The sequence below is a fragment of the Lolium rigidum genome, chromosome 6 (genome assembly GCF_022539505.1).
Source record: "Lolium rigidum isolate FL_2022 chromosome 6, APGP_CSIRO_Lrig_0.1, whole genome shotgun sequence".
NCBI lineage: Eukaryota > Viridiplantae > Streptophyta > Magnoliopsida > Poales > Poaceae > Lolium > Lolium rigidum.
The window spans coordinates 258,822,617-258,966,795 of NC_061513.1; the positions used below are offsets into that span (position 1 = coordinate 258,822,617).

The 144,179-nt window shown below is 42.4% G+C and overlaps 5 protein-coding genes, 1 long non-coding RNA gene and 1 pseudogene across 10 annotated transcripts; 3 read left to right on the plus strand and 4 right to left on the minus strand.

Annotated features, from left to right (window-relative positions):
* Positions 1 to 25,589: 25,589 nt before the first annotated feature.
* Positions 25,590 to 29,424, minus strand: LOC124661438. Of its 5 annotated transcripts, none has more exons than XR_006990194.1 (5): positions 28,282 to 29,424; positions 28,008 to 28,133; positions 26,779 to 27,059; positions 26,488 to 26,635; positions 25,590 to 25,827 (listed from the first exon to the last, which is right to left on the minus strand). It is a non-coding gene; the product is annotated as an uncharacterized LOC124661438 (long non-coding RNA). The 5 variants fall into 5 exon arrangements; XR_006990195.1 differs by having other exon boundaries at positions 26,779 to 26,872; positions 26,975 to 27,059; positions 28,008 to 29,424; XR_006990196.1 differs by having other exon boundaries at positions 26,779 to 26,872; positions 26,949 to 27,059; positions 28,008 to 29,424.
* A 2,941-nt stretch (positions 29,425 to 32,365) lies between these two features.
* LOC124666354 lies at positions 32,366 to 33,426 on the plus strand (annotated as a pseudogene).
* A 7,131-nt stretch (positions 33,427 to 40,557) lies between these two features.
* On the minus strand, positions 40,558 to 44,426 carry LOC124661949 (zinc finger CCCH domain-containing protein 62-like). Its single transcript, XM_047199837.1, has 8 exons — positions 44,072 to 44,426; positions 43,178 to 43,295; positions 42,914 to 42,975; positions 42,778 to 42,832; positions 42,606 to 42,702; positions 42,421 to 42,519; positions 41,926 to 42,034; positions 40,558 to 41,271 (listed from the first exon to the last, which is right to left on the minus strand). Exons 1-8 carry the CDS (start codon positions 44,397 to 44,399, stop codon positions 40,655 to 40,657), a joined length of 1,485 nt encoding a protein of 494 aa, XP_047055793.1. The 5' UTR covers positions 44,400 to 44,426; the 3' UTR covers positions 40,558 to 40,654.
* A 2,372-nt stretch (positions 44,427 to 46,798) lies between these two features.
* LOC124661286 (CDPK-related kinase 5-like) lies at positions 46,799 to 52,085 on the minus strand. The gene is made up of 11 exons (XM_047199152.1): positions 51,522 to 52,085; positions 50,449 to 50,579; positions 49,704 to 49,745; positions 49,496 to 49,604; positions 49,088 to 49,166; positions 48,672 to 48,968; positions 48,476 to 48,588; positions 47,898 to 48,005; positions 47,752 to 47,814; positions 47,503 to 47,670; positions 46,799 to 47,406 (listed from the first exon to the last, which is right to left on the minus strand). Exons 1-11 carry the CDS (start codon positions 52,083 to 52,085, stop codon positions 47,266 to 47,268), a joined length of 1,815 nt encoding a protein of 604 aa, XP_047055108.1. The 3' UTR covers positions 46,799 to 47,265.
* A 12,135-nt stretch (positions 52,086 to 64,220) lies between these two features.
* LOC124664011 lies at positions 64,221 to 67,699 on the plus strand. Its single transcript, XM_047201625.1, has 9 exons — positions 64,221 to 64,495; positions 64,592 to 65,062; positions 65,197 to 65,280; positions 65,371 to 65,393; positions 65,483 to 65,524; positions 65,672 to 65,743; positions 66,523 to 66,612; positions 67,376 to 67,456; positions 67,671 to 67,699. Exons 1-9 carry the CDS (start codon positions 64,221 to 64,223, stop codon positions 67,697 to 67,699), a joined length of 1,167 nt encoding a protein of 388 aa, XP_047057581.1.
* Positions 67,700 to 98,200: 30,501 nt separating this feature from the next.
* LOC124664012 (fasciclin-like arabinogalactan protein 2) lies at positions 98,201 to 99,046 on the plus strand. The gene has a single exon (XM_047201626.1). The coding sequence runs from the start codon at positions 98,201 to 98,203 to the stop codon at positions 99,044 to 99,046; it is 846 nt and encodes a 281-aa protein (XP_047057582.1).
* Positions 99,047 to 107,747: 8,701 nt separating this feature from the next.
* LOC124664013 lies at positions 107,748 to 115,595 on the minus strand. Its single transcript, XM_047201627.1, has 12 exons — positions 115,339 to 115,595; positions 114,761 to 115,231; positions 114,543 to 114,626; positions 114,428 to 114,450; positions 114,297 to 114,338; positions 114,073 to 114,144; positions 113,224 to 113,314; positions 111,925 to 112,008; positions 110,224 to 110,313; positions 109,329 to 109,409; positions 108,660 to 108,790; positions 107,748 to 108,047 (listed from the first exon to the last, which is right to left on the minus strand). Exons 1-9 carry the CDS (start codon positions 115,593 to 115,595, stop codon positions 110,262 to 110,264), a joined length of 1,176 nt encoding a protein of 391 aa, XP_047057583.1. The 3' UTR covers positions 107,748 to 108,047; positions 108,660 to 108,790; positions 109,329 to 109,409; positions 110,224 to 110,261.
* Between the last annotated feature and the right edge of the window lie 28,584 nt (positions 115,596 to 144,179).

The window sequence follows — 144,179 nt, forward strand, 5'->3', positions numbered from 1 at the left end:
TTGTGGTACTCGAAAAAGAAAGTGCTGTTGAACACATGATTGAGTTATCTACTTTGAGTAGCTTGTTTTCTGATGATGTTAAGAAGCGTACTTACTTTGTTGCTAAAATATTTCCATTCTCATTAAAGGATGACGCTAAAACTTGGTATAATAGTTTGCCACCTAGCTCTATTAAAAGTCCAAAAGAATTGCTTGCTGTTTTCTTTCGGAAATACTTTCCTGCTAGTGCTCAACATGCTGCTTTGAAGAGAGTTTATAATTTTGATCAGGGAGATGAAGAGAAATTGCCTGAGGCTTGGGCGAGATTTTGCTCTCTTATTAGAGCTCGCCTCGACCATGATTTAGAAAAGCATGATTTACTTGATATATTTTATAGTGGACTAACCATTGAGTCTAGGGCATACCCGGATAGTTGTGCTGGTTGTGTTTTCAGGAAAAGAACTCCGGACGACGCTGAAGAATTATTGGCTAAAATAGGCCGGAATTATGATGATTGGACTACGCTCGAACCAACTCCAACGCCAATAGTAAAGAAGAGGGGTTTAATTAAATTGAATGATGAAGATATGAGGGAAGCCAAGAATTCTCTCAAGGAGAAAGGTATTAAATCTGAAGATGTGAAGAATCTACCTCCCATAGAAGATATATGTGAGATAATTCCCCCTTCATCCATGATTGAGGTAAACTCCCTTCAACGCTTTACTAGGGAAGACATTCCGTATTCAAAACCTCCTCGCGCAATGCTTAGATGAGTTTGATAATTATATTGTTAAGCAAGAAAATTTTAATATGAGAATAGAGAATCATCTAAGGGAAAATTCTCAAGCTATTAGTGAATTGCATGATATTGTGGAGAGAACCTCCAATGATGTTAAGAAGCTTGTTAAACATTTTCATATGGTTCAAACTCAAATTGATCAACTCACTAAAGTGCAAAATGACTTGCTAGGAAATAATTCTAAAGAAAAACATGCTTATGAAGTAACAACTAGAGGTGGTGTCTCTACCCAGGATCCTCTATATCCTGAAGGGCATCCCAAAAGAATTGAACAAGATTCTCAACAAACTAAAACTAGAGCTCATTCTAAGAAAAATAAGAAGAAACATAAAAATGTTGTAGAATCCTCTGAACCTGCTAATGATCCTAATAGTATTTCTATTTCTGATGCTGAAACCGAAAGTGGTAATGAACATGATAAAGATAATGATAAGAATGATACTCCTGATAAAGAAGAGGTTGAAGAAGAACCTGAAAAGCATGCTAAAAATAAAAAGTATACTAAAGAAGATTTTATTGCTGAGAAACATGGTAATGAAAGAGAACCTTGGGTGCAAAAGCCAATGCCTTTTCCCGCTAAGAAACTAAAATCAAAGGAAGAAGAACACTATAATAAATTCTGTGATTGGATGAAACCTTTATTCTTGCAAATCCCTTTGATCGATGCTATTAAATTGCATCCTTATTCAAAGTATATGAAAGATATTGTTACTAACAAAAGGAAAATCCCCAATGAGGAAATTTCTACTATGCTTGCCAATTACTCTTTCAATGGCAAAGTTCCAAAGAAGTTGGGCGACCCAGGTATACCTACTATTCCTTGTTCTATTAAGAATAATTATGTTAAAACTGCTCTATGTGACTTGGGAGCCGGTGTTAGTGTTATGCCTTTTTCTCTTTATAAGAGACTTTACTTAGATAAGTTGATACCCACTGATATATCTTTGCAAATGGCTGAGAAATCTACTGCTATTCCTGTTGGTATATGTGAGGATGTTCCTGTTCAAGTTACTAATAACTGCTTGATATTAACCGATTTTGTTGTGTTGGAAATGCTCGAAGATGATAATATGTCTATTATTCTTGGGAGACCTTTTCTTAACACCGCAGGGGCTGTTATTGATTGCAATAAAGGAAAGGTTACTTTCAATATTGATGATAAGGAACACACCGTCTATTTCCCCAAGAGGATTGAGGAAGCGTGTGGAGTTAATACTATCTCTCATGTGAGAACTATCAAAGTGGGAACTATTGATTGTCCTATATATGAACCTAAAGAAGAATATCAAACTCTTGTGATTGGATCCATATCAATACAATTCAAGGTAACATGATTGATTTGAGGTTTATTTCTTCATATGCTATATAAAATTTATTTGGTGGCAAGACTTGATCAACCTTGTTAACAAATACATCTTATATGCATAGAGGAGGTAAACAACATCTCTTTCTTCCTCCACTTGCTTTAGTTGCTGTAGCATTTTTAATTTGCAAAAATTTCTTAGTTGATTTGAGATTTCAAAAAATTTCCTGGCCAGTAATAATAAACTTAATACTCAGAAAATGTGCATTTTTCAAAGTTTTCAAAAATTCGCGAAAATTACACCGTTGGTCCTATTTTTCGACGAGGCACCTGGGAGCACCAGAGGATGACCTGTGGGGCACCACAGAGTGCCACACCACAGGCCGGCGCGGCCAAGGAGGTGGGCGCGCCACCATGTGGTGTGGGCCCCTCCTTGCCCCACTACATCATCTCTTTCTCCCAGCATCTTCTCTCTCCGAAAAAACTCGAACCAACTTTCTCTCACTCGCGTTTTTGCTCAAGAGCTCAGGATTTTTCGATCTCTTTGCTCAGCCCAGATTTCTGTTTGAAATTTGGCACATTTGCTCTCCGGTATGTGACTCCTTCGATTATCCAAATAGAATTTTGTTTGGTTGAGTATATCTTGAATATTTTGCTTCTGTAGGTAACATGTTTAGTGAGCTTGCATGCTTGTTCTAAGTGGTAGAAATTAGTTTTGATGCATGATTAGTACTCTAGCAAGTTCCTATGGTAGTTTCCCTCAATTATATGTCACCAAATCAAGTTTTATATTGTTTGTTGAAAATTTCAGAAAATGGAAGGAGGTAGGTACCAACTCAACCAACATGAGTTGGAGGTGCCACAGGTCATGAGAGTTCACCGGGAAGAAGGAGTATATCCCACTTACTATCCGTGTGCGGATTTCATGAGAAGTGCGGGGATTTTGCGAGACGTCCAAAATTTAATCTCTCGTGCAGGATTGGATGATTTTGTTGATGGGGAACCATGCCAATACGTGAAACTGACTATGTCAGTAGTGCAAGATTTTAAATTCAATTGGTCACAATCTAACCCCATGGTTCGGTACAAAATTTATAATAAAACTGTCAACTTGCCATTCAGTGATTTTTGTGCAGCAATCAGAGTGCCCCAATGGGGATCATGCGAGAAGATAAAGGGATCGCCGCAAGAGCTCTTGGACCTTTTCAAGATGATTTGTCATGGAAGGAGTTTCTCAGAGGATGATGGTAAAATCAGTAGTATTCATTTCCCAGCTATTCGTTACTTCGCCTATTTCATTACCAAGTGCGTTCTAGCGAGAAAGAATGGAGGTAAAATAACTATCCCGGATCTAGCCTTTCTAGCTGCCGCATTGCAAGGTAATAGGACTTATAACTTGGGAGCTTTGATAGCCAACAGACTTGCCACTAACCGTGAGAAGGGAGGAATTTGTGGGGGTCTCATCGCCTCTCGTTTATTAGCTATGCATAATGTGGGACCTCATAGTCTTGATATTCCGCTCCCTATGGAGAAACTTGACATAGCTTCCATGATTAAGCATGAATTTCTTTCTAATTCGTCTAATTTAGGGAACCTGTCTTATAGAATAACATTTTACAAGAAATCTTGGACAAGGACTAAGAAAGTTGAAAAATTAGTAGGATTGCCTGCACCTTCTCTCGTTTAACTTTGATTCCAGGGAGGATTGGTCAGTCACGGAAAGTGCGGTTAACGCATACATCGAGGAGGAAACCATCGTGCACGTGACAACACAGATGAGGTCGAGGAACACCTCGACTCGTCATCCGATGCAGCAAGCTCTTCGCATCCACAAGCTAGGTATGAGGAACCCCCACGCTTTTCTTCTGCATCGGCACCTTATTATGACTACTCCACATATGATCCACCGGCGTGGAACCCAGGCCCTCGATGGGGTTGAACTCCACTTAGGCCAAAAGCCTAAGCTTGGGGGGAGGTATACCGGCATCACTCATTCTTTGCATATTATGATTGCTGGATACTTGTATATACTTGTTTGGTCTCTTCGAGTGGTTTTCTAATGAGAGGAAGATGATATTTGGGGAAGTGCTGCCTGAAAACAGATTCTGGGCTGTTACCGTAAAAATTCGTGCGCACAGCCAGAACGTTATTTTGAGTTGCAAATTTTTGTGCATGTTCCCCAGGTTGTTATCTAACTTTCATTAGTTGAACACTTTTTGAACTGAGCAACGTAAGATTTTTGTAAAAATCGATTTCTGTACTGCTGTCAGGTTTTGGCAGATTTCTGCCATCTCGCTTTTCTGTGTTTCTTTTAGTTTGCTATTTCTTGCTTTCACTTTGTTTCTTTCCCAAAACACAAAAAAACCAAAAACATTTCTGTTATTTCTCTTCATCATTTGTTTATCTTGGTTTCTTGCATTTGTTTCGCTTTATTTGCTATTGCTAGTTTGCTATAAGAAAACCCAAAAAGATTTTGCTTTGTTTGCTTGTTTCCTTTTGTTCTTATTCTCAAATTCGAAAACACCAAAAATATTTGCTGTTCTTCTTTGGTTTGTAAAGTTCATTATGAGTTCAATGGTCTTCGGTGGCTGGAGCGTGGTTTTCATTTCATATTATCCAAGCTACACAAGTGAAAAGGCAATAATGACGATCTACGACAATCTGATTGTGGTGAGAGGCTGGTATGAACTCTATTTGTTTTCATTTCTGTACATATACTCATCCATGTGAGCATGCTTAGTTGGTTCATGTGAGGTATATGTCATTTAAGAAAGTTTAGTAGTTCATGATCTCTCATGTTTAGCTCCAATTTATTAATATGAGTAGCATGTCATGGATGTTTGCTTGCATTGTTTTATTCATAGATAGGTATGATATTGTGGTATCCTCCTCTGAATAATTCATTTATATTGACTTGGCACATGCTCACGCATGCATAAGACTGAACAAGAGTCAATTAAGCCTCAATGATTTACATTGCTTCAGAGTTCTTGTATCACTTTTATGCCTCGCTTAATTTATTTTGCCGCAAGCATGATTATGACAAGTCATCGCTCTCTTGATTTGTCGCTCCCTAGTCTTTTGCTAGCCTTCACTTGTACTGAGCGGGAACGCTGCTCGTGCCTCCAAACACATGAAAACCAAGTTATTCCAGAGTGTCCACCATAAATACCTATGCATGGCATTTCAAACCATTCCAAATAAATTCTCATGCGCTACCTTTAAAACCTTCAAAATGCTTCTCAATTTGTGTTTATGTTTCATAGCTCATGAGGAAGTATGTGGTGTTTAGCTTTCAACCTTGTCATTTACTTTTGACGGACTCTCATATGGAATAGTGGCACATCCGCTTATCCAATAATTTTGCAAAAAGAGCTGGCAATGGGATTCCCGGATCCCGAATTAATTAACTTAAATAGACACTCCTCCATGGTTTGTGATTGTTGGACGGCACCCGAAGGATTCGGTTAGCCATGGCTTGTGTAAGCAAAGGTTGGGGGGAGTGTCATCATCATAATAAAACTAAACTAAAAAGGCACTCCTTCATGGTACGTGACTGTTGGCAGGCACCCGAGGATTCGGTTAGCCATGGTTTGTGTAAGAAAGGTTGGAAGGAGTGCCACATAAAAATGCAAATAATTCATGGGAGCCGCTCTTGAAAGTCCGGTTGGCGAGGTAGTTGGTGTACCCATTACCATTCGTTGACAACAACAAACACCTCTCAAAATAATTTTACTCCTGCTTTACAAATGAAAAGCTCTAGCGCATGCTAATCCCCGCTTCCCTCTGCGAAGGGTCAATCTTTTACTTTTATGTTGTGTCTCCATCCTTTCTTTGAGCACTTTCTTGAGAGCACAACTGTCATTCTTAGTGTAATATGCTTGTCTCAAAATATGATTGATTGTGGTATAACTTTGATGCCTTTATCTTTGACAATCACTACTTCTAGTCTTTCTATGAACTCCAGAGGTGCCCGGGCATTTATGTTTTGCCAATCAAATACGAGCAAGCGAGATACCACTTTATCATACTCTCTTATGAACATTGCAATCCCGCTTACATACATGATTCATGATGCTTATTATTAATTGTTGGTACCTCTTCATGATTGACATAGCTGTTAGATGATCTTATTTGCATGTACCTTATTATGAACTCGCTTAAGTATTAGCCATATCATGAGAATATATACATCATATGAGCAAATGTGTTCGTGAAAGTTCTTTTATCGCTCGCTTGTTAACCGAATTGCTTGAGGACAAGCAATAAGCTAAGCTTGGGGGAGTTGATACGTCCAAAACGTATCTACTTTCCCGAACACTTTTGCTATTGTTTTGCCTCTAATTTGTGTATTTTGGATGCAACTAACACGGACTAACGCTGTTTTCAGCAGAACCGTTCGGTGTCTCGTTTTTGTGCGTAAATCCAACTTTCGGGAAAACCTCGGGATTTTGACGAAAGGGCCTATTTTCCCGAATACCGACGGAGCCGTAAGGACAAGTAAGGTGGAGGCCCGAGGGCCCCACACCATAGGGCGGCGCGGCCCGTGGGGGCCCGCGCGGCCATGTGGTGTGGCCCCTCGGCTGGCCTCCAACGCCCCCCTTCGGACTACTTATTCGTCTCGACCTAAAAACGCACGGGGGAGAAGTCGAAGTCGCCAGAAACCCTCCAGAACGCCGCCACATCGCGAAACTCCGCCTCGGGTGCCAGAAGTCTCCGTTCTGGCACTCCACCGGGACGGGGAATTGGAGGAGATCATCACCGCCATCACCGCCAACGCCTCTCCATCAACCAGCAATGTTTCCCCCATCCATGTGTGAGTAATTCCCCCGCTGTAGGACGAAGGGGATGGTAGGGATTGGATGAGATTGGTCATGTAATAGCATAAGATTGTTAGGGCATAGTGCCTAGTATCCGTAGATGTTACTTTTATGATATTGTTGCAACTTGTTATGCTTAATGCTTGTCACTAGGGCCCGAGTGTCATGATCTCAGATCTGAACATGTTATTGATTCATGAAGATATTCGTTGTTTATGATCTTACCTGCAAGTTGTATACACATGTCGCTGTCCGGAACCAATGGCCCCGAAGTGACAGAAATCGGGACAACCGGAGGGGATGGTAGTGATGTGAGGATCACATGTGTTCACGGAGTGTTAATGCTTTGCTCCGGTACTCTATTAAAAGGAGTACCTTAATATCCAGTAGTTTCCCTTGAGGCCCTAGCTGCCACCGGCCGGTAGGACAAAAGATGTTGTGCAAGTTTCTCATTGCGAGCACGTACGACTATAATTGGAACACATGCCTATTGATTGATTAGTACTTGGATACCGTTTTATTATTATCTGCAAATGCCCCTGCTTTGACTGTTACATGAGTTTCTCTCATCCATGCAACACCCGTTATCCGTCCCCGTGCCTACAGTATTTTAATCCCGCCGTTTACTAAAATCTCTACTCGCTGTCTTTGTTACTCTGCTGCTGTTATTTCACTACTGCTATCGCTATAAAACTCAGTTACTACCGATAAACTCCTGCGAGCAAGTCTCGTTTCCAGGTGCAGCTGAATTGACAACTCCGCTGTTAAGGCTTTCAAGTATTCTTTGTCTCCCCTTGTGTCGAATCAATAAATTGGGTAATACTTCCCTCGAAGACTGTTGCGATCCCCTATACTTGTGGGTCATCAGAACTCAACAAGAAGCAAGCAATTTATTGCATAATATTGCTAATAATACTGCTGCATGGGATCTTCATAAAGGTAACCAACCTCGTTTGAATATGAATATGCATGTGTAGAGAATTTCTCTACTATTAAATTGTTTGAAGAACTAAAGAATAGGTTTGGTCTTGATCCTTTTATATTTGTAGAATTTCTAAATCTTTTCTAACCATTTGAATGTTCCTAATAAGGGATTTAAAGTTTATACTAAACCTCTTAAGAATTCTCCATATATTGCTGAAGTTGAGAAACAGGTACAACAAACATCCTCTGCTAACATAGAAGAATATGTGAAATCCCCTCCATATCCAAATAGAGTGAAGGAAAATTTACTCACCACTATTGCAAATAATAGTGCTAGAAGATGTCATGAACCATATGAACAAATTGACATGAAGCACCAAATTTAGGCCATCAAGGAATTAAATGAAGAAACTCGTGTGATGTTTATTTATGTGAAGATTCCACTAAGGTAATTCAAGGTAATACTTCTAAAGTTGGTAAACATATTATATCTTGTGCTATTGGAACTTGATGCTATCATGGTCTATGTGATATTATAGCAAGTATAAGTGTGATACCATATTCTCTATATCTTGAAATCAAGCTTGACATTGATCCCATACATATGGAAGAAACATTTATAAATACAACTTGCTAATAAAGAGTATATTTTTCCTCTGATCTTGGTATGGTTAATTAAATATGTTGAAGTATTACTAGGAAAGATTAAGTAACCCGCTGATTTTATTGTACTTGGTTGCTCCCAAGATGCATTTTGTCCTATTATATTAGGTAGACATTTCTTACATACAGTTGGTGGTGAAATTGATTTGCCGAAAGAGCGGGTGTTTATTAAATGTGTTGGATGATATGTTGCAAACGTATCTATAATTTTTGATGCTCCATGCTTGTTTTACACCAATTTCTATATGTTTTGTTTACACTTCGTAGCACTTTTATGCATTTTCTGGAACTAACCTATTGACAAGATGCCACAGTGCCAGTCCTGTTTTCTGCTGTTTCTGTATTTCAAAAAAGTTGTACAGGAAATATTCTCGGAATTGTACGAAACGAAAGTCGAAGTTCCTATTTTACTGTAACGAAGACGGAGTCCAGAGGAGAGACGAAGAAGTGCCAGGAGGCGGCCACACCATGCCTAGGCGCGGGCCACCCCTGGACACGCCTATGGGTGGTGTGCGCCCCTCGGGCGCCCACCGGCCTCGCCCTTCCGCCTATATATTCATCTGTTCGGGAAAAACCTAAATACCCGAGCCTCCATCCACGAAAAGTTCCATCGACCCTAGCTCGGGAGGGTTCTGAAGCTCTTCCCGGCACCCTGCCGGAGAGGGAGATCATCATCGGAGGCCTCTACATCACCATGCCCGCCTCCGAAGTGATGCGTGAGTAGTTCATCTCTGGACTACGGGTCCATAGCAGTAGCTGGATGGTTGTCTTATCCAATCTATGCTTCATGTTTAGATCTTGTGAGCTGCCTATCATGATCAAGATCATCTTTATGTAATGCTACATGTTGTGTTTGCTGGGATCCGATGAATATTGAATGCTATAGTTGAGATTGATTATATACTTACCATATGTTATTTGTGATCTTGCAAGCTCTCCTTTGCTAGTAGATGCTCTGGCCAAGTATGTGTTTGTGACTCCAAGAGGGAGTATTTATGCTCGATAGTGGGTTCATGCCTCTAGAAATCTGGAAGAGTGACAATAACTTCTAAGATTGTAGATGTGCTACTGCTACTAAGGAGAAAACAACAATGCTTTATCCAGAATAATTATATTGTTTACTTTACACACTTTACTTAAGGCAATAATCTGTTGCTTGCAACTTAATACTGAAAGGGGTGCGGATGCTAACCGGAAGGTGGATTATTAGTCATAGACGCGGTTGGATTACGGGTCTATGTATCTTGTTGTAATGTCCAAATGAATTTCATAGTAATCATCTTGTCATGTATGGTCTTTATTTAGTTAATTGCCCAGTTGTAATTTGTTCACCCATCATGTTATTTATCTTTATGGAGAGACACCTCTAGTGAATTGTCGGCCCCGATCCTTTCTTTTACACTGCAAATACGTGTTCTTGTTATTGCCAACTCCACTGCAACAACTCTTTTCTTGCACCCACCCTGGTGATTTATTTCTCCTACTGGTGGATTAAGCCTTGGTTTCTTACTAAGGAAAAACTTGCTACTGTGCTCATCATACCTTCCTCTTGGGGTTTCCCAACTGTGTGCTTTGCACAACATCACTGGAGAAAGGTTAGAGTTTAATTTTTCAAAGTTTACTTATAAGCATTTAGAAAAAGAAGTTTTTCAAAAAGATATAGTGGAAACTCTTGCTTCTGTGGCAGTTGCTTCATCGGACGCGGTGGAATGATATGTACTTAATAAAGAGGAGCCATTTAGTAATGAAGAAAGAGAGGCATTAGAACACATTTATCTTAACAGCCACCACAATTGATTGCATATTCCACCTGATAATCTAGGAGTTTTACCACCACCTAAATTGGATCCTAGCTTTGAATTAAAACCTTTGCCTGAAGATATGAAATATGCATTCCTTGATGAGAAAAATATTTATCATGTTATTATTAGTTATAATATTTAAGGTGACGAAGAAACAAAATTACTTGAAGTATTGCGTGCTCATAGGTCAGCTATTGGCTATTGTCTTGATCATCTTAAAGGTACAAGTCCAGCTTTATGCATGCATAAGATTAATTTGGAAGAAGATGCAAAGCTCGTTGTTGATTACCAACGCCTCCTTCATCCAAAAATGAAAGAAGTGGTAAGAAAAGAGGTAATTAAACTCATTGTAGCCTATTATTTATCTTATATATGATAATAAATGGGTAAATCTTGTTCATTGTGTGCCGAAGAAAGGTGGAACCACTATCGTTCCAAATGAAGAAAATGAACTTGCTATTGCTCAGCGTACTATTATTGGTTATAGAATGTGCATTGATTTTAGAAAGTTAAATAAATCTACTCGTAAAGATAATTATCCTCTGTCATATATTGATCAGATGCTAGAAAGATTATCTAAGCTTTCAGACTTTTGCTATCTTGATGGTTATTCTGGTTTCTCTCAAATTCATATGCTCAAAGATGATCAAGAAAAGACTACTTGTACTTGTCCCTTAGGTACATTTGCTTATATAAGAATGCCATTTGGTTTATGCAATGCTCCTGCTACTTTTCAAAGATGCATGAATGCTATATTTGCTAATCATATTGAAAACAGTATGAAAGTATTTATGGATGATTTCTGTGTGTATGGTACCTTTTCCTATTCAATATTAACAAAGTTTTGCAGCGGTGTGAGGATCAACACCTAGTCCTAAATTGCGAGATGTGCCATTTTATGGTGACAGAAGGTGTAGTCCTTGGACATCGAGTTTCAGGAAGCTAAAGGCATAGAAGCGGACCGCGTGAAGATAGAAGCCATAGAGAAGCTACCATAACCGCGAGGTATTAAAGGTCTAAGAAGCTTCCTTGGGCATGCTGGTTTTTATAGAAGATTCATTAAAGACTTTTCAAAAATGTCAAAGCCTCTAACTAATCTTTTTTTAAAGGATGTTCCATTCTTTTTAATGATGATTGTATGGAGTCTTTTAATGTTTTAAAGAATGCTTTTATAAATGCTCATATAATTCAATCCCTAATTCATTGGAATTTACTTTTTGAGATTATTTGTGATGCAAGTGATTATACGGTTGGTGTTGTGTTGGGACAAAGAGTTGATAAGAAGCTTAATGTTATATATTATGCTAGTAAAACTCTTGATGGCTCCCAAAGAAACTATGCTACTACTGAAAAAGAATTTTTAGCTATGATATTTGCACGCGATAAGTTTAGATCTTGCACAGTGGATTCGGAAGTTCTAGTACGTTTTGATAACTCTGCTATTAAATATCTTACGAATAGGGCATATTCTAAGCCTAGATTATTAGATGGGTTTTATTACTTCAAGAATTTGATTTGCATAATGTTGATAGGAAAGGTGAGGATAATCATGTAGTTGATCATTTATCTAGAATGGAAAATATACCTATAGATCACAATCCTATTAATGATAGCTTTGCTAATGAATAACTCCTAAACATTAATGCATCAAGTACTAGAGTAGCTTCTCCATGGTTTGCTGATTATGCTAATTTTATTATTGAAATACCACCTCACTTTATTTATCAACCACGAAAGAAATTCTTCTATGATCTTAGACATTATTTCTGGGATGATCCATTTCTTTATAAGAAGAGTGTAGATGGTATTATTAGATGTTGTGTACCTGAGTTTGAACAACAAAGCATTTTTAAAGACTGACATGATAGTCCTTAAGGAGGCGACCATGCGGGAGACCGCACAGCTGCAAAGGTATTACAATCTGCTTTTTATTGGCCTACTTTATTTAAAGATTGTGCTACTTATGTTAAGGCTTGTGATAAATGTCAACGTGTGGGAAATATCGGTAAGAGAAATGAAATGCCTATGAATTATACACTACCTCTTGAACCATTTGATGTGTGGGGATTTGACTTTATGGGACCTTTTCCTTCCTCCACATCAAAGCATACTCACATTTTCGTTGCAGTGGACTATGTTACTAAGTGGGTGGAAAAAATTCCTACAAAAAGTGCTTACCATGCTACTGCAATGAAAATGTTAAATGACATCATCTTTCCAAGGTTTGGAGTACCTAGATTTTTAATTACTGATGGTGGTTCTCACTTTATTCATCAAGTTTTTGGAAAAACTTTGGCTAAATAAAGATTTAATCATAGAGTAGCATCTCCATATCACCCACAAACTAGTGGTCAAGTTGAATTGAGTAATAGGGAAATAAAACTTATATTGGAAAAGACAGTTAATAAAGCTAGATCTGATTGGCCAACTAAAATTAATGATGCTTTATGGGTTTATAGAAATTCTTTCAAAAATCCTATGGGGATATCTCCTTATAGAATGGTCTATGGAAAAGCATGTCATCTACCAGTAGAATTAGAACACAAAGCTAGATGGGATGTTAATCAACTCAACTATGATTTTAAAAGTGCGGGAGCGAAAAGAATCCTAGACTTAAGCTTATTAGATGAATGGAGAAGTGAAGCATAGGAGAGTGCTAGGCTATTCAAACAAAAAGTTAAAATTTGGCATGACAAAAAGATAAATAGGAAGGAATTCAAATTAGGATCAAGTATTATTGTTTAACTTCTGTTTCAAGTTCTCTGAAGGTAAGTTAGCATCCAGATGGCAAGGTCCATAAGTTGTGTAGGAGGTGTATCGTTCCGGAGCCATCCGTCTTTACGGGGACTACAAAGGTAAACCTCATGTTGCTAATGGACAACTTCTTAAGCATTATATTCCAGGTGAAAAGTTCATAGGAAAGGTGGAGGAGTTAAATCTCCATTGTCCGGAAGCCATAATTTCCAAGAATTATCCTCTGCCAAATACCAAAACCCAATAAAAGTCGAGATCAGGTACGTAGCGATCTCGGAATCTTTTCATATTTTAGGACAATTACTTTTTGCAAAATAAGAAGGTTTCGCGAAATATTTGGGCGAAACGGAGTCACGATGGGCAAAAGATCCCAGGTGGCGCGCCCTACATGTCTAGGCGCGCCACACGAGGTCTTTTGGGCCTCGGACTCCCTTTTCGCCTCCATTTCGACTCCAACTCTTCGTTTTTACCTTAAAAACATCAATATATACCCCATTCGCCGATCTAATCATGCATCAAGTCTTTTTCGAGCGAACATTGTTTTCTGCCATGTCTTTCAGATTTGTCTCCACCACAAATCTTTGTTATGTCTTCGGGAGACTCCTACTAATTCCACTCCATGCAAGATGATGATGATGAGCTCGATGGGCTCAGCCCTACATCTATGTGGAGGAGGACAAGGAGGAAGGACCCCTTCAAATATGAAGATGAAGAGGTGGAGGAGGAAGAGAAGGAAGAAGAAGAAGAAGATGATGATGATGATGATGATGATGATGACGAAGAAGAAGAAGAAGAAGAGGAAGAAGACAACAAGCACATCACCAACGCTAGAGACAAGGGGAAGCTTCCACTACCTCTCATACATGTGGCTACTGCAAGAGTTGTTCCTCTTCCTCAAGGGATGGAGCGCAACGCTCGCACATGCACAGGTGGAGGAGTCCCTATACACTCTTTATCTTCCAAGAATCTTGTTACAAACCTTCTCCGCAGGGAAAACACGAAGGTCTCAGCCAAGGATCTTCCAGGACAGTGGGATCATCATATCCCCAAAAGTAAGAGAGGGTCGACACGGGAGTGGAAGCCTAGCAAGGAGAAGCTTTGGGAGGATCTTGCCAAGATTTCTAGGCAATTCAAGCAAGCCTATAACCTCATGATGGCCTTGCTTTAGAATCTTCATGACCTTCAAGATCCTAAGGAGCCAGAGAGGAAGAAAAATAAATTAGATCTTCATCAACACTCAAGCTTGGGGCAGTTATATCAAGTCTTTTATGCTTTTTAGTTTTTCATATCTTTCTAGTCGTGATCTTTAGTTCGGTTTTTTGCTCTCATCTAGTAGCTACCAAGTATATCATAGTTTGGAAAGCTCTTAGAGCATTATAATCTATCTTTGGTCAAGTGGTTTTAATGAAATTTGAAGTATGGTGTCATCCATGTTCTTTTGTTTGGAGATTTATGGGTAACACTCATGCAGATGTGCATCCCGTATGTAAAAGTTTCAATTACAACTTGTCTTGAGAATGTTGGACAAGCATAGAACTTATGAAGTAAAGCTTACAACAAAGGAAATATCCATGCAAAGCTATATTCAGAAATATAAGAAAAAAAGAAACTATCTTGAAGTTTTTGTGGAGATGTGGTCTTGGAGAGTAAATAGTTAGGAATAGATGATGACAAGGGGGCATGAGATACTCTTGTGCTACTTGGTAATCAACGGGTAAACTGATTGTCATGGATATTTCAATACATATGCTTAAAACAAGTTTGTGAATGAAAAGGTCGGCACCCAAGGATTTGGTTAGCCATGGAAAGTGAAAGACAAAGGTGCATGTAAAGCATATGATATGACTGAAAGATCCATGAATAAGGTTTATACTTGTTACTAGGGGGTAAGACTATTAACTGATCCCATTAAAAACATGGCAAAGTGTTTGACAAAGTCGAACTTCATGCTTATCTTGTTGTTGAACAAATTCTCTTCTTGTAACTACTTACTCTATGAGAGTTTATCTTTAGTACAAAGGCAAGACAGAAGAAAAGGAAAAGCTGGTAAAAAGCCAAGCAAATTGAAATGCTCTATGTTAGTAGGTGTAAGGGTATTTTACCCTTATCCATTATTTTGGTTACAATGACACCGTAGCTAGAATAATCGGACTAATACATGCCTACAAGATTATTCTCATGTATTAGTCTAACAGGCATAATGGCGTATCAATGGAACAAGAAGGTGAAGGGAGACCCCCCACTTCAAACAAAAGAAGGGAAGCTCAGGCCGACGTACGGTCCGGCGGCACCGGGTGCCACACCGGCTGGTCCGACGCAGACCAGCCCTGGCACCGGTGCACACCGGGTACATTCGAGGGTGTCTGGCTCGATTGCCTGGTGCCCGCTGATGGCGTGTAACTCACACGTTCGTTGGGAACCCCAAGAGGAAGGTATGATGCGCACAGCAGCAAGTTTTCCCTCAGGAAGAAACCAAGGTTTATCGAACCAGGAGGAGCCAAGAAGCACGTTGAAGGTTGATGGCGGCGGGATGTAGTGCGGCGCAACACCAGGGATCCGGCGCCAACGTGGAACCTGCACAACACAACCAAAGTACTTTGCCCCAACGAAACAGTGAGGTTGTCAATCTCACCGGCTTGCTGTAACAAAGGATTAACCGTATTGTGTGGAAGATGATTGTTTGCAAGAAAACAGTAGAAACAAGTATTGCAAAGCAGATTTGTATTTCAAGTATAAAAGAATGGACCGGGGTCCACAGTTCACTAGAGGTGTCTCTCCCATAAGATAAAAGCATGTTGGGTGAACAAATTACAGTCGGGCAATTGACAAATAGAGAGAGCATAACAATGCACATACATGTCATGATAAGTATAGTGAGATTTAATTGGGCATTACGACAAAGTACATAGACCGCCATCCAACTGCATCTATGCCTAAAAGTCCACCTTCAGGTTATCATCCGAACCCCTTCCAGTATTAAGTTGCAGAACAACAGACAATTGCATTAAGTATGGTGCGTAATGTAATCAACAACTACATCCTTAGACATAGCATCAATGTTTTATCCCTAGTGGCAACAGCACAACACAACCTTAGAACTTTACTCGTCATCGTCCCGGTATCAATGGAGGCATGAACCCACTATCGAGCATAAATACTCCCTCTTGGAGTTAAGAGCAAAAACTTGGCCGAGCCTCTACTAATAACGGAGAGCATGCAAGATCATAAACAACACATAGGTAATAACTTGATAATTAACATAACATAGTATTCTCTATCCATCGGATCCCGACAAACACAACATATAGTATTACGGATAGATGATCTTGATCATGTTAGGCAGCTCACAAGATCCAACAATGAAGCACAATGAGGAGAAGACAACCATCTAGCTACTGCTATGGACCCATAGTCCAGGGGTGAACTACTCACTCATCACTCCGGAGGCGACCATGGCGGTGAGGAGTCTTCCGGGAGATGAATCCCCTCTCCGGCAGGGTGCCGGAGGAGATCTCCGGAATCCCCGAGATGGGATTGGCGGCGGCGGCGTCTCGGAAGGTTTTCCGTATCGTGGCTCTCGGTGCATCGGGGGTTTCGCGACGGAGGCTTTAAGTAGGCGGAAGGGCAACGTGGGGGCCACACGAGGGCCCCACACCATAGGTCGGCGCGGCCGGGGCACTGGGCCGCGCCGCCCTATGGTGGCGGCGCCTCGTGGCCCCACTTCGACTCCTCTTCGGTCTTACGGAAGCTTCGTGGCAAAATAGGACCCTGGGCGGTGATTTCGTCCAATTCCGAGCATATTTCGTTACTAGGATTTCTGAAACCAAAAACAGTGAGAAAACGAGCAAGCGGCTCTTCGGCATCTTGTTAATAGGTTAGTTCCGGAAAATGCACGAATATGACATAAAGTGTGCATAAAACATGTAGATATCATCAATAATGTGGCATGGAACATAAGAAATTATCGATACGTCGGAGACGTATCAGCATCCCCAAGCTTAGTTACGCTCGTCCGAGCGAGGTAAAACGATAACAAAGATAATTTACGAAGTGACATGCCATCATAACCTTGATCATACTATTTGTAAACATATGTAATGAATGCAGCGATCAAAACAATGGTAATGACATGAGTAAACAAGTGAATCATAAAGCAAAGACTTTTCATGAATAGTACTTCAAGACAAGCATCAATAAGTCTTGCATAAGAGTTAACTCATAAAGCAATAAATCAAAGTAAAGGTATTGAAGCAACACAAAGGAAGATTAAGTTTCAGCGGTTGCTTTCAACTTGTAACATGTATATCTCATGGATAATTGTCAACATAGAGTAATATAACAAGTTCAATATGCAAGTATGTAGGAATCAATGCATAGTTCACACAAGTGTTTGCTTCTTGAGGTGGAGAGAAAAAGGTGAACTGACTCAACATAAAAGTAAAAAGAATGGTCCTTCAAAGAGGAAAGCATCGATTGCTATATTTGTGCTAGAGCTTTTATTTTGAAAACATGAAACAATTTTGTCAACGGTAGTAATAAAGCATATGAGTTATGTAAATTATATCTTACAAGTTGCAAGCCTCATGCATAGTATACTAATAGTGCCCGCACCTTGTCCTAATTAGCTTGGACTACCGGATCATCGCAATACACATGTTTTAACCAAGTGTCACAATGGGGTACCTCCATGCCGCTCGTACAAAGGTCTAAGGAGAAAGCTCGCATTTTGGATTTCTCGCTTTTGATTATTCTCAACTTAGACATCCATACTGGGACAACATGGACAACAGATAATAGACTCCTCTTAAATGCATAAGCATGTGGCAACAATTATTATTCTCATATGAGATTGAGGATATATGTCCAAAACTGAAACTTCCACCATGAATCATGGCTTTAGTTAGCGGCCCAATGTTCTTCTCTAACAATATGTATGCTCCAACCATTAAGGTGGTAGATCTCTCTTACTTCGGACAAGACGGACATGCATAGCAACTCACATGATATTCAACAAAGAATAGTTGATGGCGTCCCCGTAAAACATGGTTATCGCACAACAAGCAACTTAATAAGAGATAAAGTGCATAAGTACATATTCAATACTACAATAGTTTTTAAGCTATTTGTCCCATGAGCTATATATTGCAAAGGCGAATGATGGAATTTTAAAGGTAGCACTCAAGCAATTTACTTTGGAATGGCGGATAAATACCATGTAGTAGGTAGGTATGGTGGACACAAATGGCATAGTGGTTGGCTCAAGAATTTTGGATGCATGAGAAGTATTCCCTCTCGATACAAGGTTTAGGCTAGCAAGGTTATTTGAAACAAACACAAGGATGAACGGTGCAGCAAAACTCACATAAAAGACATATTATAAACATTATAAGACTCTACACCGTCTTCCTTGTTGTTCAAACTCAATACTAGATATTATCTAGACTCTAGAGAAACCAAATATGCAAACCAAATTAGCAAGCTCTAAGTATTTCTTCATTAATGGGTGCAAAGTATATGATGCAAGAGCTTAAACATGAGCACAACAATTGCCAAGTATCAAATTATCCAAGACATTTTAGAATTACTACATGTAGCATTTTCCAATTCCAACCATATAACAATTTAACGAAGAAGAAACTTCGCCATGAATACTATGAGTAAAGCCTAAGGACATACTTGTCCATATGCTACAGCGGAGCGTGTCTCTCTCCCATACGGTGAATGCTAGGATCCATTTTATTCAAACAAAACAAAAACAAAAACAAACCGACGCTCCAAGCAAAGTGCATAAGATGTGGCCGAATAAAAATATAGTTTCGGGGAGGAACCCGATAATGTTGTCGATGAAGAAGGGGATGCCTTGGGCATCCCCAAGCTTAGACGCTTGAGTCTTCTTAGAATATGCAGGGGTGAACCACCGGGGCATCCCCAAGCTTAGAGCTTTCACTCTCCTTGATCATATTGTATCATACTCCTCTCTTGATCCTTGAAAACTTCCTCCACACCAAACTCGAAACAACTCATTAGAGGGTTAGTGCACAATAAAAATTAACATGTTCAGAGGTGACACAATCATTCTTAACACTTCTGGACATTGCATAAAGCTACTGGACATTAATGGATCAAAGAAATTCATCCAACATAGCAAAAGAGGCAATGCGAAATAAAAGGCAGAATCTGTCAAAACAGAACAGTCCGTAAAGATGGATTTTATCGAGGCACCAGACTTGATCAAATGAAAATGCCCAAATTGAATGAAAGTTGCGTACATATCTGAGGATCATGCACGTAAATTGGCTTAATTTTCTGAGCTACCTACAGGGAGGCAGGTCGAAATTCGTGACAGCAAAGAAATCTGAAACTGCGCAGTAATCCAAATCTAGTACTTACTTTACTATCAAAGACTTTACTTGGCACAACAAAACTCAAAACTAAGATAAGGAGAGGTTGCTACAGTAGTAAACAACTTCCAAGACTCAAATATAAAACAAAAATACTGTAGTAAAAACATGAGTTGTCTCCCATAAGCGCTTTTCTTTAACGCCTTTCAGCTAGGCGCGAAAGTGTATATCAAGTAACATCAAGAGATGAAGCATCAACATCATAATTTGTTCTAATAATAGAATCATAAGGTAACTTCATTCTCTTTCTAGGGAAGTGTTCCATACCTTTCTTGAGAGGAAATTGATATTTAATATTACCTTCCTTCATATCAATGGTAGCACCAACGGTTCGAAGAAAAGGTCTTCCCAATATAATGGGGCAAGATGCATTGCATTCAATATCCAAGACAACAAAATCAACGGGGACAAGGTTATTGTTAACCATAATATGAACATTATCAACTCTCCCCAAAGGTTTCTTTTTAGCATTATCAGCGAGATTAACATCCGGATAACGAGCTTTTCAATGGTGGCAAGTCAAGCATATCATAGACTTTTTTAGGCATAACGGAAATACTTGCACCAAGATCACATAAAGCATTACAATCAAAATCTTTGACCCTCATTTTAATGATGGGCTCCCAACCATCCTCTAGCTTTCTAGGAATAGAAGTTTCAAGTTTTAGTCTCTCTTCTCTAGCTTTTATGAGAGCATTTTGTAATATGTTTTGTGAAAGCCAAGTTTACAGCGCTAGCGTTGGGACTCTTAGCAAGTTTTTGTAAGAACTTTATAACTTCAGAGATGTGGCAATCATCAAAATCTAAATCATTACAATCTAAAGCAATGGGATTATCATCCCCAAGGTTGGAAAAAATTTCAGCAGTTTTATCACACGCAGTTTCAGCAGTTTTAGCAGTTTCAGGTAATTTTGCGCGCTTTGCACTAGGAGTAGTAACATTGCCAACACCAATTATTTTACCATTGATAGTAGGAGGTGCAGCAACATGTGGAGCATTAGCATTGCTAGTGGTGGTAATAGTCCAAACTTTAGCTACATTTTTCTCTTTAGCTAGTTTTTCATTTTCTTCTCTATCCCACCTAGCACGCAATTCAGCCATTAATCTTATATTCTCATTAATTCTAACTTGGATGGAATTTGCTGTAGTAACAATTTTATTTTCAATATCCCTATTAGGCATAACTTTCGATTTCAAAAGATCAACATCGGAGGCAAGACTATCAACCTTAGAAGCGAGAATATCAATTTTATTGAGCTTTTCCTCAACAGATTTGTTAAAGGCAGTTTGTGTACTAATAAATTCTTTAAGCATAGCTTCAAGTCCAGGGGGTGTATTCCTATTATTGTTGTAAGAATTCCCATAAGAATTAGCATAACCGTTACCATTATTATAAGGATATGGCCTATAGTTATTACTAGAATTGTTCCGATAAGCATTGTTGTTGAAATTATTATTTTTAATGAAGTTTACATCAGCATGTTCTTCTTGGGCAACCAATGAAGCTAACGGAACATTATTAGGATCAACATTAGTCCTATCATTCACAAGCATAGACATAATAGAATCAATCTTATCATTAAAGGAAGAGGATTCTTCGACAGAATTTACCTTCTTACCTTGTGGAGCTCTTTCCGTGTGCCATTCAGAGTAATTAACCATCATATCATCAAGAAGCTTTGTAGCCGCCCCCAAGGTGATGGACATAAAGGTACCTCCAGCAGCTGAATCCAATAAATTCCGCGAAGAAAAATTTAGTCCTGCATAGAAGGTTTGGATGATCATCCAAGTAGTCAGCCCATGGGTTGGGCAATTTTTAACCAAAGATTTCATTCTTTCCCAAGCTTGAGCAACATGTTCATTATCCAATTGTTTAAAATTCATTATGCTATTCCTCAAAGATATAATTTTAGCAGGGGGATAATATCTACCAATAAAAGCATCCTTGCATTTAGTCCATGAATCAATACTATTCTTAGGCGAGAGATAGCAACCAATCTTTAGCTCTTCCTCTTAATGAGAAAGGAAACAATTTTAATTTTATAATGTCACCATCTACATCCTTATACTTTTGCATTTCACACAATTCAACAAAATTATTGAGATGGGCAGCAAGCATCATCGGAACTAACACCGTAAAATTGCTCTCTCATAACAAGATTCAGTAATGCAGGTTTAATTTCAAAGAATTCTGCTATAGTAGCAGGTGGAGCAATAGGTGTGCATAGGAAATCATTATTATTTGTGGTTGTGATGTCACACAACTTAGTATTTTCAGGAGTGGCCATTTTAGTAGTAGTAAATAAAGCAAACTAGATAAAGTAAATGCAAGTAAACTAATTTTTTTGTGTTTTTGATATAGAGTGCAAGACAGTAAATAAAGTAAAGCTAGCAACTAATTTTTTTGTGTTTTGATATAATGCAGCAAACAAAGTAGTAAATAAAATAGAGCAAGACAAAAACAAAGTAAAGAGTTTGGGAAGTGGAGACTCCCCTTGCAGCGTGTCTTGATCTCCCCGGCAACGGCGCCAGAAAAAGAGCTTGATGGCGTGTAACTCACACGTTCGTTGGGAACCCCAAGAGGAAGGTATGATGCGCACAACAACAAGTTTTCCCTCAGAAAGAAACCAAGGTTTATCGAACCAGGAGGAGCCAAGAAGCACGTTGAAGGTTGATGGCGGCGGGATGTAGTGCGGCGCAACACCAGGGATTCCGGCGCCAACGTGGAACCCGCACAACACAACCAAAGTACTTTGCCCCAACGAAACAGTGAGGTTGTCAATCTCACCGGCTTGCTGTAACAAAGGATTAACCGTATTGTGTGGAAGATGATTGTTTGCAAGAAAACAAGTAAAACAAGTAATGCAGCAGATTTGTATTTCAAGTATAAAAGAATGGACCGGGGTCCACAGTTCACTAGAGGTGTCTCTCCCATAAGATAAAAGCATGTTGGGTGAACAAATTACAGTCGGACAATTGACAAATAGAGAGAGCATAACAATGCACATACATGTCATGATAAGTATAGTGAGATTTAATTGGGCATTACGACAAAGTACATAGACCGCCATCCAACTGCATCTACTAGATTTAATTGTGCGCCTTGGCGCACGATCCCGTGAAAATCGTAGGCTACTTTTCAATTCTGACCGCTTCTCTGTTTTTTTTCTGATATAAATAGTGTTCCCTACCTACTTCATTTTCATAAAAAAAAACCATATCTGGCTGAAGCAATGAAAAAAAAAAGCAAGCGGTCTAAAAGAGAGACATGACCTCTCGAAAAAAAAGAGACAGCAGAAGGTAAAACGATAGAGAAGAAGGGGACGGCTCCAATCTGTTGGTCTGTACTGTGTGTGTGTGCGATGATGGGGCTATGCCGCTGATCCAGATCGAGAAGAAGGTCGTGTAGGTAGGCTGCATAGAAGATGCTCCATTCTGTTGGCATGCGCGGTGATGGGGCTCTGACACTGGTCAAGATCCATCACTGAAGAGGAGCTGGTCAGCGGCAAGCAGTCGCAGGGGACGGAGAGCCACATGGGGTGAATTGAGCTGATTTGCTTTCAACTGGTATTTTCCTTTTTCTTGAGTTACTAAAAGCGAATTTCCTTTGCATATGTGAGCTGATATCTGAATTCTTTTTCTTAGTTAGAGTACTGCGATGTCTTAATTTTATTTCCGGTTTGCTTGATATACTGAGTTTTGTCACATGAATAAGCTAAAATTTTCCTTTTCTCCGTGTCCACATGAATAAGCTAAAGGTGAAAAAAAGCAAAAAATAAATAAATACAGAGAGGCAATGGCCCATTACTAAGTGAACTGGTTACAGGGATCACAAATGGTTCTAAGACAGATAAGATATGGGATAGTATTCGGTGCTACACAAAGCAACACAAAGCATAGGAAAGAAACTACGGGTTGTACCATAACATAGAACCAGCTGGTAACAGAAAGCATGCACAATGTAGCAGTAATGCAATCGTCTCCGTAATGCACCAACTACTGTAGGTTGCTTAAGCAATGAATATTTGTAGCTGACATTTGCAGATATCTAAGTTAATTCCCTGGGTATAGCCCTGCTTCTGCAATGGAGTTCAAGTAATTAGACCTTATTTTGTGCAAACCAATAAAAATAAGTGCATTACCACTCGAAAAAAGTAATTAGTGCATTGGTTAGAACTCGCCACATAAAGAAAACACACCATCTAGAAGTGCATCAGCTGGCACAACCACTTCAAGTAGTGGACATTTATATTTAACATCCTGAGAGAGGTTTGGGTCAAATCCATAAGATACAACGGGAGCATTTTGATGTGCACCGTAGCTGGTATGGCTTCAATGGAAACACACCATGTATATATTAACTAACACATCTAGAAGCGACCAATCATCTCCCATGCTGATTGATAATGGACACTGAAAAACAAAACAATGCAAGTGAATATTAACTGATAGAACATAGAAAGTGAAAATAGAATAATATGCAAGGGAGAAACCTATGTATTAACCAAAGCATCTAGAGATGACCAAGCACCTCTCAGTACACAATATTTCTTGTCTCCGTGGTCGGTACCCGGGACTCATCAAGTGCAATTACTCGGAAAACACCGCGGTAACCACGGCCCCCATAGCATATGTGTCTGCGCTATCATCAAATACAGTACTACACGCACTACACATGCTTCACATGCTCGAAATTTTAATCAGCATGTAGTACAACTCACCTAACAATGGATGGAAAGAAAATCCCTCATCGGCTAGCAATAGTTCTACAGTGGCAGCAAAGAAATCTCCCTGAATAGATGCGTTGTAAGGGTACCATGAAAAATTCCAATGAAAATATTGCTCCTATACAAAACCCCATTTGCAGCTATAGTATTTGACGAACTGCTTCGACTGAATAGGATCTCAATATGCCATACAATGATTTGAGGAAGAACAGAGTAAATGTAAGCTATTTGTTCCAATGCACCAAATAGTATTTACGCAATTTGATGGCCGAGAATCGACTAATTGTGGAGCAGCCATTTCTGGCAAAATTGACCTTATTGTATATTCCAAAGCTGCAAAAGGAAGGAAATGTATTAAAAAAAGGAAACCATTATGATTGTTGGATCTGGCTATAGCAGCTAGGCTATAGCAGCTACAGTAGAGTGGTTTAGTACACATCAAAACACAAAAATAAATTGATGTAAATATATCTTCTCTAGACATAGGTAACAAAGCACCAATGTCAACTCACTGACGATACATATCATGTAAATAAGAAAAGTTTTCAAAAAATAAGAAATGTTTTCAAAATAAGCAAAAGCAGTGCCAAATATGAATCTCTATGTGCATGCTAGGAAAGAAAAAAATGACAAAGGCCCGTGCCTGGCTGTAGTAATGGCATGCATGCTCCTATCAGATCAATTCTAGAGCCAAAGATAGATGCAGGTAACAACATAGCAGGCAAGAGGACTGAGGCTAATTACTCCAAAGACACCTGCGATACTGAAGTCAATTACTCCAAAGACACACCTCCTAATCTTGTGCCTCTATAGTAGTATATGATTAGACTTGTGCTGAATGTTTATTAGGAAGTGGAAACACAAACAATTACATGGCTACCTTTTGAGACAAATTTTACTGTGGAATAGATTTATTAACAGAACTCAAGTCTCTGAATTCAGCCCTTCATTCCAGTGTTGAACCGTAGAATTTTCATGGGTACAACTTTCCGTTTCTAATTTACAAAAACCTATGCAATTGGTTTGTGCAGGTCCTGTTCATACAAAAAGGAAGGATCAACATCAAGGGGCTGGAGGTACTATATTTTGGCATAAGCGAGTTTACATATCTAATATTACACAATTAACATAATTAAATACCTTGATTGAAAATGCAGATGACTTGGGGATTATTTTCAGGTCTTGCAAGATTATTTTACAGGAAGTTATTAAAAAACTTAGTGGAAGTAGATTAGCTGTTAGGAACTAAATGTAGCTACTAAATGTTTTTATTTATGGATCAAGGTATCAGTGCAATGCAAAAGGATATGGCATCTGTTAGGAACATGAAAGAGAGACAATCGGAAAGAATTCAATAGTTGGAAAATGGTTGGACCATGTTATTGCAAGCTATGGAATTTATGCAGGAAGTCTGTCTAAGGTATGCATGGAGCTGCCCCTGTTATGTTTCCTAAATACAATTGTTCTAAAAATATTAACCAATTTCAAATAGATCAAACTTTGTTAAAATCTAAATATATATCATCTATGAAACAATCCAATCAATTGCTAAACTGTTTAATGTACGCATATCTCGCTTACCTGTTGTAGGAGACATTTAGTACATTACTTCTTCAGTCTATTCATCTATTGTACAGTAGTTATAATCCTTCAGGCTGATGTTCATGTGGGTAAAAATAGATTAGTAATACCAATCCAGTTTTGAAGTTGTAAACACTACTATGAAGACAAAAAACAAATAAGTATCCAAACTATCCCGAAGTAGCAATAAATGTGTAAAAATCACACCGAATCCAGAAAACAACTCAACCTCACCGCCCATCCTTTTCACTCAGGAGTCTTCACTTTAGTAGCAGTGTAGATTTAAATGTAAAATGGTTTGATTTTCTACCAACTTAAAAACACGCCCATCCTTTTTCACCCATGAGTCTTCACTTCAGTAGCCGTGTAGATCTAATATATCATTGTCTGAAGCTAGAAAAAAATACGGAAGCAACCAATAGGAACCAAACTAAAAACTGAAGGTAGAAACGCTCCCTAAGAGAAAGATGGTGTGAGGCAAGGACAGGTACACATAGCACATATGCATAAGGGAAAGGGAACAAAAATAAGCAAGCACATGACATAGCACTCCCACCAATAGGATGGTGACCTTTCGAGGAACATTGGTAAAGAGTGATGAAAATGATCTTCTGGTGTTATTTAAGGCTCAATATACTACTTGGACAACACATTTGAAATCAACAAACAACATTTAGTTAGAGCAATGGAGGCTGAATGTGACAAGAAACATAGGTTGGGATGGAACAACGCACCTTCTAGGCACTAGCAACGGGTGCGGAGGCGAGGTGACTCTGAGCGGCAGCGACGGCACATCAGAGGGCACCAACACTGTAGCTCTGTTTGCAACCGGCGCTCATTCTTCTCCTTCTTCATCGAGCGACGATTCTGTGGTCCTCCTTCCTGGTTAAGACATGGAGAGATAAATTATTGTGAGGATGGAGAGCACAAGAAAACAGGGAGCAAATGGGAGAGACATCTGAATTTCACCCAGCCCTCGCGGTGCGTTTGGATGACCAATAGAACATACATATATAGACACACACCTCATGTTTCCAGATATCCAGCTCAATTAGCTCAGCAGCAGTAGATTTTCGTAGAAGTGAAATATTTTGTACAGCATCGATCCTATTATGTAACCTATAGACATGAAGCAGGAAAAATCAGGTTTAGTTACAGGGACCACAAACCTATCATCTACTGAGACAAATCTAACCCCATGAAGACATATGTAACAACTACATTGTCTTCAGCTCGTTGTTCTCAGAAAGATCCTCATTGATGTACTAATGGCACGGGTGCAACCGACCACTCTGTCCCCTATGACCTGTGAACAAAAGAATGAAAAGTCTCTCAAAAATGCAATAAATGAAGCATGTTTGGTCATGTGACTGCTGTACAAATAAACTCCTGCTAAGTAAGTAAAGATGAAATAGGAACAGACTATAAGCATGGATAACTTGGTTGACATATTGTATTGTAGACCTTTATATGTACATAGTTGCAGGTCGCAATTTAAACAAACCGTACCATAGAATTAAAATCAAACAAAGATCAACTACGACTAATAATATACCTTCTAGGTGTTTGACACAGCTCATTTTCCCTCATCTACATGAAGTAGCACTTGCATAGTTGCATGATTTGAAAACAAAGGAGAAATTGATATTAATTGTACATCAAGGTTACAAATATCATGGAAACGATGTTTTCAACAGCTAATACAACCAAGCTATCGCACCATCACCCTCTGCCTCTCTATATCATCTCAGTTCAATGTGAGTTCAGATCTAGAATATAGAGAAGGGAGGCAAAGGACAATTACCTAAATAACTTAGGCTAGAGAGGTGTATTGCTTGGATACATGAAAATCCAAATTTTATTCAGTATAGGACGGAAACATGTATTGCAAAAAAAAAATCAACCACAAACAAATTACCCTATGGAAGTCAATTTGATTCAAAATTTCAAACTGGCTGCTCGCATAACTACTACATGGCTTTATATTTAGTACCCCTGGATACCGTGCAGACATTTCCTTTTATCTATCCTTCAACCATATAATTAATGGACAATCTTGTCAGGAGAAGTGCTGGCATCTACAGTAGCAGATTTGCTTGATGCTATTAAGCTTATCTTTTCTTACAACGGTGAAACAAACTATGAATATTTCTGTTTGAACAATTGGCTATTATCAACCATTACATTTTTATAGGAGATATCGACCAGTACAATCAGCTTAGGCGTGAGAAGGAACAAGCAAGCACATACATACCATCTCTGCAATGCTGTGGTGGTCTGTGGCCTCGCCCCTCCTAGACCTCATATGAGTGTACCCTGCTACTGCCCCTCATCCACCTTGCCAGATAAGATAAGTATAGTGAAACAACCAATCATATGCCTAACAATGAGAGAATCAGGTCTGTTAAACTACTATAAATAAAACAAGTTATTGATAGTATTGTACTAAACATCAACATACATTCTCCTGAAGGTTCTAAAGATTGTACTGAAAATGCAGAGACGAAAAGATTGGACATCGCATATACCTCGCCGAAATCTCACCGAAGGGAGAAGAGTGGTTGGATTTCCAGGCCTACTTGACCTATGGGGGCAAATGCGGCGGTGCATCAGGGATGAGACATACTCTGGTACATGTGAATCAGTGGCCAGGAATGCACCAAATTGATTTAAACAGGAAACGGGATCCAGAGAGAGACACGGTAAACCTGCATGTCCCGGATGAAGTGGAGGATGGTGGCCTACATCCTCAGAGACGATGAAGAGGAGGCAAAGATGGAGGGCAAGGACGACGACCTTCTCCTCCTCGTCGGTCTGCAGAGCCATGTTCTCTGAGGGGAAGATGACGGCGCTGCTGTGCCGCCGGAGAAGACGTGGGGACCGGCGGCGCCTACTCCTTCCCAGCGCCGAAGAGAAGGATCTTGATCCGCCGCCCTGCCCTCCTCTTGCCACCACACACAAGTTCATGCCCAGCTGAACCGCTCCTCCCATAGCGCGGCGGCGTGCTGCGACGGGGACGAGGGCGGGAAGGCGCGCCGTTGGAAAAATCAACAGAGGCGGTGGCCTACCTCTGGACCTTGGCGGCGCAAGCAGCGGGTGGTGCTGCTCCAGGCGATGCGAGCGGCGCGCGAGATGGCGGCGGGAGGGGGCGGGCGCGAGGGAAGAGGAGAGAACAGATGCTGCGGTAGGGTTTGGCAAGGAGCTCTTCTTTTGTCTCACCTATAACTGCTCGCGGCCAATCACAGGGCCGCAGATCGGAGGAGGTCCGTCTACAACGCGCTCGCCACCGTCGGCCCCTCCTCCCGGCGACAACAGGACGAGCGGCGGCGGTGCGGTACTCCTACCGGCCGGCGGCGCGAAAGGCGGCGGCGGAGTGAGAGGAGATGGCATGGGGAGCGGCGGCTGGTTCCGGAGAGGGACGTGTGGAGGCAGAGGGGCGGTGCGGGGAGAGAAGGAGAGGGAGAGAGGCGTGCGGCGGCGGGGATGCGGGCGCGAGGGGAGAGGATTGGGGAGGAGACGGGCAGAGGAAGGGATTGGGGAGCGATTGGGGGCGTGGCGATTGGTGGAGATCGGGCCGAGCGGGCCTTTTCACGACCCATGGATAAAAAGTGGGTCTGCGGGAGGGCCTCAGCGCCCTGAACGGAACAACGGCTGAGATCGCGCCACGTCAGCTCGATCGGACGGCCGAAAATCCAAAGCGCTGTGAGAGCTCCATGGGGGTGCAGCAATCATACCGTGAGATTGTTCAGTCAGATTGTCAGCAAGTTGTTGATCCCTTCAAACTGGTGATTTTCCCTCAACTGCAGCAGTAGCACTATTTGATGATATCTATGTCCAAGCGTCAACATTCTCTAGATGTGAGTTTACTTTTTGTAATAGGGAAGCCAACTATGTTGCTGATCGGTTATCGAGAGAGACGGAATCACTACCGAATGTCTGGGTTGATGATCCGCCGAGCTTTATTATTTCGATGTTAATTGACGATGTAACTATTATTTAATCAATAAAGCTCACAGCAGGACGGAGTCCTACTGTTTCCCTAAAAAAAGGATATGTTGCGTTTACCTGGTGGAGTACCGAAGGATATGTTGCGTTCATATGGTTGATCGAAGAATAACTTACCGATACACAAATGTTATTGCAGATTTATTGTTGTTTACCTATGTCTCCACACTTTCAGATTCATCAATTGTAATGTTTTTTATATGTGCACTATAGGAAACGTATAAGGTGCCGACGGCCACCCTCTATGCCGATGGCTACATGTTGGAGCCGTTGGCATAGGGTCCGTTCCGATCAGACCAGCAGGCAAACCGTCAGCACCGGAAAGCTGTCGGTACATGAAGCCTTGTGCGGATGGCAGCCGTCGGCACCGAAAAGCTGTTGGTACATGAAGCCTTGTGCCGACGGAAGCCGTCGGCATAGTTTTGGCCGTCACCACATACCTGGTCTGGCCGTCAGCACAGCCTCTCCGCCGTGACAGCGAACATCGTCAGGTCGTCGGCACAACTTTTTTCCATTTTCCATTTTACTACATTAATCTTAGAAAAATCATAACTAAATTATTATAGTTCAAGAAAATAGAAATAACATATCAAAAATTGCAGAAAAATAAGATCTATCTTGGAAAATATCAAATTTGAAATATTGTAAATATCTCAAAAAGCCTTCTGAGAAATGAGCTATCATGTTCGATGTTTCATGGTTTTCAGGCCGAACAACCAATGTTATGACAAGAATTGTGGCATATGTTGTGATAATGTGCCCATATTGTGCACACATGTGCATCTTGCGATGACGAACAATGTTGCATGAGGAAGCTTTCCTTTCGTCGCACCAAAAAGCTATTTTTCATTTTTCGAGTCATAAAAACGGGGTGTTTTGTGAAGCAATCACTAAATGAAAGTTTCACAATGGTACCACCTTATTTTAAAAAAATACCAGACCACCTTACATGCACAATTTTCCAACCAGGGTATGTTAAACATTTCCATCCACCCTACTACATGTACATGATCTAATGCTCATGAATTTTTGAAAAACTCATTTTTAGGTTCACAATATTCTATTTTAGCGAGGCTAAGCCCCGAGCTAAAAATCTTCATGCCCGCCGTTTTGACCATAGTTTAAAACAGGCATAAGAAACTCAAAAACGATCAAAACAATGAAAAACCTTCGCGTGTATGTGACATATTTGCAAGGAAAATTATCATAATTGGAATATTGCAAATATCTCAAATAAACCTTCCGAGAAATGAGATATCATATTTCGATGTTTCATGACTTTTAGGCTGAAAGACCAATGTTATGGCTAGAATAATGGCATAGTTTGTGATAATGTGCCCATATTGTGCACACATGTGCATTTTGGATGGTGAACAATATTGCAGGAGGAAGCTTTCCTTTCATCGTACTAAAAAGCTATTTTCCATTATCCGAGCCCTAAAAACAGGGTGTTTTGTGAAGCAACCACCAAAAAAAGTTTCACATGGTACCACCTTATTTTTAAAAAGTAGTAGACCACCTTACATGCACAACTTTCCAACCGGAATATCTTAAATATTGCCATCTACCCCTTGTGGAAAAGAAAAATTTATGTTAAATTGGTAGGAAGTCGGTTAGATTTGAGCTACAGGTACATGATCTAATGCTCCTGATTTTTGGAAAAATCATTTTTAGGTTCACATTATGATATGGATGTCATATGTAGATTCCTCTCATTTTACTAATCGATTTAGACATATTAGTTGTCAAACTCCGATTTACGGATTTAAAGATATTAATTATTTCATATTAAATAGAAAAGGCAAAAAACATTTCGTTGTTATTTGAATTAAAGATTAATATTATTTATTTATTGTTGTTTACATAAGTAATTGTTTGAAATTCAATAAATAAAGAGATGTGACATCAAGGCATAGGGTTTAATAGGATATATATGTTAGTATTGTCAGCAAGGTGTCTTTTATTTATGGAAGCTCGTCCGAAAGGAATAAAGATGTTAAGCGTGCTGGCGTGAAGATGAGTGACTGACCAGGAAGTTTTACCAGGAGTACAGTGTGACCTAAGATTAAGTATACTTGAAGTTGAAAATGTTCCTTGTGAGAGATTAACGAGTTAAACACAATTAAAAAATGACTTTTTTGAAAAATTGTAAACAATTATTTAAAAAAAATCCTAGGCCGACGGCTTCAGCAATAGCACCCGAGAATCCAATCATCGGCGGCAACGCAGACCTGTGCCTTCCTATCCGTGCGCCTCTCATACTCTTAAGCCCGAGTGCAACACTGCTCCGATTAGCTCCATATATTCTCCGCTAATAAACACCGGTGCGATCACGATGGAAGCTCGCTATATGCGTTTGGGATTTTAGGTCACGGCGGCTCGCAGCGGTTTTGGTCGTCGCGAGTGACGCATCAGAGCTCGGATTTTTCCTTGTAGCCCGTCGATTGCGTGGCGGCGATCGAAGGCCACCCGGGCCGGGGAGACTAGGACGACGACGGAGAAGACGCACGAGATTCTTTGCCGCGCGCGACCGGTAACGAGAATAACCACCAGCTGCGCCGTACACCTCGGAATAAAGGCCAGCGCGCGCGCTGGGCCCTGGCTCTGATGTTTCCATGTCGCCTTGGCCACGCGGCTGCGTGCCTCCTGCTCTTGGTGATCCTGTCCTGCGCCGGCCCTGCTGCAGCTACGAGGCCTGCGCCGGCGCACGGCTGGCACTCGTTCAAGCGGTTGCAGGACGCGCGGCGGGGAGCCGCGTGACGGGGCTCAGCGACCTCAAGCGGTACCTGGCCACGTTCGGGTACATGCCTTCCGGTGCCGGGGCGGAGCACAGCGGGGAGCCGACCGACGCCTTCGACGAGCACCTCGAGGCCGCCGTGAAGCGGTACCAGTCCCGGCTCAGCCTCCCTGTAACCGGCAGCCTCGACGCCGCCACGCTCAACCAGATCATGTCCCCGCGCTGCGGCGTCGAGGACGACCACGGCGTGTCCGGCGTGGTCAGCCGGTTCACCTTGCTAAAGGGCAAGCCCAAGTGGACGCAGCGGTCGGAACCGATCGTGCTCTCGTACGCCGTGTCGCCCACGGCCACCGTTAGCTACCTGCGGCACGACAACGTGAGCGCCGTGTTCCGGCGAGCGTTCGACCGGTGGGCGCTGGTGATACCCGTGTCGTTCGTCGAGACTGACGACTACGACGCGGCCGACATCAAGGTGGGGTTCTACAAGGGCAGCCACGGCGATGGCGGGCCGTTCGACGGGCCGCTCGGCGTGCTCGCCCATGCCTACCCCAAGAACGGGCGGCTCCACCTCGACGCGTCCGAGCAGTGGGCTTTGAGCTTGGGAGATGGAACGGCAACGACGTCAGAATCCATCGACCTGGAGTCGGTGGCGGTGCACGAGATTGGCCATGTCCTCGGACTTGGGCACTCCACGTCGCCGCACGCGGTCATGTACCCGAGCATCAAGGCGCTGCAGAAGAGGGCAGACCTCACCGTGGACGACGTGCAAGGCGTGCAGATGCTCTACGGATCTAACCCCAATTTCAGGCTCAGCTCCCTCCACAAAGAGCCGGACCCTTCCATGGCACCACAGAGGAGCAGCTGGGTCGTTTCTTCCGCTAGGTTACTAGTTAGCGCAGTCGTGGTCGCCATACTCGTGACACACTTATAGATAGTACTAGGACATGTTTTATATATAGGCAAAAAGGTATCAGTTGGATATATAGCGTGATTCTACAGAAGAAGTGTTTCCATTCTTGTATAGACTGCTTTGCAAAGTCAAAAGGACGTCAGCATTGCAACTGTACATAATATATTCATCATTCATCAAAAAGTGTAACTATACTGTTTTCTACTTTAGGATTATGCTTAATGACAGTGAAAACATTTGGCTAACAGAGCACTACCGTTGTATCATCTTCCTACTGTGGCACCTCAGTCTGAAGTGACAAAGAGCTTTCAGCTCCAGCTTTTTTTTTTTTGAAACGGAGGCAAAAGCTTTGCCTCATTCATTCATTCAGAAGAAGGTGCCCGATTTTTAGGAGAAAACCGGGCAAAAACCAACAACAACAGTGCCAAAGCACACCCAAGACCACACACCCCGCTACAAGGGCACACCCAGCCATCATGGCTACCCACAAAAGCTAAGAAGCTCAAGCCGGCCTATGCCAAACAGATGACTCCTCGAAGAGAGACTGGCAGCTTCGCTTCTAGCAATGAGCCTCAGAGAGGAGATGCGCAGGACAAGCGTCGAATAGGACCTTCACCGGACCGCCCCTCGAAGGTCATCGTACACTACCCGAGGGTGGCTTCAACTTCACATCAAGAAGAGACCACCGCGAAGACATTCGAACACGCCGGAACGGAGCCGACTAACATGACCTTGCCGCAACCAGACCTTGGTCACCACCATCGTCGTTGCCTCTCAAGTCTCCACCCGGAAGACCCGCATCTCCGGTTGACCTCCTGCCAACCCAGATGCCCTGTGTGTCGAGGCACAGGAGGGCGCGAAGGGGATCATCAACTTCAAGATGACGCCCTCAAGAGGGGGACACGACGAAGGATCGACGTCGTCGTCCGATCCCGCGGGATCTAGGCTTTCGCCCGAAGATGTGAACCCGAGGCAGCGAAGGTCATAAAGCTCCACGACCGCCCTCCAAGAAGGACGGCGACATCCGCAGACGCCGCGCGGTCAGGCTTTCGCCCGGAGCAAATGAGCCACCACGGCCTCACGCGGCGGACAGCGAGACGAAGACCGAAACCGCTGCCAGCCCGCACTCCGCAGACACACCTCATGCGCAGATGCGCAGAAGCGGCGCCACCGCCGCACACAAGCCACCACCGCCACCACAACCAGACCAAGGAGCCCGCAAGCTCCGCTGCCACCACCCGCGCCACGCGGGGCTGAAGAGCCGAGCCGCACCATCGCTGCCTACCAAGCTCGCCGAGAAGAGTTCCGCGGGCGCCGCCAACCGCCACAGAGAGGGAGCTTCGACGGACGCCAACACGGGGGTCCAAGGCCGAGCCGTCGGCCGCAGCAGCGTGAGCACCTCGGTCCAGCCGCCATGCCGCCCTCGCGGCCACAGCGGCCGTCAAACCAGCCGGAGCACACACCGGGCCGCCACTCCGCGGACCACCTCCGCAGCAATGTCCCGCGCCGCTGCCCATAGGGCTGCGCACCGCGCACCCCGGCCACCCCCGCACTGCACGCCGGCGCCCCAGCCAAGCCCGCACCGCACGCCGGCCGGGGGGCCGCGCTCGTCGCCGTTCTGCCGCCCACACGGCCCGAACGCCACCGAATCCGCCGGGCCGCCGCCACAGCCCGCCTCACCACCAGATCGGGGCGTGCTTGCCCCGGATCCGCCACCCCACGGTCCCGGAGCCGCCGCTCCGGCGTCCTAACGCCGGCGAGCCACCATTCCCGCCCCAGCCAGATCCGGCGGCCGCCCGCGACGCGACGAAGAAGGAGCCACCCCCGGCACCATTTGGCAGCGGGGGGCCGCCGCCACTGCGGAGCGGACGCCGGCAGCAGCGGCGGCGGAGGGTCGCCGGGGAGGAGGACGGGGGCGGCGCGGATTTTCGTCCCCGGTGTCGCCTGGGGTGCGACACGGGGGGTGGTTTTCTTTTTTTCTGCACCCGCTCCAGCTTCTTTTGCTTCTCTCTGCGGCGGCCTTTGACATCGCAAACATTTTCATGCCAGTATTTGTTAAACAAGTCTTGTGCTGAAGCATGAACGAACTCGTGAAAGTGATCTCTCAGTTCTGTGACAAACGAGGTGCTGCCAGAGTTCTTTGTTCGGCACGACGTCAAGGCTTTCATTGACAAAGCCAAATATGTTACAGAAAATTTGTATATGACATACATAACAAAACGCCCTAAAGGGTAGATGTGGGTGCATAGTTAGCACCCATGGTAGCCCACTATTTTGCAATTAGATAGTTCATTGAGTTGACCATCCTATATGTTAATATACAACTTTGTTATTAAGGTGACACATACTTAGTTCATTTTAGCGAATTGGTGTCATATACTTAGTGTCCTGTTTCAGATTATCTCCATTCTTATGTTCGTAGTAGAAACGATTGGTTTACCCTTCGGTTCAAAATATATGCTCGACGTGATATATGATGACATCTTCTTGTGTTTATTTTACCTAAAGCAATTAGGTGAAGTCCCTAAAGCACCCTGAAAAAACTGAGTATTGCCAAATTGCAAAGCGTCCATTCTTTAAGCGTAGTGTCAGCATAATAATAGCTACATAATATATTTCCTTCATATCATGATTATGCTTTTCAATGGTGTTCTTTGTGTGTATAAGATGAGTGTCTTGATTATGGTTACATAGTTTATAGGTACATGCTTATTCTTGACAAATGTGCCTCTATTTTTGTGGTCGCACTTCAGATAATTGAGCAATGCATATGTTGGATTGTTCTTATATGGCATACTATGATACTAGTTGCTTTTCTCTACCTTGTTACAGTGAAAACTCTTAGTTCTTCTCCGGTGTTGTTGGTTCTATTCGTGCAAAGATAACATGATTGCTTGGCCTCAATTTCTTATCTCATGTTTTTTGTCCTTATGACTACGGAATAATGGTGGTGTTTTTGCAAGGTCTGGATGTGATGCACTTTCTCGTGGAAACTTCTCGAAACCATGTGCATGTATCAACGATCAATGAGCTCATGGTAAGCAAGCCACTTTACAATCGTTGGTCGTTTTAGTTGAGACCATATTAACTTTTATATTTTCAGGTTTTCATAGCATCCATTTGAAAGAGAAGTTCGTTATTGTTTTAGTTTATAAAATTAATTTGTACATGATGGCGATTATTGATGAATCTGTTCCCACTACTTGAAAGTAATACCATCAACAAGTTACGAGCCAAAGTCAAACATGCCATATGCACCATAAGAGAAACAACACACAGACAACAAAATACGGTGCGACAATGCGCGCCAGATCCTTCTAGTACACTCCTAACACTAATCTAAAACCAGTCCCAAACATTTCCCCCGGGCTCTCTCACCCCCACATGAGCATCGCTGCAGCGACGGACGCACTCCAGACCTACGTACTTCTCACCACTGTGTTGCGTCCAGCCGAACAGGCCTCTATCTCCTACCGTCATGCCGCCTCGAGGCCCCGCTGCTCCCACGCTGGTACTTTGGCTTGCGGGTCCGCTGCCTCCCGACTCGCCGATAGCCGTGCAGAGCAGCAGCAGTAGCACCGCCGCCGCCTAGTGCCGCATGATTTAATAGCAGCTGTGTGAAAAGATGAAAATTCAATTGCATGGAAGCCAAAGTGATAACGTAGTAGGATAGATCGTGGGAATTACCATGTCAAGTAATAAACCTGGAGTATTAATCTTCACATACACAAACAACTACTAGTAATCTAAGTTTAATAGAAAATACATACATTTGGGGGGGGGGGGGGGCGCCCCCCCCAGCTTTGTCCAAAACTTAGAAATACTTTTTTTGGAGCTGTTTACAAAGATTATTTTTGGCCTTTTGTCCACCCCAAATACTAGTATTTTGTCTCTCCCCCCAATTTACTGTCAAGCTCCGCAACTGTTAAAAAGTCTCATATCACGAAATCCTAAATCCCCTCCTTGGATCTGATCATGTTACTCCAACTCAGACAGTATACACTCCTAACACTAATCTAAAACCAGTCTCAAACATTTCCCCTGGGCTCTCTCACGCCCACATGAGCGTCGCCGTTGCAGCGACGGATGCCCTCCAGACATACGTACTTCTCACCCCCTGCGCTGCGTCCAGGCAATGCCGTCCATCCGAACACGCCCCCGTCTCCTCCCGTCATGCCACCTCGAGGCCCCTCTGCTCCCACGCTGGTACTCTGGCTTGCGGGTCCGCCGCTTCCCGACTTGCCGGTAGCCGTGCAGAGCAGCAGCAGTAGCACCACCGCCGCCTAGTGCCACATGATTTAACAGCAGTTGTGTGAAAAGATGAAAATTCAATTACATGGAAGCCAAAGTGATAACGTAGTAGGATAGATAATGGGAATTGCCATGTTAAGTAATAAACCTGGAGTAATAATCTTTCCATACACAAACAACTACTAGTAATCTAAGTTGAATAGAAAAATAGACATTTAATTTGTTTCGATGGGAGGGGCGCCTCCCCACCAGCTTTGTCCAAAACTCAGAAAGATTTTTTTTGGAGCTGTTTAGAAAGATTGTTTTTGGCCTTTTGCCCACTCCCAAATACTGGTATTTTGTCCCCCCCCCCCCCCCCCCTCCTTTCCTGTCAAGCTCCGCAACTGTTAAAAAGTCTCATATCACGAAATCCTAAATCCCATGCTCCTTGGATCTGATCATCTTGCTCCAACTCAGCCCGTCTACACTCCTAACACTAATCTAAAACCAGTCCCAAACATTTCCCCGGGCTCTCTCACGCCCACATGAGCGATGCCGCTGCAGCGACACACGCTCTCAAGACTTCTCACCCCCGCGCTTCGTCCAGGCGATGCCGGCCAGCCGAACACGCACCCGTCTCCTCCCGTCATACCGCCTCGAGGCCCCGCTAGCTGCTCCCACGCTGGTACTCTGGCTTGCGGGTCCGCCACTTCCTGACTCGCCGGTAGCCGTGCAGAGCAGCATCAGTAGCACCACCGCCTCCTAGTGCCACCTGATTTAACAACAACAGTGTGTAAAGATGAAAATTCAATTACATGGAAGCTAAAGTGATAACATGGTAGGAGAGATAATGGGAATTACCATGTTAAGTAATAAAACTGGAGTAATAATCTTGCCATACCCAAACAACTACTAGTAATATAAAGTTGAATAGAAAAATGCAGATATTTTTTTGATGGGAGGTAAGATGTCATAATTGGTGTATCTTAATAATTATGTATAACCAAACCCACTGAACCACATAGGTTTTCAATAATCTACAAAGGGAGAAAGACCAACAGAAACATCATAGTGAATAACCAATAGCTAAAATTATACTATTGGTTAGAGTAAAAGCTAACTTGCCCAACGATTGACATGCAACACATTCAGTGGACTAACCAAATTGTTTCAAACGGTACTACTCAAACGAGCCGATTTCTGCTGAGCCGATGCGAGCCAAGGGACGCCTAGTCTACCAAACGCATTCCATATGAACGCAACATATCCTTCGGTCCTTCACCGGGTGAACGCAACATATCCTTCGGTTCTCCACCTAGTGGTTGGACAACGGTGAACACATATGGCTCACTTGATCTGGTAAATCGTGTGGCTGGATCGGGCTATGTTCTGAGAGATAGCAATAGTGCTTTGATTGAAGGGGGTGTAAACTTGGAGGACCCGTTTAAAAGTGAGATTTTGGCATGCAGAGATTAGGGATGGCCTGGAAGTTGCAGCAAAACGTCAACTTCCGCAAACGGATTGCTCGGTCCTAGTTTCCCTTTGACATGACGAGAGACATGTGAGGATGAAAGGAGTCCATATCCTGAATAAGTTGAAGAAACTAAGGGTCGGTTTGGTTGCTTGAACGTTTTCTATACATCTGCGAAGATTTTCTCATTGAACCATGATGAACTGGATTAAATTTAAAATTATATTCTACATTTAGTTTGGATGTTAACAAGCCTATGTGTGCACCATGACAGAAAAACACGCACGACGATTGGTTGCCAGTACGTAGCACGAGGATTTGAGTGCATCAAGTTTACACTAGTTTATCTTAATTCATTCTAATCTACACAACCATGGTTCGCTTCGAGATAAAGTGTACATGAAAAAGATGTGCCTTGACGTTGTGATTTCATTCCCATGATCGGTTAAAAGTTTGGTCGAGTGTTTAAAGCACAGTTTCGTGTTCTCTTTGGAGTTTATACACTCGATCATTTGAAATTTCCTTCGTATACGAGTAGAGCTACAACTTCCTACATTGTATTAGGGAGACAAAGAAGCACTCATCTACGAATGTCAAAATGAAAAACAATGAACACGAAAGTTGTTTAAAATAGCAAGATGAACTTACCCCTCCAACAAAATTTCAAACGGTCGACCGAGTCCCACAAATTTGACAAAATTCAACCATAAAATTCCAAAAAGAACATGAAATTGACATTCAAAACTAGAAGAAACTCCAAACCGGTTGTGGAAATAGATTCACAACATCAAGACGTAGCTTTTTCATGTAGATCTCATCTCGAACCAAACCACCGTTATGTAGATCGAACAAGGATTAAGATGAACTAGAAACAAAGATACCTACAAAGACATGCACATAGCAGCTAAGAAGGTTCTAGTTTTGCCAAAGTGGGCACGCAGAGAGCCACCATGCTTTCACTTTCGCGCTCGTCAGCACCTACATACCCGAAAACGCTGAAATCAAACGCTGAAATCGAGTGTCCCTCGTGAGCCAACTTTTTAGCCGCTTTAAAAACCATACGACGTACGAACGCGAAATCCCGTAGTGCACCAAACAAACTGAACTTGGCCCAGCAGAACAGAAAACACCCTTCCGAGCAACCAAACAGACCATAAGTCAGTTCGTTCTAGGCATTCAAGTTTCTATATTTGAATCGGTCTGTAAAATATGCAGCCCATGTGTGTGCGCAAGAGAAGCTCTTAGCATAGTTTCATCTTATTGCTTTGATTTAACACCTGGTTTGCAGATTGTAATACTCCCTCCGGTTCATATTAACTGACTCTAATATGGATGTATCTAGAACTAAAATATGTCTAGATACATCCATATTGAAGTCAATTAATATGAATCGGAGGTAGTAATGAAGTTTCTGATTAATAAAATAGATTGCACGAAGCACCGCTAAAAAATTGAATGGCTTTGAGCAAGCCAGAACAGGATTCCACATTTCAGACCGGTGACCGCTAATTAAGTCTTGAAAATGCAACTGACATCTGCCAAACCACCCTATCGAGGAAACCTATTACTACCACGAGAATATTTGTATTGCGGCGTCACATATGCTCTATCTGAATGAGATTGGTACATAGTTCGTGACATGTTGAACGGTGGAAACACCATTCCAGGTTGATTGCTTGGAGGTGGACGCCAGCCAGTCGGTGCTGCATTTGGATGTTCGAAAGCCATTGAAGGGTTTGGGCATGCTATTGATCTGCCGTCCATACGAGGTTGCCAGGCATTGCCAACTTCACGTGGTGGAGGTGGCCGCTGGGGCCTCTCAAATAAAGGCTGATTTATTCCAACTGGATTTCCAGGATGTGTCTGCGAATGAGAAGCTGAACCGAAGCACCTTCCTTCAAACTGAGCATGGTTGTTACCAACAGTGTTCTTTTGCTTAGAACCAGCTTTTCTTTTACTCACCCTAACTTCTGTGCTATTCAGACAGTTGCAGACTGTTGCAGAAGAAACTTGGTGCTCTTCTTTTCGAGATTTTTTGGTTGGAAGATCAGAATTGCAGGATTGCATAGTGCGTTTTTTGCCTTTAGTTCTCCTGGATCCACCATCAGGCCGTCCAAGTTGAGACATATGTTTTTCTTTTTCCTTTGATATCTTGCCCTTGAGAACTGCCAGAAGGATAAATACAAATGGACGAACAAAATTAGCCAGCCCTCTGGTAAAACAAAATATGACCTTATGGACTTCCCAAATGAAAATAAACTGTAGCATCAATCAATAGCTTAGCAAAACAAATGCCAAGAAGTGTATGTAAGCATATCAGGCAGCTAGAACTGTGAATACATTACTCATCTCGTGCTCTGCTGTGCTGTTCGATGTAGAAATAAATTTTAATTTATTCCTCTGAGAGATAGCTGCATCTAGATTCTAGACTACCTAATTCCAATTAATTAGACTAACCAAACCTTGGGAATTTAAAGTCAGCAAATCCCCAAAGAAAATGCTCACAAACTTCTGTTACATGTACTGCGTAACCATCATTCTAGAAGTGGTTATCAAAACATAACGTTCAAACTTCAAATATCAAAGAAGAAAATGTACTCCGGTCCATAAATGATGTTTTTCACGAGCACGGAAAAGATGATTTATTGAACAAATATAAGAGCATTTAACACTACATCCGGTGTGTGTGATTGAATATCAACCCACATATGCAACAACATCATTGAGTTCAAAAGTGGGCAAGTGCTAATGCGATAATGCTTAATAGAGAAACTAAAACCTCTAAGGACAAGCAAAATTATACTGAGAATAGGAATTACCGTGACCTCCAGAATTAGGTCTATTCAAAGCACGAACACGTCTTGCAGCATCTCCTCTGCCGTGCTTTTCTTCTAGAGCCTTCGATCTATCCTCTTCATTCGTCCAAGACTACATGAACAAATGAATTCCGATGTGAACTTGAAAATCATAGGACGACATCTTGTGACAAGGTATATGAAGGTATAAGCACACCCTCTGAGAATGGTGGGGACATCCTCAGAATATGTATAAATAAACTACACTTCATTTAGGTGAATGCGGTTAGAAGAAATAATTTATGCATTCCTAATAACAGAGTAGATCGATAAGATTATCTGAAACGATCTCATACAGTGTCAAAAGGGCAACATAAATAAACTTGATAATCGAGATGCATAAATCCATCACATTCCAAGAAGACAACACCTAGAAGGTAACACAGACTTAATACGCTTGAGTAAATTCATTCAATAATACTGAATCCTAAACTAATTCTGGTAAAGAGCAGTTCCCACCTGGCGGAAGGTCATCATTCTGTATAAATTGCGCCCTTTGACAAGTAGCAGATTCAAAGGTGGTAATTTACCAACTCCTTTGCTCCAGAACACTTGAATCTATTAAATTGAACAACGAACATAGTCATAAGGGCCATAAGAAAACAAAAATAATTGAGGTACTATATCATGGAACCAATACTTACAGTAAAGGTGTGTTGTTGTTTCTCTTTACCATAACTTTCCTTAATAACTTTACCAGCTACTATTCGCTTCCCAATACATTTTGAGTGTCTTTTTCCACTGTAATATTCACCAAGGAGAGTCATGCTACCATTCCAAAGAGACCCTGGCTAGTACAGAAATACAGATGGCTACCTCTTCTCATGAACCTTTTGTTTGAATAAAACGGCATCGCCTCTACAGACATCACCTGAATTGAAAGATCATGGTCATTGCCCTTGATTGTCTATTCACATACAGGGGAAATCTTGTGTGACAAGTGAGGTGTCACCTTTACAGTTAATACTAAAGGATGACCGAGGATAAATTTTCTCTGGATCCTCCGTTTTGAACCTATTGAGGAAATGCCACATGACCATATATTGAGATCAAGATCTTGTGATGAAGATATAATCAGGAATCAAGGATGATGCGGGAAGTGATATTTTTCGAAATGTGATCTTAGGCAGTAGCTGTTCATCAGAACCTTGATAATTGAGGAGATAAGCATAAATTAAGTGAAAAAATCCTGACTAGGAAATATCCAATAACTAACCTCCAATGCAGCATTATTCTTTCTACACAAGTTGTCATGTCCCCGACTTGGCTAAGACCATTCTTCTTTAAATATGCTTTGCACTCCACCAGCTTAATCCTATCCAGATTTCTCCCTCCTATAAGAAAATTTCTGCTCACTAGGGTATGTAGGAAATAGTGCTATCAAATATAAGAACCATGATGTTCAATAAATTCATGTTTTCTCTGGGAACAAACTGAGCAAAGTCTAGGAATATCATATAGCCCTGTCCTAACTTCTACCATCCCAAACATGACACAAGTTGCATCCAACTCCATTCGATGACTGGTTTAAAATGAAGCTGGTTCCACCCAATTGCTCTATGCTCTATCCATTTGTACAACCATTCTGCCCATATTTCTAAATAAAGTGTACCATACAAAAATATCTAGATAATTTGGGAATCCTATTTCCTCTATGTGAAGCTGTCATATCCAATATCCCTAGAAGGAGGACTATGTTCAGTGACTCAATTCAGTTGCGCTAACCAGCAGGTGCTCAGATTGAGTCTCCCCTGGATGTAATCCGAACTATGAATGAAGATACTTCACAACAGGGTTCCAGCATGCAGCATATGTACAGTAGCCAATAACACTAGAAGGGAGAATGCGTTTCATGATTTGATTGTCGATTCAGCTACACTAGATTTCACTAATCAGCAGGTGCCCTGATCGAGTATCCCTTGAATGCAATCCATACTACCGTGACACTTCTTCCGAACAGGGTTCCAGCCTTCCAGGATTTCATTATGCAGCACTATCTACAGGTCTATTAGATTAGCAGGGCCAAGCTGCTCCATTTTTTATTGGATAAATAATGAAACAACAGTAACACTATAAGTTGCAAACAATTGAAAGGGATAGAGGTGATTACGGCGGAGGAGATCGGCGATTTTTGTGGACGCATCCTCGCTCCGGTCCGCGCCGGGTTGGCCCGCCTCCGCTTCCCCCTCGTCCCCGTCGCAGCTCCCCTCGTCGTCGCCGTCGTCGCTGTCGCTGACGTTGACGTAGCTTTCGCCGCTGTCGCTGATGTCGATGTAGTCTTCGTCGCTGGTGGCCGCCTCCTCCTCGTCCTCCTCCTCCGACCCCGAGGATTCTGCCGATTCGGCATCGGAATCAGAGGAGATGTCAATCGGCGCGTCGCTCTCTTCCTCCACCACCACCACCGCCGCCGCCGCGGCGCGCCCTCTTGTTACCGGCATCGCGGTGGCCTTGCCCGCCTCCCGATTGCCTTCCGCCGCGCTGGGTTTGGGACGCTCGCGCGCCGCCGCCCTTGCCTCCTCTGGTTGCCTTCCGCCTTCGCTTTTCCCCACTTCTCGTTTGCCTCCGATAAAATGGAAAGCGGGTTTAGATTGCCGTGTGACCCGAACGTTTACTTCCTTTCATACATAGGTAACGCCCATCTGCGACCTTTCCAGAATTTCAAAACTCTAAATTCTGACGAGCGGCCGTTTTTTTTTTTAGAACACGGCACTTTATTGACACATTATGTGCAATGTTTTTTTTGTTTAAAATAAAGCCTAAACTATAAACATTAAAGGTCCTAGCCCAAAGTGTGTGCCTCGCTTTAATTCTTGCTATCTTTGGTGAAGGTCCTAACCCGGAAAAAAGCCTTGTTGTCCAAATCCAATGCGACAGTCTCAACCTTGATGGCATCTTTCAACCTTTCCTGCCTAAGAGAACAACTTTTCCAATGCGATACTTGGGTTTACCATTGTCGGTTACTAGACTTAAACGTGCGGACCTTTAATACTTAGAAGATAAAATTGTCGAAAAGTTTGCCGCCGAAAATTGGAAGGATGTGAACATGGTTGGTAGAAGAGTGTTGGTCCGCTCCGTCCTTACTTCTCAAACGATCCATCGCATCACCTCCATCGACCTTCCACTCATAGAATCATGGCTCTTCTCCGGGCTTTTCTTTGGGCGGGCCGCAACAAAGTGATAGGGGCAAGTGCAAAGTTAATTGGGAGAAAGTTTGCCGTCCTACCAAGCTTGCACGTCGAGAACTTTGCCTCCGCCCTAAGGCTAAGATGGCTATGGCGTGAGTGGACCGATGAATCGAAATCTTGGATCGGTCTTGGTAATCCATGCAATAAGGAGGACCAGCGGCTTTTTACGACCGCCACTTTTGTTAATATTGGAAATGGAAAAAAAAGCGAAATTTTGGACCTTTCCTTGGCTTGGCGGACTTTGCCCATGTGATTTGGTTCCCTTGATCTTTAAATTGTCTAAGAAGAAGAATTGCAATATCCGAAAGGCTCTCTATAACAACTTTTGGGTCAATCAAATCAAGATCTCTCATGAGTTTGGGGTGCCTCACATTGAAAAATTTGTCAAGCTTTGGGGTCTTCTTCAAGACGTGCGCCTTCTCCATGATGTTCGGTACACCATTACTTGGAAGTTCGCAAATGATGGAAAATATTCCGGCTCCTCGGCCTACAAGATGCAATTCAAAGACCTAGTTTCAACCTCCCTAAACTTCACGGTTTGGAAAGTTTGGGCACCTCCAAAGTGCAAATTCTTCGTTTGGTTGATTATGCAATATAGAGTATGGATGACGGATAGGCTTCAACGTAGAGGTTGGGAAAATTGTGGAAATTATCCTCTATGCAACGAAGTCCAAGAGATGGCGGACCACCTCATGTATAAATGTCGCTTTACCTTGCGGGTTTGGAAAGAGATTCTAGCTTGGTGTGGTATTTATGATAGACCCCAGGAGTCATGGATCAATGAGCCAAACGCCGATGTGTCGTGGACAAATATTGCCTTACGAAGAGGTCAACATAGGAAAGCTTTGATATCCTTGCTTATGCTCATCTCTTGGGAAGTTTAGAAGGAGCACAACGCTAGAGTCTTCTGCCACCACCATTTCACCATAAATGTTATCATGGCCAAGATCAAAGATGAGGCCGGGTTTGGTGTTTGGCCGGTGCTAAGGAATTGTGCAATGTAAAACCGGGAGAGTAGGCTATTGATTAAGTTCTAGGACATGTCCTAGGTATTTGTTATAAAACTCTAATTTTTTTCTTTATTAATGAAAATGCAAATCTTTTGCCTCGTTTCAGTGTGTGCCGCCTTACCGCCTCATTGAGAGATCGATAAACATACTTGAAGGTAGCTGAATCAAAACTTGCTACAAGCTGCTTGATGTCCATCACCACAGAGCCAACTGAAGATCGGTCTTGGCTTGGAGAGTTGATACATTGTATCAGCGATAGACAGTCCGAAGCGAGATTACCCTACCACTATAACCTTTGCCACTAACAATCGGCACCGGATGGCGTTGGTTGGGACATTTGGATTGGCATGTTCCACGCAAGATCAGCGGCTCAGAAAATTTCCAAAAGACTAATACAGCTCTAAAGAAAGCCCCAAAGGCACAGATCATGACAGGCAAGAACAAATTACGGCCTGGAAACTTCACGCAATCTCACGCCTCAGATGTTAACCTTACAAAAACGAGATCAATGTTCGTGTCTACGGGGCATCAGGTAACACCTTGGGATGTATTGCATTTCTGACACGACACAATCAGCAAACGGGCAAGATTGGCCACAAGGCAGACACAAGAACCATATGCAGATCACAAAATTCAAGCATATTCATTCAACTCAATCAATATAATGGCACACTGGTGACAACGTCAGCGAGTGACATGTGTCCCAGCCGACTCTGCTCCAATTACAGGAACCAGGGCATTTTACAACGCTGTCCACAGCAACGGAACATGACTATTCTAAGACTGTTAGAGGCATCACATGTTGCACAAATGCAGAGACATGGGTGAGATCTTTTTTCCTTTTCCTAATCTACTAACTGACGACGGCAATGATTTTTGAAGACGGTGGCGGCGATCAGTATGCAGGCGCCGACAAACGGAACTCTATACTCAAATTAGTGACAAACCAGGCGGGTACTACTAGCACAGGCACTGTCGTCCTCAGTATGCAGGCTAACGCAGACGAACCTTTCCTTAAAAGAGTTGCTAAGCTGTATGTGAACTGTGAACCAAGCCATCAGGTGCTGGGGAAGCATAAATTTGTTGCTGTCGTTAGAGATTATCAACAGTCATCTCATCTTTGACAGGGACCTGCTGGACATGCCATGCAGCAACTTGACGAATCCAAGGAAGCTGAGCTTCCCATCGGTGTGCCGGATCCAGTCCTGCAGAACAACGTGCAGCGGCACTGACGGGCTGAGACCCAGTTCCTGAAAAACCAAGTAACATAGGAAATATGTCAGGAGACTCCAAAAAAAAATATCAATTAGAAAATGAATATGGATGGAGTAGAATGTGTCACATACTGAAGCTAGTTCATCAATTACAATAGCTCGATTGCCATCCTTCTCGAAAATGTCATAAGCAGATCTGGCATGTTGCTCCCATCTGTCTAGCGCTTCAAGCTGGTGAACACTTAGCGCAGCTGCACAGAACTCATGGAAGTCCATTCGTCTGTACTGAAGAGCGCTCAACTGAAAAGATAAGTCAGTTATACAGTGAGTACAATGTGCGCTGAATCAGATGTTATCATAAGATCAACAACACATACGTACCGAGACAAGGATCTCCTGGACTCGTGTTTCTTTCATCGCCTCAGTGGCTTCCCTTGTCAAGGCCTAAAGAGGATGAAACAGGAGGAGTCAGCAGAGTAGCTTCAAAATGAGTGGGGTAGCATACCAGAGCTCTATGAAGAACAAACCATTCTGATATTATCTAGGGTGATGCATCCATTTCGATCAGGTTCGAGCAAGGAAAACTGCCCTTTAAGATAATAAAGCTCATCAACAGTCAAAGTCTTTGACAAAGCCTGTAATGGATCAAGAAAGATCATCAAACAATGGCTGCAGATTGCAGACAAAAGTAAAAGAGGTTAGTCATGGGTATCAAAAGAAAAGCTTGAGAGGACCAAGTTGAGCTTCAAATAAAGTGACTTCCCCTCTTTATGTTAATTGTAAAAGGACAAAACGCAAAAAAACAGAACTGCCTAAGCATTTTTGTTTCGTACTTATAAAATCAGAAGTACAAAAAAGTAGGCATAAAAAAACATTTATGAAAATTGCACAAATATGTAACAACAGATCAAGAAGTTCTATGAGATACACGGAATTGAATCTAACTAACCAACTAACAAAATACAATGCTGCTGCACAACCATTCAAAGCATTCAGTAGAAAAAAATTCTGATAGATGATAAAAGCAAGTTCAAATTTGAAGAGGCAACAAAATTATCTATGTGGAACAACAGGAAAAAAATCAGAAGGTTTTATCAATACAGACCCTCAGAGCGGCTTTTCGTAATGATGACGAACGAATATAAGCTTTGATAAGACGGAATATAAGGACGTCCAATGGCATCTTAATGTCATTGTAGTTTCTGATCCATGGATGACCTGAAAAACATAATGTAAGGGATACTCAGAGAAATGTAAGTTTAAACTGGATTCAAAGTTCCATCGGACAGATTGAAACTCGCCTAAAGCTTGTGCTGCAGTCATCCTTCTACGTGGATCCTTGCACAGCAAGCGCTTAACAAAGTCCATTGCTTCTGGGGTCAGAGCAGGCCAAGGTGCTTCGTTATAACTGGGGTCGGCTTTGAGAACAGAACGAAATATGCCAGATTCAGTGCGTGCCCAAAATGGGCGACTGCCACAAAGGAGGATATAGGCAATGACACCTATACTCCAGACATCAGCTTCTGTGCTATAGCATCTATGCAAAACTTCAGGAGCAACATAGTAAGCACTTCCAACAATATCATTAAGCCTCTCATCTGCATGAAAGATTGGAACATCTTGTTAGAAAAATGCCTTTGGATACTACTATGTTTGCTGCTGGCAGGTACAAATCAACAAATAAACAAATATGCAGATTGATGAGTAAGAAACTAACCTGGTTTTACAAAATCTGATAAGCCAAAGTCAATGGTCTTAAGTTGAGAGTTCTCATCTTTCGAAGTAAAAAGAAAATTCTGAAAACATATATATTGCAAGTCATTACGCTGTCAAGTAGGAGAACAGTTAAAATTGATGCTTATTCACAGGAGAAGTTAAAATAAACACAATACATAGGCTATGTATGTGAAGAATGTCATGAGTAAATTATAGGGCTATTAGATAGTGTAATGCCCAAGATTCATGGATATATTATATACAGGAAGTAGAAACAGTTCATCGTTGCAATTTGCAATAAAGACCTGGCTAGTTTACCAGCACTATTAAAAATCATAAGTTTCTAATAAGTCCATCATAGTAATAATGACAACTGATGAGAAGCTAGAAAACTGAAAAGGCACTTCACCTCTGGTTTGAGATCCCTATGAACTACTCCTTGAATGTGGCAAAAAGCAACAACATTTAATATTTGCACCAGGACAACCTTCGCATCATCCTCAGAGTACTTGCCACCTCTGCTTAAAGTGAAACCGAAACATAAGTTTTAATAAATGACATAATTCGCAGTAAACTATGATACTGTATCACGTAATATAAGTTTACTTGTAGCTTACCTGGAAAGTATTCTATCCAGAAGCTCCCCTCCCTCACACAACCTAAACAACAGAATTTTAAATTAAATATTACTACTTTTTAACATCAAATAAACATGGTGTGCACGTCAAAAAGGTATGAAAGGTAGGTATGGATGCAAAAAAGAAAAGTCTAATATAGAAGGTATCATTCAACGACTTGTTGTCACGAAATTTTCTGGACTTGACCATCTCTGGAAATTCCATTCTAGATGCAAGCCTATTGACAACAGTGCAGCCACGCAAAAGGACATTAATGTATGTTCAATCTCATAATGCGTTATCAAGTGATAATTGCAGCCAATTATACGAACTCCTGATAGTACCTTCATCCAAAATTTTGTGTAACTCTTGGAACAAGAATTAACATAAGGAATGTAAAAAAGTAATTAATCGTCTAGTAACTGATGAAAAGCCATATACTTGCTTGAGACATTTTTAATCAAACAAGGCAGCATATTCATATGCTTTTGAAAGGTAATTCTTGCTACATCAACAATAAGCAAATAGACTAAAAAAATCTTAATATAAAAGGAATGTGCAAAACTACTCAAGCGAGTTGGAACTTTTTGCTGTTCGATGAGTTTGTTTTATACGTTTGTAATTTAGTGTATTGATAGTGGGGGCTAACGGCTACAACACTTGATATATTAAAGAGCCTGCATCCTCATAGATTTCAAATTACAGTCAAAACACATGACAACTATGAAGGTACATTGAAGCTTACTCCATTACAATGTAGACATTTTCGTTGTCCTCATATGCATCATAAAATTGGACCAAGTTCTTGTGTCCTGCCAAAGCCTTCAAAATTTTCACCTCCCTCCGGACATCCTCTATAGCAATGGATGTTGTCATCTGAGAAAAGATCAGAGCAACCTCAGACAATACTAAAGAATGCACATATGAGAGTGAGGAACTAAGTTGGTGTCTGGATATGGTAAGTGATCGTATTTATCCTAAAATAACGAACTGAAATGGTGCAACCCAAGAAAGAGAGAATGCAACTATTGGGCCTGAACAAGGTTGCACAGCAATAATAAAGAAGTGGGCCAACTAGTTACCGAATATCAACAATAATTGACAGGAATTGCTAAGATCTCATGATTCAAGTGGGTATATTTTACAGCAAATAATCCGATGTACTAAATCAGCGACAACTAATGTGGAACGGATGGAGTACCTAGTATGCAATAACGCTGGACGCAGAAAACAAAATAATCTACATTGTTCTTACATGCATGCAATTAAGTTAAACAATCTTTTGACAATGCACAATGTGGATCAATATCATGTTAGTAGATGAATCCATGCTATTACGGCAAGACAGCATTGCCACCAGAACCCCTAGGACAAAGCACTTTGACTCATGTAGGTGACAAGAAGGGGCCACGTCTGTTAAGAAATCAACTGATGTGCGTCAAATTCTCCACAGCTTTGATTAGATTAGTGAGTGGTTGCTTTCAGAAAGACATGCTTTACCTTTCTCTATTGAGCAAACATTCAGGACATCCATAAAGCGTAAATCTACAGAATCCTATAGGTAGTACAAAATTTGTTCAGAAGTAGTAGCACCCTCGTACTGTAGTTATCATGAGAAGGCCGCATTATTTACTGGCCATTAACAAATCTAACACCGCCTATAAATGAACTCCAGCAGCAGCTATTTTTTTCCTTCAGAAAACTAGCATGCACAACATGCATATATTTAGATTTCGATAAATTTCACCAAAACCCCAGCAAACAAAACAAGGATCCGAAGGCGCGCGAGCAAAGTAATTTGCAGGACATTGTGGTCACCTTGGCCTTGGGTATGACCTTGACGGCGACGGGGTCGCCCTTGCGCGCGCCCTTCCTGATCCTGGCGGCGCAGGTGAACCCGAAGTGCCCCCTGCCGACCTCGTCCCCCATGTCGTACTTGGCGGCGAATCCCCTGTTGAAGCCGAACCCCTTGTCGAGGCCCCTCCCGGCGCCGTCCGCGTCGGCGCCCTCCTCGGGGATCGCGGGCCGCGAGGGGCCGTGCCTGCGCGCGAGCGCCTGGCGGATGTGCTTGGCGGGCGACGGCGGCGGGAAGGGCAGCCGCAGGAGGCGCCTGGCCGGGGTGGCGGGCGCGGAGCCGGCTGGCGCGGGGGACTTGGACGGGGTGGCTCGGGGGGACGCCGCGGAGGAGGAGGAGAAGAGGTGGTGCGCCGGGCTCGGGCTGGGCGTGGAGAAGGGGAAGAAGGGGGAGGAGGTCCAGTGCTTCTTGGGCGTGGCGGGCGCGGTGGTGGAGGACGCCGGCGGCGGGGTGGCCGGCGCGGGGTGGGGCGGGGAGGCGTCGGCGTCGGCGTCGTGTGTGAGCGGCTTGGCGTGGCAGCCCCCCATGGCCGGGTGGCGCGCGCGCGCGGGATCTGGATCGCGCGGGCTGGCTGGCGGGCGCGTGCTAGTAGGGGGAGGAGTGCGACGCGGCCATGGCGGAGTGGGGAGAGAGAGTGAGTGCTTTGGAGTGAGTGGGGACTGCGGGAGTGTGGGTGAATTGAAGCGCGGAAGGTGGAGACGGAGTAATGGCTGGCTGGCCCGAGCGAGCTCGCACTCCCACTTCCAGTGAGTGAGCCAGCCCACTCTTTTTTTTCCTCTGCAAAACAGTTGCAGTGAGACTGACAAGGAGAGCGACCAGTGACAGTGAGTGAGGCTCCGTCGTGGCTGGCTGTGCTTTATTTTTGGAGACTTCGACTGATGGCTGTGATTAACCCGTGGATCTCTCTCTCTTCTCGGTTTGGATTTCAGTTTGGATTTTGGACGGGCATGGAGGGGCCGCTTTCGGGGTGATGTGAGATGGCTGCATTGGTCGCTGTCATTTGTTGTTGGTTTCTGCTTTTTGGGTGGAGCACGAGACTGTTCCTAACAAGAAAATAGTATCTAGCTTGTGAAGAACGGGATATTCACTTTGGCTCATAGGAGCATTCTTCCCATTGTGTGAATCAACATTTCGAAGTGTTAAAAAATTCTAAACTAAAAAAATTCATGTACATCTACACATTTTATGTTCGTACACAAGTTTTAAAAAAAACTATAAAAATTTGTTGCTCCAGTAAAAAAGACAAATTTTGATGCTATAACACGACTACGTACAGGACATTTTTTTGTCTTTTTTGTACACGCGATATAAAATGTTGTTTCTCCATGAAAACTTGTGCACTAACATAGAATGTCACGATGTACAACAAAAAATTTATGTCAGAATTTTTTGACATTTTTAAAATTATTTTTTAATTATTTTGTATAATAGGAGCATTTGCTCCTATTAGCCAAAACGCCACCTCCGTGAAGAACGTCTTTTTCAGCGAGAAAATGGTTGTACGGTCAAGTGGAAGCCAGGTACGGGTGCTTGCCTGCTGGGAAAGAGATGAGGAAATTGCACAAACCACTCATTTTTGCTGTCTTTGTTGCACAAATTACTCACTTTTCACGTCTTTTGCACAAAACACTAACTTTACGTGTAGTTGGTTGCACAGAGGTCCAAATCTGAGATTAGGCTAGTTAATAGCAAATCTGACAAATGGGTCCATGGCCAATGATAATGTGGCACCCGAGTATCATAACCTAGCTTTTTTCAAGAATTTTTAAAAGTTTGAAATTTTTAAAATAAACGAAACAATATAAATTGAGCAGTATGATGGCTTGGAGGCGGTGATAAGTTCAAGATGGCAAGTACTTGATACTTTAAATTATGTCAAACTTTACGAGATTACTTATATCATATTGTTTCAAATACTATAATTTCTCAGAACTTTTTGAAAAGTTTGAACCTAAGTTTTGACCATATCTCACAAAAAGTGATAAGTATTTTAAAGTATTTCAAACTTTCCTAGATTTATTAGTTTATATTGTTCCATTTATTGGAATTTTCGTAATTTTTAAGGTTTAAAAAAATAGTTGATAACACGTGGATGCCACATCATATCTCACTGTGGGCCTTGACTGTCAGATTTGCGGTTAACAAGTCTAATCCTTGATTTGAACCTCTGTGCAACTAACTACATGTAAAGTTGGTGTTTTCTGCAAAAAACGTGAAAAGTGAGTGATTTGTGCAACATAGACAGCAATAGTGAGTGGTTTGTGCAATTTGCTCGAAAGAGATGAACGACACGAAATTGTTGTTGTCTCGAGTCATTAACATAGTCCGACGAAATTTTTGGCAGTGTGGTGAAGTGAAAGCAACCCCGTTGTTCCCATCTCATCCTAATCCTGAAATCTCAAACCCACCTATTATGGCAGCTTAGAGCTCGTAGGAGACAAAATTTAGTCTCACGTTATATCTGGAAGAGAGTTAAAGCAGCTTATAACGTTAGTTGTTCCAGCTCCGCTAAATGAGCGAGGCCCGCCTTGCCATCGAGCATCGCCGACTCGAGTTCTGTTTTGGACGTTTGGTCGGCGGTTCTCTCCTAGGCTATACCAGAAGATAAGCGACAAAACAAATCTAGAACTCTTCACTCCTTTATGTCTGTCTCGACTAAGTTTTTGTTGTTGTGTTGCTCTCTAGTCTTCCACATCCCGACAACTCTGTTTATGGCCGTTTGAAAGAGTAGGCCTCCGAAATTCCGTCCATCGAGATTCGCGACTGCTCGCCCCTATTCATATAGGTACTTAGCAGATCCGGCTACTTCGACAAAACCCTGGATGGCCTCAACAATAAGTCAATAACCTTGGTGATGTGCATACCCGCCAAGTGTCCTTGCCTTGAAAGCGTCGCGGTTTGGTCGGCGGTTTCCCTTCTAGGCTATATCAGGAGAGTTCTCCACTCATTTATGTCTCTCTCTCTCAACTAAGTTTCTTTTGCAGCGTTGTTCTCTACTCTTCCCCATCCCGACGACTCTGTTCATGGGTGTCTGGCAGAGTAGGCCTCCGAAATTCCGTCCATCGAGATTCTGCACCGGGAAATAAGCGATTAGATTTTTGGGGAATGCCTCGGGCGCGACTGCTCGCCTCTATTCGTTTGCATACTTGGCATCCGGCTACTTCAACAAAAACCTGGATGGCCGCAACAATAAGTCAATAACCATGGTGATGTTGTTGCTGGAGCGACCTTTCCGATCGTGATGTATGTACTTTTCATCTCGTATTTTGCACTACTACTTAATCCATATATAAATTTGGTAGATAGGGTTTGGTCTATGTATGGTTAAAGAATAAAGATGCTAGTGCATATGTGCTTTTCAGTAACAACAATGAACCAGCACCCGACTTTGGCTAGTAGTCTAACAATCCTTGTGGGAGCGGCACTAATCAATGGTTCACAATTAGTCTAGGTTTATCTTGTGGCGCACTTATGCCAATTGCCAACTTCTTTAGTTAAGGCCATTGATCGTACTTGGCTGGGACAGTACTGTGGTACCCAGAGATTAGCTTTGTGTCCACTTTAAATTGAACGGGATGGGGGTCCAAACCTCAACGATCTATTTGTTGGATTTTCGCATCATGTTTTAATCTCTCCCAATCTTTAAACCGAACCCCTAATCATTGACTCAATATACAAGTGAAGAAAACAGATGCTCGGGCAGAGCTTACAAAAAATACTAGGAAAGCATTCTCAAATCCACGAGAGATTATGTACAGTATTCCAAACCCCGATTAGAAGCTACCAACAACACAGCGGGAGTATCTTAATCCGGGTCGTCTTGAAGGAGCAACAGAAGAATACTCCATTGTGTCAGTCGTAGGCACTGTGCCACACTGCCCGATGCTCGAACGCAACCCAGCACGACGTCAACCTCATCATCCAAAGCAACGGCTTTAAATCTCGCCGTGTGGGCCCACCGAAAAACTGATTACGGGAAGGCGTGGAAGGAGTAAAGATAAAGGGAGCGCGCGGCCATTAGTTAAGCTCACGTGTCCTGCCATGGCCGCGCAGCTTGTCGGACGATGACGACGACGAAGCGGAGGAAGAAGAAGAAGTGGTTGCGACGGTGGATTCTGTTCTGGCTCGCGCGTCAGCATTGGTCGACGGCAGAAGCGCACACAAGTACACAACACAACTACTGTCAGTCAGAGAAAAATGTTTGCTTGTCTGAAGAAACAGATCTTATCTCCTTTTCCTCGCATATCTTGTGCTACTCGTCATCTCGGGCGAAGACTCTCCATGTACAGTACTGTACCTGTATGGTACTGTACCGCTAGTGCAAATGTTTAATGTATGTACGATCTGGTATAAATTAGAAAAGGACACGCCGTTCGTACGGTAGGTCGTATGAAAGCTGGGGCAGGGTACACGGACAATTTCTTTGAAGCAAATGTTCCTATAAATGCATCACAGCATAGGTGTGCCCATGGGCTCATGGCGTCTACCTGATGTGTTTACTCTTTTCTGGCTTTATTATCGTGAATGTTACCTGTTGTATGCTCTATTTTTGGGCCTTAATTTACTTGAGCGAAAAGAGCAGAAAACACCCACCCAACTGCGCAGCTCATCCGTTAGGCCGTGTTTACTTCTCTCTATTTTTGGGCCTTAATTTTTCAAAGAGAAGAGGGCAAAAGAAGAGAAAATACCAACGCAACTGCGCAGCTCATATGGTAATGTGACCGCCCAATCGTGTCAGCAAAGTACAGCTAGCTTTCACTCAACAACTATGTTGAGCGGCCTCAACGAATTAGAACATCTCCGAGCGAACCGATTGCGACCGCGCTGTCGGAAAACACAGCGGTCCAACATACATTGATCGATCTATCCGTGGAGACGCAAATATGGTCTAAATATGAGCATCGAATGCGTTTAGGAAGACGCTGCACGATCACACCCCGTGACTGCTCTTTTCTCCCATGGCCCCGTCTGGCAGCGACCTATGTTGATACGTCTTCTCACGCGCGTCAGTTCTAGCGACTAGGCATCACTTCGGCAGTCTACGCCACGTTAATGGCGATGCCTCACCGGCCGCCATCCACCTCTACCAACGAAGTTAATGCCGTTGCCAAGCGTGTCGAGCCCCTCAGCTACCTCCGGCGTATATAAAGAGGGGTGCGCGCTCGGCTGCCTCATCATCTCCTCCACACAAACTCTAGCCACTGCACAACCTCCACCATAGCGCCACCTCGCACCTCTCCTCCACCTTTGCCACGATGAGCAGCGCCGACAGCGGCCAGGCTACTCTGCCTCCACCTTCGACTCCACCTCCCCCGAACCCATGAGGGACGAGAATGAAGATAGCGCGGACAACGTCATCGACGTGAAGTTCATGGCTGGCGCGGAGCAGGCGGCAGTCAGGCAGAGGAGGAGCGGGCGGCCCACGCGGGAGATTCGCGTTGACTTCGTACAACTGGATTTCTTTCGGGTCGCGGGAGTTCCACGCGCGGCGCCGAGCAGGATACCTCGGCGATGTCGACTTCTTCACCCTTGAGCTCAACGACGAGGATGAGTACAACGGCGAGGGCGAGTACAAGGCGATGGCGAGGGCGGGTACAAGGATGACGGCGAGGACGAGGATGGTGACGTTCAGGTCCTCGGATCCAACGACAACGATGATGATGGCGGCGGCCTGGCCTACGATCGGAGACCCAGCCACCGGGCATCAGCGAGGAGGAGACTATCGCAGTCGCAATGGCCAACAGCAACCTCGACTAGCTCACTATGTGGGACGGCTTCGGCATCCAGCTTCGTGGATCCTGGCTGGCGCATGGGACGACAGCGACTCCTCTGGCCACGCTGACACACACCTCATGTTCCCGTTCCTCCTGCTCCATCCCCAGCCTGGGAATCGTGGCCGCCGTCACCTCATGCTCCCGTTCCTCCTCCACCGTCACCGCCGGCTCCCCTTCATCATCCACCGCCGGTCTACGAACTGCCATGGCGGACGGGGGAGATCATCAACCTCGTCAGCGACGAAGAGCAGTAGTTGATGGCTAGGTTTTAGCAGCCTTGGTGGCCCTTTTAAATTTTATTTTTTTCTATCATTATATGTGAAGTATGAGCTTTAATGAATGAAAAAAAAAATTCTTTTTTTCTTATGCGTCGGACCGCGGAACACTCCCAAATACAAACGGCCATGCGGTCGAATTCGACTATTTGGACCAATACAAACGGACGCACCAGGCCACTTTACACATCTGATTTGCGCCGTCTCCATTGAAGATGCCAAACCCGGCAGAGGCTAGTCCCGCACCTCCTCCGGAAGCAGAGGTGGGCAGCAAACGCGTAGAAGCTCAGCATCCATGCGTGTGCAGCCGGCCGTGGAACTCCGGAGACGGACGGACGGAGCGGGTGTCGGAGGATTCGAGCTGGTAGTTGGCTGCGTGGAGACTTCAAGGCGTAGGGGCGCGAGGCCGGTGGAGCACGGGTACGGCCGGTGGCGCCTCGAGCTGCTTTGATTTGCTTTGCGTTGCGTTGCTCCCGCTAGCTAGCGCACGGATTGAATGCGTGCGCAGGTGTGAGGGATTGGAGGAGGTACGTACCGGAGCAGGGAGTTAATGGCGGGGGGGCGTAGGGTTAGGGATTTTAAGTGCGGCATTTACGTCGCCTTTGACGTTTTCTCCCTGGGACGGTTTGTGCGGCCGTGATCCGATCCGGTAGAGAAGAAGCCCTAGGATTCTCGCCTCCTCCGTGCATTGTCGCCGAAGTCAGCGGCGATCCTGAGAAAAAACACAGCAGAGCCAGCAACGAGACGCTCAGTTAGAGCAAGTACAATAGAGTCCAGTCAGCTGACTATAAGACATTAAATAATATATTTTAGATGAGTTGGAAGAGAGAGAAGAGGAGAGAGAAGAGAGGTGGGCTACTATGCAATAGCCAGCTCTTGCACGTGCTCCTAGGCACTTTGTGAGAGTGAAATGTGGACCATATATTAGTAAAGTACTTCATTAGTATAGCCAACTATTGTACATGTTAGCTATATGATGACTACAAGTGACATGGCATCTTGTTATAGCCAGCAGTTGACTGTACTATTGGAATTGCTCTTAGCGGCCGGGATCATGAAAGCTGGCGAGATCGTGGGTCTCTTTTTTTTCCATGTTGGGCTGACGGCCCAAAGAGCCGGGCAGTAAGTGTTGACGCGACATGGCCCAACAGTCCGCTGGTGGAAGGACTCGAGTTTCTTGTTTTTTAAGATTCACCTCAATATCTCCTTTAACTTACTGCATTATTATCTTTACTCCTACAAAAGAAATCTTTATTAGTCCTACAAAGATTTGAAGGTGACAACGGCCCTTTGATCTTATTCTCTGCTATTTAGGCAGGAGAGCTCAATCCACCGACATGTTTCCAGCGGCAAGTGATAAGATGACAAGGTTACATGTTTCCTCTTTTTTCAAAAACATATACGTAATCCATACAATCTAGAAAAATGCCTAGGGTGATGTCATTGATTTACAAAAAAAAATATCACGCGAAAATACCAGCACAACTAGCAATTTAGTTTGTTCTCGCACCTTGCAACCAAAACAACATTTTAGTTTACTTCTACAGTATTACAACAAACATTTCTTAGCTACCACTAGAGCATCACCACTACGACAACAAAAATACGGCACCCGTTTTGATAGAAAAATAGAAATTACAGTATCGACTTGGACTAAGAATATTAGCATGTCAATTTAGTCTATCTCATTCCCAATATCATGGCAGTATTTCCAACGTAGACGTTGAATGGTGGGAGAGATGACCTTTTCCCAACCTACCCTTGGTGGCTCATATAATTATACTAAACATTTTTAGTTATTTTTTAAAATAGATCATACTATAGTTTGAAAATATATATTTGATCTTACTTATCAACCATTGTTAACCATCCAATAGTGTTGCTAAACATTAATTGTGTTTCTCGTTATAATTGCAATAAATATATTTTTTATTCTGGTGAATTTAAATTGTAGTTTTGTATTAAAAGTTACATTAGTTTTCTCCTTTCTAAGACATTGCCCTAACAAGATATTGAAACTAGGTCGCCCAAAATGAAAAAAATGCCAACCTCCCTGAATTAATTTTGGCAATTTGATGAATTTATCATGTATATCTATACTATTTTTGTGTGTACTTTCTTTCTATTTTATCATTCTTAAATACGGGAGAGATTTACAAACCATATGGCCTAGCAAATATCTTTCTAGTTGTTTGTACTCTATGACTAGGTAAACAAATTTGTAGAAACTTCACCAGTAAACATCGACTCATTGGCATATTTATTATTTCGTACTCAAAGCGTACCTCCTATAAGTTCTAGTGGGTTGAATTAATAGTAAGTTGACAACGTGTTGATGATTTGTACTTCCTAATGAAATAGAATAGCCAATTGAAACGGGAGCTCCTATTTACCGATCTGGTTGGCATTTCGGCATGAACAGGGCACCACACACCCCAAAACCCGCATTAGTTTGATGGGCCGTGGCCCATCCGTAGGTACAACTGCTTTCCATTTCCCTGGTTTTCTTTCTGATGTTTCTTTTTTTTTTTCAAAATCTGAACGTTTTTCTCAAAACCCCAAATGTCCTATGAATTTTTTTTTCAAACTTTGAATATTTTTTTAGATCTGAACAATTTCAAAATTTGAAATTTTTTCAAAATATACAAATTTTTAGAAATGTAATTTTTTAGAAAACAAACATTTTTGAAATTTGAACAAATTTGGAATCTCAACAAATTTCAAAACTTGAATAAATTTGAAATCTGAACAAATTTGAAATCTGATTAAATTTAAAATTTGAATGAATTTTGAATATTTAGTCGGTCTAAATATTTTCAAATAAAAAAATCAAAATCAAATTAAAAAGAAAAATAAAAAAATCTGAAACCGAAAAAGTAGCCAAATAACCAACAAAATCGCAATTTAAAAAAAAAACACCTATAGAAAACTGTCAAAATTAAAGAGAAAACCGGCAAAAGAGTAAGATTCATTATTCTAGGCCACGCCCTTGTTAGCTCCCGGGTGATCGGCGCGGTGTATGTAACCACCGACCTGGTCTATGTATAGGTTTTACCAACCGATCGCCTATTCGCCGACCTGGTTGGCATGAATAGCGCACTGCACACCCCAAAACCCGCAGTAGTTTGATGGGTCGTGGCCCATCCGTAGGTACGGCCACTTTCCATTCCTTTGTTTTTTTTCTGATGTTTCTTTTATGTTTATTTTTTGTTTTTCAAAATTTGAACCTTTTTTCAAAACCCAAATGTCTTATGATATTTTTTTCTCAAATTTTGAACATTATTTTAGATCAGAACAATTTCAAAATTTGAACAATTTTCAAAATAAAAAATAAATATGGAATTTTTCAAAAAAAAAACATTTTAGAAATTTGAACAAATTTGGAATCTGAACAAATTTCAAAACTTGAACAAATTTGAAATCTGAAAAAATTTCAAACTTGATCAAATTGAAAATGTGAGTAAATTTAAAATTTGAACAAAATTCGAATATCGAATATTTTCTCGATCTGAACATTTTCAAATGATCGAAATAAAATTTAAGAACAAAGTAAAAAAAATCTAAAACCAAAAATAGCAAGAAAACCAACGAACCCACAATTTTAAAAAATAGAGACAGAAACCGTCAAAACCAAAGAGAAAACATGCAAGAGAAACAAATTCGCGATTCTGGCAGGCCCAAGTTAGCTCCTAGGAGTTCGGCGCGGTGTAACCACCGACCTGGTAGATGTATAGGTTTTACCGACCGAGATTCTATTCGCCGACCTGGTCGGCATGAATAGTGCACCGCACAACCCAAACCCGCAGTAGTTTGATGGGCCGTGGCCCATCCGTAGGTACAGCTGGTTTCCATTTCTCCATTTTTTGTGAACTTTCTTTTATGTTTATTTTTTGTTTCTCAAAATCTGAACGTTTTTTCAAAACCCAAAATGTCTTATGAGAATTTTTTCAAATTTTAAACATTTTTCAGATCTTAAAAATTTGAACAATTTTCAAAGTATACAATTTTTTAAAAATGTATTTTATTTTTCAAAAAACATGAACATATTTGAAATCTGAACAAATTTCTAAACTTGATCAGATTTGAAATCTGAATAAATTTTAAAATTTGAATGAATTTCGAAATTTGAATATTTTGTCGATCTAAATATTTTCAAAAAGAAAAATCAAAATCAAAGTTTAAAAACAAAGTAAAAAATCTGAAACATAAAAGGTAGCCAAAAAACCAACAAAACTGCAATGTAAAAAACATAGAGAGAAAACCGTCAAAATTAAAGAGAAAACTTGCAAGAGAGACAAATTATTTTGGGCTAGGCCCTTGTTAGCTCCTAGGTGTGGGGCTTGGTGTAAGCACCAACCTGGTCGATGTATAGGTTTTACCGACTGAGCTCCTATTCGTCGACCTGGTCCAGCCCATTCGCAGATACGGCTGCCCTTTCCATTTCTCTGTTTTTATTTCGATGTTTCTATTATGTTTATTTTTCATTTTTCAAAATCCGACCGTTTTTTCAAAACCCAAATGTCTTATGAGACATTTAGTTTTTCAATTTTTGAACAATTTTTTTTAGATATGAGCAATTCTAAAATTTGAAAAATTTAATTTAAAAACAAAGTAAAAAAATCTGAAACCAAAAAAGTATCCAAAAAACCAACCATCCCGCAATAAATACAAAAAAACGCACACAGAAAACCATCAAAACCAAAGGGAAAACCGGCAAGAGAGATTCGTCATTATGGGCCAGGCCCATGTTCGCTCCTGGGTGGGCGGTGCGATGTAACCATCGACCATGTCAGTGTATAGGTTTTACCGACCGAGCTCCTATTCGCCGACTTGGTCGGCATGAACAGCGCACCGCAAACCCCAAAACCCGATGGGCCATGGCCCATCTATAGGTACATATGCTTTCCATTTCTCTGTTTTTTTTTTCTGATGTTTCTTTTATGTTTATTTTTCGTTTTTAAAATCGGAACGTTTATTCAAAACCCAAATGTCTTATGAGAATTTCTTTTTCAAAATTTGAACATTTTTTAGATCTAAACAATTACAAAATTTGTACAATTTTCAAATTATTAATTTTTAAAAAAATGTAAAAAAGTACAAAAAATTAACATTTTTGAAATTTGAATTTTTTTGGAATCTGAACAAATTTCAAAACTTGAACAAATTTGAAATCTGAACAAATTTTGAAACTTGATCAAATTGGAAATCTAAAGAAATTTAAAATTTAAATGAATTTCAAATTTTGAATATTTTCTAGATATGACATTTTGAAATAAACACAAAATATAAATTTAAAAACAAAATAAAAAAATCTAAAACAAAAAAATTAGCTAGAAAACCAATAAAATGGCATTTTTTTTTAATAAAAACCACACACAGAAAACCATCAAAACCAAAGAGAAAACCGGCAAGACAGATAGATTCGCCATTGTAGGCCAGACCCATGTTAGCCCCTGGGTGTGTGGCACAGTGTGACCACCAAAACGGGGGGCTCCTCGCCACCGACCAGGTTGGCAGAAGCAGGACGCCGCACTCCCCCGTGCCCGAAGGTTGCTAGCTGGGCCGCGGCCGAACATCAGGTAATGTGTTTTTCTTTTTTCGTTTCTTTTTTCTGCTGTTTCTTTTCTTTTCTTTCTACGTTTTTTGAAAACTCAAAATTTGAACATTTTTTTAATATGAACAAATTTGTAAAAATTATATTCTCCAAAATTTGAAAAATATTATTTTTCAAAAATTATTTTTTTATATATGAACAATTTCCGAATTTAAACATTTTCTAAAATTTGAACAATTTTCAAATTTAGACAATTTTCGAATTTGAAAAGTTTTTATATTGAACAATTTCGAATTTTAAAAATATCACATTTAAACAATTTTCGTATTTAAACAATTTTTATACTTGAACAATTTTCGAATTTGAACAATTTTTATACTTTAACAATTTTCGTATTTGTACAATTTTCAAATTTGAACAATTTTTATACTTGAACAATTTTGTTATTTGAACTATTTTGATACTTGAACAATTTTCAAATTTGAACAATTTTTATACTTTAAAAAATTTCGTATTTGAACAATTTTTAGACTTGAACAATTTTCAAATTTAATAAAATCATAATTGAACAATTTTCAAATTTGAAATTTTTTCAAATTTTTGAGATAGAACATTTTAACATTTGAAAATTTTACATTTAAAATATATTTAAATTTTAAAAAATTATTAAATCTTAAGAACGAAAAAAGAAACAGAGAAAAAAACAGAAAAGAAAAGAAAAATAAAACAAAAAACAAAAAACACGAACTGGGCCGGCCTGCGGCGCGGTAACCGCCGACCTCATATAGTATTTGCCCCAAAACGTGCTGATACGTTCGAAAATTTGGGCCGTAAAAGGGTTGTGCTCTCGGAGCCCGCACCGGTGAAATATAATCTATTTTTATTTCCGACGAGAGGTAGCGACGGGAGAGAGAGCGGGGAGAGGACAGAGTATCCAGAGAAGCGAGAGATTGTGGAGCTGGCACCCAATATAACGACTGGGACGACTCCGGCGATCCCCCACCCACAATCCAATCGAAAGCCCAATTACATCCTAATCGCCGACCCTGCCTAGGCGTGATGAGTCACTCCGTCATGTTCTCCGGCGATGGCGAGGTGGACGCCTGCGTAGGTGAGGCCTCCGGCGTTGGCGACGAGGAAGTCTGCGTGGGCAAGGCCTCCGTTCAGGGCGATGAGGACGCCTGCAAGGGCGAGGCCTCCGTCGTGCTCTCCGGCAAGAGCAGGTACGCCGTCAAGCGCAGAGGTACGGCGGAGTATCCCTGCGTGAAGCGGCTCCGCGAGCGGCGCCTCCTCTCCTTCCTGCAGGACCAAGGCTTCCACGGCGCCTTCCAAGCGTACGTATATATGTGTTTCTTCTTTCTCTTGAGAAATTTGAGATCGATGATGCTGTCCTTTATCTGTTGGTTTACATCCATCGACCGCTGCTGCAGGCTGGTCGACAAGACTCCGGTGATCTTCCGAGTGCGGCACATACGGCTGCTGGTGGAGCAAGGCCGGTGGGCGGACGCCCTCAGCTACCTCAACGCCTACCTGCCGCCGCTCGTCAAGAATCACACGAGGAGCCGCCGCGCCCAGCTCTTCCATAACTTCCTATGGATGCACTACCGCTTCGCCAACGCCGTCGCCGGCAACAGGGAAAACCAGGAGTACCTGGAAAGGCGTTACGGAAAGAACTCGAGGAGCTCCACCCTCGCCGAGCTCAGGTTCCGTCGTATCGCCTACACCATACTTGCCTCAGAGCCCCACCAGCTCGTGGCCACCTACGACTGGAACCAAGTGAGGCAGCACGCCTCGTTTCTAGTCGACTATCTGGCCAACACTACGCCAGAGCTCAGACGCTCCATGCCATTGCCGTCTCGCTACATGATGCCACAGCATGTACTTCCAATTGGATCCGGCCGGTAACTCATCCTTCCAACCTCACTTTAATCCTTTACTTCCTAGCTCATCGATCCACTACGTGGATATACAGTCATCGTGAATTCGCACACTTTATTAATCTCACTTTGGCCCTCCTTTAATTTAACCTTCAAAGTTTGCACTGGAGGGGGCATCGCCTAGTGAAGAAACAAGGTCCCAAGAAGCCAGACACAGAAGCTATCCTAGTGGCCTTGAAGAGGTACTCTATCTTATTACTTGTCTCTAGACGAATTAATAAAACCTCTCCTCAATTCTTTGGGAGCACATTAATTGATTCATTGCCTTGCAGCCTCTACAGGGATCCAAGAGCCGGTATGATATCCACTTCAGGAACAGCTTACGATTAGCCTTTACATTTCACAGTTTGGCAGCTACTAACGGTGCTTTCAATTATTCGGCAGAGTCAAACAATGACGCGCTGGAAATGTTGGTGGATTTCCTTGGTAAAACTAGCCTCTGCTCTTCATGTGTCTTGTATTTCCACGGAGTATACTGTTTATACTCCACCGTTTGGTTGCTGGGCGAAAAAAAAAACACTTTTTTATTGCTGTACTGTTCTGTTTGCACTGATGAACTCGTGTGATCTTCAGATCAAACTTTTCAGGCTGGTCTACGTAGAGGCTGCAATCTAAGCTATGCATCTCAGCCAAGTGTAAAGGCAGGTAAACTTCAGAATTGATTTGTCCATCAAGTAGCCTGTACTCACTGCTTGCCACTATCTCAACTTACCATATGGGCTCTTAACTGGTTTTTTACTCTTTTTCAAGCCACGACATTTGAGCTTATTACTTCGGTCTCACTTTCAAAACCCTGCATGAAAGATCTCTTATTTTATTGGTTGATGATGCGCCATGGTTTAGATGTCTAGGACATGTGCTACCAATTTTTTTTAAAAAAAACTACTACTCCTTCGGTCCCATTTTACTTGTCACTAATATGGATGTACCTAGAAACATTTAATATTAGCGACAAGTAATATGGATCGGAGGGAGTACGAAAATTTCCCCTGCCCGTTATTCTAAGAACAATTAAAACATAAATATATTATATTAAAACTAAACATGGCCACTCAGAATGAAGGAGCATTTTTGACCATTTATTTATAAAGTATTGTCTAATAGATTTTCTGAAATTATAACAATAAAAATAATGATGAAATTACAGAAAAATTAAATAGTGTTTTGGCAGTGGAAGCCTTTTCTTGGTTGTTTTGTAGTGGATGTTTACCTTCCTTTGAATACTTGCATTCACCATGCTATATTTTGTGCATGCATATCTTTGAAAAATCACGATTGAGCAATTTTTCTTTAAGATATAATAATGCAAATAACGTCCAAAGATCTTGTTAGAAATAAGAACTTTGAGACATGAAGGCCCGCTAGTTCAATGTTGGATGCCTCTGTCGAGCTGCCCCCATTTTTAACAGTTGAACATGTTGCAGGTGGTCCTGATGCTCCGGACGTGCAGTCTATGCTCGGCAGCTCCACAGATAATTCTGAAGGCCATGTCACATCATCAGTGAATTTTTCTGGTAAATTATTCCGACATCCTTGCCCGGTTTTAAGTTTGGATAACCATCTGCTCAGTTCGCCAAATAGTTGAATGCATCATTTGATTGGACACATAGCATGCAGGGATATGTTCTAGTCTCCCGGTAATTTAGAACTTGCCATCCTTTTGTATTCTGCCCTTTTGCGGCTTGCTTTTATGATAATACTTTTTAACCAAGGTAACGGGAAGTAATTTTATATTCGGAGTCCTGCATTTGTAGTAACCTAGAACATCGCTGCCTCTATTTGTAAGAGGTTATTTTAAAAGATCAGTGTCTGAACAGCTTGTCTCCAGTTATCCATATTATCATGCTTATGTTCACAATGTTGTACTTGTTCAATCTACGTCTTCCCCTTCTTTAGGTTCTTACCACATCGTTTCCGCACTTTTGTGGTCATTATAGGGTCTAGGAGAAAAATTCTTTCCCTTAAGTTCAATGTGCAATTATTATTTTGTTGGTTGCTTCACTTTAATTGCCTGCTGTATTTGCCTAGTATTTGTCAGTTTGGAATTACAAGATGATGTTTTGGATTTTAATGTGGACAACATACAAACAGAAATGAGTGAAAAAAACACACTGAAATATGGCTAGATAAATTTGATTCAGAAAAGCCAAACATCTTATAATTCTCTGAATGAAGGGAGCAGTTCATGACTCTGCTCTTTTATTAGGCTTGATGTTCTTTGCAGTTCATTAATGTTTGATTACCTGCTACATTTGCTAACTGCCGGACTCGTTGCAGTTTCTCCATTTTTCAAGCTCATTTCTGGTGATTGGGAAGTTCATTCTCAAAACCTTGGAATCTCATCGGTGACGAATGCAGGTAATTTAGTTGAACACTCCGGTTCAATACCAGGACGGAAATACCACGTTTCCAGATATTTTTCATAACTTGCTAGAGAACACATGCTGCGTAATCAAGTGCGTATCTGCACCATTGATAATAATAGTTTGATCTGCCTAGTTACACTTTCATCAATGTTTCTGCACAAATATCTTCCAAATAATGTGGTAGATACCTTATTCGATTATTTCAGGATTACATTTGCATCTGTGCACGGACTAGCTAACATATATGCAAGTGTTAATTTTTACACTATATTGATTATGATAACAATTAACAAATGTCATTACAAACTAACCGAAGCTAATCTAGCTCTTAATTACTCTTCTTTATAATGTGTGCATGCCCTTTCTTCCCCCATTGTCCTTGAAATGGTAACCTTTAGAGAACACAAGGTGTAAAATTTTAGTCAAGTTGTGTTATTCTTTCACAGTACTTCATCCACTAATGATCTTTTAGAGTAATCTTAGTTTCTTTGGGCAGGCACAAATAAGGGTTTAATACAAGAAGGTTTTGATACTAAGAATCCAAGCAAAGGATCAACAACTGTTGAGGATGATATTTATTAAAAAAAGTAAAAGACGACTGGATTGTTTGATGAAGCGAGCTTGGTAAGACTGAATGTTTGGTCTGAATTGTACATGGTAGAACAATAGCTTGAATAAACCATGTGTAAGAGCAAGATCCGTATCCCGTGTTTTGTGTGTTTGATAACAACACTCGAACAATTCTAACCGTGCACAAAGATTATCTTTGATAGATTTGTATGTGTACGGTGCCCTCGCTGAACACACCATGATCGAAAGACTGAAGCGTAGATCTTAGGTTTTCTGGTTTTGTGTGTGTGTCGTGAGGTAACATGGTAGGAGAGGAAAAGAGGAAAAAGCTGTTTTAGCCATAGCGGTACTACCGGTACCAGGAGCGGTAGTACCGCTACCCCTAATGGTACCGCCCGAGATACCGCTCTGAGGATTGCACACGAAAATGCCCCACAGAACACGTTGCGGTACCTTTACGGTACCATGAGCGGTAGTACCGCTTGAGAGCGGTAGTACCGCCCACGGTACCGCTCAAGTACCGTAACACGTTACGGTCGTACCGTTGTGGTACCGCTTCGGTACCGCTTCGAGTCCGATAAGCTCGGACCCCGTTGCGGTACCCCGAGCGGTACCGCAAGCGGTAGTACCGCAGGTGTGTCCACGTGGACAAGTTCGGTGGGGATTCGAACTCGGAGCGGTAGTACCGCTTCCGAAGCGGTAGTACCGCTTAGGCAAAAACAGCAGAGTAACGGTTGGATTTGGAGGGACCTATATAAAGGCCCCTTCTTCCCCAGCTCGCCTCAGCTCTTCTCTCTCTCTCTCCTCCATTGTTGCTTGAGCTCAAAATTGAAGGGATCTCCTCATCCACCCAACCAATCTTGCTCATAATTTGAGAGGTGGTGGAGGAGACCCCGATCTATCATTCTACCGAGAGAAAGTTCACCAATTCGTGGTAGTCCTTAGTGGATCTTGGTGTTAGGGTTCCTTGGTGGAGGAGCTTCTTGGTGGAGCCTTGGAGGAGCTTCTTGGTGGAGCCTTGGAGGAGCTTCTTGGTGGAGCCTTGGAGGAGCTTCTTGGTGGAGCCTTGGAGGAGCTTCTTGGTGGAGTATTGGAAGAGTTCCTTTGGTGGAGCATTGGAGATGGGTTCCTATGGTGGAGCATTGGAGATGTGCAGCTATGGAGTCTAGCTTGGTGATGTACTAGCTCCATAGGGTGTTGGGAGCATCCTTGTGTGTGGAGCTCGCCCCAACCTTGTGAAGGAATCACCGCCTCGACCGGTGCCTTAGTGGAAGAGGGAGAGCACCTTCGTGGAGCTCTCTCGAGGAAGAGGGTGAGGCCTTCCTTCGTGGTGTGGCCGCCTAGTCTCTTGTGTGAGACTAGCACCTCCTCAACGCGTACGTACTTCCTTTGGTGGAAGGAACTCGCGGGAAACAAACCTCGACTCGCCTCGCGCCCCCCCGGTTGTCTCGCTCCTTACTCCTGTTATCTTGTTGATTCCTTTACTAGTTGCACATGTCCTAGCATCATTGTAGGAACACCGCTATTGCAAAAGTTATCACCTTTACCTTCCGTTGCGCTAAAATTGAAAAAGGTTAAAACTTGCCGTAGCGCCATTCACCCCCCTCTCTTGTTCGCTACGATCTATTCAAGTGGTATCAGAGCGAGGTTTTCTTGCTCGGGCTTTACCGCCTTAGAAATGGCCGAACAAGAGGTGGTTGTGAATGGAGTCCTTCCCCGTGAGCAATCATCTCCATCATCAAGTGCCGATAATACTCGGCTACTTTGGATGATCTCAAGAAATTGGAGTCATCCATCGTATCTCAATTGAAGGCTATGATGATGGAGTTGATTACTCCAAAACCAAACCTCATCATAGATTCTAAGTGTGGTGTCAACGTTTCCCCACCACAAGTTAACTCTTTTCCTTGTGTTAAGGTTGTTGAGCAATCAACAAATCCACATCGGGAAAAGGACCTTGAGAATGTTGACACCTCATCAAAAGGGAAGGATGTATCTCCGGTTGCGGGAAAATTAATGGATATTCATGCGGTGTTCTCACCAAGTGATTGTGCCTTAAATTTCCCAATACCCATGCCATGCATTTTACCTCATGGTTCTCCACCTCTACTACTTGATTATAATCGGTTTGGTGATTGGAAATTCTTAATGCGTTCCCATATGCGCAGTGCCTCCACCGAGTTGTGGCGTATCATTGAGGAAGGCTATTCACCACGAGACCGAATGAACTTGACAAGAAGAGAAGTGGTGGACAACCAACTCAACGCCATCGCCATCAACATGATTCACTTGGCTATTACTCCCAAGGATCGCGCTCATATCTACTCGCTCAAGACCGCCAAGGAAGCTTGGGACAAACTTGACATGCTCTTCCTCAAACATGTGAACATCGAAAGCTCTTGCTTGAATGAAGTGAACAACGTGGCCTCGACAAAGTCAATGGCCATATCTAAGAAGTATGCGGAAGATCATGTTGCTCACCTACGCTCTACCCGCAAGCTTGAGTTTGCATTGTATCGTGAACACATGGCCCCGATCACCAATAGTTATTGGGAGGGAATCAAGAGACGAAGCTCAAGATCATCTTGCTACAATTGTGGAGACAAAAGGCATCTTGTTGCGGAATGTATCTTTGAGAGAAGAGATGAACACGATGGAAAGCTCATTCGCAAGAGCGGGTGTAGTCCTCCTCCCAAAGGGCTCCTCAAGCTACTCCCCAACAACGAGGTCACCAAGATCTCCTCCACCAAGAAGTCTAAAACTAATATGCTTGGAGATGAAAACCATATGGTGGAAAATGAAGGACTTGAAAAGAAGATGGAATTGGAGCTTCTCTCTCTCACCCAAGCTTATGAGGAAGAAGTGTGCATGCGTATGACTCTTGAAACTAGTGCTCTTATTCTTGAAGACTACAACAACTCTCTCATCTCCCAACTCAAGGATCAAGATCATGCTCTTGGTTGGTTGGACAAGCTCAAGACAAAGAAGGATTATCTTGAATAAGATCATGAATGTTCAATTGAGGATGTTGCAACCTTTGCCAAGAAGAAAGAAGATGAAGGTCCTAACTCATGTTGTGACAAGCTCCTTGACGAAGTATGCTTCTTGAGAAAACACAATGCAAAGTTCTTGGATGTCATTTCAACTCAAGAGGAGGCCTTAGATGAATACTATCGCTTGAGTAAAGAGAAGTTGCAATGTTGTGATCATGAAGAAGAGATTTCCACTCTAAAGAGACACAAGGCCAAGCTAGTTGAAGTGAATGATAGGCAAAATGAGTCCTTGATGGAGTACTTTCGGTTGAGTAAAGGAAAGGAAACTTGTTGTGACCATGAGGACGAAATTGCTACCCTCAAGAAAAGAAATGACAAGCTTATGGTGATCAAGACCATGTATGAGGAAGCCTTGATGGAATATAAACGAGCTAGCAAAGACTATATTTGCCGCAATCATGAGGACGACATTGCCACTTTAGAGAGACACAAGCATTCACTCTTGAGAAGGAATTCTCTTCTTGAGAAAGCTCTAGTGGACCGAGAAGATGAAGCTAATGACTTGAGGTCCGAGATTGAGAGTCTCCAAATTCAAGTCCAATTCTTGGAAGGAGTCATTGAAGCCCACGAGGACCTATGCAATGAAGGAAAAGTGGCAATTATGCCAAAGAAGATTGAGAGAGAAGGAAGGATCAATGAAGCAAAGAATATGAAGGTAGAGCCCATTGAAAAGTGGGCTCCTATTTCCAACTCTTGATCCATGGAGGGCCTTGCTTTCGGAGGTGCTTATTGGGTGGTTATCTTGAAGCCACAAGTCTTATGTCCGGAAGCAAGGAATTCATTGTCGTCATCTAGTCCTTATCTCCATCCTTTTATGATGACAACACAAACGAGCTCAAAGGTATTGGAGCCTTGACAAGGTGGTGATCAAGTCCTACCTTGTCAAGACTCTTTCATATGTACTCTTTGTTTATTGCTCTACACTCTTGGGTCTTTGTACCTACTATTATGAACATGTAGTGGTCCTCTTGTGGAGCTAGTCTCTTCAAGAGGCCACGGTCTAGGACTAATGGAATTTGCTTCTTTGTGTAGAGATTGTGTTTTTTAGGAATTGTGTCTCAAACAAGGTCTATGACATAATCCTTGCAAGAAGAAGCAACAATGGAACGGAGTTTGTTCTCAAGATCTTGGTTTTCTTCATTGGCAAAGTAGGAATCCACTCTTTGCTCCTAGCCATACTCTTACCCTAACCTCATAGGGTTGCCGGAAGTGAGAGACAAACCTTTGAAGACACTCAAGCATGATGATAGAGTATGAGTCTATTGTGAAGTTTGTGGTATTGTGTGATGAGACATTTCGATGATAAGTTCTTTGGAGGAGGCGAAGTGCTTCTTGTGAGAAAGGAGATGCAATTCTCCCGATTACCATAGGAAGGATGAGTGTTGGCACACGCCGATCTCAAAAGCTACCTTCTATGAGTACCGGGGAAGGACGAAGTTCCACCTATGTGGAGCCATCTACACCACAAGGCCAAGTCTTTTTCATTGGACAACCAAGTGCTAGGTCACCCATTCCACAACCTAAAGTTCGGCATCAACAACAATAAGGTCAAGGCGAGGACCCAAATCATGATAAAAATCAAGAAACTTCACAAGAACCTATCCTCTTGATCGATTCTCGCCGGGATGCTAAAGTTCCAAGACTCTCTCATAATTCAAGCAAGATCAAGACATACTCAAGAGCAAGATATGATGGGATTCAACGGTATAGCAATCCCAAGTATCAATTCTTCCCGAAGGCACTCAACAAGACAATGGACTCACTCTTTATCGATTATCATCAAGGTTTGTCCCTCTACCTTTGTGCTTCTCATCCGGACATTGTGTCATAAGTGGATACCTATACCACTCTTGTGCCATATGTCTAGGTGTAAAGCACGCATGAACATAGGGGGAGTGCGGTTTAAATTATTGAGCTATCCCTCCCCCCATGATGCACAAAGAAATCCAAAAACATATGCCATTCGTCAATCAAGTGACTATGAGCTTCATGTTGAGTTGTAGTAGTGAGTCCTAGGTCTCTACGCGACCTCACACTACCAAACTCTTACACGGTGGCTTCGGCCACCAAATCTCCTTCTCAAGGAGTATTTGTTCCTTTTGTTTTCTCTCCTTGGTTTTGTTTGTCGTTTCTTCTTTTCTCTTTGTTTCTTCTCGGGAGATTCACCCAAGCTTGGCTTCTAATTGCTTTGATTCTTGCAAGCTTGGTTGGGTAGTACCTTAACAGTTTCTTAATCTAATCCTAAGCCATCATCTATCTCTTGAGCCAACTCAGTCTAAAAGCACAAGTCTACACCAAAATCTGAGGTCTTTGAATTTGTGGACGGTACTACCGCTACTTGGGCCGGTACTACCGCTCTGGGGCAGTTCTCTAACGAAACTGAACAATTATCCCCAGAACGGTACTACCGCTCGAAGTACCGGGCCAGTACCGGTAAGCGGCACTACCGCTTCTAGAAGCGGTACTACCGCTTGCACCTTTTGACAAGAGGTACCGGTTGGGGTCGAGTTTCCCCAAATCCTCACTTCCTCCTCTTCCACCTCAAGTCAAAAGGTTCCCCAAGCTCAAGACCTCGAGGAGATCGGCCCCGATCTCCTTTTCCAGCCGCCATCGGCCAAATCTCCTCCGTGGAGAAGCTTCCCCAACCCCTTCTCCACCATGTCCTCCGGTATGAACCCTAATTTCTCTCTCTAGGGTGTGTTGAACTCCCTAGATGCATATGCTAGGGTTTGTTGGAGTTTTGTGGTGGAAAAGCATTCTTGGAAGCTATTCATGTGCGAGGATACTAGCTAGCAACAATGTGTGTCTCTAGATCGATTTTACCATGGAGCCAATCTCGATTTGGATGTGCAGAGCTTAAGCGGTAGTACCGCTCAACCTCGGGCGGTACTACCGGTCAAAGCGGCACTACCGGACAGAATTTGCGGTAGTACCGCTCTGTCTAAGAGACACCAATGTTGCTTGTTAGTGTCCTCCTTGATTCATAATCTCTCGGCTTGTGCACTTATCCCTTATTCCCTCCCAAACCTTTGCTATTCACAGGAGCACCTAAGACCCGTGGTGGCAAGGTCAAGCCATCCTCTCGTCGTCATCGAGAGGAAGTGCAAGAGGAGATTGTACCGGCAAGAACCACTAAGCGACAGAGAGAAGCTGCAGCAGGGACGAGGGGACCTCAAAAATCAATGCTTGATGTGAAGAAAGGCCAGTTCTTGGAGGTGCGGGGGCCAATCCTTATTTGCTCCCAAGAAATGCTCGTCAATGCCCCAATGCTTATTTTCATCATGTCAATCAAGAGAGGATCTACACTGAGGTCTATGGGGCCAAAGAGTTCAAGTGTTGCCCCCAATACTCCATAAGCATGGACAAGCTCAACTCCGACCTCGACTACTTTGGAGAAGCACTTGAAATATGTGAGGAACAAGGTCTCATTCCTATTATGACCTTTTCTCATGATTTCTCCCGGGAGGTGATTTGCCAATTCTATGCCACGGTCGTCTTTCTTGAGGATGATGGAGGCTATCGCTCTTTGAAGTGGATGACAAAGGAGCATGTGATGGAGGCCTCATGGCAAGACTTTGCTAGAGGCCTTGGGTATGAGCTCCCCGAAGACGACTCCAACACCTTCCGCATTCATCTCCAAGCCAAGCCAATGGCCAAGGAGAAAATGGCCGATCTCTACATCCGAGGGAGGATGCTGTGTGGAAGCACCAAAGGCCTTCTACCCGTCTACGACATCATGAACCGCATCTACCGGAGCACCATCAACCCCAAGCATACCAACCACGATGAGGTGCATGGGTTCCTTGTGAATCTTCTCGTGCGCACTCATGAGATGAGGGGCAGTGGCAAGCAACTGGACATCATGGATTACATTTGGCATGAGATGCGTGATTGTGCATTCCTTCGCAAGCTCCCTCAATACGCTCCTTACCTCATGAGGCTCATTTGTATCAAGTGGAGTCAAGAAGGGCGAGGAAATCTTCTGGAACAATGCCGACCCAACGTCACAATCCACAAGGAGAAGAGTCCTCTTGTCAAGGACCATGACCTTCCTAGGTTTGGCAAAGGTGCTCTGATACGTCTCCAACGTATCCATAATTTCTGATGTTCCATGCTTGTTTTATGACAATACTTACATGTTTTGCTTGCACTTTATAATGTTTTTATGCGTTTTCCGGAACTAACCTATTAACAAGATGCCACAGTGGCAGTTCCTGTTTTCTGTTGTTTTTGGTTCCAGAAAGGCTGTTCGGGCAATATTCTCGGAATTCGACGAAACGAAGACCAAAGATCATAATTCACCGAGACGGACCGGGACACCGAAGGGGAGTCAGAGGGGAGGCCTGGGGCCCCCACACCATAGGGCCGCGCGGGCCAGCCCTCGGCCGCGCCGGCCTATGGGGAGGGCGCCCGTTGCCCCTCCCGCGCCGCCTCTTCGCCTATGTAAGCCCTTTCGACCTAAAAACGCGATACCTTTTGACGAAACTCCGGAAAGACTCCAGGGCGCCGCCGCCATCGCGAAACTCCACCCGGGGACGAAGTCTCGTTCCGGCACCCCGCCGGGACGGGGAAGTGCCCCCGAAGCCATCTCCATCGACGCCATCGCCTTCATCATGCTTCGTGAGTAGTTCCCCCATGGACTACGGGTTCTAGCGATAGCTAGTTGGTACTCTCTATCCCATGTACTTCAATACAATGATCTCATGAGCTGCCTTACATGATTGAGATCCATCTCGATGTAATCGGTGTTGTGTTTGTTGGGATCCGATGGATGATACATTATGATTAGTCTATCTATAAAGTTTGTGAAGTTATTGTTGCTGCAATCTTGTTATGCTTAATGCTTGTCACTAGGGCCCGAGTGGCATGATCTTAGATTTAAGCTCTATAATTATTGCTTAGATTGTATCTACAAGTTGTATGCACATGTCACCGTCCGGAACCAAAGGCCCCGAAGTGACGAAATCGGGACAACCGGAGGGGATGGCGGTGATGTGAGGATCACATGTTTTCACCAAGTGTTAATGCTTTGCTCCGGTACTCTATTAAAAGGAGTACCTTAATATCCAGTAGATTCCCTTGAGGCCCTGGCTGCCACCGGCTGGTAGGACAAAAGATGTTGTGCAAGTTTCTCATTGCGAGCACGTACGACTATATATGGAAAACATGCCTACATGATTAATAAGCTGGATGTTCTAACTTAATGCTTTGAATCCTATCAATTGCCCAACTCGTAATTTATTCACCCAACACTTGTCACTTGTTATTGGAGAGTTACCACTAGTGTAGATCGCTGGGAACCCCGGTCCATCTTTCATCATCATATACTTGTTCTACATGTCATTGGAAGTAGTATCAACTATTTTCTGGTGCTATTTCTTTCATATTGCTATTACCGCTCGTTGTGTTATCGTTACTACTGCTCTCATATTATCGCTACTTTCACATCACCCTCGTTGCTAGTGCTTTTCCAGTGCAACTGAATTGACAACTCAGTTGTTAAGGCTTATAAGTATTCTTTACCTCCCCTTGTGTCGAATCAATAAATTTGGGTTTTACTTCCCTCGAAGACTGCTGCGATCCCCTATACTTGTGGGTTATCAAGACTGTTTTCTGGCGCCGTTGCCGGGGAGGCATAGCTCTACTCATAAGTTCACCTGGGGAGTACACTCTACCTCTCTCTCCGTTTTATTTTATTTTGTTTTGCTTAGTTTATTTCTGCCTAGTATTATTTTGCTTAGTTTACTTTTGTTTAGTTTGTCTTGTTTTATTTCTCCTATATACCCGAAAATCCATAAAAATTTGAAAAACCGAAAAATTAAAAACTATTGCTATGGGAGAACCTACAACCTATTTGGAGCTTATTGAATTATATAATAATTATAGAGAATCAAGAGCGGGAAAAGTGATGAGTGCCGTGATAGAAAAATTGAATACAATTGCTAAAATCTTGCTTAAACGCCATGATATAAACTGTTGCTCTCAACAGGACACTAAACATCTTAAATTTCAATGTGGCTTTAGTGAGGAATTTTTAATTAAGAACTATAATCGGAATATCTATATTCATTTTGGGTTTGAAGAGGTAGAACAATTTGTCATATTTATGGGAGCCTCCGAGATAGAATCCTTCATGGTTAAAAATTATGAAACTTGTGTTGTTTGTAAGGACCTTAAAGATTATGTCTCTTCTATCCTTAATTTTTGCAATGAAAGTTACACTGATAATCCTTATATCATTGATTATAAAGAGAGACTCATTAATGCACAAGAATGCACTCACAATTTGCAGGGACCTGTGGAAGAAGAAATTGATGAACAAAGCTCATTGGATGAAAAAGAGGAGGAAATTGATGAACCTGAAAGCTCATTGGATGGAAAAGAAGAGGAGAGTGATGAACAAAAGGAGGAAGAATGGATTAGCTACCCATTCCAACCTTCTAATGAGAGTAACTCTTTATCTCTTACACTATTTGATTGTCCTCCATGCTTACCGAAAGAGGTTGAATGTTATGTTCCCGTGGATTCTCTTGAAATATTCCCTATGAGTAAAACTTGTGAGAATAATTATGCTACTGTTATTTATGATAATCCATGCTACTTTGATAAATCTTATGATAATGCTTTGTTTGTGCTCGATGTCGAAATGCATGGTACTAAAGAATTTTGCATAGCAAATGTTTATGATAAAGCTCTTGATGATGGTCCTATGTTACTTGATAATATTAATTGTACTACTAATGAAAATGGGATTGGAGAGGTCTTGACATTATCTATGAGTCCCATATCTCTTGAGATTGATCAACCATCTTGTTATATTATTGATAAAAGTGTGTTTGAAAGTTTTAATCCCACTATTTTTGAGCTTGATAAAAATTATGTGTTTATGGATCATGAAAAGCATGCTTTATGTGATAGTTATATTGTTGAGTTTATTCATGAAGCTACTGAAAATTATTATGAGAGAGGAAAATATGGTTGTAGAAATTTGCATGGTACTAAAACACCTCTCTATATGCTGAAACTCGTGAAGTTACTCTTGTTTTATCTTCTTATGCTTGTCACTTTGTTCTTCATGAATTTATTTGTGTACAAGATTCCTATGCATAGGAAGTGGGTTAGACTTAAATTTGTTTTAAATTTGCTTCTTGATGCTTTTATTTGCTTCAACTCTTATTTCTCGCGAGTGCATCACTAAAATTTGCTGAGCCCATCTTAATGGCTATAAAGAAAGCACTTCTTGGGAGATAACCCATGTGTTTATTTTGCTACTATTTTGTTGTGTCTTGGAAGTTGTTACTACTGTAGCAACCTCTCCTTATCTTTATTTTATTGCAATGTTGTGCCAAGTGAAGCCTCTAATCGAAGGTTGATACTAGATTTGGATTTCTGCGCAGAAACAGATTTCTATCTGTCACGAATCTGGGCTGTTTTCTCTGTAGGTAACTCAGAAAATTATGCCAATTTACGTGCGTGTTCCTCAGATATGTACGCAACTTTCATTAGTTTTGAGTTTTCTGATTTGAGCAACGGAAGTACCCCTTTAAAATTCGTCTTTACTGGCTGTTCTGTTTTGGCAGATTCTGTCTCTGTTTTTTGCATTGTCTCTTGCGGACTTTAAGCAAGGCTTTCTAGACGTGGAGAGCTGTAGCCAATGTTTTATTGAGTTCTTGCAATGTGTCACTACAGGACCAATGTGAATTCAAGTTTTTTGAGTACTAACCCCTCTAATGAAGTTTATGAGAAGTTTGGTGTGAAGGAAGTTTTCAAGGATCAAGAGAGGAGGATGATATATGATCAAGAAGAGTGAAAAGTCTAAGCTTGGGGATGCCCGTGGTTCATCCCTGCATATTTCAAGAAGACTCAAGCATCTAAGCTTGGGGATGCCCAAGGCATCCCCTTCTTCATCAACTTATCAGGTTTCTTCTATTGAAACTATATTTTTATTCGGTCACATCTTATGTGCTTTACTTGTAGCGTCTGTGTGCTTTTATTTTTGTTTTTGTTTGAATAAGATCGGATCCTAGCAATCCTTGTTTGGGAGAGAGACACGCTCCGCTTTTTCATATGAACACTTGTTCTTCGTTTTACTTTTAATGTTCAATGATAAAAGTTGGAAGCTACATCACTTATGGTTATTTGGTTGGAAACAGAAAATGCCTCATATTGTCTTGAATAATTTGACACTTGGCAATTGTTTTGAGCTCTCAAGTAGATTATGATTAAGTTTTTTTCATGTAGTTTAAACCTATTAGTGGAGAACTACTGTAGAGCTTGTTGAAATTGGTTTGCATGATTGGTCTCTCTTAAGGTCTAGATATTTTCTCGGTAAAAGTGTTTGAGCAACAAGGAAGACAGTGTAGAGTATTATAATGCTTGCAATATGTTCTTATGTAAGTTTTGTCTGTACCGGTTCATACTTGTGTTTGCTTCAAATAACCTTGCTAGCCCAAAGCCTTGTACCGAGAGGGAATGCTTCTCGTGCATTCAAAACCTTGAGCCAACCACTATGCCATTTGTGTCCACCATACCTACCTACTACATGGTATTTCTCCGCCATTCCAAAGTAAATTGCTTGAGTGCTACCTTTAAACAATTCAAAATTTATCACCTCTGATTTGTGTCAATGTTTAATAGCTCATGAGGAAGTATGTGGTGTTTATCTTTCAATCTTGTTGGGCAACTTTCACCAATGGACTAGTGGCTTCATCCGCTTATCCAATAACTTTGCAAAAAGAGCTGGCAATGGGATTCCCAGTCCCAAATTAATTAACAAAAATAGACACTCCTCCATGGTATGTGATTGTTGGACGGCACCGAAGGATTCGGTTAGCCATGGTTTGTGAAAGCAAAGGTGGGGAGGAGTGTCATCATAATAAAACTAAAATAAAAAGGCACTCCTTCATGGTATGAGATTGTTGGCAGGCACCCGAGGATTCGGTTAGCCATGGTTTGTGAAAGAAAGGTTGGAAGGAGTGCCACCCAAAAATAAAATAAAATGGGAGCCGCTCTTTGAAGGTTTGTCCGGCAAGGGGGTTAGAGTGCCCACTACCATTCGTTGACAACAACAAACACCTCTCAAAACTTTACTTTTATGCTCTCTTTATGTTTTCAAAACCAAAGCTCTAGCACAAATATAGCAATCAATGCTTCCTCTCGCGAAGGGCCATTCTTTTACTTTATGTTGAGTCAGTTTACCTACTTCCTTCCATCTTAGAAGCAAACACTTGTGTCAACCGTGCATTGATTCTTACATACTTGCTTATTTGCATTCATCATATTACTTTGTGTTGACAATTATCCATGAGATATGCATGTTGAAAGTTGAAAGCAATTGCTGAAACTTAAATCTTCCTTTGTGTTGCTTCGATGCCTTTACTTTGAATCTATTGCTTTATGAGTTAACTCTTGTGCAAGGCTTTTGATGCTTGTCTTGAAAGTACTCTTCATGAAAAGTTTTGCTATATGTTATCTATTTGTTAGCAACTATAGATTATTGCCTTGAGTCACTTCATTCATCTCATGTGCTTTGTAATAGTATGATCAAGGTTATGTAAGTAGCATGTCACTACGAAATTATTATTTTTATCGTTTACCTACTCGAGGACGAGTAGGAACTAAGCTTGGGGATGCTGATACGTCTCCAACGTATCCATAATTTCTGATGTTCCATGCTTGTTTTATGACAATACTTACATGTTTTGCTTGCACTTTATAATGTTTTTATGCGTTTTCCGGAACTAACCTATTAACAAGATGCCACGGTGGCGGTTCTCGTTTTCGTTGTTTTTGGTTCCGGAAAGGCTGTTCGGGCAATATTCTCGAATTCGACGAAACGAAGACCAAAGATCATAATTCACCGAGACGGACCAGGACACCGAAGGGGAGTCAGAGGGGAGGCCTAGGGCCCCCACACCATAGGGCCGCGCGGGCCAGCCCCTGGCCGCGCCGGCCTATGGGGAGGGCGCCCTGTTGCCCCTCCTGCGCCGCCTCTTCGCCTATATAAGCCCTTTCGACCTAAAAACGCGATACCTTTTGACGAAACTCCAGAAAGACTCCAGGGGCGCCGCCGCCATCGCGAAACTCCAATTCGGGGGACAGAAGTCTCTGTTCCGGCACCCTGCCGGGACGGGGAAGTGCCCCCGGAAGCCATCTCCATCGACGCCATCGCCTTCATCATGCTTCGTGAGTAGTTCCCCCATGGACTACGGGTTCTAGCAGTAGCTAGTTGGTACTCTCTATCCCATGTACTTCAATACAATGATCTCATGAGCTGCCTTACATGATTGAGATCCATCTGATGTAATCGGTGTTGTGTTTGTTGGGATCCGATGGATGATACATTATGATTAGTCTATCTATAAAGTTTGTGAAGTTATTGTTGCTGCAATCTTGTTATGCTTAATGCTTGTCACTAGGGCCCGAGTGGCATGATCTTAGATTTAAGCTCTATAATTATTGCTTAGATTGTATCTACAAGTTGTATGCACATGTCACTCGTCCGGAACCAAAGGCCCCGAAGTGACGTAAATAGGGACAACCGGAGGGGATGGCGGTGATGTGAGGATCACATGTTTTCACCAAGTGTTAATGCTTTGCTCCAGTACTCTATTAAAAGGAGTACCTTAATATCCAATGAGATTCCCTTGAGGCCCTAGCTGCCACCTGCTGGTAGGACAAAAGATGTTGTGCAAGTTTCTCATTGCGAGCACGTACGACTATATATGGAAAACATGCCTACATGATTAATAAGCTGGATGTTCTAACTTAATGCTTTGAATCCTATCAATTGCCCAACCGTAATTTGTTCACCCAACACTTGTCACTTGTTATTGGAGAGTTACCACTAGTGTAGATCGCTGGGAACCCCGGTCCATCTTTCATCATCATATACTTGTTCTACATGTCATTGGAAGTAGTATCAACTATTTTCTGGTGCTATTGCTTTCATATTGCTATTACTGCTGCTGTGTTACTGTTACTACTGCTCTCATATTACTGCTACTTTCACATCATCCCTGTTGCTAGTGCTTTTCCAGGTGCAGTTGAATTGACAACTCAGTTGTTAAGGCTTATAAGTATTCTTTACCTCCCCTTGTGTCGAATCAATAAATTTGGGTTTTACTTCCCTCGAAGACTGCTGCGATCCCCTATACTTGTGGGTTATCATGCTCCCAAGGACAAGGATGAAGACGAAGCCGATAGCGACGACTCCGACTATGTGCCCAACTCCATCAAGACCAAGGGCCTCTTCGCCAAGCTCACCGCCCGCCTAAAGAAGTCCTTTTGCTTCAAGAGGGATCTCGAAGATAGGATGTATCAAGCTCATCACGACAACAAGAAGATCCGCCAACGCCAAAAGGCGATGATGAGGCACATGCAACTCCCCGTCTCCGAAGGATCCGAGGACAACATCACTCCTCCCGGTGAGTGGAAGTCAAAGCTCGTTTGGTCAAGCTCCGAAGAATCTATCGCCGAGCACATTGTTCGTCCTTCTCCACCACCTCATGGCAAGGGCCTTGCTCAAGATGGAGACGATGATGATGATGACGAAGATGAAGAGGAGGAGGATGTCGAGGATGAAGATGATGACGAGGAGGATGACGACGACGAGTGATTCTCTTGGGACGCTAGTATGCTCCTTCTTCCTTTTTGGTGTCTCGATGCCAAATGGGGAGAAGTTGATCTATTAGGACGGGAATTTGCAAGGGGATGCCAAGGGCTTGGTGGCTTCGTTTTGGTTCTTTCGGCCTTGGCATCAAATCTTTCCCCTAGTTATTTGAAACTTTCTATTATGTGTTTGCTACTCTATTCGTGGATCTCCCGATCCCCCCCGTTTGTACTAAGACTTAATCGTGCGTAGCTTAATGGTCAATGGTCTCCATTATTTATCCTTTGATTGGGCACATCATTCCTATGGAGGCGCTTATTATTATGATGAGTTTGGTTTTTCTCAAGGCAAAGGTATGAAAAGGTTCATCCAAACTCCTCTATATACAATTGCTCTTGCCTCTATAGTGTACTTGTGCTACATAATCTTGTCATATGTTCTTCGTTGCACTTGTGCTTTGTTTGTAGAATTTAGGGGGAGTTCTCTCTAGGATGTGTGCATTTGTATACAAATGCATATTTTAAATATGCACACATCTAGGGGGAGCTTCGCCTATATTTGCAAACCATATTCTCTATCATAATATCCTATGAATTATTGCAAATTCGTATGTTGTCATCAAACACCAAAAAGGGGGAGATTGTAAGAGCAAGATCCGTATCCCGTGTTTTGTGTGTTTGATAACAACACTCGAACAATTCTAACCGTGCACAAAGATTATCTTTGATAGATTTGTAGGTGTACGGTGCCCTCGCTGAACACACCATGATCGGAAGACTGAAGCGTAGATCTTAGGTTTTCTGGTTTTGTGTGTGTGTCGTGAGGTAACATGGTAGGAGAGGAAAAGAGGAAAAAGTTGTTTTAGCCATAGCGGTACTACCGGTACCAGGAGCGGTAGTACCGCTACCCCTACTGGTACCGCCCGAGATACCGCTCTGAGGATTGCACACGAAAATGCCCCACAGAACACGTTGCGGTACCTTTACGGTACCATGAGCGGTAGTACCGCTTGAGAGCGGTAGTACCGCCCACGGTACCGCTCAAGTACCGTAACGCGTTACGGTCGTACCGCTATGGTATCGCTTCGGTACCGCTTCGAGTCCAGTAAGCTCTGGACCCTGTTGCGGTACCCCGAGCGGTACCGCAAGCGGTAGTACCGCAGTGTGTCCACGTGGACAAGTTCAGTGGGGATTCGAACTCAGAGCGGTAGTACCGCTTCCAGAAGCGGTAGTACCGCTTAGGCAAAAACAGCAGGTAACGGTTGGATTTGGAGGGACCTATATAAAGGCCCCTTCTTCCCCAGCTCACCTCAGCTCTTCTCTCTCTCTCTCCTCCATTGTTGCTGAGCTCAAAATTGAAGGGATCTCCTCATCCACCCAACCAATCTTGCTCATAATTTGAGAGGTGGTGGAGGAGACCCCGATCTATCATTCTACCGAGAGAAAGTTCACCAATTCGTGGTAGTCCTTAGTGGATCTTGGTGTTAGGGTTCCTTGGTGGAGGAGCTTCTTGGTGGAGCCTTGGAGGAGCTTCTTGGTGGAGCCTTGGAGGAGCTTCTTGGTGGAGCCTTGGAGGAGCTTCTTGGTGGAGTATTGGAAGAGTTCCTTTGGTGGAATTGGAGATGGGTTCCTATGGTGGAGCATTGGAGATGTGCAGCTATGGAGTCTAGCTTGGTGATGTACTAGCTCCATAAGGTGTTGGGAGCATCCTTGTGTGTGGAGCTCGCCCCAACCTTGTGAAAGAATCACCGCCTCGACCGGTGCCTTAGTGGAAGAGGGAGAGCACCTTCGTGGAGCTCTCTCGAGGAAGAGGGTGAGGCCTTCCTTCGTGGTGTGGCCGCCTAGTCTCTTGTGTGAGACTAGCACCTCCTCAACGCAGACGTACTTCCTTTGGTGGAAGGAACTGCGGGAAACAAACCTCGACTCGCCTCGCGCCCCCCCGGTTGTCTCGCTCCTTACTCCTGTTATCTTGTTGATTCCTTTACTAGTTGCACATGTCCTAGCCTCATTGTAGGAACACCGCTATTGCAAAAGTTATCACCTTTACCTTCCGTTGCGCTAAAATTGAAAAAGGTTAAAACTTGCCGTAGCGCCATTCACCCCCTCTCTTGTTCGCTACGATCCATTCACCATGTGCTTTCCTTAATAGAAGTCAATGTCATGTGACAATGGTATCTATTGTACATGTCCTAGCAGGCAGTGGCGGAGCCAGGACATCAACCATGTGTTGTCAGCTTAATGTTATGTAGTTAAATACATGTACTTGTATGAATTTTTAGTATTTTTTACACACTTTTAACTTGTTTCGTAAAAAAATGTGTAGTCATTTGACTACACAACCTAGGCGTGGCTCCGCCACTGCTAGCAGGGTGAGCGTTAAATGTACAACACCACTAGTTGAGGTCATTTTTTAGTTGATAGGTTGCTTTGGTTGCCTGTTTTGAGAAAAAAAACATTGGTATTGCATGGTAGACATAGTTGGCTTTTAGATTTTGCCGGTTGAGCACAATTGTTCTGATTGAAACTCATGCCAGTTCCCTAGAATGGAAAAGAGCCATGTCAACACTTCTATTCTGCAAATGCCTTTACTGAACAGTCGACCGGTGTCCATTGTGGATATGAAATACCATTATAATTTACAAATAGTGTTGCTTTTTTATTTAGTAGTTTATTTACCAATAGTTCACGAACCATAATTTTACTGAACAGTCGACCGGTGACGACTAGTAGGTTGTTTATTTACCAATAGTTCACGAACCATAATTTTATTTTTGCACCATAAGGAATACCTTGTGTAAATGGCAATTTAATTATCTCTTGTTCATTAGTCGTGTTGTATGGGTTATCATCTGAGGTAGAGTGAATTCTATTTTTTACCCCGTAGTTCTGCAGTTGTAACAGTAACTACCCCGTTGAATAAAAAATCATCTAGATTATGCATTTTAGAATATTTGGACCCTCGATTTATGGTGCGTATTCATTGGGCAAACTATGAGGTGATTACATACTTTCCAAAATATCAGTACGAGGACTAGGAATGAAACAATTAGATAAGAGAAATCTGGACATATTTATAAATAAGGGCCTCCGATATTTACACATTTTGTCGCACCGTCGGCAAAATACGCCGGTCCTATCTAATAAAAACAAACAAAATGCTAAATTGGGGTAAAACCATGTTTAAAAACTGCTAAATGGGATTTTTTTTAAAGTTGCACTAAATGAGGTAGTATGTGTCATGAATGCGTAACTATAGGGTAAAAAGTGAAATTGATTTGGACAATGTTGATAGATGGAATTATTTGCTTGGGGTGCAGGTATCGTCGATTGGAGGCCGTGCATCCACTGACACTCTACTGAACGTTGATACGTCTCCAACGTATCGATAATTTCTTATGTTCCATGCCACATTATTGATGATATCTACATGTTATATGCACATTATATGTCATATTTATGCATTTTCTGGAACTAACCTATTAACAAGATGCCGAAGTGCCGATTCTTTGTTTTCGCTGTTTTTGGTTTCAGAAATCCTAGTAAGGAAATATTCTCGGAATCGGACGAAATCAAGACCCAGGTCCCTATTTTTCCACGGAGCTTCCAGAAGACCGAAGAGTCAACGAAGTGGGGCCACGAGGTGGCCAGACCACAGGGCGGCGCGGCCCAGGCCCTGGCCGCGCCGGCCTGTGGTGTGGGTCCCTCGCGCCGCCTCTTGACCTACCCTTCCGCCTACAAATAGCCTTCGTCGCGAAACCCCCAGTACCGAGAGCCACGATACGGAAAACCTTCCGGAGACGCAGCCGCCGCCAATCCCATCTCGGGGGATTCGGGAGATCACCTCCGGCACCCTGCCGGAGAGGGGATTCATCTCCCGGAGGACTCTACACCGCCATGGTCGCCTCCGGAGTGATGAGTGAGTAGTTCACCCCTGGACTATGGGTCCATAGCAGTAGCTAGATGGTTGTCTTCTCCTCATTGTGATTCATTGTTGGATCTTGTGAGCTGCCTAACATGATCAAGATCATCTATCTGTAATGCTATATGTTGTGTTTGTCGGGATCCGATGGATAGAGAATACTATGTCATGTTAATTATCAAGTTATTACATATGTGTTGTTTATGATCTTGCATGCTCTCCGTTACTAGTAGAGGCTCTGGCCAAGTTTTTACTCTTAACTCCAAGAGGGAGTATTTATGCTCGATAGTGGGTTCATGCCCGCATTGACACACGGGACGATGACAGAAAGTTCTAAGGTTGTGTTGTGCTGTTGCCACTAGGGATAAAACATTGATGCTATGTCCGAGGATGTAGTTGTTGATTACATTACGCACCATACTTAATGCAATTGTCTCATTGCTTTGCAACTTAATACCTGGAGGGGGTTCGGATGATAACTCGAAGGTGGACTTTTTAGGCATAGATGCGGTTGGATGGCGGTCTATGTACTTTGTCGTAATGCCCAATTAAATCTCACTATACTTATCATGTCATGTATGTGCATTGTTATGCCCTCTCTATTTGTCAATTGCCCGACCGTAATTTGTTCACCCAACATGCTTTTATCTTATGGGAGAGACACCTCTAGTGAACTGTGGACCCCGGTCCAATTCTCTTTACTTGAAATACAATCTCATTGCAATACTTGTTTACTTGTTTTCTTGCAAACAATCATCTTCCACACAATACGGTTAATCCTTTGTTACAGACAAGCCGAGTGAGATTGACAACCTCACCTGTTTCGTTGGGGCAAAGTACTTTGGTTGTGTTGTGCGGAGTTCCACGTTGGCGCCGGAATCCCTGGTGTTGCGCCGCACTACATCCCGCCGCCATCAACCTTCAACGTGCTTCTTGGCTCCTACTGGTTCGATAAACCTTGGTTTCTTACGAGGGAAACTTGCTGCTCGTACGCATCACACCTTCCACTTGGGGTTCCCAACGGGCGTGTGCTTTACGCGTCATCAAGCTAAATTTCGGCACCGTTGTCGGGGAGATCAAGACACGCCTGCAAGGGGAGTCTCCACTTCTCAATCTCTTTACTTTGTTTTTGTCTTGCTTTATTTTATTTACTACTTTGTTTGCTGCACTTATATCAAAACACAAAAAAATTAGTTGCTAGTTTTACTTTATTTACTGTCTTGTTTGTTATATCAAAAACACACAAAAAATTAGTTTACTTGCATTTACTTTACTTATTTCATCATGTTTTCCTTTAATTTCACCGCAAAGAACATACCGGTAGGACAAGGGTCTATAATTGGGAGGAACAATATAGAAGAATTCTTCACCCATGTTAGTACCGTTGAAGATTTTGAAGATAGACACTTGGTAGAACTTGCTCCTACCTATGAAATTGCTGCTGCTGCTTTAGTTCGCTTGTTGGAAGCTAAATTTGTTAATCTCAATCCTATAATCCAACACATGTTTCTTACACTTGGTGATTTGGAAGAGGGGGAAAGAAAGATTTTGTTTTAGAAACCCTTCTTAGAGAATTTGGTGGTCTAGCAAGAGAGGCTAGAAAGGTCTTTGCTAAATTTAATATGCTTGGTTCTCATACTAATTTTGTTAGTCTCCTTGAAAAAATGGACATAGATAGGATAAGGTACACTAATAATGCTAATGATGGTGGGGAGATCAAAGCACCAATACCATGTAAACTCCTAGCTATGAATGATGCACTAGAACATAACTATGCTTGGCTTGTTCCTGAAAATTTGTTTGATGAGAGTAGCAAGCCCAAGACTAATGAAAAGGGAGACGCTGAAACTTATGTATCCAATATACTATGCATGGTTGAGAAAACTCCAAACCCCGCTGCAGGTGCACCACCCTTCGATAATACTTGATATACACTTTCTGCGCCTAGCTGAAAGGCGTTAAAGAAAAGCGCTTATGGGAGACAACCCATGTTTTTACTACAGTACTTTGTTTTATATTTGTGTCTTGGAAGTTGTTTACTACTGTAGCAACCTCTCCTTATCTTAGTTTTATGTTTTGTTGTGCCAAGTAAAGTCTTTGATAGAAAAGTAAGTACTAGATTTGGATTACTGCGCAGTTCCAGATTTCTTTGCTGTCACGAATCTGGGTCTACCTCCCTGTAGGTAGCTCAGAAAATTAAGCCAATTTACGAGCATGATCCTCAGATATGTACGCAACTTTCATTCAATTTGAGCATTTTCGTTTGAGCAAGTCTGGTGGCCTAATAAAATCCATCTTTACGGACTGTTCTGTTTTGACAGATTCTGTCTTTTATTTCGCATTGCCTCTTTTGCTATGATGGATGAATTTCTTTGATCCACTAATGTCCAGTAGCTTTATGCAATGTCCAGAAGTGTTAAGAATGATTGTGTCACCTCTGAACATGTGAATTTTTATTATGCACTAACCCTCTAATGAGTTGTTTCGAGTTTGGTGTGGAGGAAGTTTTCAAGGATCAAGAGAGGAGTATGATGCAATATGATCAAGGAGAGTGAAAGCTCTAAGCTTGGGGATGCCCCGGTGGTTCACCCCTGCATATTCTAAGAAGACTCAAGCGTCTAAGCTTGGGGATGCCCAAGGCATCCCCTTCTTTATCGACAACATTATCGAGTTCCTCCCCTGAAACTATATTTTTATTCCGTCACATCTTATGCACTTTGCTTGGAGCGTCGGTTTGTTTTTGTTTTTTGTTTTGTTTGAATAAAATGGATCCTAGCATTCACTTTGTGGGAGAGAGACACGTTCCGCTTGTAGCATATGGACAAATATGTCCTTAGGCTCTACTCATAGTATTCATGGCGAAGTTTCTTCTTCGTTAAATTGTTATATGGTTGGAATTGGAAAATGATACATGTAGTAAATTGCTATAATGTCTTGGATAATGTGATACTTGGCAATTGTTGTGCTCATGTTTAAGCTCTTGCATCATATACCTTGCACCCATTAATGAAGAAACACTTAGAGCTTGCTAATTTGGTTTGCATATTTGGTTTCTCTAGAGTCTAGATAACATCTAGTATTGAGTTTTGAACAACAAGGAAGACGGTATGGAGTCTTATAATGTTTACCATATGTCTTTTATGTGAGTTTTGCTGTACCGTTCATCCTTGTGTTTGTTTCAAATAACCTTGCTAGCCTAAACCTTGTATCGAGAGGGAATACTTCTCATGCATCCAAAATACTTGAGCCAACTACTATGCCATTTGTGTCCACCATACCTACCCACTACATGGTATTTATCCGCCATTCCAAAGTAAATTGCTTGAGTGCTACCTTTAAAATTCCATCATCCACCTTTGCAATATATAGCTCATGGGACAAAATAGCCTTAAAAACTATTGTGGTATTGAATATGTACTTATGCACTTTATCTCTTATTAAGTTGCTTGTTGTGCGATAACCATGTTTCTGGGGACGCCATCAACTATTCTTTGTTGAATATCATGTGAGTTGCTATGCATGTCCGTCTTGTCACGAAGTAAGAGAGATCTACCACCTTATGGTTAAGCATGCATATTGTTAGAGAAGAACATTGGGCCGCTAACTAAAGCCATGAATCATGGTGGAAGTTTCAGTTTTGGACACATATCCTCAATCTCATGTGAGAATAATAATTGTTGCTACATGCTTATGCATTAAAGAGGAGTCCATTATCTGTTATTCATGTTGTCCCGGTATGGGTGTCTAAGTTGAAGAATGATCAAAAGCGAGAAATCCAATGCGAACTTTCTCCTTAGACCCTTGTACAGGCGGCATGGAGGTACCCCATTGTGACACTTGGTTAAAACATGTGCATTGTGATGATCCGGTAGTCCAAGCTAATTAGGACAAGGTGCGGGCACTAATAGTATACTATGCATGAGGCTTGCAACTTGTAAGATATAATGTACATAACTCATATGCTTTATTACTACCGTTGACAAAATTGTTTCATGTTTTCAAAATAAAAGCTCTAGCACAAATATAGCAATCGATGCTTTCCTCTTTGAAGGGCCATTCTCTTTTACTTTTATGTTGAGTCAGTTCACCTATCTCTCTCCACCTCAAGAAGCAAACACTTGTGTGAACTGTGCATTGATTCTTACATACTTGCATATTGTACTTGTTATATTACTCTATGTTGACAATTATCCATGAGATATACATGTTACAAGTTGAAAGCAACCGCTGAAACTTAATCTTCCTATGTGTTGCTTCAATACCTTTACTTTGATTTATTGCTTTATGAGTTAACTCTTATGCAAGACTTATTAATACTTGTCTTGAAGTACTATTCATGAAAAGTCTTTGCTTTATGATTCACCTGTTTACTCATGTCATTACCATTGCTTTGATCGCTGCATTCATTACATATGCTTACAAATAGTATGATCAAGATTATGATGGCATGTCACTTCGTAAATTATCTTTGTTATCGTTTTACTCGCTCGGGACGAGCAGAACTAAGCTTGGGGATGCTGATACGTCTACAACGTATCGATAATTTCTTATGTTCCATGCCACATTATTGATGATATCTACATGTTATATGCACATTATATGTCATATTTATGCATTTTCTGGAACTAACCTATTAACAAGATGCCGAAGTGCCGATTCTTTGTTCTCGCTGTTTTTGGTTTCGAAATCCTAGTAAGGAAATATTCTCGGAATCGGACGAAATCAAGACCCGGGTCCCTATTTTTCCACGGAGCTTCCGGAAGACCGAAGAGTCAACGAAGTGGGGCCACGAGGTGGCCGGACCACGGGCGGCGCGGCCCGGGCCCCGGCCGCGCCGGCCTGTGGTGTGGGTCCCTCGCGCCGCCTCTTGACCTACCCTTCCGCCTACAAATAGCCTTCGTCGCGAAACCCCCGATACCGAGAGCCACGATACGGAAAACCTTCCGGAGACGCAGCCGCCGCCAATCCCATCTCGGGGGATTCTGGAGATCGCCTCCGGCACCCTGCCGGAGAGGGGATTCATCTCCCGGAGGACTCTACACCGCCATGGTCGCCTCCGGAGTGATGAGTGAGTAGTTCACCCCTGGACTATGGGTCCATAGCAGTAGCTAGATGGTTGTCTTCTCCTCATTGTGCTTCATTGTTGGATCTTGTGAGCTGCCTAACATGATCAAGATCATCTATACGTAATGCTATATGTTGTGTTTGTCGGGATCCGATGGATAGAGAATACTATGTCATGTTAATTATCAAGTTATTACATATGTGTTGTTTATGATCTTGCATGCTCTCCGTTACTAGTAGAGGCTCGGCCAAGTTTTTACTCTTAACTCCAAGAGGGAGTATTTATGCTCGATAGTGGGTTCATGCTCGCATTGACACCGGGACGATGATGAGAAAGTTCTAAGGTTGTGTTGTGCTGTTGCCACTAGGGATAAAACATTGATGCTATGTCCGAGGATGTAGTTGTTGATTACATTACGCACCATACTTAATGCAATTGTACTGTTGCTTTGCAACTTAATACTGGAGGGGTTCGGATGATAACCTGAAGGTGGACTTTTTAGGCATAGATGCGGTTGGATGGCGGTCTATGTACTTTGTCGTAATGCCCAATTAAATCTCACTATACTTATCATGTCATGTATGTGCATTGTTATGCCCTCTCTATTTGTCAATTGCCCGATCGTAATTTGTTCACCCAACATGCTTTTATCATATGGGAGAGACACCTCTAGTGAGCTGTGGACCCCGGTCCAATTCTCTTTACTCGAAATACAATCTACTTGCAATACTTGTTTACTTGTTTTCTTGCAAACAATCATCTTCCACACAATACGGTTAATCCTTTGTTACAGCAAGCCGGTGAGATTGACAACCTCATCTGTTTCGTTGGGGCAAAGTACTTTGGTTGTGTTGTGCAGGTTCCACGTTGGCGCCGGAATCCTCGGTGTTGCGCCGCACTACATCCCGCCGCCATCAACCTTCAACGTGCTTCTTGGCTCCTACTGGTTCGATAAACCTTGGTTTCTTACTGAGGGAAACTTGCTGCTGTACGCATCACACCTTCCACTTGGGGTTCCCAACGGGCGTGTGCTTTACGCGTCATCAAACGTCAAGCCAAAGCTGAGCCATGTCTCTTCTTTGTGAAGAGATGGTTGATGGGTTGCCGATGCTGTTCACTACGTGAGAGCACAGATGTGCCGACGGCCAAATATCGGGGCCGTCGGCACAGAAGCCTCCGGACCGCGGCGACAAGGATGACCGTCGTCGTTAAAATGGCCGTCGGTACAGATCGGTTGTGCCGACGGTCACCGTCGACACAGTTCTAGCCGTCGGCACAGGACCAGTCTGGCCGTCGGCACAACATTTTTTTTCTTTTTTTTTACTACAGACCTGTGCCGACGGTATAACCGTCGGCATAGCTTTTTTCTATTTCTGCACGATAGTCTTCAAAAAAGCATAACTAAATCATTCTAATTGAGAAAAATAAGTATAATATATCAAATTTTGCATAAAAACAAGATCTATCATAGAAAAATATAAAAAATGGAATATTTCAAATACCTAAACAAATCTTCTTAGAAATGAGCTATAATGTTCGAGGTTTCATGGATTTCACACACGCCGAAAATGAAAAAATTATCGCTCGTGGGTCGGATTAGAAATCCGTGTCCGGGGTCTTGCTTCCCATCCTAGGGTCCACACACGTGCTAAATATGATCTCGTTTCGACAAACTATGCCATGCCGAGGCCGTTTCCCACCTCATTTCACCTGAAATCCATAGAATTTCGGACGTGATAGCCCTTTTCGTGAAGGGTTTTTTCAAAATAATTTCCGTATCCCAGTTTTGACAAACGGAATAGTTACTATAACATATAAAATGACGTCTCGCGGCTCCGTGGGATTTTTGGACTTCGTTCAAATTGCCATCTGGCCAAAACAAGACCCCGAGACATGCGGTATCGTCGTACCGGGTGTGCGGGTGCACCCATTCACGAACAAACTAAACGGACAAAAATTAGCACATATAATGATGCGTCGTAGAACTAAAAACAATTTTTCCGGAATTTCTGGAGCGACGGATAGTTCACCCCTAGTTCAAATCCGGTCAGTTTCCAGCGGATTCGGCGGGACACCGCCGAAGGCCGCATGGGTTCCCAAAAAGCTAACAAGTGCACATGTCATGTGATAGGTGGTGCGTAGGTGGTCTACAATCATCGCACGGAGGTTTCACGTCATACTAAAATGCGCCCCATGTAGCTGCTTCACAAATTAAAACCGTTTGGGCACGCTAAAAATGAAAAGATGGTCGTCAGTGGGTCGGATTAGAAATCCGCGTCTGGGGTCTTGCTTCCCATCCTAGGGTCCACACACGTGCCAAATATGACTTTGTTTCGGCAAACTATGCCATGCCGAGGCCGTTTCCCACCTCATTTCACCTGAAATCCATAGAACTCCGGACATGATAGCCCTTTTCATGAAGGGTTTTTTAAAATAATTGCCGTATCCCAGTTTTGACAAACGGAATAGTTACTATGACATATAAAATGACGCCACCCGGCTCCGTGGGATTTTTTGACTTCGTTCAAAAAGCCATCTGGCCAAAACAGGGCCCCCGGGACATGCGGTATCGCTGTACCGGGCGTGCGGGTGCACCCATTCGCGAACAAACAAAACAGACAAAATTTATCACATATAATGATGCGTCGTTGAACTAAAAACATTTTTTTCGGAATTTCTGGAGCGACGGATAGTTGACCCCTAGTTCATATCCGGTCCCTTTCCAGCGGATTCGGCGGGACACCGCCGGAAGCCACATGGGTTCCCAAAAAGCTAACGCGTGCACATGTCATGTGATAGGTGGTGCGTAGGTGGTATACTATCATCGCACGGAGGTTTCACGTCATACTAAAATGCGCCCCATGTAGCTGCTTCAGAAATAAAAACCGTTTGGGCACGCTAAAAATGAAAAGATGGATGTGTGTGTGGGTCGGATTAGAAATCCGCGTCCGCGGTCTTGCTTCCCATCCTAGGGTCCACACACGTGCCAAATATGACCTTGTTTCGGCAAACTATGTCATGCCGAGGCCGTTTCCCACCTCATTTTCGATAAAGTCAGTCAAATTTGAACTAGAGGTACTTGATCTAATGCTCATGATTTTTGGGTAAGTTAACTTTGTAGGTTCAAAAGATGATATGGATGTCATATTTGTATTCTTCTCATTTTTCTGATCAATTTAGACATATTATTTGCCAAATTCGCATTTACTGATATTAATTATTCCATATTAAATAAGAAGACAAAAAAAATAAAATCATTTAATTGTTTTTCAAATTCTATATTATTATTATTTATATATATTCATTGTTGTTTACTTAAGTAATTGTTTAGAATTCAAAAATATAGAGGTGTGACATCACGGCCAAAGGGTTAATATGATAGATATGGTAATATTAACATCAAGGTGTCATTTCTTTCATGGAAGCTCATCCGAAGAGAACCAAGAAGTTAAGCGTGCCGGAGCGGGAGGATGGGTGACCAAGTGGGAAGTTTGACCACAAGTGCAATTTGACCTAAGATTAAGTGTACTAAGTGTGATTGTGAAAGATTAACAAGTAAAAAAGTAGAAGAAGAAAAGTAAAAAAATAATAATTTTTTTCAATTTTTTTTTTTGGATATTTTTTCGAAAATAAATTTAATTTTTTTGAAATACTAACCGTCGGCACAACAATCTGTGCCGACGGCCAGTCTGTACCGACGGTGATTGGGCAGTCCCCGACCAGAACTATGCCGACGACGCTACGCCGACGGTCACCGTCGGCACAGGCGGCCATCGGCATACTCCATCTCTCCCGTAGTGGTTGCAGCTAGCTTTTGGTTGTTTCGGTTTGTGCTGCTGCTATATCACTTACTACTTGTGGCTTCATTATGTTACCTGCTTGAGGCTTTTAGCTCTCCTAGAACGGGAGCAGTGTTTTGGAACATGGGAGCGTATGCTCTCTCTATTTTAAAACGCATCTTACACATATTTTAAAATTTTTAAAAAATTGAAACAAAAAATTGTCACATACGTCTTCACGTGCTACACACTCACAAAGTCGTTTCGTGAAAAATCGACTTGTCATGTGACGTGTGTAAAAAAGATAAACTTGAGTGCTAAAAATAATGATTTTCACAAGATAAATTTTCTTTTTTTACATAGGCCACAAATTTTTTGGTTTTCCGTCAAACTTGGCGAACCCACATGTGTTATGGATATGTACATGTAGAATTTTTTATCAATTTTTTTGACATTTCGAAAAATGATTTTTTTCGTAGAGGGAGCATATGCACCCGGGAGCCAAATTGAATTTCCGTCCTAGAACTCGATATGTTATGTTATCGTGCTTGCTACCTTATGAATTAGCAGTACTATTATTAAAATTGTATGGTCAAAACTAGTAAATCACCAGACTTATGCCATGTACTTCAGTGCAACACCTGGACGCTTGAATTTTGGCCGTGTGAAAGATGCTATTCTAGTTTCCCATTGAAAAATGGGCCTACTGATCCACGGGCCCAACTATGATACTAGCTGCCTGCACGGCTCCACCTCCTTTTGAAAGAAGATCAGCAGAGAGCCATTCCACAGCGCCTTCCTTCGAAAGCAGAGCAGTAGAGTCGGTCACTTCACGACACAATAGAGAAGACAAAATGTCACTGAAGCCACCCTGGAAAAACACAGTGGGCTTTCCTGCTGGCTTTCTCTGGCAGTTGTGTCAGTGCAGACTGGAGGGCGGAAACGCGACGGCTAGGGTTTGGGGTTCTCCATGTGCGCCCGAACATTTCACTGAAATGCAGGTTAATCTTCATGATAAGTCCATGTCTATGTAGGTAGATGCATGCCATGTACGTACTCGGTCCAATATCACTTTTGATTGCACTGGAAAAACCATATGTATAGAAAACTACCGTACAACACTACAAAAGTTAATGTGTGATGCACACGCACAAGAGCGCACACCCCGGCGATATTTCAATAGTGTATCTCCAGCGGCACGAGGCAAACCGATCGACAGGGATCGTTTTGGTTGCATGGACATGAGGACAAGGAAAATCCAGCCCAGCGATCCGACATAAACGGGCCAACGTGTCCGCGATGACCTATTTTCCATTCTAAATTTGGGCTGAAAATGCGTCACAACGGACATGCCGTGGACAGCTCGAGTGTCCCATCCTTGCTTGATCCCTAGGCCACCGGCAGTTAAAGCCTTCCCTCCTGCTTTTGGCATGGACATGATATGGATGTACCGGAAAGTTCATTAAAATGTGCATCCGATGATATAGTTTTGAATAATATGCAAATCATATTTGGTTGATCCAATTAATAGTTAAAGTTTGTCTCAAAAAATAAAGTAGCCATGTACTCCCTCCGTCTCAAAATGCAAGGCGTCTAAGGATTAGTCAAAAGTCAACGTTTCTTTTTAAGTTTGACTAAATTTATACATGAAAATATAAACATCTACAGTACTGAATCAACATGAATAGATTCACCATAAAATATATTTTCTTAATATGTCCATTCGATATTGTATATGTAAATATAATTTTCTAAATATTTGATCAAAGTTAGTAAAGTTTGACTTTTAACCAGTCCTTAGACGCCTTACATTTTAGGACCGAGGGAGTATTTAAAAACAGAGGGAGTATATTTAATGGGTGTGTCTATGTTTCAGTTGACTGGAATTTTCTTAAGTCTAAGTCACCTCAGAAAAGTGTAACTGCAATTTAAAGAAAAGTGCAGCTTGGTTCAGTTGCATATTTCTGGCAGAAAAGTGCAATTGCACTTTTTTAACGAAAAATACAACTCAAACACTTTTTGGTAAGTAATTTAGACTTAAGAAAATCTCAGTTGACTGAGACATATCAAAACCGATATTTAATTATGAGAAGGTTATCATACACCAGCGCACATGCACTTGCCGCTTGTAGAAACACATAAGCAGATGGCACCACATGGCTAACGTCTAACTTTGTCTTTGGCATTCTGTGGAGTTTGTCATCCACGGCGCAAAAAGCCTGGCCGGCAATCGATCAATCGATCGGTTCAAGGAAAGATGAAGAGAATCGAGTCGTACGTCATCACTTTGAAGTTTGAAAAGGCTGCCAAACATATCACATAGTGTATGACTGAGCGATCGATGTCGATATCATGTTGTCCCGTCGTCCTTCCCTTTGTTGGATAGTTGGGTGAGAGGATGCAGGAATATCAACTTCTCGGAGCTGATCGCACGCGGCACGCATCCATGTTACTCTTTCCGATCAATGCTCAACATGCGATCTTTCTGAGAAGAAACCCTAACACAATGTAAGCTTGTTCAGCCAGCAGACGCTGCGAGTAAGAATTGTGGGACCGGCATATGAACTTTTGCCCAGCCATATCCTGTAGGCGGCCGACACGTATCTCTCCAGCCTTTTTGTTCCTTTCTCCCTCCTCTCATCCCCTTCCAAACCAGTCAAACGCAGGTCGTCTCATCACGCGTCCAGCTCCAGTAGACGCTCACTTAGCTCCACTGCCTCTTGTGTCGCGCGCGCCCGCGATGGCCGTACTGTTCGTGCTAGTTCTTGTGCTCGCAGTATCTGGATGCGCCGCCGGCGACGACGAGGCCATGCTGCCCCGGTTCAAGCTCCGAGACGTGTCCATGAACGGCTGCGGGAACTTCGTGAGCCTCCTCAACATGACGGCCAACGCGAGCGACATCTCCCATTCCCAGCGGCCCGTCCTCGTCGGTGGCGGCAGCGGGCTCGCGGTCTTCTGCCCGGACGAGGCGTGGCAGGGGCTCGTGGACCTCATGTCCAAGAACGGCTGCGGGAGCTTCGCGGGCCTCCTCTCCGCGACGGCGAGCGCGGCCGAGATCTTCCACGAGCACCTCCTCGGCAGCGGCGGGCTCACGGTCTTCTGCCCCGACGACAAGGCCGTCGCCGCGTTCGACCCCACATTCCAAAGCCTCGCCGCGGGCGACCGGGTGGCCGTGCTGCTGTACCATGGCGTGGCGGCGTGCTACGGCAGGGAGCGGTTCAAGGGGTTCAACTATGTGTCGGTGCACACGCTGGCGGAGGACGCGGCGACGAAGAAGAACCAAGCCATAACAGTCCGCGACGAAGGGGGCGCGCTCGCGCTGTGGCCGGCGCCGCCGTCGTACCCGAACGGCGGTGCATGGGTGACCAAGACGGCCTCGGAGGATGCCCCGCTCGCCGTGTACGTGGTGGACACCGTGCTGCTGCCGAGCACGGTGGCGTGCATCGGGTATCTGGGCTGGCTGCGCTGCTCCATCGCCCCCTTCTCGGACTGGATTATGCCGATCTGCATCATGTCTTCCGCAGGGGGCCTGGTGGGCGCCCTGCTCGGAGTTCTTATCGCCGAATTCCTCATCCCCATCGACTGAGGCAGCTAGCAGGGATGCACGGAAGACACCCTGTTCCATGAAGAGGTGTTTATCTTGTGGAATTTTACGCAGCTGCACCTGCATTAGTGTGCATACTAGGCTTTGCATGGCACCGTATGTGTACATGTGCTGGACTTGGTACACAATTAAGCCATTCTAGAATTAGAGAAAAATCGAGGCTACATTTTACAATTAAGCCATTCTAGAATTAGAAAAAGAAACCATTCATCCTTTTGCGATCTGATTTCGAAATTCAAAAACAGCATCAACTGACTCGCCTCCCTGTTCGAGAGCTCGACCTGCTCCACATGATCAGCTGATGGCCTACACGTTGGAAAGCTCCATCTGCTCCAACTCTTACGTCACAGTCTTGGCCGGAAGAGGAGCCTCTTCTTTGATCCCCGCTTACTATGTTCTTAATTTCTTGATAGACAGATTTAACTGATAAATTAATTAGGATTAATAACAAATTACCAAGTTGTTATGAGCCTTGTTTTGGGAAAAATCAAATTAGCCTTTTTTGGCACGTAATACATGTCTCACTTATAGAATAAAGATCAAGCCATGTAAACATCAACATGACAAAAGTGAAAAGATAGGAGAACCCTAACTTATGCAAAAAAGAAAACCTCATCTACAAAGGAAAATTTAGACCGAAGAAAACCCTAAGCAAAATATCAACGTGTGCCACTCGCCTTCGGCGCCAACCGTGGCGGCCACCAAACATAAAGTGGAGAGATCACCTTTTCACCTTAGCTCGAAGCCGGTCTATCGCTGATCAGCAACTTTGCTGACCTCCAAAGTACGTAGCTTGCTAACAACACATCCATTGCCATTGAAAGAATCTGGCTAGGGCAGCACACCAAATACGCCATCAAACTCCATATCTTGCACCCCCGCGACGTCGGAGGAGAAAACTAGGCCTGGCAAACAAGAAGTTGAAAGCCACTTCTTGGGCTTGGCCACATGCACCGAAGGGGAGGCTTAATTTCTGCCCCACTAAAAATACCAACATTAAAGCATCTCCAACCGCCTTCGTATATTTGGCTAGAATTGTTATAAACAGAAAACTTGGTATATTGGTTCCAAATTGTTGCTCCAGCCCCTTCGTATAAATGGTCCACACCAATTTTTTTTTAGCAAACTTGGTATATTGGACCCTCCGCTTGATATATTTGCAAAGTCTAGTGTGACTTCGTGTATCTCTCGGAAGAGCCAAACTATGATTTTTTTTTTGGAAAAAATCAGATCTAAAACCTTTTAGATTATAAGAAATATTTAAATTGGAAAAATACACAAGTTTGAAATTTTCTTGTATTTGAAAATTTTCTCAAATTTAAAATGTAATTGAATTGAAAATTGCTTGAATTTAAAATTTGCCTGAATTTGAAATTTGCTCCAATTTAAATTTTGCTTGAATTTGAAAATTTTCTCGAATTAGAAAAATATGTTAAAAAATAGAAAAAAATAGAAAAAGGAAAAACCAAAAAAAAGAAAAAACTGAAAGAAAAAATAGAAAACGAAAACCAACAGAAAATTGAAAGAACCACAAATGAACCATAGAAAAAAAACCAGAACCAGAAAGGCTGCAACCCAATGTTCAAAGTCAAACTTTGTAACTTCAATCAAATGTACAGAAAATTTTATCAATATCGATCTACAACATCAACTCAATGTTCTTCGAACCATCATGAAATATATTTTCATATTTTATGCATTTGGCATTATAAAAGTTTATAAATTTGTATATATAGTTAATTAAACTTTATGAAGCTTGACTTTGACCAAAACTAATATGCATCCTAAATTGGGAAGGAGAGAGTACTACACAAAGATTATGTGTAGTATATATATTTTAGCGTGAAGGGTAATTTATGTGTAGTACATTTTACAAATTAATCTGTTCTAGTAATATTAAAAGAATAAACCATTCTAGTTTAAAATTCAAAAATAGCATCAACTCAATTGCCTCCTCGTTCGAGAGCTTATCTGCTCCACCTTTCCTCCAAGAATTTGTCTAGGCATTGTCCCCCATATTAGAGTGCCCCATACTCCATCTCGGCCATCATAGTATGCTTGCTTCAGGTCTGCATGTTTGTTGAACCATCTCGACAGGAATAGATGTCGTTCATATGCTCGGGAACAAGAAAGGGCCAAGGTTGTGGACCACCACGAGAAATCAATCTATTTAACTAAGTGGAGCTTTGAGAGACCAATGGCACCCCGGATTAAGTTCTTCTTAATTCCTTGATAGCTATAATTAACTGATAAATTAATTAGGATTAATAATTAAAAATATCAAGTTGTACTTGGGCTTAGTTTTGCCAAAATCAGATTAGATGTTATTTTGCAACTAATACATGTCTCATTTATAGAATAAGACCAAGTAACAAGCCACAGAAACGCATACGACCTAACAGAACTGAAAAGATAGGAAAACCCAAACTTTTGCAAAAAGAGTCTTTGGCCAAAAAGGAAAATTGCAGTGCAGACCAAAGAAATCCCGAGCAAAATATCAACGCGTATCACTCGCCTCCTGCACCAACCATAGCGACCACCTAAGGGAAAATGGAAATATTACACCTTCACCTGAGCTCGACGCGGCTCCATCGCTGATCAGCAGAATTGCCGACCTCCAAAGTAGTAGCTTGCCAAAGGCAAAGCAATTTTCATTGAAAGAATCTAGCCAGGGCAGCACCTTGGAAACGCCATCGAATTCCAAATCTGGCACCCCCAACGCAACGAGGTTGGAGGAGGAAACTATGCGTGCCAGCCTCTAACCACGAACCCAACACAAGATTCCCCATCTTCAAACTGTAACAAACACAACTACCTTCTGCACTCACTCTTGAACAACCTCCCGAGTTCCACTCCGACGCTAGAGTGAGCACCATCGAATCGATGGAGCCTGAGGACCCAACTCCACCACAAGAATGTCGCCAGCCACACAATCCACGCTCGAACAGACTAGCACCCAGAACAGTCGCCGACCACATTGTAGAACACATCGGAGAAGAAACTGGAACAATTTTATTCATCGTCACAGTCACCTTTGCCGAAACCAAGACGAGAGCGGCCAAAATCAAATTAGCCGTTGTATACACTTAATACTACACCCTAAATTATGTAGTACCTTGTACGGTGGAAAATCTCATTTTTTTGTTGGCTACAAAATCTCATTTTTCTTTTGAGAACCCACAGTAGATATAAAAACCAAGGCCATCATCAATTCCCCGATGAGGATGGCCAGACCATGGGTGTGGAGGGGGCTAGAGTTTCAATTTCTGTAGAGATGATGGCACATGTGCAGCGCCTTCAGCATACAATGAGACAGGGGCCTGGTAATCTTCCTAGAATGTCGGGACCTCATGCGAGTGATATGATACCTGCGTTGCAAGGCCTATCTAGCCTGCAGGTCTCTTTCGGGTCTGTCAATGACACCTCTATGCCAGCGGCTGACTCTGTGCTCGGCAAGCGCTTGGCTGATCAAGAAGCTCAGGGAGAACTTCATGACCAACAATCAGATGGGCACGCGGAGAAGAATCTTGGCGGCACCCCAAAGAAGGGTAAACTGCAAGATGCAAGGCATGGAAAGGCCGGTCAGCGTGAGGTGGAGGTGGTGTACACGAGAAACAAGAAGACGACTCAAGCTGGCGCAAAGCTAGCGGGTAAACTGGCGAGACCAAACGTGTGGTCTCGCCAGCAGCAATGAGTTGCCTATCCTTCAACTGTCGGGGGGCCGGGAACGCCCCGATAGTTCGTGATATTGTTACTATTTTCCGGGCTTCAGATGCTCGTTTAGTCTTTTTGTGTGAAACTAGGCAAAATAAAAATAAAATGCGTCGTCTTCGTCTTAGGTTAGGTCTTAAAGGTTTTGATGGTGTCAATTATGAAGGTCTTAGTGGTGGTCTCGCTTTGTTTTGGCATGAGAGTTGGTTTGTAGATATCAAAGCTATGAATAAAAACTATATTGATGCGTATGTTCGTGTGTCTCAAAACGCCCCTCTTTGGCGTCTTACTTGTGTTCATGGAGAGCCTCGAGTGGAAAATCGTCACACCTTTTGGGAGGCTCTGCAACATCTATGTATGGAATCTGATCTTCCCTGGTTAGTTTTTGGAGATTTTAATGAATGTCTCTGCCGGAAGAGCACTTTTCGTGTACCCCCAGGCCTGTGAGGCAAATGGGAGATTTTAGAGATGCGCTTAACATATGTCATTTGCATGATCTAGGCTTCTCTGGCACACCTTATACCTATGATAATAAAAGGAAGGGGAATGCAAATGTTAGGATGAGATTAGATCGTGCAGTTGCAACTCATTCTTGGAGAGATTTGTTTTGTGACACAACTGTGCAACACTTGGTTTCTCCCTGTTATGATCATCAACCAATTTTAATTAATTTGATGCAGGAACAACGGAGATGCCATCAAGCACCTAGAAGGCAATATGAAGTGTTTTGGGAACGGTCAATGGAATTGCCAGAAAAGATTGCTGCAGCCTCGGGAGAGCACTAGGACAGAAAAAATGATCCGGGGTCGATGCACCGGGGACTGGACAGGGTCATGACCGAACTGCAGCAGAGTGGAGTAAAAAGAAGTTTGGTAACGTCCTTTGTGAACTAGGAAAATCCAGGAAGAGGTTAGAAGAACTAATGCTTAAAGGAGCGAGATAATAGTGAAATAAGGAAGGAGACTGATCATATGAATGAGTTACTCTACCGTGAAGAGATGCTCTGGTTGCAACGGTCGCGGATAAGCTGGCTCAAAGAAGGAGATCGCAATACGCGTTTCTTCCATCAAAAGGCGGTCTGGAGAGCCCGCAGGAACAAAATAAAAAAGCTGAAGAATGATGAAGGGGTGTGGAAGGACACACCCTCGGATATGGAGAGGATGGCCACCTCGTATTTTCAAGAATTATTCACCCGTGACCCATCCTTAAATGCAGACGATCTGATCAACCTTTTTCAGGATAAAGTCACAGCGGATATGAATGAGAACCTATGCAAAGATTTTACAGACACTGAAATTGGAGACGCACTCTTCCAGATAGGTCCTCTAAAAGCTCCAGGAGTGGATGTGTTTCCAGCGAGGTTCTATCAGCGGAACTGGGCAACACTGAAAGAGGAAGTTATTAGTGCGGTGAAGGTCTTTTTTGTGACAGGGCGCATGCCTGAGGGAGTAAATGATACTGCCATAGTCTTGATACCGAAAATTGAGCAACCCGAGACCCTAAAGGACTTCAGGCCTATTAGCTTGTGTACAGTGTTGTACAAGGTACTGGCGAAGTGCATGGTTAACCGGCTACGACCTATTCTTGGTGAACTCATTTCAGCAAACTAAAGCGCCTTTGTCCCTGGCAGGCTCATTACGGATAACGCTTTAGTGGCATTTGAGTGCATGCATTTTATTGAGCAAAATGTGAATACTAATAAGGATTATTGTGCATACAAGCTAGACCTCTCAAAAGCATATGATAGAGTGGATTGGGATTTTCTAAAGAAAGCGATGCAAAGATTGGGTTTCGCTCCCCGGTGGGTCGACTGGATAATGGCATGTGTGACCACGGTGAGTTATAAGGTTAAATTCAATGGAACCCTGCTGGATTCGTTTTCGCCTTCCCGGGCCTCCGGCAAGGTGATCCCTTGTCCCCCTTCTTGTTTTTGTTTGTTGCAGATGGGCTATCCGCTCTTCTGCAGAAAGAGGTGGAAAACCAAACTATTGAGCCAGTGAAAATTTGCCGTAGAGCACCAGGGAGATCTCACTTGTTATTCGCAGATGATACACTTCTATTCTTTAAAGCAAAGAAGGAACAAGCACACAAGGTAAATGAGGTTCTAGAGAAGTATGCAAACAGCACGGGGCAGCTAATTAATCCCAGCAAATGCTCAATCATGTTTGGAGCATCATGTCCAGGGGAAGTACGGGAAGAGGTTAAAGCGATACTGCGAGTGGTGCAGGAGTCTTTTGAAACTAAATATTTGGGATTGCCAACGCCGGAAGGGAGGATGAATAAAGGAAAATTTCAAAGTTTCAAGCGAAGTTAGCAAAAAGCCCAGTCGAATGGGATGACACTCACAAATCCCAAGCAGCAAAAGATACGTTGATTAAGGCAGTGGCCCAGGCCCTCACAACATATGTCATGGGAATTTTTAAGCTACCATATGGACTGTGTGATGAACTAACCAAGCTGATCCGAGATTATTGGTGGGGTGCGGACAAGGAAAAAAGGAAAACACACTAGATCTCTTGGGATACCATGCTGCGGCCAAAGGATAAAGGTGGCATGGGATTTCGGGATATGAGGCTGTTTAACCAAGCACTACTAGCTCGCCAAGCCTGGCGGCTGATTGAGTTCCCTAATTCCTTATGCTCTCAGCTTTTGAAAGCAAAATACTATCCTAATGGCTTTCTAGTTGATACTGTGTTTACAGGTAATGGATCATCTACTTGGCACGCAATTGAATATGGATTGCAATTGTTGAAACAAGGTGTTATATGGAGAGTGGGCAATGGTGCAAACATCCGTGTATGGCGAGACCCCTGGATACCTGGAACCCCAAACTACAAACCTATTTCTGTCAAAGGAAGATGTAGATATCGATGGGCTTCAGACTTCCTCCATCCAGATGGTACCTGGAATGTGCCTAGACTGCAACTCTACTTTCTCCCTGAAGATGTGTCACTAATTCTGAAAATTAAGCCATCTAGAAGAAATGATGAAGATTTCCTAGCGTGGGAGCCAGATAAGCGAGGCTCTTTCTCTGTACGAAGCGCATATAGAGTGGCACTAGAGAACCAAATGTTACAGCAAGGATTAGAAGCGACTAGCACCAGGCCTGATGGTCGTCGGCCAGACTGGAAGCTAATATGGCAGTGCCCAGTACCACCGAAGGTAAAGCACCTTGGCTGGAAAATTGCAAAGAACGCCTTGGCTACACAACAAAACAAACGACGCCGCGGCATGGAAACACCAGCAACATGCCTGATCTGCGGCCAGGAAGTAGAGGACACTTTCCATATATTCATCAGGTGTCAGCATGCTCGAAATCTCTGGTTAGCGATGAGGGAGGTTTGGAATCTGCCAGCCGACAACCTACTGATCCATACGGGGGTGGAGTGGCTGCTTCAGTTGTTGCACCAAATCACCGAAGAACAGCGAGTGATGACACTGATGGTGCTCTGGAGAATCTGGTTTGCACATAATGAAACTACACATGACAAGGCTCTACCGTCGATTGAAGGCTCCAAACGATTCTTAATGAGCTACCTGGATTCACTCTTGCTAATTAAGCAACATCCCATGGCAGATTTAGAGAAGGGGAAGATGGTGATCTCACAGGCAAGGTTCCAGCCTAACAAACACATGTGTAGAGGAGAAAAGAAGAATAAGCAGAAGTGGATGCCTCCAGCGAGGGGTGTACTGAAACTCAATGTTGATAGCTCCTATGCCAACGATTCGGCTGGAGCAGGTATAGTAATCAGAGACCACGATGGAACTGTGATCCTCACTGCTTGTTGGCAGCTTCAACATTGCATAGACTCTACAGAGGCAGAGATAGCAGCAATGGAATTGGGTATTGCCCAGGCCATGACGGTTACCACTGGCAGGTTTATGATCGAGTCAGACTGCGCGGAAGCAATTACTTTGATCAAGGAAGGCACTCCGAACCTGACGAAGTATGCTTCAAGAATTCAAGTAATTAGGGAGATGATTCGGGAAAGGGAAGTTCAAGTCGCTAAGGTTGATCGTACTAGTAACTATGTTAGTCATCTGTTAGCGAATTTAGGTAGAACTCATGGATGGACTCGTGTGTGGCTCCGTCATTTCCCCCCGGAAGTGGCTGGTGCTTTAGACATTGATTGTAATTCTACCCAAAGTTAATAAAACTCCTTTTCCCTCGCAAAAAAAAAAAGATATACAAACCAAGGAAAACCACAAAAGAGAACTGCAATGCTCAAGATCCCATGTGGACACTCAGCAGGCCATAGTGCACTAAACTAAACTATGGGAAAACTTAAAATAGAGGCCGAGCTACACATAGCCCTTTATTTACAAACACTCATAATTCGTATTTTAAGTTCAAAAAATCCGAAAGGTTATTTCTGCTTATATGTTGGTACAGGCGGCACAGCTCGCCGATCGCTGGTTTTCTGTCTATGGCATATGTGCCATGAATATATCTACACATCAGACATGATAATGGAAAAGGAGTACTTACGTTTCGATTTTGTCCAGTGCAATCAAAAGTGATATTGGACCAAAGTATTTCAGGCAATATGGTAGTACAGTACATCATGGCATGCATCTACCAAGACAGGCATGGACTTATCAGGGAGATTAAGCTGTATTTCAAATGTGAAATGTTCAGGCGCACATGGAGAACCCCAAAGTTAATTAATAAGCAGACTTGCTTTACTCCGTGTCGCTCGCTCCAAACCTAGCCGCCCCGCCAGAGAAAGCCAGCAGGAAAGCCGTCTTCTCTGTTTTCCGTGGAGTGGCCTTCTCTGCTGCTCTGCTTTCGAAGGGAGATGCAGGCACCCAATACAACTCACGGACGGCAAGGCAGCGCATAGCAGGCCAGAACTGGGCCTGTGGAGCAACAGATCAGCAGGCGCATTTCTCAATTTTGCATGAAAAACTAGAATAGAATCTTTCACACTCACAAAAGTCATCCAGGTGTTCCATTGAAGTCCATGATAAGTCTGATGATTTACTAGTTTCGCTGATACAGTTTTAACGATAGTACTACTAATTCATAAGGTAGCAAGCATGATAACATGACACATCTAGTTCTATGAGAGCTGCAAAGCCTCAAGCAGGTAACATAATGAAGGCGCAAGTACTAAGTGGTATAGCAGCAACAGAAACGAAACAACCAAATGCTAGCTGCAACAGGATCGGCAGCCCATCAACCATCTCCTCAGAAAGAAGAGACACGACTCAGCTTTGGCATGACGTTCACTAGAGTGTCAGTGGACGCACGGCCTCCAATCGCCGATACCTGCACCCCCAAGCAAGTAATTCCATGTATCAGCATTGTCCAGATTAAATATTTCTACCTCACATGATAACCCATACAACATGACGGATGAACAATAGACAAATTGCCATTTACACAACGAATTCGTTATGTTGCAAAAAAGAAAATTATGGTTCGTGAACATAAACTATTTGTAACTAAGCAACCTGCTAGGCTTAAAAATATATTAAATCAAAACAATTATAATGGTATTTCACATCCACCATGGACACCAGTCAACTGTTCAGTAAAGGCATTTGCAGAATAGAAATGTTGACCTGACTTTTCGCCATTCTAGGGAAGTGACATAAGTTTCAATCAAAAACATTGTGCTCCACAGGCAAAATCTGAAAACCAACTATGTCTACCATGCAATACCAATGTATTTTTTTTCTCAAAACAGGCAACCGAAGCAACCTATCAACTAAAAAATGACCTCAACTAGTGGTGCTTGTACATTTAATGCTGACCCTGCTAAGACCTGTACAGAAGATACCATTGTCACAAGACTGTCAACTTCTATTAAGGACAGCATATGGTTTATTCAAGCTATTGTTCTATCATGTACAGTTCAGAGCAAACACTCAGTCTTACCGAGCTCACTTCACCAAATGCCCCAGTCGTCCGTTGCTTTTTTTTTGAATAAATATCATCCTCAACACTTGTCGATCCTTTGCTTGGATTCTCAGTATGACAACCTCCTTGTATTAAATCCTTATTTGCGCCTGCCCAAGAAAGTTTGCTCTCAAGGATCATCACTGGATCAAGTACTATTAAAGCATAACAACTTGACTAAAATTTTACGCCTTGTGTTCTCTAAAGGTTAGCATTACAAGGACCAATGGGGAAAGAAAGGGTATGCGCACATTTGAAAGGAGAGTAAGAGCTAAATTAACTTCTAGTTTGTAATCATATTAGCAGGATCAATATAGTGTAAAAATTAACACTTGCATATATGTTAGCTTATCCGTGCACAGATGCAAATTTAAACCTGAAATAATCGAATAAAATAGGTATCTACCACATTATTTGGAAGATATCAGGAACTAGTGGTACTAGGGACAGCACAGAGCAGGTGGTCCAGTTAAACTGAAACATTGATGAAACTGTAACTAGGCAGATCAAAATATTATTATCAATGCTACAAATATGCACTTGATTCCGTAGTACATGTTTTCTAGCAAGTAATAAAAAATATCTGCGATCAACTGAGCATATGGTGTTTCCGTCCTGGTATTGAACCGGAGTGTTCAACTAAATTACCTGCATTCATCACTGATGAGATTCCAGGGTTTTGAGAATGAACTTTCAAAGCACCAGAAATGATCTTCAAAACTGGAGCAACTGCAACGACTCCGGTAGTTAGCAAATGCACAGGTAACGAAACATTGATGAACTGCAAAGAACATCAACTCTAATAAAAGAGCACAGTTATGAACTACTCCCTTCTTTCCGAATTATAAGAGGTTTAGCTTATTCTGAATCGTATGTATGTAGACACATTTCAGTGTATCTGTTCACTCATTCCGGCACGTATGTAGTCCACATTAAAATCCAAAACATCTTATAATTCAGAACGGACTAATACTAGGCAAGTATAGCAAAATCCAAAACATCTTATAATTCAGAACGGACTAATACTAGGCAAATACAGCAGGCACTTAACGAGAAGGAACTGACAAAATAATAATTGCACAATGAAATTAAGGGAAAGAATTTTTCACCTAGATCTTCTAATGACCACAAAAGTGGGGGAACAATGTGATAGGGATTTAAAGAAGGGCCAGACACAGATTGAACAATTACAAAACTGTGAACAAGCATGATAATACGAAGAACTGGAGACAAGATGTTTAGACACAGATCTTCTAAATTAACATCTTACAGAAATAGGGGTAGCGATGTTCTAAGTTACTAGAAATGCAGGACTCCAGATGTAAAATTACTTCCAGGTACCTTAGTTGCAATATATTATCATAAAAACAAGCCGCAAGAGGGCAGGATACAAAAGCATGGCAAGTTATAAATTACTGGGAGACTGGAACATATCCCTGCATGATATCTGTCCGATCAAATAATGCATGCAGATACTTGGCAATATAAGCAGATGGAGGGTTGACCAAACATAAAACTGAGCAATGGCGTCCGAATAATTTACCACAAAATTTCACTGGTGATGTGCCATGGCCTTCAGCATTATCTTTGGAGCTGCCTAGGATAGACTGCACATCCCGAGCATCGGGACCACCTGCGACATGTTCAGCTGTCAAAACTGGGGGCAATTTGACAGAGGCATCCAACATTGAAGTAATATGCCTTCATTTGTCACAATATGTCTCAAAGTTCTTATTTCTAACAAGATCTTTGAACCTTATTTGCATTTTTATATTGTAAAGCAAAATTTGCTCAATCATAACATCATGATTTTTCAAAGATACATATTCACACAATATAGCATGATTAAAATTGTTCAGAGGAAGGTAAACGTCCACTACAAAACCACTATTTAATTTTGCTGTAACTTCACCATTATTTTCATTGTTATAACTTTTAGCAAAATCTATTAGAAAGTACTATCATAAATGGTCGAAAACAAGCACCTTCATTCTGCGTGGCCATGTTTGGTTTTAATGTAATATATTTATGTTTCTAAATGTTCTTAGAATAAGGGGCAGGGGAAGGAGTAGTACTCTTTTTTAATAATCTAGCATGTGTCGTAGACATCTAAACCGTAGCACATCATCAGCCAATATAATAAGAGATCTTCCATGCAGGGTTTTCAAAGTGAGAACGAGGGAATAAGCTCAAATGTCGTAGCTTAAGAAAGTAGTGCAAATATGGCTGTAAAAGGACTTGAAAAAAGCAAATTATGGTTCGTGAACTTAAACTATTGGTAAAAAGGAATTTGTTATCTTGCAAAAAGAAAATTATGGTTCATGAACTTAAACTATAGGTAAATAAGCAACCTACTTGGCCTAAAAAACTATTAAATCAAAACAACTATTATGGTATTTAACATCCAGCACGGACACCAGTGTACTGTTCAGTAAAGGCATTTGCAGAATAGAAATGTTGACGTGACTTTTTGCCATTCTAGGGAACTGGCATAAGTTTCAATCAAAGCAATTGTGCTCCACAGGCAAAATCTGAAAACCAACTATATCAACCATGCAATACCAATGTTTTTTTCTCAAAACAGGCAACTGAAGCAACCTATAAACCAGAAAATGACCTCAACTAGTGGTGCTGTACATTTAACATTGACCTTTCTAAGACCTGGACAAAAGATACCATTATCACAAGACAGTCAACTTCTATTAAGGACAACATATGGTTTATTCAAGCTATTGTTCTATCATGTACGGAAGGAGTAGTACTCTTTTAATAGTCTGGTAGCACGTGTCCGAGAGATCTAAACCATAGTACATCATCAACCAATAAAATAAGAGATCTTCCATGCAGGGTTTTGAAAGTGAGACCGGAGTAATAAGCTCAAATGTCGTAGCTTAAGAAAATAGTGCAAATATGGCTGAAAAAGGACTTGAAAAAGAGTAAACAACCAAATAAGAGCCCAGATGGTAAGTTCAGATAGTAGCAAGTGACTACAGGCCATAGACTTGATGGAGAAATCAATTCTGAAGTTTACCTTCCTTTACACTTGTTGAGATGCATAGCTTAGATTGCACCCCTATTTCCAGTAACCTAGAATATCTACCCCTATTTGTGTCAAAGGTTATTATTATCAATGGTGTAGATACGCGCTTGATTATGCAGTACTTGTTCTCTAGCAAGTAATGAAAAATATCTGGGATCAACTGAGCATATGGTGTTTCCGTCCTGGAGTGTTCAATTAAATTACCTGCGTCTGTCACTGATGAGATTCCTGGGTTTTGAGAACGTACTTCCAAAGGACCAGAAGAACGGATCTGGAAAAATGGAGAAACTGCAAGGACTCGGGAAGTTAGCAAATGAAGCAGGTAAGAGCATGTCTAACAGACCCCTTATTTTTCTACCCCTTAAAACACGAGTAGAGGGCCCTGTATTCACTTTTCGCTGGCCAAAAACTCGTCCGAGCTAGCAGACCCCGTATCCCCGCCCCGTAAAACAGAATCCTACGGAATATTCTGTTTTCAGCGGCGGCGCGCGGGTGGCTATGGCGGCGGCGCGGGGAAAACGGTTGGGATTTCTGAAATGTCCGCGCGCCATAGTGAAATGGGATGAGGGGTTGGCCCTTTATTCAGCCTCCCGCCCCTTACAAGTAAGGGGTGAAGAGCCGCCCCGTAGCCAAAACTGTAAAAAATCGATGCGGGGGCTTGTTTTACGGGGTCTGCTAGACGGCCGGGTAGAGCCGAAACCCTCAAATTGGCGGTTATTATACGGGTTTGCCCCTTTTACGGGGTCTGTTAGACCTGCTCTAACCAAACATTGATGAACTGCAAAGAACATCAAGCCTAATAAAAGAGCACAGTTATGAAATACTCCCTTTGTTCCGAAATATAAGATTTTTTTTTCTGAAATGTATGTATCTATATGTATTTCAGTGTGTCCCTTCACTTGTTTCAGTTCATATGTACTGCACACTAAAATATCCGAGACATCTTAGTTCAGAACAAACTAATACTAGGCAAATACAGCAGGCACTTAACGTGAAGCAACCAACCAAATAATAATTGCACACTGAACTTAAGGGAAAGAATTTTTCACCTAAATCTTATAATGACCACAAACGTGTGGAAACAATGTGATAACAACCTAAAGAAGGGAAAGACACAGACTGAACAAGTACAATATTGTTTTTTTTTAACGAACAAGTACAATATTGTGAACATAGGCATGATAATATGGAGAACTGGAGACAAGATGTTTACATGCTGATAATATGGAGAACTGGAGACAAGATGTTCTAGGTTACAAGAAATGCAGGACTCCAGATGTAAAATTACTTGCAGGTACCGTAGTTGAAAAGTATTATCATAAAAAGAAGCCACAGGAGGGCAAAATACAAAAGCATGGCAAGTTATAAATTACTGGGAGACTGGAACATATCCCTGCACACTATCTGTCCTATCAAATGATGCATTCTGCTGCTACTTGGCGAATTGAGCAGACGGAGGGTTATCAAAACATAAAACCGGGCAAGGGTGTTGAAATAATTTACCAGAAAAAAAGCACTGATGATGTGGCATGGCCTTCAGGATTATCTGTGGGGCTGCCGAGCATAGACTCCACATCCGGAGCATCAGGACCACCTGCAACGTGTTCAGCTGTCAAAAAATGGGCAGCTCGACAGAGGCATCCAACATTGAAGTAATGTCCCTTCATGTCTAAAGTTCTTATTTCTAACAAGGCCTTTGAACGTTATTTGCATTCTTATATTTTAAAGAAAAATTTGCTCAATCACAACATCATGATTTTTTCAAAGATACACGTGCACAAAATATAGCATGGTGAATGCAAGTATTCAAAAGAAGGTAAACATCCACTACAAAACCTCCCTAAAAAGGCTTCCACTGCCAAACCACTATTAAAATTTGTTGCAATTGCAACTTCATCATTATTTTCATTGTTATAATTTAGAAAAATCTATTTGACAGTAACTACCATAAATGGTCAAAACATAAGCTCCTTCATTCTGCTTAGCCATGTTTGGTTTTAATGTAATATATTTATGTTTTAAATGTTCGTAGAGTAAGGGGCAGGGAAATTTTCAGTATGTCTATACATCCATATTAGCGACAAGTAATTAATATGGGGCGGCAGGATTAATATTTAATACTCTTTCTAAAAATCTGGTAGCACGTGTCCGAGACATCTAAACCATAGCGCATCATCAACCAATAAAATAAGAGATCTTTCATGCAGGGTTTTGAAAGTGAGATCGGAGTAATAAGCTCAAGTGTCGTTGCTTGGAAAAGAGTAAAAAAACAGTTAAGAGCCCATATGGTAAGTTGAGACAGTGGCAAGTGAGTACAGGCTACTTGATGGACAAATCAATTCTGAAGTTTACCTTCCTTTACACTTGGCTGAGATGCATAGCTTAGATTGCAGCCTCTACGTAGACCAGCCTGAAAAGTTTGATCTGAAGATCACACAAGTTCATCAGTGCAAACAGAACAGTAGAGCAATAAAAACTGTTTTTTTTTTCCCGCCCAGCAACCAAACGGTGGAGTATAAACAAACAGTATACTCCGTGGAAATACAAGACACATGAAGAGCAGAGGCTAGTTTTACCAAGTAAATCCACCAACATTTCCAGCGCGTCATTGTTTGACTCTGCCGAATAATTGAAAGCACCGTTAGTAGCTGCCAAACTGTGAAATGTAAAGGCTAATCGTAAGCTGTTCCTGAAGTGGATATCATACCGGCTCTTGGATCCCTGTAGAGGCTGCAAGGCAATGAATCAATTAATGTGCTCCCAAAGAATTGAGGAGAGGTTTTATTAATTCGTCTAGAGCTCCAAGTAATAAGATAGAGTACCTCTTCAAGGCCACTAGGATAGCTTCTGTGTCTGGCTTCTTGGGACCTTGTTTCTTCACTAGGCGATGCCCCCTCCAGTGCAAACTTTGAAGGTTAAATTAAAGGAGGGCCAAAGTGAGATTAATAAAGTGTGCGAATTCACGATGACTGTATATCCACGTAGTGGATCGATGAGCTAGGAAGTAAAGGATTAAAGTGAGGTTGGAAGGATGAGTTACCGGCCGGATCCAATTGGAAGTACATGCTGTGGCATCATGTAGCGAGACGGCAATGGCATGGAGCGTCTGAGCTCTGGCGTAGTGTTGGCCAGATAGTCGACTAGAAACGAGGCGTGCTGCCTCACTTGGTTCCAGTCGTAGGTGGCCACGAGCTGGTGGGGCTCTGAGGCAAGTATGGTGTAGGCGATACGACGGAACCTGAGCTCGGCGAGGGTGGAGCTCCTTGAGTTCTTTCCGTAACGCCTTTCCAGGTACTCCTGGTTTTCCCTGTTGCCGGCGACGGCGTTGGCGAAGCGGTAGTGCATCCATAGGAAGTTATGGAAGAGCTGGGCGCGGCGGCTCCTCGTGTGATTCTTGACGAGCGGCGGCAGGTAGGCGTTGAGGTAGCTGAGGGCGTCCGCCCAGCGGCCTTGCTCGACCAGCAGCCGTATGTGCCGCACTCGGAAGATCACCGGAGTCTTGTCGACCAGCCTGCAGCAGCGGTCGATGGATGTAAACCAACAGATAAAGGACAGCAGCATCATCGATCTCAAATTTCTCAAGAGAAAGAAGAAAGAAACACATATATATATACGTACGCTTGGAAGGCGCCGTGGAAGCCTTGGTCCTGCAGGAAGGAGAGGAGGCGCCGCTCGCGGAGCCGCTTCACGCAGGGATACTCCGCCGTACCTCTGCGCTTGACGGCGTACCTGCTCTTGCCGGAGAGCACGACGGAGGCCTCGCCCTTGCAGGCGTCGTCATCACCCACGCAGACTTCCTCCTCGCTAATGCCGGAGGCCTCACCTACGCAGGCGTCCACCTTGCCGTTGCCGGACAACATGAGGGAGTAACTCATCTCGCCCAGGCAGGGTCGGCGATTAGGATGGAATTGAGAATCGCCGGGCTTTCGATTGGATTTTGGGTGGGGAGATGGGGATTTTCGCCGGACAATCTCTCGCTTCTCTGGATACTCTCTCCTCTCTCGTTATATCGGGTGCGGCGGCAAGCGGGGCCCACAATCTCTCGCTTCTCTGGATACTCCCCCCCCCCCCCCTCTCTCGCTAGTCGCTCCCCCCTCTCTCCACGCGTCGGCGTCGCTACCTCTCCTTGGAAATTAAAAATACTACGGCCCTCGTTGTCTTTTTTTTTCCTTCTTATATCTTCTTAAAAAAATGTTTGCCAGGTTTAAAAAACTATTCATAAGTTAAAAGAATGTTTACAAGGTTTGGAGAAGTTATCCGCAACCTTCGCACACAAGGAGGTTGATCAAGATTGATCAGGTGGTTGCAGACATGCCTAGTGATAAGGTCAGGATGGGAATGGGTCAGGTTGACCCACCGGGTCGGCGACCCGACCCAAAAAAACAGGGCCGTTGGGTCAGCTGGGTCGGCCTCATACGAGAATTGGGCCAATAGAGCTGGCACCATTAGACCCATTGGGTCATCAGGGCCGACCCGACCTGGACATGGTTAGTATGCCTCTTGATTCGAAACTTGTTTCCTGCCCCTGATATGGATCTACACACTACTCACTTAGGGCATCCTCTTATTCTACCAGGAAAAAATAGATCTGCTGCATATGACTTTATTGTGGACAGGTTTAAATCAAAGTTATCGGGATACAAGGCAAATAGGTTATCACATGCTGCAAGGTTAACTCTGATTAAATCGGTTTTTGCATCCATACCTGTTTATTACATGTCCTCTATTTTGCTCAACAAAAAGTTAATAGCTAAGCTTACTTCGATTGTCCGAAAATTTTGGTGGACTGGAATTCAAAGTGATCAAAATTCTAAACCCCTTTGTCTTCGCTCCTGGGATGAGATATGCAAACCTATTAAGGAGGGAGGGCTGGGTATTAGAAATCTTTACTACATGAATTTGGCTCTTATTGCTTCTTCGGTTTGGCGTGTTATCAAAGAACCAAATTCTCTTCTTGCAGCTCTAAATATTTTCCACACACTTCTATTTGGAGGATAGATACCAATTTACCGAAATCTGCCTTTTGGTCCTCTGTTTTAAAAGTTTTGCCTCTTATGCAAAATTCTATTCATCTTCAACTTGCAAAGGGTAATTCAAGTATTTGGTCCTCGCCTTGGTGCCTAGATTGGAAAAATATATATGATCATCTTTTAACCCAACCGGGTTCCATTTGTCCCGCTATTGTTAAAGATCTTTGGCATCATGACACAAAACAATGGGATGAACAAAAAATTGCTTCTCATTTTGATGATGACTTCAAAAACAAAGTTTTACAAATTCCCATTATAAAGGCCAACTTTGATGATGAAGTTTGCTGGATACACACACCTAATGGTCAGTGCACAACAAAGAGTGCATATAATTGTTTTTTGCAGGCTACTGGAAGCAATTTCAGGGAATCCATTTCAAGCGAGGAGAAGAAAATCTGGTGGGATGTGTGGAGAAATAAAAAGCTAGCACCTAGGGTCAAAACCTTTGCTTGGAGATTAATTAGAAGGGCACTTGCGACGGGAGCCAGAGCCTCAAGATTCTCAAAACACATTGCCAAGGAATGTTCAAGGTGTGGTATGCTCGAAACGGACTCACACTTATTTTTCCACTGTACCTTTGCCAAAGCAGTTTGGTTTTCTTCTTCAATAGGATTTAAAACCGATGCCTTTAGTACTACACTCTATCCTTTAAATATTATCCAATCAATGTTACAGACTGCTCAATCTAGAATATCTATTGACAAAATCTTTACCTTGCTCTGGTGTATTTGGAAAGCACGCAATGATTATTTGTTCAACAGGAAGATTTGGTCAGTATTGCAGGTTCATCACGCGGCTGCTGCCCTTCTTTCATATGGCATAGAAGACCAGCCAATGCAACATGAACAATCTCACCTAGTTACTCATACTCATACGACTATTCATGAATCTATTACCGCACCACCTGTTGCTCTTTTGCCTGCAGGCCCAAAAGCAAGTTTGCGGGTGCAGCCTCTTATTCGACAGCAGATGCTACCTTCTCCAGGAACTACAGTCAAGGACACATCTATCATTCCAATGCCGATCATCTTCACGGATGCTGCATGGTCGCAAGGGAGTGATGGCCAACCGGTGTCGGCTGGATTGGGTCTATTCATTCAGTTTGGTAATGACAGGGCCTGCTCACAGGTTTACATCTCGGCTGTCTCTCCACCGGTCTCTTCAGCAATTCAAGCTGAAGCTTATGGCTTGCTGCTTGCAACGAAGGCAGCAGAAGTACTTCAAGTTCAGTGCGCTACCTTTCTGACGGACAATGTCGTGCTAGCAATGGCGGCAGCTTCCAAAGATCTCCTCAAATCCCCAGGTCACTGGATGATTAGGCCACAACTTGCAGGTATAGTGGCCAGCTCTTTCTTCAATGCAACCAGGATCTTCCACATACCCAGAAGCCTCAATTTCAAAGCTGACCATCAGGCCAAGCTCGCTCTTAAGCTTCAGGGAAGATATTCATATTTTAGATGTCTAAACTCTCCTACTGGAGTATGTCAAAACACTGATGTAGCATCAGTATTCCCCATGCCTGAGTGCATGCTCCTATATGTAAAATGTTGCTAAATTAATAAAATCTCCTTTTTCAAAAAAGTCGACCCATCAAGGCTTAGCACAGCAATTAGTCGTGAGCTAGCTTAGTCTGCCAATTAGCCAGCGGTTCTAGGCTTTGTACGCGTACTTGTTAGAACGATCTGTCTGCATAAGGTAGACGTGAAACAAAAACCTGCAATCATATTATCATGCTTCTTGCTTACGAATATGACTATAATATATTTTTCATCATGTTTTATGTGTAAATACAAGAGAAAAAGCTAAACTTTGGGTCGACCCGCAATACCCATTGGGCCACCAAGGCCGCCGACGTTTTCTGAAATGGGTCGGCCCTGGCCTCATAAATTGGCCTTGAGGCCAACAGGGCCAGGTTCAGGGCCAGGTCCAGATCGGCCCATTCCCATCCTGATGATAAGGCAACTCGATCCGGTGGGTTTTCTGGTCTTTTCCTCAAAATTTGTTGGCCGGTAATCAAATATGATTTCGATCGTTTACGCCAAGAATTTTAGAAAGGGTCTATACACGTGCAAAGTATCAACGCTCTTCCATCACATTGATCCCTAAAACGCTCTCTCCACAAGGATGCAATGACTATAGGATAATATCATTTTTTTTTTCAAAATGGGGGATGTGCCCCAGTGTGGTGACCCGGCATACCACTGCATGGTGTAGTATGCAAGTCTGATATAACACCAATGAAACACCGTTCCACTAGTATTATATCGCTCAGAGTGGTACAACAGAAACATATGCGGGTCCAAGGTATGTCTATAGAATTACATCACAGACTCTGTTACAAAAGATCATCACAGCCTCCTACTTTACAATGAGGTAAAACTGCAAATAAACTCCGGAAGAACGACTCGTAGTCTAATCCTATCACGAACTCTATTTGTAGAGTATTTGACTAGCTATAGGGCTATGAATAGATTCTAGCTAAATAGGAGCTAGGTTTAGGAAGCTAGTTCCCTTCTATAGCTAAACTAGGTTTTCTCCTTGATGTATGTGGTATTCGACTCTTCCGACGAGATCCTGTCTCGTGAAGTAGTTGTTGACTCCTCGGCCTTCGAGTTGCACCGTAGATCCTCCTTCGATGCCTCCATATCTAAGCAGGGGATTTAAGAGTGGGATGAGTACGAGCGTACTCAACAAGTTCATTATAGGAAAGAGGTGTTTAATGCACTAGCTACGGCATTAGACCGAGAAAGTCTAATACCAATGCAAGTTTTTATAACCATTTCTTCAAAGGGTTGCTTTTATTCAGAAGAACTATGTCCGTCGGCCTTCACCGGTTTACTAGAACTTCATGGAGCTCCTTTCCGGCCGCGTTCGCAGCTTCCATATCCCGGAACAGGGAGTGACGAGTCACGGTTCTTTACACTCTGCAGAGGTGTGTTGCTTTACCCATAAGAGATCTTAACCTTGGTGCCAACCGGGCAATTGTTCCCGTCCACACTTCCTTTGGTGTGAGGCCCGGTATAAGGTCTAGCCAATCATGTTCCTCCGCTACCTCGAACACCCACCCTTTGTTGCATACCCCGACCCTGGGTCCTCGTCGGTCCCATTATTCCCGTAATTTCAGGGTGGACCCCGACCACGACAACAGTTTGGGACTCGTTAACCAAACTCCTTCGCCGGTAGCTGCAACCCATCATAGACCACATTACCGTGGGGAATTAGAAGGGGATCCCCACCCACCAATTGTTCCGCAAGCGAGCAACCGTCTACGGTAAGCAACAGCCTATACCGTGGGGAATTAGAAGGGGCTCCCCACCCACCAATTGCTCCGCAAGATACAACCGTCTACGGTAAGCGAATCCGTTGATGTTCAAGAGGTGGAAACACTTTTGACTACTCCGTCCCACTCCGGATCTTATGGTTAACACGGTTATTACGGCACAAGAATCACTGGCGACATTTGTTGTTTAATCCTAGATGGATATAAACCCGTGCAATGGAACCTCCACCATATCAACACAATCCATGGTTCCATTGCCCACCACATAGTCATATTCATAATTATGAAAGTAGTGGTTTTGATTTTTGTGCAATAGTGATAACCATAATAATTTGCAAGTAATTTGATAAAAATACTTCAAATGACATGAGCAAGTGATGAACTTGCCTTTCTTGACTGCAAGATTATGCAGCAAGGTCTTCGATACGCAATAACTCCAAATTCTGAAATAGCATCATCGTCCGGTAAGGACGATGTTTAAAAGATTGGCAAGGATGCAATAATGCATAAGTATGAGATGCAATCGCTCTAAGCGTGACCTAACCCCGATGATTTAGGTTCAGTGAGTTGTAATGATTGGTTCAGGGTGTATTGCACTTTTAGAGTGATTCACATACAAGGTTCTTATTTAGGTGTGATTACATGGTATCATGAACAGGTGCTGCAATATATAATAACAATAAGATTAGTAGCACACAACTATAACATTTGGTATAATCTTAACATGTAATGAATAGTGGTTGGTTTTAACACTACATGGCATGGTTAATGATTGATTATTATATACTTCAAAAGAATAACTTTTGAAGAACATATTCTTAAATAAAGGACAAGTATGATAATTAGGTTGGGGGTTCTATGGTTGACTATGGTTTCATGTAATTGTTGGAGTAAGTATTAGATGGATCCCCAGCAATGTTGGATTCATCAACCCCTAGGGCTTGTAAGTTTGAGTTAAGCCTAGGCATCCTAAGCAAGTATTTATACATGGTTGCTATCAAGGTTAATTCATCCGATCGGTGATTGCTGGCTAGGGTTTATAGGTTCTTATAATCAGGGTTGGTGATGCTTCTTTAATTACTTCAAAAGAATAACTTTTGAAGAACATACTTCTTAAGTAATAAGAAGTATCTCAATTGGAGTTGAGGTTGTCTAGGTTTGTTATAGGATTCACTAATTAAAGAATAGTAGATTTCTAAATAGGATGGTTTATAAACACCTAACACTATTAGGGTTTAGTGAGTATGGTAAATGACGCAGAATATTAGGCATGGTGGCTATTAGAGTTCATCACAATGGTGTGATGGTAAACAGGGATAAATAAGGATGATGACTTTGGGGATAGGATCTAGGGTTTTGACTTGGTTGATCCTATTTGATCATCTAGGTTTGACTTGGATGGGAACATGAAATACCAATTTATTAGTTCTATGGCTGCTATTATTTTATGGAAACAAGAACAAGTACTTAGTTGCTAATTATGGATCTATAAGTCAAAGGAATTTATCATGATCATACTTTATCATCCTAAGGTTTTAGGGTTAGAAGTAAATTAGATTTCACATAAGATAATAGAGTTAGGGTTTTAAATAGGATTTAGGGTTTATGATTCTCAAGAAATTATGAAGTTATGATTTCATAATGGAACTAAGTTTTTCCTATTTGTAATATCATTCCAAAACAATAATTGACAATAGAGTTAAAATTATTAATTACTTGGAAATAAATTTAATAATGGTCTTACCATTTTGTTATTATTATTTTAACTTTGGGAAGTTATTTTTACTCTATAATATTTTGACTAATTAAAAGAAAAATTGGACTAAATGGCCATTTGGGCTGAGCCCAACTGGTCCAACCAGACCAGGCCCAACTGGCTTGGTCGGCCTGCCCTAGGTCGGGTCAAGACCCAGGCCCGACCAACTCCTTGCGTCCACCCTCTCCTTTCTCTCGTTCTTCCTCACAAACGTGAACCCCGAGCTCTCCATAGCCTGGCCGCGCCGCCGCTCTCTCCTGGCCGCCTCCGGACCTCTCCACCGCCGGCGTGATGGGGCTCGGACCGCCTGGATGTGATCTACAACTTCCCCCTCCTCGATTCTGTTCTTGCGTTCTCTGTCGCTCGCCCTCGACCCCGACTGGGTCGCCGATTCCGCCCCTGCCCCGGCCGATGTCGGCCGCCATCGGTGCCGCTGTTGTCCGGCGGGCTTCTCCATCACTCCCCCCACCGAATTGCCGCAAGCGCCTCATCTTTGTGCCCGCTCTTCGCGCCCCCAGCAAACCCTAGCACGGCCTTGGTTCCGTCACCGGCGACCTCGGCGAGTACCGCCGTCCACGGTCGCGCCGCCTCCACGGACCTCTCGGTCGTCTCTCTCGCTCGCAACTACACCCTGCTTTCCCAGGCGCTCTCCCAGCCCCCATGATTCTGCTTGCTGCTGGCCGCTGCCGGCGCTGCTGCTTGCCGGTGAACTGGTGGTGGATGATGGTGCGGTGGTGTGGCTGGCTGGTTGCTGCTTTACCTTTATACACTTGGGCTTTGTCCGTAGAGATTGACAACACATAGCCTGCATGTGTGTGTGAGCTGCTTACAGGTGGCCCCTCTCTCCATGTGTAGGTGGTCAAATTGGTTTTCCTTGCCTGCTAGTGCAAGGCACGGCAAGGCTTGTGCTTAGCTAGAGCTGTCATGTATTTTTGATACTCGCCAGATTTATTACTCCTATTGATCTGTTGGCATGTGAGCTTAACATTATACCTCTGAACTTTAATATGTGGGCTAATGGTTCATCTTGACGCTTTAATGTCATTGGTGGATTACTTAAATTAAAACATGTGGGCTTTATGGTTTCTAGCTAGATTAGAGGGAAGAACATTGTTGGTTTGTTGCCTATAGTAGTGGATCATTTCGAGTGTTGCTATTTGCCTAAGTTGCCTTCTTATTTGATGCCTCATGATCCAAAAATCCCATTTGTCCCTAATGTCGCCTAAAAAGAATGCTTCTCCCTCTGATCGAATTTTGGTTATTAGGACAAGTTCCTAATTTCCTATGGCTAGTCTCCAACATTTAACATTGCCTCACCAAAGGTGAGGCAAACATTTTAACATTCACAAACCATTTCTTCTGTCTTTGTTGTTTCTTTTGCGTGGAATGAAGAATAAGGAGATCAAGATTAGATTTAGGGATTCTTTTTTATTTCTTTGTAATCTCCTATTTCTTTTGGAGCTTGTAATTGATTAAGTTATTATTTTTCTTAATGTAATATATATTTTCTTTCTTTATCTATTTGTAAATCTTGAATTGTGTTTTATATATTTGTTTGGAATTCAATTTCCAATTCAAGTTTTATTTGAATTCATGTTATTCATATCTGAATTTGAATTCAAACTTCTTCCCTCAAAAACATAATAAATCATCAAAGGTCATGTCGAAATTTATTGCACTAGTGTCGATGACCTATATCAATTCCCTCGACACAAGAGAAACCTCGACATCTTTGTGTTTTAAACGAACGCGCGAAAATTCCCCGGATTTTCTATGCATGAATGCAATGCACACATCTGTTTCCTCTATTTTTGTAACCCCAATACCTGGGATATTACAGTCTCTACCCCTTAAACTAAACTTCGTCCTCGAAGTTTGATCTCTCTCACGTTTCGGAGTGTGGATCTCACTTGTGCAGACTACAACTTTTCTCGAACTCCCTGGTGATCTTTTTGAATATAATTGAATATATCCCTTGTCCAGATTATTCCTGGAATCCAATAGTGTCTGTCTCTGAACCATGGTTCTTACTTTGATTCATGGATTTCTTCCAACTCTATAAGCTTGTTTCCTTTCTCATTGAAGATTCAATGATTGAGACTTCTTCTGGTGCTGCTAGTCTTGACTGAAGACTAATTGGATAACATTCTCCTATTTGATAAAATAGGTCCTTGTTTTCCCTTAGTACCAAATTTGCAGTAATGGTACTTAATAAGGTCTAACTATGGAATTGGTCGTGATGGTTTATTCCTAAGAATGGATTAGACTAATTTAGTCCATCCAATCATGGTTTATAAGTGATACCTAAAACTATTTTGGTTATTTAGGTTCCATGAAAGGAATCATTCTAGTAGTCTTTAGTATTGATGTGTTCAATCTTCTTCGATCTTTGGCCATCTAGAGCTTTATTTGGTCTTTGGTATTTTCTTCGTCCAACTTCATTAACATTAGCTGACTTGAGCTTTCGTACTTCTGAGTAAATACTACTCACTTTCTCAAGTTATAGTCCACTTCTTACTTCCTCGAAGTATAAACTTCGGCTTCTGGTCTGACATCCTTCTGAAAGTAGTGTTCAACAATCTTATGAAAATAAGATCGAACTTCCTCTCAGTTCAGACCTTCTGTTTCTATTATGCTCAAAGTATTGAGTTATTGTACATCCAACTCAATCTTTACTCTATCCCTTAGAGTTTTCTTATGGTCTTCAACTCCTTTTCTTCCAACAATTGGACTTATGATTAGAATATTGGTCTCGGTCTAGCTTATGGTTTATATTCCTCTAAGGTTTTGCGAAGAATCTTTGGGGTGTATCCACTCAATTGTGGACATCCAATGTGAATCCTTCGACTAAATGTTTATAGATCTAGCTATTTGGCTGACAAGATTTTTATTTGTTCACAAACTTTTGTTACAATTAATTAAATCGTGGACTATTTGTATTACCAGTGATACCTAGCTGTGGTTATTATACCAACTGTGGCTATTTGATATCTAAAAATGGTTTCTATTATAGGTTCTGATCAACTGGACGAGACATTTTCTACTTTATCTCGCAGTATTGATACTATACCAATTATGGTCTTTTGATATCAACTATGGTCTTCTTATATCTGTTCTGGTTTCATATATCACCTTCCTTCATTCAGGGTTTATTTTGCAAGAAAACTACTAGCTGACACTATGATTATAGTATCCTAAGTGATTTCCCATGCATTCCCTCTTCTATGCTGACTATGGATCTGCTTTAGCTTCACCATAATCATTATATTTCCCACCTTCATGCTTCTTTCGTACAAAAGTACTCCTCTGTTGAGGTAAAGCATGAGTTTAGGTTGGTACTTCCTTCAGAGTATTGTGGTTGCTTCCCACAACTTTACTTCATTTCTCTGATGATGCTTCATCTTGTCTTCAGAATATTCAGAATTCGTCACTTCCTCACATGAATACCATTACCCTCTAGATCTATAGCATCAAGTAAGGACTTGATATTGCAACATGCATTTGCATATCAACGTCAAACTTCATGTATGGATCTAGTCAAACAATTAAAATCCAATAAAATCCAAAGAAGATTCAGCTTTGTGCATATAATACACACCATCATAAGCCTGAATAAAATAGTTGAGTTAGACATCTCTAAACATCAGGCTCTGATGTGTAGTATATAACACCACATAAGATAGGTTTATATCGTGATACTTAGCACGAATATATGGGATTCTACTATTTGTCTCAACCTTTATCTTGATTGCACATTTGCAATGAGATAAACTTGAAACAAAGTGGTCTAGGATAGTTGTGGTTAACCTAATTTTATTTGGAAGTACTAACTTAGCTTCCATTTTGTTGAGGACTAATTCAATGTTATGTCTGGTTCTAACATCACTATTCTAGACACATAACTAGGGAAATATAGCTCATATACTTTCCTATGTTCGTACCATATAACTAGGGTTCCGATGTACTTGACACGGTTCCCATGGTTTTGGAACACAATTCTTGCACTATTATTGAACACCCGACTTCTTATTGTACTTCTCCTTAATATTTATGGTGTTCTATCCCATCACATAACGATTCTCGAGTGAATCATATATGATTTACAACTCTACCATGTAAGTAATCATATTTTATTCATATCTCTCTTCCTTATCTCCCATGATTGACTCATCATGGTCTATACTACCTCATATGACTCATAGTTATCACTTACTATTAATTGTTTCACATGTCTAGATAGTTTTACTTACTTATTACTTAACTTGGTCTACATCTTCTATTAGGATATCTTAATTACTTCATCAATTCATATAACTCCTATTACCGAGTCTGGATAACTCTTACTTAATCTTAACATATGTTGGTACACATCTTCCACTAGGATATCTTCCTTATGGTTGTATCCTCTCTTTGGACTACCATGTATTGTATACCAACTGTGATCTACTCATCTATTGTTTTAAGACTTCAATGGTGTACTTGCATATTTGGGATTAGCTAACTAACTTTATTTTATCTTGGTAAGCTAGATAAGAAATGTTGACTCAAGTGTGTCAGGATTATTCTCAAGTGAATATCCATCTCAAGTCATAAAAAGTATTTGGTTTACCTAAGACAACTTCCTATAGACACTACCAATCCTATAGGTCTCCCTTAAAGGGTTTTAATCCTAGGGTCAAAGCATTTGCTCTGATACCAACTGTGGTGACCCGGCATACCACTGCATGGTGTAGTATGCAAGTCTGATATAACACCAATGAAACACCGTTCCACTAGTATTATATCGCTCGAGTGGTACAACGAAACATATGCGGGTCCAAGGTATGTCTATAGAATTACATCACGAGACTACGTTACAAAAGATCATCACGACCTCCTACTTTACAATGAGGTAAAAGCCGCAAATAAACTCCGGAAGAACGACTCGTAGTCTAATCCTATCACGAACTCTATTTGTAGAGTATTTGACTAGCTATAGGGCTATGAATAGATTCTAGCTAAATAGGAGCTAGGTTTAGGAAGCTAGTTCCCTTCTATAGCTAAACTAGGTTTTCTCCTTGATGTATGTGGTATCTGACTCTTCTGACGGGATCTCGTCTCGTGAAGTAGTTGTTGACTCCTCGGCCTTCGAGTTGCACTCGTAGATCCTCCTTCGATGCCTCCATATCTAAGCGAGGGATTTAAGAGTGGGATGAGTACGAGCGTACTCAACAAGTTCATTATAGGAAAGAGGTGTTTAATGCACTAGCTACGGCATTAGACCGGAAAGTCTAATACCAATGCAAGTTTTTATAACCATTTCTTCAAAGGGTTGCTTTTATTCGGAAGAACTATGTCCGTCAGCCTTCACCGGTTTACTAGAACTTCATGGAGCTCCTTTCCGGCCGCGTTCGCAGCTTCCATATCCCGGAACAGGGAGTGACAGGTCACGGTTCTTTACACTCGCAGAGGTGTGTTGCTTTACCCATAAGAGATCTTAACCTTGGTGCCAACCGGCAATTGTTCCCGTCCACACTTCCTTTGGTGTGAGGCCCGGTATAAGGTCTAGCCAATCATGTTCCTCCGCTACCTCGAACACCCACCCTTTGTTGCATACCTCGACCCCGGGTCCTCGTCGGTCCCATTATTCCCGTAATTTCAGGGTGGACCCCGACCACGACAACAGTTTGGGACTCGTTAACCAAACTCCTTCGCCGTAGCTGCAACCCATCATAGACCACATTACCGTGGGGAATTAGAAGGGGATCCCCACCCACCAATTGTTCCGCAAGCAAGCAACCGTCTACGGTAAGCAACAGCTATACCGTGGGGAATTAGAAGGGGCTCCCCACCCACCAATTGCTCCGCAAGATACAACCGTCTACGGTAAGCGAATCCGTTGATGTTCAAGAGGTGGAAACACTTTTGACTACTCCGTCCCACTCCGGATCTTATGGTTAACACGGTTATTACGGCACAAGAATCATCGGCGACATTTGTTGTTTAATCCTAGATGGATATAAACCCGTGCAATGGAACCTCCACCATATCAACACAATCCATGGTTCCATTGCCCACCACATAGTCATATTCATAATTATGAAAGTAGTGGTTTTGATTTTTGTGCAATAGTGATAACCATAATAATTTGCAAGTAATTTGATAAAAATACTTCAAATGACATGAGCAAGTGATGAACTTGCCTTTCTTGGACTGCAAGATTATGCAGGCAAGGTCTTCGATACGCAATAACTCCAAATTCTGAAATAGCATCATCGTCCGGTAAGGACGATGTTTAAAAGATTGGCAAGGATGCAATAATGCATAAGTATGAGATGCAATCGCTCTAAGCGTGACCTAACCCCGATGATTTAGGTTCGATGAGTTGTAATGATTGGTTCAGGGTGTATTGCACTTTTAGAGTGATTCACATACAAGGTTCTTATTTAGGTGTGATTACATGGTATCATGAACAGGTGCTGCAATATATAATAACAATAAGATTAGTAGCACACAACTATAACATTTGGTATAATCTTAACATGTAATGAATAGTGGTTGGTTTTAACACTACATGGCATGGTTAATGATTGATTATTATATACTTCAAAAGAATAACTTTTGAAGAACATATTCTTAAATAAAGGACAAGTATGATAATTAGGTTGGGGGTTCTATGGTTGACTATGGTTTCATGTAATTGTTGGAGTAAGTATTAGATGGATCCCCAGCAATGTTGGATTCATCAACCCCTAGGGCTTGTAAGTTTGAGTTAAGCCTAGGCATCCTAAGCAAGTATTTATACATGGTTGCTATCAAGGTTAATTCATCTGACTGGTGATTGCTGGCTAGGGTTTATAGGTTCTTATAAGCAGGGTTGGTGATGCTTCTTTAATTACTTCAAAAGAATAACTTTTGAAGAACATACTTCTTAAGTAATAAGAAGTATCTCAATTGGAGTTGAGGTTGTCTAGGTTTGTTATAGGATTCACTAATTAAAGAATAGTAGATTTCTAAATAGGATGGTTTATAAACACCTAACACTATTAGGGTTTAGTGAGTATGGTAAATGACGCAGAATATTAGGCATGGTGGCTATTAGAGTTCATCACAATGGTGTGATGGTAAACAGGGATAAATAAGGATGATGACTTTGGGGATAGGATCTAGGGTTTTGACTTGGTTGATCCTATTTGATCATCTAGGTTTGACTTGGATGGGAACATGAAATACCAATTTATTAGTTCTATGGCTGCTATTATTTTATGGAAACAAGAACAAGTACTTAGTTGCTAATTATGGATCTATAAGTCAAAGGAATTTATCATGATCATACTTTATCATCCTAAGGTTTTAGGGTTAGAAGTAAATTAGATTTCACATAAGATAATAGAGTTAGGGTTTTAAATAGGATTTAGGGTTTATGATTCTCAAGAAATTATGAAGTTATGATTTCATAATGGAACTAAGTTTTTCCTATTTGTAATATCATTCCAAAACAATAATTGACAATAGAGTTAAAATTATTAATTACTTGGAAATAAATTTAATAATGGTCTTACCATTTTGTTATTATTATTTTAACTTTGGGAAGTTATTTTTACTCTATAATATTTTGACTAATTAAAAGAAAAATTGGACTAAATGGCCATTTGGGCTGAGCCCAACTGGTCCAACCAGACTAGGCCCAACTGGCTTGGTCGGCCTGCCCTAGGTCGGGTCAAGACCTAGGCCCGACCAACTCCTTGCGTCCACCCTCTCCTTTCTCTCGTTCTTCCTCACAAACGTGAACCCCGAGCTCTCCATAGCCTGGCCGCGCCGCCGCTCTCTCCTGGCCGCCTCCGGACCTCTCCACCGCCGGCGTGATGGGGCTCTGGACCGCCTGGATGTGATCTACAACTTCCCCCTCCTCGATTCTGTTCTTGCGTTCTCTGTCGCTCGCCCTCGACCCCGACTGGGTCGCCGATTCCGCCCCTGCCCCGGCCGATGTCGGCCGCCATCGGTGCCGCTGTTGTCCGGCGGGCTTCTCCATCACTCCCCCCACCGAATTGCCGCAAGCGCCTCATCTTTGTGCCCGCTCTACTGCGCCCCCCAGCAAACCCTAGCACGGCCTTGGTTCTGTCACCGGCGACCTCGGCGAGTACCGCCGTCCACGGTCGCGCCGCCTCCACGGACCTCTCAGTCGTCTCTCTCTGCTGCAACTACACCCTGCTTTCCCAGGCGCTCTCCCAGCCCCCATGATTCTGCTTGCTGCTGGCCGCTGCCGGCGCTGCTGCTTGCCGGTGAACTGGTGGTGGATGATGGTGCGGTGGTGTGGCTGGCTGGTTGCTGCTTTACCTTTATACACTTGGGCTTTGTCTGTGAGATTGACAACACATAGCATGCATGTGTGTGTGAGCTGCTTACAGGTGGCCCCTCTCTCCATGTGTAGGTGGTCAAATTGGTTTTCCTTGCTTGCTAGTGCAAGGCACGGCAAGGCTTGTGCTTAGCTAGAGCTGTCATGTATTTTTGATACTGCCAGATTTATTACTCCTATTGATCTGTTGGCATGTGAGCTTAACATTATACCTCTGAACTTTAATATGTGGGCTAATGGTTCATCTTGACGCTTTAATGTCATTGGTGGATTACTTAAATTAAAACATGTGGGCTTTATGGTTTCTAGCTAGATTAGAGGGAAGAACATTGTTGGTTTGTTGCCTATAGTAGTGGATCATTTCAGTGTTGCTATTTGCCTAAGTTGCCTTCTTATTTGATGCCTCATGATCCAAAAATCCCATTTGTCCCTAATGCTGCCTAAAAAGAATGCTTCTCCCTCTGATCGAATTTTGGTTATTAGGACAAGTTCCTAATTTCCTATGGCTAGTCTCCAACATTTAACATTGCCTCACCAAAGGTGAGGCAAACATTTTAACATTCACAAACCATTTCTTCGTCTTTGTTGTTTCTTTTGCAGGGAATGAAGAATAAGGAGATCAAGATTAGATTTAGGGATTCTTTTTTATTTCTTTGTAATCTCCTATTTCTTTTGGAGCTTGTAATTGATTAAGTTATTATTTTTCTTAATGTAATATATATTTTCTTTCTTTATCTATTTGTAAATCTTGAATTGTGTTTTATATATTTGTTTGGAATTCAATTTCCAATTCAAGTTTTATTTGAATTCATGTTATTCATATCTGAATTTGAATTCAAACTTCTTCCCTCAAAAACATAATAAATCATCAAAGGTCATGTCGAAATTTATTGCACTAGTGTCGATGACCTATATCAATTCCCTCGACACAAGAGAAACCTCGACATCTTTGTGTTTTAAACGAACGCGCGAAAATTCCCCTGATTTTCTATGCATGAATGCAATGCACACATCTGTTTCCTCTATTTTTGTAACCCCAATACCTGGGATATTACACCCAGCCTATGCATCAAAAAGATACGTACGGCTGCTTTATTACCTTATTCTAGATCAGTTTTAACCTTATTACAACTCAAGTCTCATGTCTAGTTGATATGAAAATCAACCAACGCAAGAAAAATAAAGCAAAAGACAAAGCAGCGTCACAAAGTGATCCTATGATCAAGCCGCTACCCACACCGGCTGAGAAATCTCGTTGAATGTATAAGGACGTCGCCTAGAGGGGGTGAATAGGCGGGTTATAAAAACTTCTACTTGAGTGCTAAACAAGGCCGAATAAAGCTACACATGGTTTACTTGTTTAGCACAAAGCCTATCAACTAGGGGTTTGCCTACACCAACAACCTATGCTAAGCATGATGAGCAACAAGATGATAACAAGCTAGGTATAGAACATCAAGCATGATGGATATCACAATGTAAAGCGCATAGGTAAAGGAGCTCGGGTTGAGAAGTAACCGGTGCACGAGGAGACGACGATGTATCCCCAAGTTCACACCCAAGGGTGCTACGTCTCCGTTGGAGCGGTGTGGAGGCACGAGGCACTCCAATGAGCCGCTAGGGCCACCATATTCTCCTCGAGCCTTTCCACCAAGGGAAAGCCTCGATCTACCAAGGGACCCTTGAGGGTGGTCACCGAACCCGTACAAGCTTGGGGCAAACACCCAAGTATCAAGCTTGAGGTAACTCCACAACACGGAGGCTCTTAAGTACAAGGCCACAAGGGCTACAACACGCCACACCGGCAACAAGGCCACCAAGACTCCAACGCGCCACAAACAGGGGCGGGCCCAGAATTTTGATTATGGGTATTCAAAATTATAAAGTTAATTATTATATGAAACAAAGTTTATAAAATGATTTGAGTATATGGAGTAACGATCACACATATCTCATATTTTCTTGCGAAATCCTCACAATGAAGGATATTTTGTGCTTGAGAAACATATGAATTTACCAAAAATAAGTGTATCTAATGTGTAAATTCTTACGATTTCTAGCAATTAAAGTTAACATGAAATGTAAGTGTAGAACAAACACTATATGATCTTACTATACTATAACAAAAATACATGCGCTGAAATTATTTGCAAAAAACCAACAAAATGCATACATGGGGGTTGAACTCACGACCCATTGAATAGATAGTTCAACCAGACCATTTGCACTACTTAACACTCATGTCATAATAGGACTGTTTTCCTTTTTATATATTCTCTAGAACATTTATATATATCAATATATTTTCCAAATTATTTGGGTATTCAACTGAATACCCTTGACTTGAAGTGGGCCCGCCCCTGGCCACAAACGGCTCCAAAACCACAAAGGCTACCACACTCCACAAAGGCAACAACGCCACAAAGGCTACTACGCCACAAAGACGACAAGGCCACAAAGGCTACAAGGCCACAAAGGCTACAACACCACAAAGGCAACAAGGCCACGAAGGCAACAACACCACTAAGGTCAACAAGCCCTCTACGAGACCGTAACCCCGAAGAGAATCCAAACCGATGCACCTAATGCAATGGCTAAGAACACCACTAAGATGCCCAAGTTCTTCTCTCCCAAATTCCAACAAAGCTACCAAAGCTATTGGGGAATAAGGGAGGAAGAACAAATATGAGGAGGAACACCAAATTACTCCAAGATCTAGATCTAACAAGATCCCCTCACTTGGAGAGGGATTCAATTGGTGAAGCACTAGATCTAGATCTCCTCTCTCCTTTCCCCCAAAAATATGCAAGAAATAGTGCGGGGATCAAGAGGAGGATCAAACTCTTCAAGGTCAACAATGGAGGAGAGAGAATGGGTGGGTAGAAGTAGTTGGGTCGGAGGTGGAAGAGAGGTATAAATAGCGGGCCCAAAAATATGACTGTTGGAGCTGAAAACGGTCAGATTCGTGCCCGAGCCCACAAAACTGTGCAGAAATAGGAAAAAAGTTGGCCCAAACCGGTAGTACCGCTTGTGCAAAATACCAAAGCAGATCTGAAACATGCATGCATGAGAGAGAGGGGAAAAGCGGCAGCTGGGCAGAGGAGACAGAGCGTGCAGCGAGCAGTGGGGCCTGGCGGTGAGCTGGGCCTTGCGTGGGCAGCAGCGGCGGCCCAAGGCGGGCTGATGACGTGTGAAGCACACGTCCGTTGGGAACCCCAAGAGGAAGGTGTGATGCGTACAGCAGCAAGTTTTCCCTTAGTAAGAAACCAAGGTTATCGAACCAGTAGGAGACGAAGGCCATGTGAAGGTTGTTGGTGAAGGAGTGTAGTGCGACGCAACACCAGGGATTCCGGCGCCAACGTGGAACCTGCACAACACAATCAAATACTTTGCCCAACTTAACAGTGAGGTTGTCAATCTCACCGACTTGCTGTAAACAAGGGATTAAACGTATGGTGTGGAGAATGATGTTTGCTTGCAAAGAACAACAGAGAACAATGATTGCAGTAGGTTGTATTTCAGATGTAAAAGAATGGACCGGGGTCCACAGTTCACTAGTGGTGTCTCTCCAATAAGATAAATAACAATGCTGGGTGAACAAATTACAGTTGGGCAATTGACAAATAGAGAAGGCATAACAATGCACATACATATCATGATGACTACTATGAGATTTACTTAGGGCATTACGACAAAGAACATAGACCGCTATCCAGCATGCATCTATGCCTAAAAAGTCCACCTTCGGGTTAGCATCCGCACCCCTTCCAGTATTAAGTTGCAAACAACAAACAATTGCATTAAGTACTGTGCGTAATGTAAACAATACAAATATCCTTAGACAGAGCATTGATGTTTTATCCCTAGTGGCAACAACACATCCATAACCTTAGGGGTTGCTGTCACTCCCCCAGATTCAGTGGAGACATGAACCCACTATCGAGCATAAATACTCCCTCTTGGAGTTACAAGTATCAACTTGGCCAGAGCCTCTACTAGCAACAGAGAGCATGCAACATCATAAACAACACATATATGATAGATCGATAATCAACTTGACATAGTATGCCATATTCATCGGATCCCAACAAACACAACATGTAGCATTACAAATAGATGATCTTGATCATGATAGGCAGCTCACAAGATCTAAACATGATTGTACAAGAGGAGAAGACAACCATCTAGCTACTGCTATGGACCCATAGTCCAAGGATGAACTACTCACACATCAGTCCGGAGGTGGGCATGGTGATGTTGAGCCCTCCGGTGATGATTCCCCTCTCCGGCAGGGTGCCGGAGGCGATCTTCAGAACCCCCCGAGATGGGGTTGACGGCGACGGCGTCTCAGTAACTTTTCTCGTATCGTGGCTCTCGGTACTAGGGTTTTCCGAGACGAAGGAATATATAGGCGAAGAGGCAGAGTCGGGGGACGCCCGAGGGGCCCACCCCATATGGCGGCGCGGCCAGGGGTGGGGCCGCGCTCCCCTATGGTGTGGCCGCCTCGTGGCCCCTCTTCGTCTCCTCTTCGGTGTTCTGGAAGACTCCATGGAAAATAAGACCGTGGGCTTTTGTTTCGTCCAATTCCGAGAATATTTCCTGTGTAGGATTTCTGAAACCAAAAACAGCAGAAAACAAGAACTGGCGCTTCGGCATCTTGTTAATAGGTTAGTACCGGAAAATGCATAAAAATGATATAAAGTGTATATAAAACATGTGAGTATTGTCATAAAACTAGCATGGAACATAAGAAATTATAGATACGTTTGAGACGTATCAAGCATCCCCAAGCTTAGTTCCTACTCGCCCCGAGTAGGTAAACGATAAAAAGGATAATTTCTGAAGTGACATGCTACCATCATAATCTTGATCAATACTATTCTAAAGCATATGAGATGAATGAAGTGATTCAAAGCAATGGTCTATAGTTTGTTAACAAATAGATAATGACTAAACAACTGAATCATATAGTAAAGACTTTTCATGAATAGTACTTTCAAGACAAGCATCAAAAAGTCTTGCATAAGAGTTAACTCATAAAGCAATAGATTCTTAATAGAAGGTTTTGAAGCAACACAAAGGAAGATTTAAGTTTCAGCAGTTGCTTTCAACTTTCAACATGTATATCTCATGGATAATTGTCAACACAAAGTAATATGATGGGTGCAAATAAGCAAGTATGTAAGAATCAATGCACACGGTTGACACAAGTGTTTGCTTCTAAGATAGAAAGAAGTAGGTAAACTGACTCAACATAAAGTAAAAGAAATGCCCTTCGCAGAGGGAAGCAGGGATTACTCATGCACTAGAGCTTTTTATTTTGAAAATATGGAAACAATTTTGTCAACAGTAGTAATAATTCATACGTGTTATGCATAAAACCTCCTACAAGTTGCAAGCCTCATGCATCGAATACTAATAGTGCTCGCTCCTTGTCCTAATTAGCTCGGATTTTCATGGATTATCATTGCATTACATATGTTTCAACCAAGTGTCACAAAGGGGTACCTCTATGCCACCTGTACAAAGGTCCAAGGAGATAGATCGCATTTAATTTCTCGATTTTGATAGATCTCAACTTGAGGACATCCATACCGGGACAACATTGAAAACAGATAATGGACTCCTCTTTTATGCTTTAAGCATTCAACAACGAATAATATTCTCATAAGAGATTTGAGGATTAATGTCCAAGCTGAAACTTCCACCATGATACATGGCTTTGGTTGGCGGCCCAATGTTCATCTCTAACAATATGCATACTCAAACCATTTAACTCTTGGCAAATCTCCCTTACTTCAGACAAGACGAACATGCATAGCAACTGATACGTCCCAAACGTATCTATAATTTCTTATGTTCCATGCTAGTTTTATGACAATACTCACATGTTTTATATGCACTTTATATCATATTATGGCATTTATTGGACTAACCTATTAATAAGATGCCACAGTGCCGCTTCGTTTATTATGTCCGTTTATTGCGGAAAAGGCCCAAAAACCAAAGTGCTCGGAAAAATCCAGAAAAATCACGAAAATTCTATTTCACCGGAAGACTCACGGAGCCAGAAGGGCCAGGCCAGAGGAGGCCTGGGGCCTCCTCACAATAGGCCGGCGCGGCCAGAGGGGTGGTCACCCCACCCTATGGGGTGGGCCCCTCGGGACTCTTCCGACTCCGCCTCTTCGCCTATAAGATGCCTCGTGACCTAAATCTTCGACACCGATTGACGAAACTCCAGAAAGACTCCAGGGACGCCGCCACCATCGCGAAACTCCGTTTCGGGGGACAGAAGTCTCTGTTCCGGCACCCTGCCGGGACGGGGAATTGCCCCGGAGTCATCTCCATCGACACCACCGCCATCTTCATCGCCATCGCTGTCTCCTATGATGAGGAGGGAGTAGTTCTCCATCGAGGCTAAGGGCTGTACCTGTAGCTATGTGGTTAAATCTCTCTCCCATGTACTTCAATACAATGATCTCATGAGCTGCCTTACATGATTGAGATCCATATGATGAGTTTGTAATCTAGATGTCGTTATGCTATTCAAGTGGATTTTACTTATGTGATCTCCGGAGACTCCTTGTCCCACGTGTGTAAAGGTGACAGGGTGTGCACCGTGTGGGTCTCTTAGGCTATATTTCACGGAATACTTATTCACTGAGTTATGATTTGAGTTGGATGTCTCTATGAAATTGTCGTGTGTTAGTACCTCCTATGAATGCTCACAGTGACAGCATGGGGTGTTTATTAGTACTTGGGAATACATCTTTAAGGTTTGCCTACATGATGAATTAGTGTTCGTTATCTTGCCAGAGAGTAATTCAGAATAGCATAGTGAAGTGCTTATATTTATATTCAATTATGATTGCAATGTTGAGAGTGTCCACTAGTGAAAGTATGATCCCTAGGCCTTGTTTCTAAGCATCGAAACTCCGTTTATTTACTGTTCGTTGCATGTTTACTCGCTGCCATATTTTATTCAGATTGCTATTACTACTCATATACATCCATACCACTTGTATTTCACTATCTCTTCGCCGAACTAGTGCACCTATACATCTGACAAGTGTATTAGGTGTGTTGGGGACACAAGAGACTTCTTGTATCGTGATTGCAGGGTTGCTTGAGAGGGATATCTTTGACCTCTTCCTCCCCGAGTTCGATAAACCTTGGGTGATCCACTTAAGGGAAACTTGCTGCTGTTCTACAAACCTCTGCTCTTGGAGGCCCAACACTGTCTACAAGAATAGAAGCACCCGTAGACATCAAGCACTTTTCTGGCGCCGTTGCCGGGGAGGTAAGGTAAAAGGTATTCACATTCTCCGACTACTAAGCTATTTCCTAGCATTGTTGCCGGTGTGTGAGTTGTCGAAGCTATTTCCTTTAGATCCTGCAATTGCATCTTTTTGTTTCTTGTTTTTATTTTTCACTAGTTAGGCATAATGGAAAACAACAATGAGCTTTTTAATCTATTTCCTGAGTTAAGATATGAATTGTTTGATGCGAAAATTAAAAAACCTATGGAACCTTATCTCGCATGATAGTAGCAATGTTATTAGTATGAATGCAATTACCGCTAATGCTACGGAAAAGTCTAAGCTTGGGGAAGCTAGTTTATATAAAAATAATCTTTTTTGCCCCTCGGCTTTGGAAGAAATATTTTGCTCGATAATGCTTTATCTCCCATATGCGATAACTCTAATGATGCTTCGATATTTTAAATCCACCTCGCTGAAAGTGTTTCATATAAATTACCTATGAAAATTATTGAACATGTTATGGATAACCGCTATGAAGGGGATGGAACTGTCCATCCTGGAGATCATTTACTGTTTTTGCATGAATTATGCGGGTTATTCAAGTGTGAATGTATCTCTATGGATGAAGTTAGGAAGAAACTATTCTCTATATCGTTGTCTGGTAAAGCGGCGCATTGGTATAAATTGCTGAAGAATGGGGATTCTCTTGATTGGAAGGATATTGTGCCTCTATTTTACTCTAAATTCTATCCTCCAAGTGAAATTCACAAAGACCGGAACCGCATATATAATTTCTGGCCTCATGATGGAGAGAGTATTGCCCAAGCATGGGGAAGATTGAAGTCTTTAATGCTGAAATGCCCCATTCATGAGCTTCCCGGTAATATCATCATTGATAATTTCTATGAAAGACTTTCTTTTCGGGATAAAACCTTGCCGGATACTACTTGTTCTGGATCATTTACACGCAATGAAGAAGAGTTTAAAAGGGACCTCCTTGATCGAATTCAGGAGAATACTGAAGGATGGGAGAACAACAAAGGTAAAGAGTCAGGTATAAATTATGATTATGAATGCATTGAAACTTTTATGGATACTGATAAAATTCGAAATATGAGTGCTACTTATGGTCTTGACTCTCAAGTTGTTGCAAATCTTTATAAAGCTTTTGCCTCTCATTTTGAATTGCCTAAGAAGAATTTTGATGAGTATGATGAACCTTTTAAAGATGCTTGCATGAAGGATGAAATTGCTGTTAATGATTGCAATAAACAGGCTCAAACTCCTAAGAATGCTATTTCCTATAAGCATGTTAATTTTTGTGGAATGCATAGACCATGTGGAATTAATCAAATCGAAGATGAATATTGTATCCACCATATTAATGAAAAAACTAGAAAGTGGTCTAGGGCTCTAGATGATCTTGGTAAAAAAGTTTGTGCCAGCTATCCTTTTATTTGTGAACTTTTTCATAAAGTGGGTCATTTTAATTTTCAATGCTCCTCCAATGATAATTCGCACCCCATGAGTGCTGAAAATTTGTATTGTAATGATGAAATTACTCCTAATCAGCATGATGAACTTACTTTATTTTTGTGGTGTGAAGAGTTATCCAGAAAAATCTCTTTGTTACATATGAGTGATCTTGATATTGATGATGTTCTGCATGGGTGTCTTTCTTATTGCATTGATAATTGCCATACAAATACTTACATACAAACTATTTTAGAAGATGACACTTTGCCAAAATATGATAGGACCGCTGTGTGTTTTGAACTTATTAATGAAAAGGAGGAATCCTCCCAAGTTTCTTCTATTGTTTCTGGAAACAGATCAGGTTATGTGGAGGAGGCCCTCATCAAGCCTCTCCCCGCTAAAGAAGGGAACGAGGAGAAAGAAAAGAAGAAGAAGAAGAAGAAGAAGAAGAAGAAGAAGAAGAAGAAGAAGAAGAAGAAGAAAAAGAAGGGGAATAAAGAGAAAGAGGTAACGGCATATCCTCGCGTGTATGAGATAACGATAGGTAACCGTAAGTATGTTGTTCCTAATGATTATTATGATAATGAATCTGAGTACAATGATCTTCCTATGCCCTTTACCTACATTAGTGATCATCATTTGAAAGAGCACACTACTTTTGATATTGGAAATCTCTGGGAAACTAATTCTGAAAATGATGATGTTAATAATTGCCATAGTATCAGTACTATCCATGCTTCCTCCCATAATGATATAGAAAGCTCTAATCTTGGGGATGAGGTGTTTTAAAATCCTTTTGCTACTGATCATTATATGTTTGATACATCTCCTTCTAGTAACAACGATGGTATGGTCACAGATGAACATACTGTGAAAGATAACTATTCTATTTCTTATGATGACACTATGCCTCCAATCTTTGATGATTATTATAAAGAATGCTATGATATAGGTTATAACTATCCTTATGAAACTTGTCATAGTTATGATTGGATTGCTAAAAACAATTCCCTTAATATGCAACTTGTTTACCATGTTCAAATTCTTGATAATAATCTTGCTCCAATTACTATTAATGAGAAGAACTCTTCTTATGCCAAAATTAATGATACTTTTATGCATATGAACCATGATAAGAATGTTTTAAGTGATGGGTATATTGTGGATTTCATCAATGATGCTACTGAAAGTTATTATGAGAGAGGAAACATGGTTATATGCGTCTTAATAATATTAAGTTTCCCCTCTCTATGTTGAGAATCTTGAAGTTACTCGTGTTTTATTCTCCTATGCTTGTCACTTTGCTTCTCATGAATTTATTTGTGTACAAGATTCCTTCCCATAGGAAGTGAGTTAGGCTTAAATTTGTTTCATACTTGCTTTTTGATGCTCTCTTTTCTTCAACTCTCATCCTTATGCGAGCATCATCATTAAAATTGTTGAGCCCATCTTAATGGCTATAAAGAAAGCACTTCTTGGGAGATAACCCATGTGTTTATTTTACTACAGCAATTTTGTTTTATATTTGAGTCTTGGAAGTTGTTACTACTGTAGCAACCTCTCCTTATCTTTATTTTATTGCATTGTTGTGCCAAGTAAAGTCTTTGATAGTGAAGTCATACTAGATTTGGATTACTCGCGCGAAACAGATTTCTTGCTGTCACGAATTTGGGTATGAATCTCTGTAGGTAACTCAGAAAAATCTGCCAATTTACGTGCGTGATCCCCAGATATGTACGCAACTTTCATTCAATTTGAGAATTTTCATCTGAGCAAGTCTGGTGCCTCTTTAAAATTCGTCTTTACGGACTGTTCTGTTTTGACAGATTGTGCCTTTTATTTCGCATTGCCTCTTTTGCTGTGTTGGATGGATTTCTTTGTTCCATTAAGTTCCAGTAGCTTTGAGCAATGTCCAGAAGTGTTAAGAATGATTGTGTCACCTCTGAACATGTGAATTTTTGATTATGCACTAACCCTCTAATGAGTTTGTTTTGAGTTTGGTGTGGAGGAAGTTTTCAAGGGTCAAGAGATGAGGATGATACAATATGATCAAGAAGATTGAAAAGTCTAAGCTTGGGGATGCCCCGTGGTTCATCCCTGCATATTTCAAGAAGACTCAAGCATCTAAGCTTGGGGATGCCCAAGGCATCCCCTTCTTCATCGACAACTTATCGAGTTTCTTCTCTTGAAACTATATTTTTATTCGGTCACATCTTATGTACTTTACTTGGAGCGTCTGTGTGCTTTTATTTTCGTTTTGTTATTTTCATTCTCTGAATAAATGCTTGTGTGGGAGAGAGACACGCTCCGCTGGTGACATGGGCATCCCTAATGGGCCTGCCGAAGATAGTACCCGGGGTTTATTGAAGGCCCACTACTCGAAGAATAAGAAGATTCGGAAGCCCAAGATATTATTAAGGAAAGCTAGAGTTGTAATAGAAAGTCTTATTTGTAATCTTACGGGATGAGTTTGTAACCTTCCCGGACTTTGTAACTTGTACAGCACGGATCCCTCGGCTCCGCCTCCTATATAAGGGGGAGTCGAGGGACGCAGAGATCATCGAATCATTATTTACAAACCCTAGTTTTCATAATCGTCGAGTACTCTTCGGCTGAAACCTTCGAGATCTACTTGCCCTCTACTTCCAAGTAAAACCCTAGCCTACAATCCATAGGCATTGACAAGTTAATACCTTGTCAATTGGCGCCGTCTGTGGGGATTAGAGGCGACAAGGAGCTGATCTCGATGGCACGTTCAAGATCGTCGACATCATCAGTAGCAAGCAACATCATGGACAGAGGTAAACAGATCGAAACTGGTCTTGTTGATTTTGTTCCTCACCCGCCCTCCCGTTTGGATGCATATGCGTATCTAGAGGAGCCAATGAAGATGACGTTTGGAAAATTCGATTTCCGCGTCGAGAAAGAAGGAGTGTATCGTCTCGAAGTTCCGATCTCGTCGGGATTTTCGTCGGGTGGTTCTGATCTCTCAAACTCGGTATCATCCGCCGAGTCCAGCGATAAGGAGATTTCGTCGCCACGCTTCATCGACAGCAGAGCAAGTGAAAAACTCGCCAGAATCTTCAGCGACATGTCCTTCGAATCATCGGCGGACTCTTATATAAGCGATGATTCAAGCGACACTAATAGCTTCGACTTCATCGACAAATCCACCTCTATTGGGAAGGTCTTCACCAAACTCTATGGTGGTGTCACCGAACCAAGCAAAGTGAAAACTCCAAAATATCATCAAGTTTTTGCCATTGGAGATGCAAGTCGCGATCAAGAGGAAACATCGGAGGCTTTCGACGATTTGGGCAATCCCTATGTCGATCCCTCAGATCTAAGGAGAGGTATGGACACTAAATATGTCGGGCCCACACCACGCGTCGAGTTCAACTTCCACAAACAGCTCGGGATAGAGCTGCGAAAGCTTTAGATGGCTCGGAACCAATGACGACAACTGCTACAGTCCAAGAACTGCAAGCTTATCAATATAGACTCGCCCGAGCTGGAAGAGAACTGGAAAAACAGACAGAAGCTCTAAACAGAAGAAAGGAGGCAGCTTCCGCGTCAAGCAGACGAAGGGCAGAGTTAAGTCGACAATCTGGAACCTCGGGAGATAGCCATAGAGAAGCTCGGAACAGAGCAAGGTCAAGATTGCAACACATACCTGAAGGAGAAAGAGAGTACCTGGTTCAAAATCTCGACATGTCTTTTATGTCGATAGACACAAGAGGGAATATTATCCCCAAGACACCAGAAGCTGGGTATATGGCGACACAAGCCTTTATCCTTGCATCTAGGCCACCTCCAGGAGATCCAAGGGAGGCTTTGTACAACATGGCAGTGGCAGGAGCTGAAGCCATGGGAACGGCGTTTGTATCAACACCGCCAGAAGGAGCTGCAAGGCAAAATAGTCCACGACCTACGGCAGCAGCAGCAGCAGCAAATGTCGAAGGAACAAGTGGAGCAAGAGACACGGCAGCACAAGCAAGGGTAGACAGAGCACGGCAAGGCAGAAGGGAACATCGGTATTCCCCAGAATTAAACGACGAGGATATGTGCGGTTTGCCGTGCTTCACAAGGAGAGTACGAAAAACTCGAGTCCCTTCGGGATTCAAGTTGCCTGATCATTTCAAAAAATTTGACGGCCTGCAAGATCCCGAGGATTGGCTAGTTGATTACCTCGAGACGGTGAAGTTAACTGGAGGGACCAGGGCAACAGCCATGCAAAGCATTCAGGTGCATTTAAGTGGAGCTGCACGATCTTGGATCAAAAAGCTTCCTCCAGGGTCTATCGACAGCTGGGATAGCTTTGAGGACATATTCGTCAAGAATTTCCGATCCACCTGCAAGAAGCCCGCGTCTCTAGAGGAGTTACGAGCGTGTCGACAGAAGCCAGACGAGCCAATGAGAAAATATATCCAAAGGTGGAACATCATAAAAAACTCGGCAGAAAATATATCTGACGAGAGGGCAATAGATGCATTTGTCGCAGGGATCAGGCGTGGAGATTTTGTCGAAGATTTGGGAAGAACCAATCCAAAGACAAGATTCGCATTAATGGAAATAGCAAACAGATGGGCAGATGGAGAAGATGCTGTCCACAACAAACGGCATAGGTCGCCAGAGGAGGACCGCGGTCGAAATTATCAATCAAGGCGACGATTTCCTCGGCAGTACTCGAATTATGATGCTCCAGGTCAAATTTCGGCTGGTTTCCGAGCCAGTGCAGGAGGAAATAATCGAGATGACTACCAGAGAAGTAATGAGCAACGAAGTGACAATAGAGACGAATTTCGACAAAATAGGCAAAACAACGGGCCAAGGTTCCAGAGGCCTTTTGTGTCTCCCGAAGAAATGATGAACGGGCCGTGTCAGATGCACTTTTTCCTCGACAAAGAACGGAAAAAGACAGTCGGGACATCTGCAGAAGGATTGTCGAAATTTCCAGGCAATGCTGAGATATGCAGGGCATGCTAATGCTCAGGCAGCGCAAAGAAACCCTCGAGAACCCAGAAGTGAGGTCCACCTGCCACCTCCTCCCGCGATAACAGATGACAATCGACATCAGCTAAGAATAGCGGCGGCGCCTGCACCACCACCTTACGTTGATCCCAATTCTAATGGAGCGGTCTCGATGATTCAGAAGGGAAGGCCGTCCAATAGAACTCAGAAAGTAATCTCGCGACAGGTGTTCATGGCAGAGAAAATGCCTCCACCAACAGTTGAGTACCTTAATTGGTCAGGGCAAGACATTGGCTTCACCATAGCAGATCATCCGCAGCAAGTTCCTCGACCAGGGCAGCCAGCACTC

What these genes read in the sequence shown, in the direction of transcription:
- LOC124661286 (XM_047199152.1), bottom strand. Translation starts at nt 52,085, where the DNA reads ATGGGGGGCTGCCACGCCAAGCCGCTCACACACGACGCCGACGCCGAC. An exon ending in AGGTCATACCCAAGGCCAAG is followed by an intron (nt 50,580 to 51,521) that starts GTGACCACAATG and finishes ATCTTTTCTCAG; the next exon opens with ATGACAACATCCATTGCTAT. An exon ending in TAATTGATGAACTAGCTTCA is followed by an intron (nt 47,407 to 47,502) that starts GTATGTGACACA and finishes TTGGTTTTTCAG; the next exon opens with GAACTGGGTCTCAGCCCGTC.
- LOC124664012 (XM_047201626.1), top strand. Translation starts at nt 98,201, where the DNA reads ATGGCCGTACTGTTCGTGCTAGTTCTTGTGCTCGCAGTATCTGGATGC.
- LOC124661949 (XM_047199837.1), bottom strand. Translation starts at nt 44,399, where the DNA reads ATGCCGGTAACAAGAGGGCGCGCCGCGGCGGCGGCGGTGGTGGTGGTG. An exon ending in GAATGATGACCTTCCGCCAG is followed by an intron (nt 42,035 to 42,420) that starts GTGGGAACTGCT and finishes TTGTTCATGTAG; the next exon opens with TCTTGGACGAATGAAGAGGA. An exon ending in ACCTAATTCTGGAGGTCACG is followed by an intron (nt 41,272 to 41,925) that starts GTAATTCCTATT and finishes TCCTTCTGGCAG; the next exon opens with TTCTCAAGGGCAAGATATCA.
- LOC124664011 (XM_047201625.1), top strand. Translation starts at nt 64,221, where the DNA reads ATGAGTCACTCCGTCATGTTCTCCGGCGATGGCGAGGTGGACGCCTGC. An exon ending in CTACAGGGATCCAAGAGCCG is followed by an intron (nt 65,394 to 65,482) that starts GTATGATATCCA and finishes ATTATTCGGCAG; the next exon opens with AGTCAAACAATGACGCGCTG. An exon ending in CTCATCGGTGACGAATGCAG is followed by an intron (nt 67,457 to 67,670) that starts GTAATTTAGTTG and finishes CGATTATTTCAG; the next exon opens with GATTACATTTGCATCTGTGC.
- LOC124664013 (XM_047201627.1), bottom strand. Translation starts at nt 115,595, where the DNA reads ATGAGTTACTCCCTCATGTTGTCCGGCAACGGCAAGGTGGACGCCTGC. An exon ending in TCAGCCAAGTGTAAAGGAAG is followed by an intron (nt 113,315 to 114,072) that starts GTAAACTTCAGA and finishes AACACGTTGCAG; the next exon opens with GTGGTCCTGATGCTCCGGAT. An exon ending in TCATCAGTGCTTTTTTTCTG is followed by an intron (nt 112,009 to 113,223) that starts GTAAATTATTTC and finishes GAGTCCTTGCAG; the next exon opens with TTTCTCCATTTTTCCAGATC.